The sequence below is a fragment of the Pinus tabuliformis genome, chromosome 7 (genome assembly GCF_031772625.1).
Source record: "Pinus tabuliformis cultivar Carrire ecotype Pingquan chromosome 7, CPIR1, whole genome shotgun sequence".
Lineage (NCBI taxonomy): Eukaryota > Viridiplantae > Streptophyta > Pinopsida > Pinales > Pinaceae > Pinus > Pinus tabuliformis.
In genome coordinates, this window is record NC_142293.1 from 670,440,648 (window position 1) to 670,584,826 (window position 144,179).

Sequence of the window (144,179 nt, forward strand, 5' to 3'; positions counted from 1 at the left end):
TGAATGATTGTCAAAATTGAACAATCTTGTTTGAATGGTTGGTTGACAAGAAAGAAAGAAAATTTTACAAATTAAGAAAGAAAATGAAGATACAACAGCAAATGTGGTTATGATGTAAAAATGTCAATATTATCACTTTGATCTATTTTTAAACACAATAAAATTACATCTTTAACTAATTTATTTCGTTTATTACTATAAAATGAAAAATTATTCATTATTACTATAACATGAGAATGTATTCATTTATTACTATAAATAAGAATCTAAATTAATAAAGAGATTACTCTGTCTATATACTAATGTTTGCTAAAAAGAAATCCTAAAGAAAGAACCCTATTGGTCTTATTAGGCTATCTCAAGATTTTCATGTCAAACATCAGAGTTTCAAAGTAATGATGTCTCCATGGAAAATGTAAGGAATCATATCAGCCTTATTATACTATCTCAAGATATCTATGTGGAACGTCAAAGTAATGTCATGAATATGTCCTCATAAAGGTAGGATGGAAGATGTTTTCATAGCGGTAGGATGATCAGTACTCGAATATATTCGGCATGATCAGTACTCGAATATATTCAGTGTCCTTGAAGATGTAGTAGATGGTAGTAGTTATTTACATGGAGAAAAAAATGTTTGTGAACCAGTGAGCGTAGTTATCACCATTTAATGGGGTAATTTCATAATTGAACAATCGTGTGTTAATGGTGGGTTGACAAGAAAGAATAAAATTTTATAAATTAAGGAAGGAAAATGGAGATACCATCGAAAATGTAGTATGTGGTTATGATGTAAAAATGTCAACACTGTCACTTTAATCTATTTTTAAGCGTGGGACAAGTATGAAAATTTTTGTTTCAAACGCTGCACTGCATACCTGTTGAAGGCCATGGACCGTGAAATCACTTTCCTTTATTGACGTTTCAAAAACTTTATAACTCCCCTTCCAATCCCATGGAAAAATGAATATATGAAAAAATATGAAGTGAAATACTTCAATGAATTGATTTTTCAGAGTTGAGCAAAGCGAGATGTAATTATATGCAGAAGTAAATATAAGGAGACAAAAATCCACATCAAATCTTCGGATTGAATGGAAAGATTAAGAGATTCGTGTAAGTTTGATGGTTCTCATTCCACAACAATTTCATTGTTTCCTTTTCAGGAATGGCAAAAAACCGTCGATTTTGCTCCAGACTTAGTCCAAAAAATCTTCATCGATGGATGATATACAAAAATCCAGATTCTACACATGACTATATAAAGATCAATCAACCATTCCATACATAATAATTTTAATAGGTTCCGCCTAAATCAATGAACTGAATGAAAGGCCACATAAATGAAAGTTGAAAATTAACACTAAGAGTTAAAAATACCTTGCAAACATGTGTTGCACTCGCCGTAAGGTTGGAATTAGAAAAATCAATGCAGCGAAGATTCACAAGTTCAGAATAATCTACCCCAGTCATTGTTAATTATGTCTTTTGTCATTTGTTTCTTCTAAATCTCTTATACTTTCAAAATATGCCCTATTCACCTATACCAATACATAGTTACTTCTCCTTTGCTATCAATGAATGCTAAAAGAAACCTCTGTTATCAACGAATGTGAACATAAATATCATATCATGAACGCTAACTCTATCAGTGCTTTCATTATGACTAATGGCCTGGGAATGGATGAACAACCTCCATTACGTCCCCTTGCACTTTTTTGAGTGTTGCCAAAACCTCTTGCAGGCATTAGAGTATTACATTAGCCAGAGAACTAGAATTTTTTGAAATGTTTTACGGACAAACAACTTTTAATAAAGCATCTTATAATATTATTTAAATTTAAAAAAAAAAACGCGTAAAAATCAAAATTTAAATTTCTTTTAACTAGTGAATTTAGCTAAGCACTTCACTAAATCATAAGGGCTATGACGTGTTCAAATTTGAACACTACTCATGATGTCCTTCTATGTCCTTTTAGTAAATCATAAGGGCTATGACGTGTTCAAATTTGAACACTACTCATGATGTCCTTTTAGAGAAGCCAATGATTAACCATAAGTATAGCCCCGATGACGCGGCCGGCCGCCCTTTCCTGATAAGGATAGAAGACAATGACAGCTATTTGTTCCTTCCGCGTGGGTAGGTCCTTCCTTGCCTCTGTAGTTCTGTCAAACGACTCACAAACGGTACGTTGGGGAAGATATAATCCTTTTTTAGATTTATCTGAACAGTGGTTTAGTGGCGACATATTCTAAATATCGCAGAAGAATAAAGTAAACGCGGGCATTTTTTATATATAGAGAGGGAGCGAGAGAGGGAAAACAGTCGGAGCGCAATTAGCAGCAGAGGCCAAGGCCACGTCAATGGAGAACAATAACAAGAGCAATAGCAGTGGGATGGTTAATAAGAAGCAAGTGCAGCTGTTCTACTGTAACGAGACTGAGGATTTAGCTAAGAACATTGCTGCCATTTCTGATTCCATCCACCTTAACCCCATCAACTGGAGGTACTTATGTATAAATATGCATATTTTCTCTGAATCATATTGCTCTTTAGAGGGTGTCCAATTTGTTTGTTTTTTTTACATGCAAATAAATGAGGGAATGTAATTTCTTAGAAAGTTCCATATGATCAAGCTTCACGCTGGAGTCTGGGGTAGTACAAAAGCTTAGTAGGAGCTGAAAGAATCAGCAGTGGCAGAGAAATTGGTCTAGTTGGGAAAATAAGGCGCACCATGGCGAAGCTGCTGGTCAAGTCGGAAGTGGTAAGAGCTCAGCCCATTTGCTTTTATGTATGCGGGCATTTTAAAAGACAGAGGACCATGAAGACGGGCTTACAATGTTGGGTTGGGAGAATTTCTCACTTGGGTGATGGAGGTTTGGTGGGTTGGACAAATTTATCTTGACCTAATCGAGTTGGCACCAGTGAGTAATAGCTTCCGGCCATGGGAAGATTTGGGTCTGTTTATTTGAAATAGGATTTGGATTTTTTAGGATAAGCGGGGGTTCGAGGATGGGAAAAATATGTGTCACGAGAGGGAGAACGGAAGCAGGCATAGGGGTTTTATGTTGGTGGTTCTGAATTTGAATTCTTGTAGCCTTTCTTAGAAAATAAAAGCACTGACGATATATTTATAGAAGCAAGTAAATATATAGATCTTTATGCTATACCTATGTAAAAGAATCTGTGGATGACCCCTATCACCATATCCATGTCTTGTTGTGTTGTTCAATATGATATTCTTATAGACATGTCTCCTAACATCCTGCAAGACAACTGTGTACGTATAGATAGAAGAATAGATATTAGCATTTCAATGTGAACTACTTAGACTCTAGAAGGAAGTTGGAGAATGAGGCTGCTGAATGCTACAAATTATGCCACATTGGTTTTATGAACTTATGCCACAAGCATTCTCTCCTCAAGCATTTTCATTAGCGAAGATGAGGGTGTTGGTATTTACATTAATTCTGGCTAACGCCACTCACAAGGATACGAACTAGTATCTAAACCAATGTTATCAGCCCTTTTTAATCAGGGAGGACTGCAACCTGGAGAAGCCGCACTTGGCAATCACTGCACGAAGGCTACATCAATAATTGGCACAAGGCCCAAGGAGTCATCTGGGCTATCTCTAGAAGGCCCCAAGAAAGGCTGCTTGGCTGCAATAGACACATCCAGTAGGTCCCATGCGGGGGTGAAGCATGCTGACCACGGTTTTAACCTGGGTCATCTTCACAACAACTGCTTCAAGTTGCTGGTCTTTTGATGGACCTCACCCCGCACCCACATAGCGCATGTGTGTACATGTAGATAAGTCTGGGAAGAGTTACAGAAGCTTTTCATTCTGCAAAGCATTCCATGTGTGGAGGTTATCAGCATCTCTCATCTCTTGATAACTCTGCTAAAATGAAGTTTGCTTTGTTCCTTTAGGAGTCTGTTCTATTGCACAAAAAATGGATTGTGATGTGCAATGGTGTTTATATGGTTATAGGTCATCCGTTTGCCTGGTTACATGGTCTGTGTTGGCAAAATTATACCACTTATAAAACAATCTTTTTGTGGGTTACAAGTTTATACTTGTTGCTCTCATTTTGTAACAATCTTATAAGCAAACATCTTTACATATTTTAGTTTTACAAGCAAGTTATGGAAAATAAGCATCTTATTTTTATATGCAGAAAGTTGTCCGATACTATTTTTGGAAACTTTCGTGTTTTCTATATTCATATTTATCATGGATGTCCCATACCGTATCCTAACAACATGTATTGACACATGTTCTGCAGGAATTTTGCAGATGGGTTTCCCAATCTTTTTATTCCAAATGCACATGGGATAAGAGGCCAACATGTAGCATTCCTAGCTTCCTTTAGCTCTCCTGCTGTTATTTTTGAACAACTTTCTATTATATATGCGTTGCCAAGGATGTTTGTGTCATCCTTTACTTTGGTTTTGCCATTCTTTCCTACTGGTTCTTTTGAGCGTGTGGAAGAGGAGGGGGATGTGGCAACAGCATTTACATTGGCAAGGATACTATCCAATATACCCATTTCTAGAGGTGGACCAACAAGTTTGGTCATCTTTGATATTCATGCATTACAGGTTGGTGACAATTTCTTTTTCCCTTTTCTACTTTTTGACAATGGTCTATGTGATTTTTAGTGAGTGGTTATTTCAGCACTCTGCTTGGGTTTTTAAATTTTAAATTTTTATTTATTTATTTCTATATAATGATGCAATTTCTAAGAATTATTACAGGAATTTTGTACCTTATGGTTCTTCAAATTAAACATTTATGTTCTTGCAGACAATATATCAATATAACACAATTTACCACTAAAATAGTATGTCTTAGAGTTATATCATTTCACAATGACGGTTATTTACATTTAAATGCTGTGATATCACCTGCTTTCTACTCTGTGTTGCATGGACTAAAATGAGAAGAGGAAGCACAAAATAAACATTCTTTATGTAGGCTTTTATGATTGTGCCAATAGATTTTCTTCCAGTTATTTTGGATTATGTCATTTTCAATGGCAGTCATGGTAACAAAGGGGAGATGGGAAACCAAACCCATGATCTTCTATGTTTCAAGTCAGGTCATGAGACAGTGTCAATATTGGTTTGGAACTGTATGCTTGGCGCACTGAAAAGTTGAATGTCTACAAGTACTAGAGTGGGATCTGAGACCATATTACAATAATACTTGGGGGCATTGTCTCTTTGAAGATAAGTTACGTAGAAACACTGCATGCAATTTTAGAATTGTGAGGTTGCAGCTTGATAGGATAAGACAAGATCATTTTATTAATGTCCAACAAATTACCAAAAATGATTGGTTAATGTGATTAGGAAGTGCAATGTGATACTAACCTTTAGCAATGCCCTACTCTACCCTGAAAGCATAAAACGAAAGAAATACATGAAACTAGTAGTACATCAAGGAAATAGCAGAAAATGAAGAGTGTAAGAAAGATAAACTAGATGTCCATAAGATGGGATGAGAAGTTTAAAATTGAAAGAATGCTTCATAAAGAATTTTAGCTCCTAAGAATTCACAAGAAGAGGTGAAAGAAGATAAACAACCACTAAGGGAGCTTTTCCAACAGCCTTTATGGGGATTTTCACCTCTGTAGGTTACCTAGATGACAAAGGTTTGGCTATGGAAATAGTTAAATAGGTTATTCCTGGCATTGTGTTACAATTGGAAAGGAGTCTCGTTGGTTGCTCATCTAGATGCATACATCAAAGAAAGTTTGAAGTCACATGGATTGTTGATTGGCTAGGAAACAAAACCATCTCTAGTAGGGATGATTGAATTCTCCTAGTGACCCCTTGCTCCTCTGAGTTTATACTACTGGAAGGGAAAATTAGAAGTTTGAAATGAAAGCCCCTGTTGATCATGATCTCCCCCCTAAATCTAGTCAAATAATGGAAAGCAATGCTTGTCACATCCCCATTAATTCTACAGAACTACAGATCTATTTTCCAGGCAAGCAAGGGATTTGGGAAGGATGATCTCTAGTTGTTATGGCAGTGCAGGCACTCTGGCAGTTCTCCACATCAGGTTGGAGGATTAAATGTTTCCCAACCTTCATGTTCCAAGCATATTATTCAGTCAGAACTATCCATGATATCTAATACCCATGAAGGATTCCCAAAAAAAACATAAAAATAAATAAATAAAACTGATGAAACAATTTGCCTACTTCCTAAACCGTAATCCTAGCCTGTTAATAAACAAATAACACCTCTATTTACCTTACACTCATCTCATTGAGCATACATGGGCATATGGGAGATTTCAGAGTCATAGGAAAAAGAGCTGATTTGGAGTCGAGGTGCTGATGATACCTATGTAGAGGATGATGAGGATCCCAATTTGGGGGATGCTTTTCTTGATTTGTGGTGATTTGTTTGAAATTTGTAGTTGTACTATGTAGTATGATTATTTTTGGATTCTACACATTCTTTCATTAGGAGCCTCAATGTTTTTGTATTTTCATTCAAAACATCAACTATATATCTTGTAAATTGTCTCAATGGCATTTTTCTGTATACATGAGCAATGAGCATACTTTGCATGTCTGGTGTCTAATGGTTTGGCTTTTTATTGTACATGAATATATATTTTTTGACTGAAATTTTGTATATTTTGTGTAATTTTAGTGATTCGTTTTGCAGTCCAATGTTCCATTTGGTTCATGATTTTGGGAATTCAAGTTACAATTTGTTCCAACTTCGATTATATTGGTTCCAAGATTGGATCATTGTCCACCACCTTTGTACCTTGAGTCTTTCTTCCCGCTCTCAAGTTTTTCTACCTTATTCCATGTTAGACCAAAATTCTAGATATCGATCTAGGATGCATGCCTTTTGTTGATGAGTTTTTCCTCACAACCCCTTTTCCCTTTTGTCATATTCAATGTTGCACGAAGCAGGGACGAAGCGGGGACGTTTTTTGGAAGCGGGGATGCGGAAGCCTCATTTTCCAAAAATCTAGGAAGCGAAGCGTCTGCTATATATATATATATATATATTTTTTTTTTTTTATATTTTTTTGCATTTATACTCGAAACAAACATCCCAAATACCAAATTAATTGTAGAAGACATGAAAACATGCATATTTTTGCATAAATCAAGATACATATGGCATCCATGATTCCATTGTAGTTACTAGTATGTACAACAACCATCTATATTCTAGCGATTACAAACATACATCAAATTTTTAAGCATATTATAAAACATAAAACATAGAGCATATTATGATTTATCTAGCAAGTGAGCAACTGTCAACATTTGTCATGTCCAAAATTCAAATAATAATGTTTACAAAATATGTCACTTGGTCACCGCCAAGACAAAAAAGGTTCAAAATTCAAATTCACAAGCCTACAAGTCTAATGAGTAATCTATGACAAAAGTAGTAGATTGTGAATATATCTACTAATCTCTCCTCCTTCCACCACGAAGAGAACGTGGCGGCGGGCCTCCACGTGGTGGCAATGAAGAAGATGGTGCCTGTGGAAGTTGTGGCAGTGGCACTGAAACTGATGAAGAAGAACCCCCTGCTGTTGGTGTTGAACCATGGAACCTAGGAACCAAGGGACCAGATGGGGGTGGGGGTGGCATATCAACACGATCATCATCATCCTGGAATCGCTCAAAAAATTCATGCAAAAAAAAAACACTAGTTAACAAAAAAATTAAAAACATGAATTAGAGAAATGCTTTATAAGGAAAAATTGGAAAATTCATACCACAATGGACATACTTGGATAAGAGCATCCTCTAATTGCTCTAATCGCAACACTCCATCCTCCAAATTGGGCTCCTTTGGATTCTTGTCCCAAATCAACAGGTCTTTATTAGACTTTGCATCTTCACAGTAATGGGACAACAATCGCAAGTTGTAATGAACATAAACCAAGCTCTCTGCCCGGTCTAAACTCAACTTGTTCCTTTTAACACTGTGGATGAAAGAATAAGAGCTCCAACACCTCTCTGCAGAAGAAGTGTTTACCACCTGTGATAGCACCCGCAATGGCAAAGTCTGTAGAAGTGGAGAACCCCCTCCATGCATGTTCCACCACTCAAGAGAAGAAAAAGTCTCTCGATCTCTAATTGCATGCATGCTCCCAAATGGATCAATGTTAAGCGTATAGTTGCTCAACTGTCTCCGTACCAATGCAGCCTCCTCCTCATCAGGGATTAATTTACTCAATGCAACCATATATTTTTTGTGAACCTCTTAATCTTGGTGTGGTTTTCTCTTGCTTCTCCCCTAGGTGCTGGTGTTGAAAGCCATGATGGATGATAGTATTTAGGTGTCAAAACATATGCTAATGCATGCAATGGAACATTTAGCATTTCCCATCGGTTTTCCACCTCTGCACGAATATAATTGTACAAGGTGGTATCTCTAGGCTCAACAATGTCATTAATCTGCCCCAACATGCTATCCATTTGCTCATACACCTCCCCAATTATTGGTCGATCTGAATCTCCAAACTTGATCATGTAATAAATTGGTTTGGTGAATTGCAAAACATATTTAACCTGTGACCAAAAGTAATTGTCAAGAACAGTGTCCTTGATTGCATTAGCACCATCTATGTCAGTGTTAATTTCATCCCATGATTCAACACACACCAGATTAGTTAAAGCTTGTCTCACCTTCACTAGCCGCCTAAAGGTGAGGTAATAACTAGCAAATCTTGTCTTTGCAAGTTTAAGCAACTGCAACTTGGAGTAAGTGCCATAGAAGTAGTTTACCCTTGTATGCCTTGTGGTGAATTTATTGAGTTGCTTCCCTCTCCTGTAAAGCTCAGTAATCCACCCACATTCTTTGTGCTTCTCAATATCATGCATCAAAAGGTTCAATGTGTGAACCAGGCACCCAGACCAAAAGATGTGTGGATAAGTACGCTCAATAATTTTTCTTGTTGCCTTACAATTTGCTGCATTATCTGTGATCACTTGAACCACATTATTTGGACCAACATCTTTGATTGATTTCAATAGGAGATCTGCAATGTTTTGTGCAGATGCACTGATGGAGGAGTCATGACATGTAATAAACACTGCACCACTAGAAGAAACACCAAGAACATTTATCAAATGTTGGTTTCTAATATTTGTCCACCCATCTGATACAATGGATACCCTAGAATCTATCTACTCATTTGTAAAACGTGTCAAAGCTCTTTGAACCTTAACTTTTTCTCTTTCTAATAACACCGTTCTAGCTTTCTCATAGTTGGGGGCCTTGTATCCTTTTGGGGCTTCATTGATGGCCTTTACCATTTCATGCCAATAGGGAGAGCGAAGCACATTGAATGGTACACCACAAGCACAAATAAAATGGACTATCTTTCCATCCACATCATCCCTCCCAACAACATTAAGGAAAGCCCCTATTGATCTTCTACCTCCAGAGCTTGTAGAAGTACCATGAGGAGATGAGCTACCAAATTTAGAGGTTGCACTTGATTCAGAATGAGTTTTTTTTTCTTGTTTTTTTGTTGTGTAGCCTCCTCTATTTGGATGTATTTTCTTCTTTCTTCAGATGAAATGTTTGGGCAAATATGTACCCCCAAAGGACCCTTTTTTCATCACTGTCCAGCACCCCACAAAGATGCCTCCTCACATGGGTATATGAACCATAATATGGTTTTCCTCCATGACAACCATGAGGGCACACAAATTTGTAAGTTCCACCACCCTTTCCCCCATCAAGTTTGGTCACATAGTTCCACAAGGGTGTTAATGCAGCTTTCCCATCTAGTGTTTCAGTTTCCCCTTCAGGTTCATCCCCTTCCTCTTCAAACCCTTCCTCCTCATCATACATTGGGTCACTCATATTGGGACCACTGTCCTCTTGTGCTTCTTCCCTTCTATTCCTACTCCCCCTTGCCATCATTAAAACCAAGAGTGGAATGATACATAGAAGCCAAAAGAACACCATCTTGGAATATGGATATAGGTGGTGGACAACCTGCAAGTAGAAACAATGGGAAAGAGTAGGAGAGGGAGGAGAAAAATACAAAAAAAATGTCAAAAAAATAAGGGAGTTTGGGGTTTGAACTTACCTCTTTAGCTCTTGTAGATGAAGTCCTCCAAGCTCTTGCTCCAAGCTCCTCCTCCTTCACTCCTCCAAGCTCTCCTCTCTTCTCCTCTCCTTTCCTCTCTTCTCTTCTCCTCTCCTCTCTTCTCCAACTCTCATAAACTCAAAGTGAGCAAATGAGGAATGAATGGGGGCTTTATTCCCTTCATTCCTCACCCTAACCCACCCCCTTTATGCCAAGTCAACGAAAATTAAAAAAAAAAAAAAAAAAAAAAACCGAATTTCATCATTCGCGCGACGCTTTTCTAGAAGCGTACAGGAAGCGTGCGCTTCTCCCTCCGAAGCGCCATGCTTTGTATGCCCGAAGCGCGCTTCGGAGGTCCGTAATCGCGCTTCAGAAAATTCCAGGAAGCGGCAAAATCAGGCGGAAGCGTGCTTCCGAATTTCGGAAGCGCGCTTCCAGGGAAGCTTCCTAAATGCATCCGCATGGGACGCGCTTCTGGGCTTGGAACCGGGGGGGGGGGGCGCTTCCTGCAACATTGGTCATATTTAAACTTTCTCTTTTCTTGAGTCATTTGAAATGCCTTAGTGTTTTGAAGTTCTTTGTGAGAAGCTCTTTGAAACTTGTGTGAGTAAACATCAAAGGGAAATGATAACACCCATGTGAACAATCTTTCCAAAAGCATGAATGATGAGGGTCTTTGCATCCTACATTGGTAAAACTAATGCATATGTGAAGGTATTTGAGCCCTTTTCTTCTCATTTCACTATTGGGCTTCCCCATTTTAGCGGAATTCCATGTTGATGTAGAAGACTTGGAGTTGAGGCTCTCCTCTTGCACCCCGCATCACACATTGCTATACCATGTAGATGTGGAAACCTTGCATTGTAGCTGCACCTCCACATTCTTGCCTTGTTTTCCATGCGGATGTGGAGCTCCATTGTAGACCTGTACTTTCACCTATCTTGCATTTTGCATGACTTTTAACATGTGAATGTGGAAGCCTACCATCTTTGTTGTTCCCCATGCATTTGCTCCATTGCAAGTGATGACCCACTACATTGACATATAACATTTTTTAAAAGTTGATCTGTAAATTGCTGTGGATATTCCACTTGACAATTTGTCCCAACAAATCTACCGAAATATATTAGAAAATGCAAAATCTACACTATGAGGGTTTATTATTCCTTATATTTCTAGTTTTGTTAATTACTGTTTATTGCATATGGAGGCAAATTATAATTATGTAGAAAATAGAGAACAACAAAACAAAAACTCAAAAAACCACAATTGACAAGATATATCTTGGGAAACCCTTTTGGGTGAAAACCTCACTGTAAGGTGAGGCTGCTTTACTCTCTTTCTCTAAATAGAAAATGGACGCAAGTACAAAAAGTAAGGCATGTGGCCCGTGGGCTATTACAGTGCACACAAATCCTCTCTGTGTGCTCTCTCCTTATCCCTTCGGGTTACTTTGCTCATATATGGAACACAATGCATTTGAAAAGAATTGAACCCCCTTTCCTCCTGGTGGCCTGGTTATAACACAACCCAATAGCCTACTAGTGGTTAAGTTTGACTCCTTCAACTCTTGATTAGAGTTAGGATATTGACTCTTCTACAATCTTTTTTATCATAGCCATGTGGCTAGCTCCTTTCCCATGACTAATGGGGTTTGATGTGGTATCCTCCCGAATTATGGTGGTCTAAAAAGGAAGATCAACTTTCGAGTGGTTCTTTTAAAACATAAGGAATCAAAGATCAATCTTCTAGGGAACGATGGCCAACCCTAGTTCTCTCGCTGATACCTTTGAGACGACCTTTGTCGCTGTTGCTACCGTCGCCACCAACGCGACCAACCCTAGCTCTCCCGCTGTTACATTTGAGTCGGCCTTTGTCGTTGGTGCTGTCACTGTTGTCATGATTGATGACTTTCTCTTCGACGGTCTTGTGCAGTCCTCCTCTCCCTGATTCAGATCTACTAATCTCCTTGGTATTTGTGAGGCCCCTTTCAGGGGGGGACTTTCTGTTTGCAGGTGCAAGCTGTCGTTTTGGTCTCTTCCCTTCTAGCCAAAATTCAAGAATGGATAGGAACCCCCTATGTCTTTATGCACCTCCTTTATGAGGGTTGACAACTTTAGGAAAGGAATTAGCTCAGTGATTATGGCGTAGTCAAGGATGCATCGGTTTTTCTAGTTCAAGATTAAGAGGTGGAGCTAAAGGATGGGGTGCGTCCTCTTCCTCTCAGCCTAGATCTTTTAAAGAAGCCCTAAACCGAGGGATCTTGGGGCTAAAAACATTATGGATTAGGCATAAAACATTCCATATATTAAAGTGGCAAATGATCGACTTGACTTTCTCCTTGTTGATTATATGCAACATGCCATCATTTGTTGTTTCAATAGGTTTTGGCCTTTAGCATCTGCACTTCAGGAATGGGTTCACCAGACCTAGTTCTTGAGTACGAATCCGTTTTTCTGCTCAAAAGGTTTCTTTATAGTATATTTTAAAAATCTGGAGGATCGTCAAAGGGTCTTTGATCTTGGACCATGGTTTTGGGGCCGCTCTGGGTTTTCCTTTCAACCATGGTTTCTAGATTTTAACCCCCTATCTATGTCAGCTCTGGCCACTCCTGTTGGGGTACGACTCCTTAATTTGCCTCTTCATCTGCTACATCTGGATATCCTAACAGATGTTGGAAATTCCTTGGGCCAATTCATTAAGATCGACACAGACAGGCTTGCGAAGGGTATTGTAACCTTTGCACGTATATTTGTTGAAATATATCTCAACAAGGGACTACCTGTTGACTTTATAGTGTCTTTCAACCTGATAATTGTCTTTGATCTTTTTACATTCTTATTAGTGTTCCATCATTCAATAATTATAAATAAAAACATCAACCATATAACACATTAGTACAGTGAGATCATAAAGAGACAAATGTACAAGAACACGAGATTTACAATGGGAAAACCCTTGATGGGAAAAATCCAACAACCTTTTTCAATAGAGAATTCTTTAGTTCAACAAAGACATAACTTAGTCTATCTAGGTCAAACTTGGTCTACTGTTCATCCTCCTAGTCAAGTCACCTGATCCTGCACTGTGCTCTTGATCCTGCACTACTTTCTTGATCCCGCATTTCCAGAATCTCGACCTTCCAAGGATATGAATTATAAGCTGCCACAATAGTTATAGATGCCATAGATGTAAGCCATATGCTGCCACATAAGCAAGCTGTATCTAGACATAGATGCGAGCCATATCTAAGAAAAATGCGAGCCTTATCCTTCCACAAAATGCGAGTCATTTCTTAGAGCAGATGTGAGCCATATACACCACAAATGTGAACCATAGATGCAAGCCGATAAAGTCTCATAATAGGCCGAAGTTGCCTCAGATGATGCGAGCTGTGAGTGTGACTTTTGGAGGGGCAAATAGGCCCTATATATAGTTGTTTCTTAGGCTGAATGGACATGTCCCTTGCTGGACCCGACCTGTGCATTTAGGAAGTCAATTTGATCTTGTGGAGCCGTATAGAACATTCAAAAGTGCCGACTTGACTAGGAGGAGACAAAACTTACTTTTTGGAGCTAAAACTTAAATTTCAAAAATTCAAATTTTGTCTCTTTGAAAGTCACAATGGGACTTTGACTCAAAATAATTTTCTTTTGACTCCTTAGCATTTAAATATGCTTTACAAATACATAATGACTCAATTATACATTATGAAGACCAACCATAGTTACAAAAATCAACACTCCCTCTTAAGTAGGGAGGTATTCATAATGACTATCCAAATGTTCTCATGTTGACAAAATTTCTCTATAAAAAAGGTTATAACAAATCATCATCAACCTTGTTAGCATTTCTGACATTATAACATCATCTTGTTATCAACCACTAGTTGAAATCTCTGACTCACTATATCATCAACTAGTAGGTACCTTTGACATCATCGTCAACATCCACTAGTGACCATATCCAGGGCAGTACCAAACCCATGGCAATGTCATCAACATATCAGGACTCACTCCTCTAGAGTGATCGATGCTCGAATCCCAAGGCCTCTTACTAGGCCAAAATACTGTGACCCTCAACTAGCAAGCACGCACTCACCATGCCCGGTGAGCACTCTGGGCCAAGGTTACTTGGAAGCAAGAGCGGGGAGCGACATTTTCAAAAGTTCCCGGTTTGGGTGTGAATCAAGAGCGGATTTTTATATAATATTTTTATATATTTTGATGCATATATGTCAACAAAAGCATGTAGAATGATGAATTAGATATAAAAAACATAAAAACATAAAAACATAAAATCATCTCGAAGTTATAATCTTCATCAACCACACCCACAAGTTACAAGTTCTCATTTATATAGCATGTAAGGGTGCACATAACCAAGATAACATCGAGTGTAATCAATATATGAACTAAAAATACATCAACTAATAGGCTCTAGATGGCCTCTAGCATCCAAAAAATCATGCTACAACAAATAGCTACATATCATCAAAATCATTACCTATCTTGGGATCGTTGTCATTAATATCACCCTCTAAGCAATTAACATAAGATAGAAAAAGTGTAGCACGTCAAGTCAAGATTTTGTTTGAGTGATGGGTACATTTTTAGTAGGGTCATGATAGAGGAGTTTGACAACCAATGTCACTAACATGAAGTTGCATAGAGGCCTTGGTGCTCTTGATTAAATACAAGTCCCATACCCTAGTACATGACAAAATCCAATAGAAACATTGCAATCCCCCCAATCTTGAAATCCTGAAAAATTGATAAGTCTACTAGATTTTGAGTGAGATCTAAAATTCTACTTTCTCCATATGAAATCCAATGAGGTTGGAATCACTCTCAAACAGCTTGAGTCATTTCATGGTAATGTTAAAAATTTAAGTAAAATGATGAAAATGAAAGATAAAGGAGAATGTCACTTTTACTTTAAGAATTTAACATTATCATGAATTGCATATCAATACTAAGGCCATAGGCTTGAATATTAGGTTGCCCTACTAAAAAAATTCTTGTTTCTTTGAAAAACATTTGCGTTTGGAACATCTTTGTGAGATTTATTTATTATTTTATTTTTTTAATTTTTTAATTTTTAATTTTTATTTTATTTTATTTTATTTTTGTGAAAAAAACAGGGAACATATTTTTTTTTTTGCGGGAGCGCGACGAGATCGAATTTCAAGAGCGCACTCCCAGGTCGCTCTCCATTCGCTCCCACTCGGAGCGTGCTCCAGGAGCAATTCAAGGGGGGGTCGCTCCCTCGCAACCCTGCTTTGGGCCAAAACCTCAGTCAACCCCTTCTTGGTAGGTGATTGGGTCTAGATGCTGAAAGTACCTCACTCCAACCTACTTGGTGTGTGATCAGGGTCTAGGACCTCACTCCACCCTTCTGGTGTGTGATCAGGGTCCAGATGCTGAAGGACCTCACTCCACCATGCCTGGTGTGTGATCAGGGTCTAGGACATCACTCCATCCTTCCGGTGTGTGATTAGGGTCCAGATGTTGAAGGACCTCACTCCACCATGCCTAGTGTGTGATCAGGGTCCAGATGCTGAAGGACCTCACTCCAACATGCCTGGTGTGTGATCAGGGTCCAGATGCTGAAGGACCTCACTCCACCATGCCTAGTGTGTGATTAGGGTCTAGGACCTCACTCCACCCTTCTGATGTGTGATCAGGGTCCAGATGCCGAAGGACCTCACTCCACCATGCCTGGTGTGTGATCAGGGTCCAGGTGTTGAAGGACCTTGTTACCCACCATTTTGTGGGTGATATCCCTAGGAGATTTTTTTTCTCCAAGATGGTCCTCAGCCGACAACAAGCAACCCCTTGCAGCCACCAACTAGCTCATTGTGCCATTTCTTCGCCACCTGAGCCAGCTATGTGGTCCCTCGCCCATCTGTCATGATCATATGTTTGAAGATAGGCCTCTCGAACCTAAAGGTATGCCTTGTCATTTGGTAATTGAGTATTGTAGTTTGCTTATCATGGACAATTCTAGGCATGGATTAATAGGGGGATTCAACGAAAAGAGTGGGCTAGGTCTGCGCTCTTGTTCCCTAGACCTCTTTTGGATGTTAACTTTGGACCCTAGTCCTGTGGGATCTCTTTTACTGACCTTTGGGCTTTAGGGATGGTACTGCACGGGAACCTTGATTTTGGTTGTGTGGCCCCGCTCCCTCATCCACATATATTACTCCACTTCCACTCATTATAACCCCATTCATTGTTTCTCCCACATGGGTCCACATAGGGTTAGCCTTCCCCTCCCCATTGCCCACACCATGGGTCGGGCTTGGAATGATGCCTTAGAGGTTGATGCAGCTGAAAAGATGTTAAATTTGGCAACTAGGGCCAAACTCCACCTTGGACAACTAATATGATGGAGATGATATATTTGTTGTATTCCTCTTTCCGAGAGGTTAGGATTGATCTAAAGATCATCTCATTCTAACATGTATAAATGGAATTATGAATTTATTCCTTCTATGGACAAATTGTCAAGGTCGTCCAACAATCTAATGTAGGCTTAGAAGCCCAAAAGTCATGTCTCTTCACCCTCAACGTTGCATATAAATAGAAGGAGCATCTACCTCATTTGGAAATTCATCATCTCACACATATCTCTCTCTCTCCTCATCTAATTGGGTTGTATGAATTGCAGGGCAGCCTTCTTCTCCTCCACACGTGTGAAAGTTTGACTAGGGTTTTCTGATTTCCGCGTTGACCAAGTTGCCGCAGGTTTGACTAGCGTTGATTGGGCAATGTTTGACCTTGTTTGACTGCAACTTTTATGGGAATATCTCTGTTTGGGTAAGCCACATTCTATGGCACAAAAATCGAGAATTTCTGTGCTATTTGACTAGTGTTGACTGCAACAAGTTTAACTGTGCATTGACCAAGTTTGACCAATTTCTTCAGCGTTGTTTTGGGATGATTTGGATTATTGTTGGAGGTCGAGTTGATTGGGTTTGACCGAGCTGATATGGAGGAAGATTTCTGCTGATTTGACCAACATTGACTTTCTGGTTAGGGCATCTTGTTGACCGCAGTTTGACTTTGTTTGGGCAAGTGAATTTTGTATATTGTACTCTCTCTGTGCTGAACTTTTGAGGAATAATAAGAAGACTTGATCAAAGGGTTTCCCCACATTGGGGTGTTTCCCTAGCATCCGCCAAATATTGTGTCGTCTTGTCTTGGCTTGTCTTCTGCTTTTTATTTATATTCTATTTGCATTTACTATCATGTTAATGTGATTGCTAATTTGAAAGTTGATATTGATATGCAGGTTTAACTGTGCATTGACCAAGTTTGACCGATTTCTTCAACGTTGTTTTGGGTTGATTTGGATTGTTGTTGGAGGTCAAGTTGATTGGGTTTGACCGAGCTGATATGGAGGAAGATTTCTGCTGATTTGACCAACATTGACTTTTTGGTTAGGGCATCTTGCTGACCGCAGTTTGACTTTGTTTGGGCAAGTGAATTTTGTATATTGTACTCTCTCTCTGTGCTGAACTTTTGAGGAATAATAAGAAGACTTGATCAAAGGGTTTCCCCACATTGGGGTGTTTCCCTGGCATTCGCCAAATATTGTGTCGTCTTGTCTTGGCTTGTCTTCTGCTTTTTATTTATGTTCTATCTGCATTTACTATCATGTTAATGTGATTGCTTATCTAAAAGTTGATATTGATATGTAGGTTTAACTGTGCATTGACCAAGTTTGACAGATTTCTTCAGCGTTGTTTTGGGCTGATTTGGATTGTTGTTGGAGGCCGAGTTGATTGGGTTTGACCGAGCTGATATGGAGGAAGATTTCTGCTGATTTGACCAACATTGACTTTCTGGTTAGGGCATCTTGTTGACTGCAGTTTGACTTTGTTTGGGCAAGTGAATTTTGTATATTGTACTCTCTTTGTGCTGAATTTTTGAGGAATAATAAGAAGACTTGATCAAAGGGTTTCCCCACATTGGGGTGTTTCCCTGGCATCCGCCAAATATTGTGTCGTCTTGTCTTGGCTTGTCTTCTGCTTTTTATTTATGTTCTATTTGCATTTACTATCATGTTAATGTGATTGCTAATCTGAAAATTGATATTGGGCTAATAAGAAAATTTGAAGTAAATTGCTCTTAAGCATAGAACATACCATTGTTATCTAAAATTAACATGGTATTAGAGCTGAGGTGAAGACAAAGCCCAAGCAAGAGTGAAAAGAGCAATCACTGAGATTTGTTGGACAAGGACAAGATTCAATGGCCTCCACATCTTACTTCAAACCTGATGACAAGCTCAATGATAAGTCTGATTATCATGCATGGAAGATGTCTCTTGATTTGACTTTGGAAGAGCAGGATGTTATGGACTATGTATAGGGAAAGATCACTGAACCTCCTTCAAATGCATTGACTGCCGCTAAGACAAAGTACAAGAAAGGTGAAGTCAAAGCTAAGAAGATCATCAGAGATTCTATTAACAAACATTTGGTTGCATACATCTCCTATTTGAACACATCTAAGGACATGTATGATAGTTTGGTTGGCATGTTTAAAGTTAGCAATGCAAACCAAGTCCTCTTTCTCAAAAACAAGGTGAAGGACATAAAGAAGGCAAGAGGTGAAGATATTCAATCCTACTTCATGAGGATTACCGAGATCAAAAATATATTCTTTCAATTGGAGAAGTTACTGCTGATAGGGAGCTCACTCTCATTGCCCTCAGAGGTCTCCCTCGTGAATGGCATGTGTTCAACACTACTATCCTCAATAATGACAGGTTTCTAGGTTTTGATGAATTATTGACTAGATTTCCTTAAGAACAGACAAGGATGATGGACAGGGACATGCCCTCAAATAGGAATGAACCTACTGCATTCTCCGCTCATGCTAAAAAGAAGAACAATGCAAGTTCAAAGAAGCAATGTCAAGGAAGACCGAGATTCAAAGATGGAAGGAAGGGAAGATGCTTCATTTGTAACAGGTTTGGCCACTATGCTAGGAAGTGTCCTAATAGAAGGGATACACCTCAGGATGATGACAACAACCACGACAATTTCAGGGGTAACAACAATCAAAGGAATGGCAGATTCAACAACAAAGGAAAAAGAAATGTGGCCGCTACTCAACATGGAAATGGTCAACCTCCCAAAAGATCTCGAAACTCCAGGTATAATGAATCTAATGTTGTAGATAACAAGCAAAAAGAATTATCTTATATCTGCCCTCACTACTGCCTCTCCATCGGATACCTTGGGCAATTGGTTGATTGATAGTGGTGCTTCAAGGTACTTTACTGGGTATAAGGAAGCTCTTTCAAATCTGATAGAAAAAGATACAAATTTGGAAATCATTCTTGGAGACAATGCCACCTATCTCGTGAAAAGAGTTGGAAATGTTACTCTTCAATTGAATCAGGGTAACATCGTTCATCTACAAGAAGTACTATATGTACCCAATCAAAGAAGAACCTGGTATCTATTTTGGCAATGGAAGACAAAGGATTCAAGGTGGCATTCATTGATGGAAAGGTATGTGTTTGGAAGTGAAATTTCAAAGAAGCATTTACTCTTGGATTCTGGATTGACAGCCTATATCAAGATGGAGGAAGCCCATTCAGAGTTATGTCTTGCGACACATCTCTTCAATCCGAATTATGGCACCAGAGGTTTGCTCTTCTACATTATAAGGCTCTACCTGATGCAAGGAAGATGGTGACAGGTATGCCCAAATCTAAAGTAGAATATGAAGGTGTTTGTCAGGGATGTGACGAAGGAAAACATACAAGGGGACCATTCCCCTCAAGTGATAGCAAGGCTACCGACATTTTGCAATTGGTTCATTATGATCTATCTGGCATGTTGCCCATAACATCTTTGGGAGGATATTTATATTATGTTATCTTTGTGGATGACTTCTCTCGCAAAACTTGGATCTATTTTTTGAAGAAGAAAGATGAAGTGTTCACATGGTTCTGTTCTTTCAAAGACTTGGTCGAAAATCAAACAGGGAAGAAGATCAAAATATTGAGGACTGATAATGGAACCGAATATGAATCAAATGAGTTCAATGACTATCGTAGAGAAGCTGACATTAAGAGAGAGACTACTACCGCATATACTCTTGAGCAAAATGGTGTTGCTGAAAGGAAGAATCGATCTATTATAGAAGCCACTTGTGCCATGCTTCATGATCAAAGCCTTTCGAAGTTTCTATGGGCAGAAGCTGCCAATAATGCTGTGTATGTTCAAAATAGATGCCCTCATCAAGTATCGCACTCCAAAACTCTCGAAGATGTTTTCACCGGTAAGAAACGTGATGTTTCTCACTTTAGAATTTTTGGTAGCCCTGTGTATTTTCATGTGCCGAAAGAAAGAGATGCAAATTGGATGCATCTGGAAAGAAAGGAACATTTGTGGGCTACAATGAAACTTCTAAGGCATATAGAATTTATGTGCCTGGTCAAAGACAAGTGGAGATAAGTCATGATGTCACCTTCGACGAAGATGCTGCCCTTGGGAAGATTAGTAACCTTCCTATTCAAAGGAAGGACAAAGAAGCATATTCAAAGGAAGGACAAAGAAGCATACACAGCAAAACAGGGAGAACCAGAGGATGAGCCAATGCCCGATGTTGAAGGACCAATGGATCCCATTGATCCACCTCCTCAAAAAGGAGACCCTCATGGCTTAGGGAAACTCTCGAAGATGCCGAGAATCATATTGTTCCAAGCGGAACTTTTCGTGAAAGTAAGAAGCCAAATAGGTACCAAGGGTACTTAGCTGCCACGAGCACCATTGTTCAATCTGAGCCTTGCACATTTGAAGAAACTGTGAAGCACCAAGTTTGGAAGGATGCTATGAACGAAGAATATGAGTCAATTATGAAGAATGATGTTTGGGATGTGGTCCTTAGACCTAAGGACAAATCCTTTGTCACCTCGAAATGGCTCTACAAGACCAAACATAGAGTTGATGGAAGTGCTGAAAAGTTCAAGGCCAACTTTGTTGCTTGAGGCTTCTCTCAAAAGGAAGGTGTGGACTATGATGAGATATTTGCACCAGTTGCCCGATATACCCCCATTCGTTCGATTATAGTCCTCGCTGCCTCGCAAGGATGGAACCTACACCAGATGGATGTCAAAACCGCCTTTTTGCATGGTTCAATTAAGGAGGAAGTCTATGTAGAACAACCCGAGGGGTTCGAAGTTCAAGATCGTAAGACACATGTATGCAGGTTGAAGAAAGCCCTCTATGGGTTGAAGCAAGCTCCTCAGGCTTGGTATGAGAGGATCGACAACTATCTGATGAAGCTGGGTTTTACAAGAAGTGAAGCTTATCCGAACCTCTACTTTAACGTTGAGAATGATAGACCTCTCATCTTGGTACTTTATGTGGACGATCTCTTTCTGACAGGTGCAGACCCTCTCATTCATCAATGCAAGAGGGAGTTGGCTTCCGAGTTCGAGATGAAGGACCTAGGACTGATGCATTATTTCCTAGGGTTGGAGGTCTGGCAAAAGCCAGGTGAGATTTTCCTTTCCCAAGGAAAATACATTGTGAAGCTACTTGAAAGATTTGGGATGGTGGATTGTAAGTTCGTGACTACTCCAATGGAACTTAACTTCAAGAAGTTATGCGGAAGTGCTGCTGGGCCCGATTTGGGAAATCCTTTTGAGTATTGTCAACTCGTGGGGGCCCTGATGTTCTTAGTGAACTCCCGTCCAGACATATGCTTTGCAGTGAATACATTGAGTCATTTTATGGTTGAGCCTCATCACATACACTGGATTGCTGCCAAGAATCTTTTGAGATATCTTCAGGGCTCAATCACCTATGGACTGAGCTACACGGCTGGAAATGTGAGGCTCCATGGCTAGTTTGATGCTGACTGGGCTGACAGTGTGGTGGATCATAAGAGCACATCGGGATGATGCTTCTCATTAGGTTTTGCTTCGATATCCTGGACGGGCAGGAAGCAGAAATCGGTTGCTTTGAGCACCGCCGAGGCCAAATTTATTGCTGCTAGTATGGCCTCCTATGAAGCTGTTTGGTTTAGGAAGCTCTTTAGTGAGCTGTTTGGACATGTGCTAGATACCACCGTGATCTTCTGCGACAACCAAAGTGGGATTCGTCTTTATGAGAATCTCGTGTTTCATGACTGCTCCATGCATATTAATATCAGGTACCACTTTATCCGGGATATGGTACAATGGGGAGCAATAACGCTCCGTCATACTGGCACTGATGACCAGGGCGTAGAAATTCTTACGAAGCCCCTAAGGAAGGTCAAATTCTTAACCTTTCGTGAACGACTTGGAGTCGTCGAGAGACCCTCTTATGAGGGTCCCGTTTGAGTTGGATATTGAGCTCTGGGAGCTCCGGGGGGCTTGGGATACTTCTTGGAGCAATGAGTGACCATAGGGTGAGTGGTTCACCTTCCCCTAGTGGTGCACTGTGTACAAGGTGAGTGGTTCACCTTCTCCTGTGATACCCCATGATGGTTGATATATGCATAGGATGAGTGGTTCACCTTCTCCTATGGCATATGAACAGGATGAGTGGTTCACCTTCTCCTGCTGATACATCCTACCCACGTAGTCTGGGACTCATGGAAAGTACCTCTCATCTGGCCAATGAGTAGGTGTTAAAATTGGCAACTAGGGCCAAACTCCATGTGGATCACCTTATTTATGGTTTTTGATATTTTTCGTAGATTTCTCTCATCGAGAGGTGTAGGATTGATCTAAAGATCATTCGATTCCGATAAGTATTTATGGAGATATGAATTTATTTTAATTATGGACAAATTGTCAAGGTCGGCCAACAAACTTATGTAGGCTCAGAAGCCCAATGGTCATGTCTATTCAACCTCAACGTTTGCATATAAATACAAGGAGCATTCTCCTCATTTGCACAATTCAATTCACTCATCTTCTCTCTCTCTCCTACGCATAAAAGGAGTCTCTCTCTCTCACACGTGTGGCTGAAAGGAAGACGTCCTAGGGCAAAGAAGACGCAGAAAGAAGGACACTAGGGCAACAGGTCATCTCTTTGATCAACATTGACCTTCCAGAAGTGCGGATTGGGTGTGGTTGCCTCTCCTAGGCAGGCCACAATTTTTGGCACGAAAATTGAGGTGATCTGACCTCTGGTTTGACCGGTATTGACTGCCCTAGTTTAGGGCTCTAGTTGACTTCAAATATCTGCAAATTGACTGAACTTTTGGGGCTGTTCAAGGGCTGTTTCTTTAGGCTGTTCGAGGACAAGTTGACCAGAGATTGACCAAGTATTTTAGAGGTCAATTTCAGCTAGTTTGACCAAGTTTGACTTTGCTGCTGTTGATATAAAATTACAGAATTCAGATTTTGTACATTTCTCTCTGTTGAACTATTGAAGATAAAAGAAGATTTGATCAAAGGGTTTGCCCGCATTGGGGTTTGTCCTTGGCTAGCTGCCACATCTTGTGTCTCTTGTCTTAGCTTGTTTTCTGTTGATCATTTAATGTTCTATCTGCACTTTACTTAATGTATATGTGATTGCTAATCTGTGGCTAATAAGAAGAAAAATAAGTAAACTGCTCTAAGCATAGAACATACCATAATTTAAGAGCAAGAGCAAGAGAAATCATCGAAGAGAAAGCTATCTGAAAGAAATCATGGGGTCCTCAACACACTTCCCTGCTGAAGATAAACTCCATGAGAAGTTTGACTATCACGGATGGAAGATGTCTCTCGATCTAACATTAGAAGAACAAGAAGTGTTGGACCATGTGAGAGGCAGAATTGTTGAGCTTCCATCAAATGCATCCGCTGTTGCTAGGAACAAATGGACCAAGGGAGAAGTCAAAGCAAGGAAGATCATCCGAGACTCTATTGCCATCTCAATGGTATATATTCAGGACTACTCTTCTCAACAATAACGTAATTCCTGGATTTGAGGAATTAATGGCCAGATGCATTCAAGAAGAAACGAGGATGGAAGAGCAAGAAATGCCCATACTTAAAGGTCATCCCTTTGCCTTTTCTTCTCATATTAAAAGAAGAAACAATTCCGGGGCTAAATTCAAAGGAAAAGCTGGACCTAAAGGTGGAAGAAAAGGATGATGTTACAATTGCAATAAAAGGGGTCACTATGCAAGGGAGTGCTCTGATAAATGGGACTCACACCGGGATGATGATCAAAATCCCTCTCATGGCAATCAAAGGAATGGTAGGTCAAATGGCAGAGGTAAAAGAAGTGCTGGAAATCAAGGAGGAGGACAACCATTTAAGAAGGCAAGAAATTCTAGGTATGAATCTAACACTGTTAACAATAAGCAAGATGAATATTATCTATTAGCAGCTCTATCTACTACTGCTCCCTCGAACTCGCTGGGAAATTGGCTTATTGATAGTGGTGCCTCAAGGCACTTCACTGGTTACAAAGAAGCTCTCTATAATCTGATAGAGAAGGAAACCAACCTGGAAATTGTTCTTGGAGATAATTCAAAATATCCCGTGAAAGGCATAGGAAATGTCACTCTTCAATTGAATCAGGGTAACACCATCCACTTACACGATGTATTATATGTACCTGATCTAAAAAAGAATCTGGTGTCCATTTCGGCAATGGAAGACAAAGGCTACAAGGTGGCCTTTAGCAATGGCAAGGTACGTGTATGGAAAAAGAACTTTATAGATGCTTTTACTCTTGGGTTTCGAGTTGATTCATTATATCAAGTCGTTGGAAGTCCGCTGGGTGTCATGTCTTATGACACATCTCTTCAGTCCGAACTATGGCATCAGAGGTTTGCTCACCTTCATTATAAAGCTCTACCCGATGGAAGAAAAATGGTGACCGGGATGCCCGAGTTCAGATTAGAGCAAGAAGGTGTATGTCCAGGATGTGCCGAAGGAAAGCTCAAAAGGGGACCATTCCCCTTAAGCCAAGGCAAGACCTCCGATATATTGCAGTTGGTTCACTCAGACATATCCGGTATGATGCCTGTGAACTCCTTGGGAGGATATTTATATTACCTCACTTTTACAGATGATTATTCTCGCAAGACTTGGATATACTTCTTGAAAACAAAGGATGAATTGTTCTCCTGGTTTCGACACTTCAAAGCCTTGATCGAGAATCAAACTGAAAAGAAGATCAAGACCTTAAGCACAGATAATGGGACTGAATATGAATCCAATGAGTTTCATGACTTTTGTAAAGAGGCTGGCATTAAGAGGGAGATTACTACACCATATACTCCTGAGCAGAATGGTGTGGTAGAAAGGAAGAAGTGTACAATTGTGGAAGCTGTCCGTGCTATTCTCCATGATCAAAGACTTCCAAAGTTTCTATGGGCCGAAGCTGCAAATCTCCCCGTATATGTACAAAACCGATGCCCTCATCAAGCATTGGGTTCCAAGACTCCCGAAGAAATGTTCACCGGTAAGAAACCTGACGTATCTCATTTTAGAATTTTTGGAAGCCCTGTATATTTTCATGTGCCAAAAGAGAAAAGGAATAAATTGGGTGCATATGGAAAGAAAGGAATCTTCGTGGGCTATAGTGAAAATACTAAGGGCTATAGAATCTATGTAGCTGATCAAAGGGAAGTCGAGATTAGTCATGATGTCACCTTTGACGAAGATATGGCTCTTAGCAAAGTAGACAATCTTCCTACTTTAAGGGGATTTAAAGAAGCCGACACCGGGGAACCGAAGGAAAATGAAGATGAGACGATGCCCGATGTGGAAGAACCTATGGATCCTATTAATCCTCCTTTGCAAGAGCCTTCCTCTTCTAGGAAGAGGCCTTCATGGCTTAGGGGGACACTTGATGATGCTGAAGGACACATTGCACCTCGAGGAACCTTTCGTGAAAGTAAGAAGCCGAACAGGTATGAGGGATACTTGACCATCATAAGCACGATCATCCAAAATGAGCCTTCGTCTTTAACAGATGCCGTCAAGCATCAAGTATGGAAGGATGCTATCACTGAGGAATATGTGTCCATTATGAAAAACGATGTTTGGGATGTGGTCCCCAGACCCCAGGACAAAGCAATTGTCACTTCAAAATGGCTTTACAAGATAAAGCACGCAATTGATGGAAGTGCGGAAGTATAAGGCTCATTTTGTCGATCGTGGCTTCTCCCAGAAGGAAGGTATATACTATGACGAGATATTTGCACCTGTTGCCCGATATACCACCATCCGCTCGATCATAGCCCTTGCTGCTTCGCAAGGATGGAACCTACATCAGATGGATGTCAAGACTGCGTTCTTACATGGTTCGATCAAAGGGGAGGTCTATGTGGAGCAACCCGAAGGATTTGAGATTTATGATCGAGAATCTCATGTGTGCAGGTTGAAGAAGGCCCTTTATGGGCTAAAGCAAGCACCCCGAGCATGGTATGAGAGGATCAATAGCTACTTGATGAAGCTGGGATTCACTAGGAGTGAAGCCGACCCTAACCTTTACTTTAAGGTTATAGATGAGAAGCCTCTCATACTGGTGCTATATGTTGATGACCTCTTTCTAACACGTGCAGACCCTCTCATTCACGAATGTAAGAGGAAGCTGGCTTCTGAGTTCCAGATGAAAGACTTAGGACTTATGCACCATTTCCTAGGACTGGAAGTCTCGCAGAAACAACGGGAGATTTTCCTATCTCAAGGAAAATATGTGGTAAAGATATTGGAGAGATTCGGCATGGTGGATTGCAAGCCCGTAACTACCCCGATGGAGCTTGACTTCAAGAAGTTAAGCGGTAGTGATGCCGGACCTATTTTACGAAATGCTATTGAGTATCGTCAACTCATCGGAGCATTAATGTTCTTGGTGAACTCCCGTTCGGATATATGCTTTGCAGTCAACACATTGAGTCAACATATGGTTGAACCTCACCACTCACATTGGATTGGTGTCAAGAATCTGTTGAGATATCTTCGTGGCACAATCACTCATGGGTTGAGATACACTGTCGGAGATGTGAGACTACTTGGGTATACTGATGCTGATTTACAGGTAGTGTGGTGGATCGAAAGAACACTTTCGGGTGCTATTTCTCTTTGGGATCTGCCTCGATATCCTGGATGAGCAGGAAGTAGAAGTCGGTGGCCTTGAGCACTGCCGAGGCAGAGTACATTGATGCTAGCATGACTGCCTGTGAGGCAGTCTGGTTGCGAAAGCTTTTTAGTGAGTTGTTTGGATTTACATTGGATACCACCGTCATTTTGTGTGACAACCAGAGCGGGATCCATTTATCAGAGAATCTCATATTTCATGATCGCTCCAAGCATATCGATATTAGGTACCACTATATTCGAGATATGGTGCAGCGAGGAGCAATAAGGCTCCTACATATCGGTACAAATGAACAGGTCACCGACATTTTGACGAAGCCCCTAGGAAAGGTCAAATTCCTGACTTTTCGGGAACGACTTGGTGTCGTTCAGAGACCCTCTTATGAGGGTCGAGTATGATGTATTGAGCTCTGGGAGCTCCAGGGGAGCGCGAGGTACTTCTTGGAGCGACATGTGACCACAGGGCAACTCATCATCCCATGGTGGTGCACTATGTACAGGGTAAAGGTTCAACCTTCCCCTGTGACACCCGTGGCGACTGTGGAACATGATGATTAGTTCTCCTGTGGGCGAGGATGATTCGTTCTCCGTGGCGACTGTGGAGTAGGATGATTAGTTCTCCTGTAGGCCAGGATGATTTGTTCTCCGTGGCATCCACTGGACAGGATGATTCGTTCTCCTGTGGACATGATGATTAGTTCTCCTGTCGAGGCATCCTACCCATGCAGTGTGGGACTCATAGGAAGTACCTCTCATCTGATCAATGAATAGGGAAATTAGGATAGGGACCATAGTAGTACTATCAATGGACGCATCGCTGTATCTACCGTACTCCCTATGCTAGGATGACCTCCATTGATCTGGGATCAGTGAGAGTGGTTCACACTTTGAGACAGACTTCGGGTCAATGGAGGATGGTATGATACATCCTCGATCATTTCTTCTTCTTCATATTTCGAGCAGAGCAAAGCAGAGTGGGGTCAAGTTGTACAGGACAGTGCATTTGATGGATGGATAGTAGCGACGGTTTGACGGATTGCAGATGAAGTTCTCCCTAGTTGAGAGGGAGTGTTAAAATTGGCAACTAGGGCCAAACTCCATGTGGATCACCTTATTTATGGCTTTTGATATTTTTCCTAGATTCCTCTCATCGAGAGGTGTAGGATTGATCTAAAGATCATCCGATTCCGATAAGTATTTATGGAGATATGAATTTATTTTTATTATGGACAAATTGTCAAGGTCGGCCAACAAACTTATGTAGGCTCAGAAGTCCAACAGTCATGTCTATTCAACCTCAACGTTTGCATATAAATACAAGGAGCATTCGCCTCATTTGCACAATTCAATTCACTCATCTTCTCTCTTTCTCTCCTACGCATAAAAGGAGCCTCTCTCTCTCTCACACGTGTGGCTGAAAGGAAGACATCCTAGGGCAAAGAATATGCAGATGGACACTAGGGTAGCAGATCATCTCTTTGACCAACATTGACCTTCCAGAAGTGCGGATTGCGTGTGGTTGCCTCTCCTAGGTAGGCTGCAATTTTTGGCACGAAAATCGTGGTGATCTAACCTCTGGCTTGACCGGTATTGATTGCCCTAGTTTAGGGTTGCAGTTGACTTTATAAATCTGCAAATTGACTGAACTTTTGGGGCTGTTTCTTCAGGTTGTTCGAGGACAAGTTGACCAGAAAGTGACCAAGTATTTTAGAGGTCAATTTCAGCGAGTTTGACCAAGTTTGACTTTGCTGATCTAGGGTTTGTTGTTGTTGATATAAAATTACAAAATTTAGATTTTGTACTATTTCTCTCAGCTGAATTATTGAAGATAAAAGAAGATTTGATCAAAGGGTTTCCCCGCATTGGGGTTTGCCCCTGGCTAGCTGCCACATCTTGTGTCTCTTGTCTTGACTTGTTTTCTGTTGATCATTTAATGCTCTATCTGCACTTTACTTAATGTATATGTGATTGCTAATTTGTGGCTAATAAGAAGAAAAATAAGTAAACTCTTCTAAGCATAGAACATACCATAATTTAACAGTAGGGAAATGAGGATAGGGACCATAGTACTACCGATGGACGTATCATGTACTACCGTATTCCCTATGCTAGGATGTTTTATATTGATCTGGGACCAATGGAGACTGACTTCGGGTCAGTGGAGAGTGGTATGATACACTCTTGATCATTTCTTCTTCATTATTTCTTCATAATTCAGCAGAGCAGAGCAAGGATGATAGGGATGCTACAGATTGTTAGATGATTTGGTAGGTGGAGTTCTTCCTAGTTGAGAGGGGGTGTTAAATTTGGCAACTAGGGCCAAACTCCACCTTGGACAACTCATATGATAGAGATGATATTTTTGTTGGATTCCTCTTTCCGAGACATGTAGGATTGATCTAAAGATCATCTCATTCTGACATGTATAAATGGAATTATGAATTTATTCCATGGACAAATAGTCAAGGTCAACCAACAATCTAATGTAGGCTTAGAAGTCCAAAAGTCATGTCCCTTCATCCTCAATGTCGCATATAAATAGAAGGAGCATCTACCTCATTTGGACATTCATCATCTGACACATATCTCTCTCTCTCCTCATCTGATTGGGTCGTACGAATTGCAAGGCAACCTTCTTCTCCTCCACATGTGCGAAAGTTTGATTAGGGTTTTCTGATTTCTGCGTTGACCAAGTTGCAGTAGGTTTGACCAGTGTTGACCGGGCAATGTTTGACCTTGTTTGACTGCGATTTTTATGGGAACATCTTTGTTTGGGCAGGCCACATTCTTTTGCACAGAAACCAAGATTTTTTGTGTTGTTTGACCAACGTTGACCCCAACAAGTTTGACCGCAGGTTTAACTGTGCGTTGACCAAGTTTGACCGATTTCTTTAGGATTGTTTTGGGCTGATTTGGACTGTTGTTGGAGGTCGAGTTGATTGGGTTTGACCAAGTTGATATGGAGGAAGATTTCTGCTGATTTGACCAGCGTTGACTTTCTGGTTAGGGCATCCTGTTGATTGCAGTTTGACTGTGTTTGGGCAAGTGAATTTTGTATATTGTACTCTCTCTGTGTTGAACTTTTGAAGAATAATAAGAAGACTTGATCAAAGGGTTTCCCCACATTGGGGTTTTTCCCTAACATCCGCCAAATATTTTGTCCACTTGTCTTGGCTTGTCTTCTGCTTTTTGTTTATGTTCTATCTGCGTTTACTATCATGTTAATGTGATTGCTAATTTGGAAATTGATATTGGGCTAATAAGAAAAATTGAAGTAAATTGCTCTTAAGCATAGAACATACCATTGTTATCTAAAATTAACAAAAGAAAAGTAAAAGCATGATTGGCCACATTCAACAGGAAAATGTGCCACAAAATGCAAAAGATGGCTGGGAGAGACACATTTAGCACGTGGGAAAAAGCCAAATACACGATCTTTATCCCATCATCATGGCCATCACCTTGGTTCCTGCAGGCCCTAGATGAGCCTCCATCATTTAGGAACCCATGATTGTCCCAACCCTTGGTAGGCAATGAACCGCCCCACCTTAAAGGGGGTATCCACTGTTATATCTCACACATCATGCTCTTATCCCTTGAGCCCCAAGAAGTCAATTAAAGAAAAATCATAAAAGACAAAGTCATATAAAGAAGGATGGAAAAATCAAGGCCAAGGCACCTCATGTACAGCGATTGCTCCCTCCTATACATTATATACCCAAGTGTGGGCTTTCCTTTTATTAGCTACCCTTATACCCCAACATGTGGCCCAAGGCTGCACCTTTTCATTCCCTACTCCATTCATCTCTTTATACATGACACCACCCTATAAAAGATGTACCTTGGACATACTATCCCCTTTAGAAGTAGAAACCATCTAATAAGATACTTGGTTAACCCCATTTGGAGCTTAGAGGCATTAGCACATGCCAAAGCCCACTATGGAAGGGCATGTCATTGTGAAGTGCCCACCTGTTGTCCACAGTTTGTAAACTCTTTTACTCGATTTCCTTGATGACTTGTACTGGAGGGCTAGGGGATGTGTTGCTTTTGCCACCTACACCTACCTGCAAGTCAGTGAGAAAAGCCTTCAACCCCACAAGGTGTGGTTGGTGGCAAGGATCTAAGAGAATGCACTGTGACACTAAATTCCTTCTCTATTTGTTTAAGCTATCTCCTAGGTTAACTATGGGGGTGGTCTTTAAATGGAAAACTAAGTTAAAGAAATGTGAGGTTCTAGGAGAGGTATTAAAGTGAAAGTGGATTATTTTTAAGAATTATGAGCAAAATATGATATGAGCAATAAAAATCATTAACATGATAAAACCATCAAACTAGTTCCTTAAGATAAATTGTTCAACAGAAATTAAAGATACATTTGCTCAAAACAAAAGCAGAATGCTTCCAACAATGAAAGCAAAGCAATCCTGAAATCGAAACATAAATGTTAACACGATAATATGCTTTCAAATTATAATCAAAGCCTAAATCAAAACATATAGAGATATCTTGCAAAAGGAAAAACAATTAGTGTTCTACTTACAAAAGGAGAGTGCAACAACAATGACAAGTAGAATGGACGATTGTAAGTAAAACCATAAGATGTATTAGCATGAGATGCACTTATACTAGATTTGGATGCAATTAGTCTTGGTTATTTTTAATCTAAAATGCCTAATCTAAGTGAGAAGTATTCCTCTTGAGCTTTTACCAAAGGGTAAAAATTGGGGTCATTGTAAGAAAGAAGGGGCGAGGGCACGGAGGTGTCATTAATGATACCCGTCTCCCAAGTGTTACGAACCAACGTGTGCCTTCGTTCCTACAAGGGGACAAGCCACCTTCATAACTGCAGGGTCACACGCTTTTACCTTACTTCGTACCAGATGGAAGAACTTTCCAAGAAAGCCTTTTTCCCTATACTTTCTATCAACCAAGCTTATGCTTGGAGGTTAATTTTAGTGAGGATGCAACTATACCAAAATGCCTAATATGGTATGCAAATAAGTTTTCCAAATAGAGATTTGCAATGCATTCAATATAATGGAAATAATGCTCAAAGTAAATTGCAAAATGTAAACTCAATTGGAAAAGGAAATTAGCTTGCACATGAATTAAATAAGATTACTAAATGCTTTGCTTCAAGAAAATGGAAATGTGCTCAAAAAAATAACTTGGATAGTTGCTCAAGATAATGCAAAATACATAAGCTTCATGAACATATAAGATTATAAGTTACTCAAAATAATTGCTTTGACAAATGATAAACCAATAACCAACTAAAGCAATGAAGCTTGAAATTTATGTGCTTGCAAAATGAGCAAATAACTTAAATAAATGAGCATGTAAACAATGAGCCTATTGTGAGGCCAACATGAAGCAAATGGTTAAATTTTGCTACTTGAAATTAGATGCCTTGCATAAAATAAATTGCTTCCAAAAGTAAGATTTAGAATTGTACTTGAAAGCTAAATTTGAAATGACAAAGCATGAAAATAAGTAACAAAAAGAAAATTCAAAAAATTAGCTTGTGAAGGTGATGTTGTGTTAATTTTAAGGCATGCAAGATGAAAAACTTATAAAACAAGCTCAAAATCAAACCACCCACATGTTCCTCCTTTTACAAAAAATGGGAAAATGATGCCTTGGGTGAAAACCCAAGCTCCCACAAGAAAAACTAAGCTTTTATTAGATGTTACAAGATGAGAAACCTTGAAGAGGTCTCAAGTAAATCTTCAAGAGGAGTCTTTACAATTAATGGGGCTTCTCAAGCTCTAGATCTCCTTCTTGAAACTCAAATTCAGAAAATGAAGTAAGTATAATGAGAAAGCTCTCAAGATTGAAGAAGTTAAGTGTCTCTTGGTGCCCCAAGGCTTGGCCTCCAAAGGTGAATGAAATGTTGCACAAAACAAGGAGTCAATCCTCCTAAAAATCCCACGGCCTTGCCAAGTAGTAGCCCTCCTCTTTATCTACGGCCTCAAAAATATCAACTTTGAAAGGCTAGAGAGGTCCTACAAGGAAAAATGTTAGAGTTTGTGTGATCCTTCCTTGATGCTCTTGTCACCAACACTCTACCTATGGGTTGCAAGATCAAGAAACAAATTATTGTAGAGAGAATATGAAAACAATTAAATAAAATACAAATAATATACAAGAAACCAAATCAAGTGATGGGAGTGAACCCCATCACTTGGTTAAAGTTTAGAAGAAATACTCTCAAATAACTAATATGAATCAATGAAGCATTATGTCAAATATTTAAATTTTTTAAAATAATTGTTTGTATACAAGCTATGCCCAAACAAATCTCTGCAAGACATTTTTCGTAAGATAAACTAAGTGAATCCAAATAACAAATGAGAGTTCCTTTGAATGGTGCTCCAAGAGTGGGTTGGTCTCCCAAAGACTTCCCCTCACGCTTGATCCAACAAAAATTCTTCTACAATACTCAAATCAAACATTAGTCCATATAGATTTAGATAAACAAACAATGAATTGAAAATAAACTAGATATTTCAAACTCTAGAGTCTACTTTCAAATCAAATGCTAATACAAGATAGTTGTGCACTAGCAAGTTTACAAGAATATATGGAAAATGAAATAATTCAAAGCATAGAAAGATTATACCAATAGCTCACAATGCACCATGCTCCAAAGGAAAAACACCCATGAATGGACCCCCAAACTCTTTTTATTGATATTCTTGAAAAATGTACAAGGTAGCAGCGCTTCCGCAAGCATGAGAGTTAGTAGACAATGATACAATATGAGCCCATGGCTTCATTATATAGAGAGTTGGGAGCAAATCCCAATGTAGAAGTGATTAAACAAGTGGCATGAGGTGACAATACCAAAGAAAAATTCGAATTTGTTGAATGAAGTTCCAATGCCAAGTGTAAAAATCGAACTTTGGTAAGTGGACAACATTTTCTTGTTCCTTTATCCCATAGACTATTTTTAGTCCCATAGACTTTTTAGTCTCGTGGACGTTAAAATATCATTCATTTATGTGCTAAATTCCAATTTTATGATGAAATGGCAGTGTAGATGGGTGGTAATCCATGTGGGGACAATTTCCCACAAAAATCTCCACCAAATATTCTCTTAAATCTTCTCAAATGTGCATTAACTTCACAAATTCGAATTTCCAATTAAGCAACTTTCTCATTTAATGCCAGAAATTCGATTTTAAATGAGCACATGTCCTTTTCTTGATTTTAGGAGTCCACATCACCTTGGGATTTCACTTTAATTCTCCCATAATCTTCCACCTCATTTCCACAACATTTAGCATGTGTGGATATTTATTTTTCTCAATTAATTTAGTTTCTGACTTAATTAATTGCTAGATTTCTAGCTAAACTTAGGAAAAGTGGGTTTTGAGGGTTCACAACACATTTTTAACCCCTCAAAGTGTGTTATAGTAGAAAGTCGAGGGTGAGAGGTGCAAATTTTATTACTCATACCCCGCACAACTTCTCTAGACATCACTTATTACATTACAAATACAATTTTTATTGCAATTTCCGCAGTGCGAAAAATTTAAAAAATAAAAAAATGACTACCTAGACCTAACCAAATTCCACGAAATTTTTTGTGTGATCTAGTATGGTAATATACATTGACTCTAGACACTAGGATGTGTTAGGGGCTTAACCTTTAAACCGTCACCCTGACTTTGGGGTTAAAAGTGAGTGGAAAAACCTAGAAAATTATTCGCCTTTAAAAAAGAAGGGATAATTAACTAGATTAAAAAAGAAACTCCAAGGTGTATTCGTTCGCTGTTCGAGTCCCAACATCTTAGGCATGTTACAAACTCAAAACTCATCATTACTAGTATCACTTATTACAAGTCCCTGTAGGGTGTGGGATCTGGGTACAAGAAAGATGATGAGAAATAGAAGTAAAGTTTAAAAACTATGTTGACTGATGATATCTGATGGTACAAGTGTCATTCGGATCATCTTTGGGCATGGAGTCTTCATATAATCATCAGATGCCACTCCAGTGGTCAACAAGACGCATTGGATCTTATGTAGGATTACAGGTGGTCTCCATAGTGGGTCTGGTCTCCCTATACGGGGTCCTAACCCTCCAGAGGGCTACATTGGCACATGTAGGGTGTGTGTTGAGAGCCATGGGCCTCCACAATAGTATATAGCAATCCATGGATCTTCAAAGATGTTCATAGATTGCTTGAGATTCACCTATGCCCAACCTGCCCCACAGTTGTACCGTGCACTTGGTAGATGACACATGACTTGTATGTTGATGTGGCATTACTTACACTATCATCTGAGCTCTTACAGATGGTCTACATGCATTTTCGACTTACTTGGAGACCCATGAGGTCACTTGTGTGCCCTCACACCCATTGGGAGCACCACAAGTTTATTATGTAGAGAACAATGGGCCAAACACTTGTCCATTACTTTTGGGAGTCCTATTCATCATTATGGCACTTATGGACCTCATCAGGCTTCTTAGAGGGCACAACGACATGTATTATTGATCATTCGACTTCTTGAGAGGCTTGTTATTTTATTTATGAGCTAGTTTGGTGGGCTTGTCACCAAAAGTGATTATTTGCATATTATTTTTATTTTAGGGGCTATTGTAGGCCCAAGTAGCTAAATCAAGCTTATTAGGAGTGTATAAAGACAAATGATGAGAGTTCATTTCTTATCATCACTTGGTTTGGACTTGTATCTCTCTAGAGATTTTTCGCTATTCCTTCTTGGTGGACAAAATTTTGGAGCATGGATGAATTTTGATGTTTGGATTGTCTTTTCTTATCTTGGAGCTTCTTGATTGGCAAGTCTATACTAGGGCTAATTGCTGCATGCATATAATGCAGAATTATGGAATTATGTTTCTATATAACATTTCTCTATGTATCGGCCATGTATGTTGAACAAATTCTCCTAGGGATAATTCTATGGTTGAATATATCTTGACAAGCCATCTTACCTTATAAAACGAAGTGTAAAAGCTTTAAGGTCACTCTCCTTTGCCCTAATGACAAGCGAAGTTGTCCTTAAAGCCTCCTTAACCTAGAAACGAAGTACATTCTCATATTCTTCTTGACTCCAATCTCCCCAAAGGATTAGGCATTGGTCTACCATAAGGTGATCACTTAAAGAATCATTTTTCTTCACCTCTCCTTTATTCTAGGTCTAGCCACATTAGGGCTCCTAAGGCACCATTTTCTGGACAAACCACCCATAGAAAAACTTCGATCTCTTGGCCTCTACTATGCTGGTGTGTCTCATAGGCCTCCTCCAAATTTGAGGGAATTTTGATGGTGGGGTTATGAGATATCCCAAGCCCTAGCCTCGAGATTGGTTTTTGCCCTGAGTTTCCCCAAGGTAGTTTCTCATAGGGATCATTTTGCACCTTTAAGTGAAAATCATTTCTTCGATCCCCTTCTCCTCCCTGTTTAGGTCAAGTTCATCATTGATTGCTAAACTCCTTCCTCTTGACCTAGCATGGGTCCACTTGGTCCCATGTGGTCCCATACCTCATCAAACTTATTTCTTCAAAAATCACTTGGGAAACCAAGTCCCATAAGGATTTTAGGGATTGGGAAGCTCCTTTACAATTCACACTCCTTAAACCTAGCCCTTAAATCCTCATCCCCTTTTCCTAGAAAACTTTGTACCTTGCTTAAGAAGCAAGCAAGTCCCATTCTCGAGTCTCCCCTAGGAAAGGGTCTCCGAGATCACTTCACATCCATCTTAGTTGACCTATCCTTCATCCTTCATAAGTGATTCTCTATATATTGGGTCTCCTCCCATCAGTGAAAGTCTGTAAAGAGTAGCAAGCTTTAGCTGTGGTGACAGTGGGCTTTAGCTTCATTGTTGCTCTTGACCTAGCAAGTGCCCCTGCTAGTTTGAGTGGTAATAGACCTCACTTTACCATTTCTGGTGTGTGAACAGGGTCTAGGACCTCACTTCACCATTTCTGGTGTGTGATCAGGGTCTAGGTGTTGAAGGACCTCACTTCACCATTCCTGGTGTGTGATCAGGGTTCTTTAAGAGGCACTCACTCAACCTTGCCTGCTGAGCACTCTAGGCCTCTTGGACCCATTCTCCCTACTGGGAGAATGTGCATCCGTGTTGTAGACATATCAACACACCCTCTTAACGAGAGGGGTAATCTCTACGAGCCCCAACTTGTCTTTGAAGTGCACGAACTTGTCCTTGGGCATCGACTTTGCCAGAACATCAACTGCTTGCTCATTTGTTGAGATGAACTTGAGCCTTATCACTCTCTTCTGTATCTTGTCGCGAATGTAGTGATACTAGGTCTCAAGGTGCCCTGACTTGACATTATGCTGTCATGTGCATCTGATCAAACCGTCCTGCAAGCTACAATCATATAACTTCATAGTTTGCCTTTCAAGTTGCAACATACTCACCCTTTGAGTGCAACAACTGTCTCGCTTCTTGCTCATCCATGAGATCGAAGCCCAATCATAAGATATACAAACTCCCTTTGTTTTCAACACTCCTTGTCTAATTTGTTTTCTTGCACAGGTACAAATCTGACTGTGCTATGACCAAAAGTACCATCTTGGTACTTCAACACATGTTGAGCGATGCTCCTTAGCTCAATCATAAACATATCTGCTTCCTTTTTCTTGATCCATCATCCTATTTGAGTATTCATCCTGAAGCAGATCCTGCCATAGTAATCTTGATTTGCTCCCTTTTGTCATAGGTACAATCAACTAGCTAGAGAAGATCCTTCATCTAAGGTCAACTCCTTTTGAAGCTGAGCTAGGGTTCATGGAGAGACCTCTTCCTCTATGGCAAATCTTCTGGTCAATGCAACTCCCTCTTGACATATGAGCTTTTCTGCTTCTACCAACCAGTCATGTAGGATCAATCACCTAATTCGAGTGCATCAACTCAGAGGAGCCTGTATAAAGCCTTCTTTCTGCTTACAAGTGTAGAACTTCTTAAGGTACCTCACCATCTTGAGGTAGTTCTTATGTACACTTTTATTTCATTAAAGAAGATGATCTCTGCATCCATCAGATAAAAAATCATGAATACAATAAACTTTCAACAAAAGTGTATCTGACAAGACGTTCCTTCATAGTCTTTTCCCTCTTATTGAGATGATCCTTAGCTTTGTACTTTATGCTATCCACTCATACTTTGTCTTGGAATTTGGCTCCTCGTGAGTCCAGATCTCGTCCATTACAATATCTCTCATCACAGAGAGTCTCTTCGTTGCAACCTTGTTTTGTTCTTCCATTTGCTGCCAAAAACCTTGATAGCCTTCAATATGTATCTGTACTCCTCATCAGGAGGCCATGGAAGAACAATCTTAGTTAAGCAAAGAATTCAATGACAAGAGACTATCTAATTAACAACAATAATAATGAAAGAGAGATACTTATCATTTGAGAGGATATCAACTCTCTCTTGATCTTTAGACTTCTTGCATTCATCTTGCACCTCATCCATGTCGCCATGCTGATGCCATTTCTTCCATGTAGAGGCTAGGGTTTTCTCCTTTTCAACAGAAACATTCAATACACAAGAGCTTTCTTGTTCAACCCTCTTTGTATTCTAGGGTTCATAAACCCTAGTCTATCCTTATTAAATACCAAAACCCTAGAATGATGAACCTCATCATTATCAAATAACTCTTCCTTTTTATAACAAAGATGAATCAAGCCCTCATATGATCAACACATATGTCATCAACTTCTTTGTCCAATAAATAGGTTCTTTTTCATGACAATACTAGAACTGAGAGTTACTTAGATCCTCAACCTTGAGGAAAGATTCGGCCTAATGATCTTGTCATGACCAATGAGTATGATGACTTCTTAGATATATACCTTTGGTACTTTTGTACATAGAGTCTATCAGAAAAGGCAGTTCCTTCAAGATTACTTCAAGTGAGAATTTGAGTGACGATACAAAGCTCAATATGTCAAATCGAAGAACACTTCAATCTTAAGGTTTCATTTATACACCTTAGCACACTAGGGTTTAGCTAGGGTTCTTAACCCTGGACATATGCAAACCTTGTAATCAGAAGCTCAAAGCTACAGATGCTTTCACATTCACCAAGTCTTCCAAGAGACTTACCTTCCTTCTTGGCTCACAAATTCTTTAACAATTCTTGAACAATACTAGAGGAAGATTACACCTTGATCAACAAGGGTTTTAGACGGAGATGACCATCAAATGCAAAAACATCTATGTCATAGATAGGGACAAAAACAACATTCAAGGTAGACTTTTGGATGCCATTTAAGGACAACAAGAACTGTTCTTTACCACAGTCTTATAAAAACCTTAATACCTTTCATACTTTAATTCCTTCATAAGATATGTCATAGTAGATTTATCATTCCAGCCTTCAAACCAAAAATTTCTAAATGCGACCTGATGGTATAAACTATATTGCAATCCGGTTCTCTGGCTTCTTGGTACGTGTACTTGATTGATCATCATTTACATGTACAACGAGGTCACTTAGAATTAGTTTACATTATATACTTGACAATAATTGACTCAGTCTTCTAAACTAAAGAGTACCATGCCTTTGCAACATACTGAGATCAACGGGCTTACGACTAGACCTAAACTAGGTCTTTGCTGAGATAAGAACAAAATAATACATACCTTGAGCATCAACCTTTAGGCTTTATCTCACATTTGACCTTAATCATTTCTTTCAAAGCAATAGTGCGTATCAGGTCTATAGGGTTACGTACTAAGTCAATTCTCTTCTAATCTCTTACAAATATCAGGTCGACTACATATTAGGTCTTGTCTCCTTTTATTTAAGGGCAAAAATCAGATTGACTTCTTAATCACAAGATGTTAGATTAGTGACAGAACAACTAACAAGTCACCATAGGCTCGGAAAAACACCATATCTTGACTTGGATCATTATCTCGGATTGCATCAGAAGATCAAGCTTCTTTTCCTTCCTCAGATACTTGGACCATGAACCACAGATAAGAGAGACTTGGATTTTCTCAGATGAATGGACTAAACCACAACTCGGTAAAACCATAGGTTATAACTTGATTACAGATCTAATTAAGGCTTTAGAGATGCCATTATATTTCGGTCTATCACATGAATCATTATGTAGACTTCTTTGATCTTCATAGATTCGGCCTAGAGTCCCTTCTTGCTGAGAACTTCGAATCAACTTGTCTTCCTATTGATTTTTCAGTCCTGTAACTGAGGTAAGAACGAAAGACTCTTGAAGAAGCTTTGATCTTGAATTTGAACTTGGATTAGCCTAAGAATTACAACCTTCCTGGAATCTCACACAAAAGTCTTCAATTGCAACAACAATGGACCGCAGATCATGCTATTTGGATCAATACCAAAAATTCAGGCTGCCATTTCTAGGATCTATCTTGAACTACAAAGATTTGTTCTTCTTTTTAGGGCTGCATTTCTTACCTTTCGCTTTGATTCCATGTTGACTTTATAGTTTCAACTTGATAATTATCTTTGATCTTTTTATTAATTTTAGGCAACAATGGTATGTTCTATGCTTTAGAGCAATTTTAATTCAATTTCTTTATTAGCCCAATGTCAATATTCAGATTAGCAATCATATCAACATGATAGTAAAATGCAGATAGAACATAAACATAAATAGTAGAAGACAAGCCAAGACAAGAGGGCACAAGATGTGGCGCTAGCCAGGGACAAACCCGAATGTGGGGAAACCCTTGATCAAATTTTCTTTGTCTTCAATAGTTCAATAGAGAGAGATAGTACAATTTACAAATTTGATAATTTATAACAACATCAAAAGAGCCCTAACCAGAAAAGTCAATGTTGGTCAACAGGGCAGATTTGACCCTTAGCAAATCGGTCAACTCAATCTCCAAACAACAAGATAAAACAACCCTCAAAACAGTGAAATTCAGCCCAGTCAAAGTTTGGTCAAACACAGAAATTCGGTCTCCTGAAATTTCGGCCACTTGAAATTTCGCTGTTCTGAAACATGTGGAGAGAGAGAGAGGCCCAAAAGTCTGTACCTAATCAATGAGGAGAGAGAGAAGCGTGAAGATGAGTGTGTCCAAATGAGGCTAAGTCACCTTTTATTTATATGCAACGTTGAGGATGAATAGATGTGATTGTTGGGCTTTTGAGCCTACATAAGTTTGTTGGCCGACCTTGACAATTTGACCATAATCAAAATAAATTCATAACTTCATTTGTACATGTCAGAATCAGATGATCTTAGATCAATCCTACACCTCTTGGAGAGAGGAATCCAAGAAAAATATCAGTTGTCATAAATAAGATGACCCATGTGGAGTTTGGCCCTAGTTTCCAATTTTAACACTCCCTCTCAACTAGGGAGAACTCCATCTGCTAATCCATTTGCCAATCTGTACTATCTCTGCCATCAATGCACTACTCTGCTCTGCTGAACTATGAAGAAGAAGAAGTGATCGAGAATGTATCATACCATTCTCTATTGACCCGAAGTCAGTCCCAATGAAAGGAGAGTGTGTCATACCACTCTTACTGACCTGAAGTCAGTTCCAATCAAAATAGAGTGTGTCATACCACTCTTACTGACTCGAAGTCAGTTCCAATTGATCCCATATCAATAACGGTCATCCTAGCATAGGGAATACGATAGTACACAATGCGTCCATCGGTAGTACTATGGTCCCTATCCTCATTTCCCTACTCATTGGCCAGAAGAGAGGTACTGGGACTCATGGGTAGGATGTCTCCACAGGAGAAGGATGAACCGCTCATCCTGCCTACATGTCGCCAAGGGGTATCCCAGTGGTAGGCTGAACCACTCACCCTGTACGCATCAAACCACTAGGGGAATGCTGAACCACTCACCCTATGGTTGCTCATCGCTCCAAGAAGTACCCCAAGCCCCCCGGAGCTCCCAGAGCTCAATGTCCATCTCATACAGGACCCTCATAAGAGGGTCTCTCCACGACTCTAAGTCGTTCTCGGAAGGCCAAGAACTTGACCTTCCTGAGGGGCTTTGTCAAAATATCGGCAACCTGCTCATTAGTCCCAATCTGATGGAGCCTTGTTGCTCCTCGTTGTACCATATCCCGAATAAAGTGGCACCGATATCTATATGCTTGGAGCGATCATGAAACACGGGATTCTCTGATAATCGGATCCCACTTTGGTTGTCGTAGAGGATCACAGTGGTATCAAGCACATGTCCAAACAACTCATTGAAGAGCTTCCTCAACCAGATAGCTTCACAGGAGGCCATACTAGCAGCTATGTATTCGGCCTCGACGGTGCTTAAGGCAACCGATTTCTGCTTCCTACTCATCTAGGATATCAAAGCAGAACCCAAAGAAAAACAACATATAGAAGTGCTCTTGTGATCCACCACACTGCCAGCCCAATCAACATCAGAATAACCATGCAGCCTCACCTCTCCGGCAGTGTATCTCAGTCCATGAGTGATTGTGCCCCGAAGATATCTCAGAAGATTCTTGGCACCAATCAAATGTATATGATGAGGCTCAACCATATATTGGCTCATTGTGTTAACTGCAAAACATATGTCCGGACGGGAGTTCACCAAGAACATCAGTGCTCCTATGAGTTAAAGATACTCATAAGCATTTCCCAATTCAGGTCCAGCACGACTACCGCATAAGTTCTTAAAGTTAAGTTCCATCGGGGTTGTCACAGGCTTGCAGTCCACCATCCCAAATCTTTCCAATATTTTCACAACATATTTTCCTTGAGAGAGGAAAATTTCACTTGGCTTTTGCCAAACCATCAACCCTAGGAAATAGTGCATCGGTCCTAGGTCGTTCATCTCAAATTTAGAAGCCAACTCCCTCTTACATTTGTGAATGAGAGGGTCTACACCTGTTAGAAAGAGGTCGTCCACATAAAGTACTAGAATGAAAGGTTTATCATTCTCAACCTTAAAGTAAAGGTTTGGATCGGCTTCACTTCTAGTGAATTCCAACTTCATCAGATTGCTATCGATCCTCTCATACCAAGCCCGGGGTGCTTGCTTCAACCCATAGAGAGTTTTCTTCAACTTGCATACATGAGATTCCTGATCATGAACCTCAAACCCCCCGGGTTGTTCCACATAGACTTTCTCTTTGATTGAATCATGCAAGAAAGCGGTCTTGACATCCATCTGATGTAGTTTCCATCCTTGCGAGGAAGCAAGGGCTATGATCGAGTGGATAGTGGTGTATCAGGCAACACGTGAAAATATCTTATCATAATCTACACCTTCCTTTTGAGAGAATCTTCGAGCAACAGAGCGAGCCTTGAACTTTTCTGCGCTTCCATCAACTCCATGCCTGATTTTATAGAGCCACTTAAAGGTGACAACTGATTTGTCCTGGGGTTTAGGGACCACATCCCAGACATCATTCTTCATAATTGACTCGTATTCTTCATTCATAGCATCCTTCCATACTTGTTGCTTCACGGCTTTTTCAAATGATGAAGGCTCATTTTTAATGATAGTGCTCATGGTGATGAAGCATCTTTGAGTGTCTCCCTAAGCCATGAGGGTCTCCTTTTGGAGGAGGAGGTCTCACGAGGAGGAGGACCAATAGGATCCATAGGTTCATAAACAACAGGGATCGTTTCATCCTCTTTTGCACCCTGATTTCCAGTGTCAGCTTCTTTGTCCTTCCTTAGGATAGGAAGGTTGTTGATCTTCCTGAGGGCCATATCTTCATTGAAGGTGACATCATGACATATCTTAACAGTGAATATTTCTTCGGGAGTCTTGGAGTCCAATGCTTGATGAGGGCATCAATTTTGAACATACATGGTGGTATTTGCAGCATCAGCCCATAGGAACTTCGGAAGGCCTTGATCATGAAGCATGGCACAAACTGCTTCTACAATAGAGCGATTCTTCCTTTCAACCACACCATTCTGCTCAGGGGTGTATGGCGTTGTAGTCTCCCTCTTAATGCCAGCGTCTCTGCAATAATCTTGGAATTGATTGGGTTCGTACTCGGTCCCATTATCAGTCCTCAATATCTTGATTTTCTTCTCGAATTGGTTTTCGATCAAGGCTTTGAAGTGTCGGAACCAGGGGAGCGAGGTCCCTATCCAAACAGAGCGAGATATGAATTCATAGGAGTTGGAACTGTGATGTGCGAAGGACTGTTCCTGAGCTAAATATACAGTGCAGTCCATAATCAAACTGTGCTTTCTGAAGTCAACAGACTGTACCATCCCAAGTCAACAGACTGTCCCATCTGAGCTATGCGAAGTTAATATACTGACCCATGCGAAGGTCAGAAGAGTTATGTCATCCGAGAGAGAGAGAGAGATCATTTATATATACCATCAGATAGACCATATGAGGATCTCTGTTGTGCTATCTTGCCTTCAAGCTAGTGATCAAACCTCTCTCAAAACAGGGCGGGGAATTCGATAAGAATGCTCTACGTTCTTTTCTATATAAATATGTAAACTGAGAAGTGAATGTGGATCTCTGTTATATAACAAAATTAATGTTGACAAGAATACTGCAACTGCAACAAGGTCAATGTATACTAGTCACTGATCTGCTATGGCAAAGTCAACACCAAGTCACTGACCAATAGTTGTCGATTATAGAAATACCGGCCCATACTAAATGTGTAACAGGAATACTGTCATATCAGGGTTCTACTTCTTATGCTTCTTATCAAGTCCGATTTCCTTATCAACAACAACCATTAGATGTAAGGTCTTCAGAAATTATCACATTAAATCGATCTTGATTTCTCAAAATATATTTGAAATTGTGCATACAAAAGTATGCCTTTCCTTGCAGCAAATTTTGGATCATATAGCAAATCAGGCTACACTCTTCAATTGTTCAAGTCTTCGCTTGGTCTATGATTGTTGTAATTGAGGGGTCGAATTCAATGATTTTCACAAAGCAACAGTTAAGCAGATTTTTCCACAATTTCTTGATGAGGCACAGTGATCTTTATGTTGAGGAAGATTACCACTGAGATATTCTAATGATACCTTCAGTCAACCACGAAAGTATAATAAGGTCACAAACATCAGTAATAGCTTGGCAAATCTAAGTTACCCTTTTTCATTGCCAATAAAAAAAATAACAGCCACAGAGCTAGACACTTGGCTTGTAGCTACTGTACTTGCTGATCTGTAATTTATGCCCTAGTGAGGGTCAGAAACCGCAGATGACTGCAATCTAGCCATTCGTCAGATAATCAAAGTCTTAAAAAAACTCTTACAGTTGAAGATCAACATTCAAATTAATAATATCAGCCTTCGAATACTGAAAGGAAGATTTCAGAAATGCATCTTCAAAGCACTATTGTAGCTTGAAGGAAATTCTGAAATGAACATGTTTCTGGCTGTGCTTGAATGACCAACAGTTGGCTTCCCCATATGTGTAGAATGCTAAAAATATATCACTCACAGTTGATGCAACTTCAGATTGGTTGCAAGTTCTTCCAGTCTTTGAAATATAGAGACAGCCCAAGGGCAATTAAAAGTTGACAAGCGAAGTATGCTTGCAATTTCCTTAGAACAGTTCACACAGCAGTTTAAGATCAGTTTCAGACTTAACACAAGGACTCCTTCCATACTGCTCACGGATGAAATCTCAGATACTACTCAGAAATTTATGGTGATACAACCCAAGGCCTGATAGGTTAGGTCTGCAAAATAATCTTTTGATGTCAACCATACCTTGTGAATACTGAACACACCTTGGATCATCACTGAGAATTGTCCACAAATCTTTTGTTATTGCTTTTTACTCTTGCTTGAGCTTGTCCTCTTCTGGCTCTGATACCATATTAATTTTAGGCAACAATGGTATGTTCTATGCTTTAGAGCAATTTTACTTCAATTTCTTTATTAGCTTAGCAATCACATCAACATGATCATAAAATGCAGATAGAACATAAACATAAATAGTAGAAGAGAAGCCAAGACAAGAGGACACAAGATGTGGCACCAGCCAGGGACAAACCCCAATGTGGGGGAAACCCTTGATCAAATCTTCTTTTAGTCTTCAATAATTCAGCAGAGAGAGATAGTACAGTTTACAAATATGATAATTTATAACAGCAACAAAAGAGTCCTAACCAGAAAAGTCAACATTGGTCAACAGAACAGATTTGATTATGAACAAATCGGTCAACTTCAGCTTCCAAACAGCAAGATAAAACAACCCTCAAGACAGTGAAATTCAGCCCAGTCAAAGTCTAGTCAAACAGCCCAAAAATTCGATTTCCTGAAATTTCGGCCTCCTGAAATTTCGCTCTCCTGAAATTTCACTCTCCTGAAACGTGTGGAGAGGGAGAGGCCCAGAAATCCATACCCAATCAATGAGAGATAGAGAGAAGTGTGAAGATGAGTGTGCCCAAATGAGGCTAAGTCACCTTCTATTTATATGAAACGTTGAGGATGAATAGAGGTGACTGTTGGGCTTTTGAGCCTACATAAGTTTGTTGGCCGACCTTGACAATTTGACCATAATCAAAATTAATTCATGACTTCATTTGTACATGTCAGAATCGGATGATCTTTAGATCAATCCTACACCTCTCAGAGAGAGGAATCCAAGAAAAATATCAGCTGTCATAAATAAGATGACCCATGTGGAGTTTGGCCCTAGTTTCCAATTTTAACACTTTTCACATTCTTATTAGTATTCCATCATTCAATGATTATACAGAAAGACATCAACTATATAACAGATTAGTATAGTGAGATCTTAAAGAGACAGATGCATAAGAACACGAGATTTACCCTGGGAAAACCCTTGAAGGGAAAAATCCAACAACCTTATTAAATAGAGAATTCTTTAGTTCAACAAAGGCACATCTTTGTCTAACTAGGTTAAACCTTGTCCACTGTTCATCCTCCCAGTCAAGTCACCTGATCCTTTACTTCGCTCTTGTTAAAATTGGCAACTAGGGCCAAACTCCATGTGGGTCATCTTATTAATGGAAGTTGATATTTTTCTTGGATCCCTCTCATCGAGAGGTGTAGGATTGATCTAAAGATCATCCGATTCCGATAAGTATTCATGGAGATATGAATTTATTTGTGTTATGGGATAATTCGTCAAGATCGGCCAGCAACCAAATAAACCCCACTTGTGCTCAACGTTTTAGTATAAATAGAGGTGGCCTTCAAGTCATTTCAACACACTTGCGATCTCTTCTTTTTTACTTGTCTTTGGGTTTTAGTAGGAGGAGAGATCCTAAGCGATAATGCTGCCCTAATCTAGAGAGAAAAAGCCGAAACTATCGGGAAAATCCAGAACTGTCGGGAATAGCCGGGAATAGCTGGAATTGCTGGGAAAAGCCGGAATTGTCAGGAACTGCCGGGAAAAGCCGGAATTGTCGGGAATTGCCAGAACTGCCGGGAACAGCCGAAATTGCCGAAACTGCCGGAATAGCCAGAGCATTTGTCTCCTAAGGAGAGCAGCATGCAAGGAACAACTAACTAACATTGGGACAGTTGTATGGTACTTAGCAGCAAATACATCAAGCATGCAATGTTACAACTAGCATGCAAGGGACAACTAGCATGCAACAACAAGTATGCAAAGGACAACAAGCATGTTAGGGACAACAAGCAAGCAAAATGCAGCCAGCACATAGGTCAGTATGGCAACATGGTGCAGTTATGGCACATAATGCAGTACAGTGATGGGTATAGTCATGATTAATGAAGCATGATGAGATGCAACATAGTGATGATGGGTGCAGCATGGTGCAGCACGGTGAGGTGTAGCATGATGATGAAATGCGGCACAATGATAGGTGAAGGAGTCACTTTGGAGAATCAGTTGAAGCAACATGTCTTCAACTGATCTCATGTATCATCTTCTTAAAGATGATCTGTGCTCTTATCTAGATAAGTCAAAGTGTTGACTTCTGTTGTAAACGTACTATCTCTCTCTCTCTCTCTGCTGAACTATTGAAGAACATATAAAAAGAATTGATCAAGGGTTTCCCCACATTGGGGTTTGTCGCTGGCTAGCGCCACATCTTGTGTCCTCTTGTCTTGGCTTGTCTTTTGCGATTTACGTTTATGTTCTATCTTCTGTTTACTTTAATGCTGATGTGATTGCTAATTTGGAAAAGATATTGAGCTAACTGTGAAAATTGAAATAAATTGCTCTTAGCATAGAACATACCTAAACTTAACATGGTATCAGAGTTGAGGTGAAGACAAAGCCCAAGCAAGAGTGAAAGAGCAATCACCGAAGATAGTTGGGAAAGGACAAAAGGATCAATGGGTTCCTCATCCCTCTTCAAATTCACCAAGGGTGAAGTTGAAGCAGAGAATATTATCAGAATGGCGCAGCAGAAGTTTCTGGTGGCCTACCTAAAGATCACTTCAATGGGAAGTCCAGATCTAAGGGTGGAAGGAAAGGCAGATGCCTTGGCTGTAATAAGTTTGGCCATTATGCGAAGGAGTGTCTGAATGGCAGAGACACATCTATTGATGAAGATAACAATCATTCCAGGGACATATTCAATGATCAAAGGAATGACAGGTAATTCAGGTCATCAAGGAAATGGCCGAATCTTCAAAGAAAGCAAGGAACCCAAGGTATGAAGAATCAAATGTTGTTTTTGATAAGATAAAGAAACGTTATCTTGTATTGGCCCTCTCCTTTAGATTCTTTGGGAATCTGGCTTATTGATTGTAGTGCTTCAAGGCACTTCATCGGATAGAAGGGTGCATTCTCTAATTTCGTAGAGATGGAAACAATCGTGGGATTATACTTGGAGCCGATGCCACCTATCCCGGAAAGGGTGTAGGGAATGTTACCCCTCAATTGAATGAGGGTAACTTGATTCATTTACAAAATCTCTTTTATGTACCTGATTGCAAGAAGAACTTGGTGTCCATTTCAGCAATGGAAGTCAAAGGTTACGAGGTGGCACTCATCGATGGAAAGGTATGTGTTTGAAAATAGAATTTTCAAAGATGTTTTTGAGTTCAGGGTTGTATCAAGTTGTAAGAAGTCCACTGGGGACCATGTCCATTGACACATAGCACCGGAGGTCTGTGAGTGAGATGGTGACAGGGATGCTTGAATTCAAAAGGAGCATGAAAGTACGTGTCTGAGATGTACCGAAGGAAAATCTTACAAGGGGACCATTCCCCTCATGTAGCAGGTCCACAGGTTTGGAACAACCCGAGGGGTTTGAGATTGATGATCAGGAATCTCACGTATGCAGGTGGAAGAAAGCCCTCTATGACTTGAAGCAAAACTCCTCGGGTGTAGTATGAGAGGATTGATAGCTGTCAGATGAAGCTGAGATTCACTAAGAGTGAAGCCGATCCAAACCATTGTTTGAAGGTTGTGGATGATAGACCTCTCATACCAGCACCTTATGAGGACGACCTATTTCTGACAGGTGCAGACCCTCTCATTTGCAGAAGTAAGAGGGAGTTGGATTCCGGATGTGGAATGATAAACTACAAGCTTGTGACTACCTCGAGGATCTTAACTTTCAGAAGTTATATGGTAGTGATGTCAGACCAGATTTGGGAAATGCCTCTGAGTTTCATAAACTCATTCGCGTTGATGTTCTTGGTGAACTTCCGTCCGGACATATGTTTTCCATTTAGCATGGTGAGCTCATATTTGCTTGACCCTCACTGGATTGGTGCCAAGAATCTTCTGAGATATCTTCGGGGCACAATCTCTCATGGATTGAGATACACTGCCGGAAATATGAACTGCATGATTATTCGAATGCTGACTGGGCAGGCAGTGTGGAGGATCACTAGAGCACTTCTTAGTGCTGGTTCTCTTTGGATTCTGCTTCAATATCATGGATGAGTAGGAAGCAGAAGTCGGTTGCTATAAGCATCGTCGAGACCGAATACATAGCTACGAGTATGATCTCGTGTGAAGCTGCATGGTTGCAGAAGCTCTTAAGTGAGCTGTTTGTACACATGATGAATACCACTGTGATTCTCTATGACAACCAGAGGGGGGATTCGATTATTGAGGAATCCTGTATTCGATGATTGCTCCAGTAGATAGACATTAGATACTGCCTTATCTGGGATATGGTAAGTCGATGAGCGAGGAGGCTCCATCGCATTGAGACTGATGTACAGGTCGCAGACATTTTGTCAAAGCCCCGGGGAAAGGTCAAATCTGTGACTTTCTCGAACGACTTGGAGTTGTTGAGAGACCTTCTTATAAGGGTCTTGCATGTTGCATGCATTGAGATCTGGGAGCTCTGGGGGGCTTGGGGTACTTATTGGAGCAACATACGACCACAGGACGACACACCCTCCCCTGGTGGTGCGCTATGTACAAGATGACAGGTTCAATCTTCCCCTGTGATACCCCGTGGTGACTGTGGAACAGGATGATTAGTTCTCCCGTGGCGACTGTGGAACAGGATGATTAGTTCTCCCGTGGCAACTGTGGAACAGGATGATTAGTTCTCCTGTGGGCCGGGATGATTAGTTCTCCTGTGGCAAATGTGGAACAGGATGATTGGTTCTCCTGTGGCTCGGGATGATTAGTTCTCCCGTGGCAACTATGGAACAAGATGATTAGTTCCCGTGGCAATTGTGGAACAGGATGATTAGTTCTCCGTGGCAACTGTGGAACATGATGATTAGTTCTCTTGTGGGCCGGGATGATTAGTTCTCCCGTGGCAACTGTGAAATAGGATGATTAGTTCTCCTATGGGTTGGGATGATTAGTTCTCCTGTGGTGACTGTGGGGCAGGATGATTCGTTCTCCTGTGGACATGATGATTAGTTCTCCTATGGAGGCATCCTACCCATGCAGTCTGGGACTCATGGGAAGTACCTCTCATCTGATCAATGAGCAAGGAAATGGGGTTAGGGACCATAGTAGTACTATCGATGGACGCATCGATGTATTTACCATACTCCCTATGCTAGGACGACCTGCATTGATCTGGGATCAGTATTGAGTGGTTTGAGACAGTCTTTTGTGATATTGATCTTGGATCAATAAAATTGACTTCGGGCCAGTAAGAGTGATGTGACACACTCTCTTCAGATGAAACTGACTTCGGGTCAGTAGAGAATGGTATGAGACATTCTCGATCAATTCTTCTTCTTCATGGTTCAACAGAGTAGAGCTCAGCAGAGCAGAGCAGTGCAGGGCTCTGATGGCAGAGATAATATAGTCGGACATATGGATCAGCGGATTGAGTTCTCCCTAGTTGAGAGGGAGTGTTAAAATTAGCAACTAGGGCCAAATTCCATGTGGGTCATCTTATTAATGGAAGCTGATATTTTTCTTAGATCCCTCTCATTGAGAGGTGTAGGATTGATCTAAAGATCATCTGATTCCGATAAGTATTCATGGAGATATGAATTTATTTGTGTTATGGGACAATTCGTCAAGGTCGGCCAGCAACCAAATAAACCCCACTTGTGCTCAACATTTTAGTATAAATAGGGGTGGCCTTCAAGTCATTTCAACACACTTGGGATCTCTTCCTCTCTACTTGTCTTTGGGTTTTAGTAGGAGGAGAGATCCTAAGCGATAATGTTGCCCTGCCCTAATCTAGAGGGCACAAGACGAAATTGCCGGAACTGTCGGGAAAAGCCGGAATTGTCGGAACTGCCGGGAAAAGCCGAGAATAGCTGGAATTGCTGGAACTGCCAGGAATAGTCAGAACTGCTGGGAATAGCTGGAACTGTCGGGAAAAGCCGGAACTGCCGGGAATAACCGAAATTGCCGGGAACAACTGAAATTGCCGAAACTGTCGGAATAGCCAGAGCATCTGTCTCCGAAGGAGAGCAGCGTGGAAGGGACAACTAACTAACATTGGGATAATTGTATGGTACTTAGCCGCAATTACACCAAGCATGCAACGTTACAACTAGCATGCAACAACAAGCATGCTGAGGATAACAAGCATGCTAGGGACAACAAGCAAGCTAGGGACAACAAGCAAGCAAGATGCAGCCAGCACATAGGTCAATATGGCAACATGGTGCAGCTATGGCACATAACGCTGTACAGTGATGGGTACAGTCATGATTAATGAAGCATGATGAGATGCAACATAGGGATGATGGGTGCAACATGGTGCAGCACGGTGAGGTGCAGCATGATGACGAAATGCAGCACAACGATAGGTGGAGGAGTTGCCTTGGAGAATCAGTTGAGGCAACATGTCTTCAACTAATCTCATGTATCATCTTCTTAGAGATGATCTATGCTCTTATCTAGATAAGTCAAAGTGGTGACTTCTGTTGTAAACGTACTATCTCTCTCTCTTTGCTGAACTATTGAAGAACATATAATAAGAATTGATCAAGGGTTTCCCCACATTAGGGTTTGTCCCTGGCTAGCGCCACATCTTGTGTCCTCTTGTCTTGGCTTGTCTTCTGTGATTTATGTTTATGTTCTATCTGCAGTTTACTTTAATGCTGATGTGATTGCTAATCTGGAAAAGATATTGAGCTAACTGTGAAAATTGAAATAAATTGCTCTTAGCATAGAACATACCTAAACTTAACAGCTCTTGATCCTGCACTACTTTCTTGATCCCGCATTTCTAGAATCTCAACCTTGCACAAATAAAAATGATAGGTCGCTACAGAAGTTATAAATGCCATAGATGTGAGCCATATGATCCCACAAAAGCACGTTGTATCTAGACACAAATGCGAGGCATATCTCAGAAAAATGCGAGCCTTGTCCTTCCACAAATGCAAGTCATTTCTTAGATCAAATATGAGCCAATAAAGCCTTAGAATAGGTCAAAGTTGCCTTAGATGATGCAAGCTGTGAGTATGACTTTTGGAGGGGCAAATAGGCCCTATATATAGTTGTTTCTTAGGTTGAATGGACGTGTCCCTTATTGGAGTTGACCTATGCATTTAGGAAGTGACTTTATTTTTTGGAGCCGTCTAGAACATTCAATAGTGCCGACTTGACTAGGAGGAGACATACCTTACTTTTTGGAGCCAAAACTTAAATTTCAAAAATTCAAATTTCGTCTCTTTGAAAGTCACAATGGGAGTTTGACTCAAAATAAATTTCTTTTGACTCAGCATTTAAATATGCTTTACAAATACATAACAACTCAATTATACATTATGAACATTGAAGACCGACCATAGTTACGAAAATCAACACTACTTGATAAAATCCTCTTGAATTGGAGGGGAGTTGTTTATTTGCAGCCATTGGACTATGAGAACACAACTTTTTGTTGTAGGATTTGTTAACAAATTGGTCATCTCTAGAATGCTTGCCCTTCTTCTCAAGGGCTCTCTCCCCCCTCGGCTGACAAGAAAAAGACCCAAGGGTGGTGAGATCCAAAAGCTACAAAAGGATCTAAGCAACCTTTAGTTCCCAAGCAAGACATCAAGCAACAACAATAAACATCTACAGACAAAGCAAGTCCTTCAACCTCAGCGCAACCACAAGCAGCTCCATCTCATTCCTCTAATGTTGGGGTTCACCCCACGAATGGGCACAAATGAAACACAACAATAATCCTGGCTTCATTAATGAGTGGGCACAAATGATTCCTTGAATTGGATCACTTAGATAGTGACAAGGAGGTAACCAACACTGAAGACCCTCCGGAGATGGAAGTGTCTCAAGGGAATGCAACTATTGTCTGCTCTACATCTGTTCCAGACAACTTCTTAGAATGGATTGATGTTTGAAAGAAAAAAAAGGAGCTTCAAAAAACCCATGATCAATACTAGGTTCCAAGACCAAATTCGTTGTAAATGTTTTGGTTTTGTTAATTTTGGGTTAGCTTGAAATATTGGATCAATCCATCCAAGTTTCTCAAGTTTTCATGTAATTGGTTGATCGAAAGGTAATACAAAGTTTCAATTCACACAAAAAAGAAGCTTTCGAGTGGCATAATTTTTGCATACGGAATCTCCTTGAGGCGATACTTGTGCTGTTGGAAAGTCTCTATTTGTGGAATTGGAAACAAAGGTGTGGCACTTAAGTAACAAAGTTTTACCCCCCAAAATGCCTTTTGATGCTTCAAACTACTCTCGAAAGGTTTTTAGATTCCAATTTGACAAATTGGATCCCATTGGAAAAAATGGGTCTTTTGAGCCGATTCCTCCACTTTTTTCACTCTATAAAAGTATCGAGATGGATGACAAACAATATAATGATGCAATCCAGATTGCACCTACCCATTTTGGGAGGCTTTTGGTCCCCAAAAGCTTCCATTGAATGAGGTGAAGAATTTTTTCCTCCACCTTTTCTCCAGTGCACCATTTAGCCTTGCTTGGAAGCTATCCTTTCAACCCAATTTGCGAAAGGTCATGCTACCCCTCTCTTGTAGTTATGGACCTCTTCTGCAAAACGGTGCCTTCTTTTAACTCTGCCTAAGCATCTAGTGCCAAATCCTCCACAAAAGGTAGGACCTATTCCTCTTCCTGATCTGACATGGAAGGCTCACAAAGTTCTAGATTCTCCACATTCACCACTAAGTAAATCTGCATATATGGTGGTAGAATGAGTCTATAGGCGTTATCTCCCACCTTTTCCAATATTTCAGAGGGACCATATTGCAGAGCCTTGATTTTCTTACGAGGACCCTGCAGACTCTCCTTGTTCAACTATTACCATACTCTATCTCCCACCTTGAAGGATTTCTCTATTCTATGCTGATCATGCTTGGGCTTATATTTTCTTGCGACTTCTGTAGTGTCTCATATACCTGTATATGGATTTTCCTGATCTTCTCAACAAAGTTTTTCTCCCTTAGGGCATCCCTTGTAAGATCGTTCCTCACTCCTTGTTGTCCATATGGAATATCCAAAGGTGAAGGTGGCAAATATACGAAACAAGTTTCAAAAGGGGACTCACCAATAGAGGTGTGGATTTCCCTATTTTAAGAGTGCTGAATATATACTATATTTTTGCCCTAGGTCTTCCGATGGTTCTGATTGTAACCCCCCTCAAAAGTTGCACCCAAGTCCTGTTGACTACTTATTTCTGCCCATTTGTCTGTGGATGGAATGTTGTGGACCTCTTCAACTTCGTGTCCATCTTCTCCCACAATGTAGTCCAAGATGCACTGAGAAATCTTATGTCATTTCCTGAAACAATGCTCCTATGTATCCCAAAGTGCATCTAGACCTATCCAAAGAACAAGTTTGTTGCTTCTTGCTGGTTGAAGGTCTTTTTATAGGGCACTAGAACACACATCTTGCCAAACCTGTCAACTACCACAAACAGGTAGTCATGTCCCTTCCTGGTTGCTGGTAATCCTCCTGCAAAGTCCATGGAAATGCTTTCCCAAGGACGAATGGTTATAAGCAAGGGATGATATAATTCTTGTTTCCTAGGTATTACGCTTTCTCGTACAACAAAGCATGCATCCTCTTATAAACCTAACTACCTGTTCTTGCATCTTGGGCCAATACACATACCTCTGCAAGTTGGCCACTGTCTTCCCTATATCAAAGGTGTCCTACAACCTTGGAGGTGTGAGCCTCTTTAATTAGGTACAACTACTCACCTTAGGAACACATATCTTATCCAACCTGTAGAGTAACCTGTCCTAGAGATGGTAGTAAACTGTGCTTGCATCATCATCCACATGACTCTGGCTCTGCAACTGCTAAAACACCTCCTTAAAGTCCTCGTCCTCTAAATATGCCTCTCTGTATGCATAATGGGTGAATGGCTCCATATGAATAAGAGTTCCAAAAGCTATGATCTTTGATGTGGGTGGCCTTGAAAGCATGTCAGCCAAACTTGCTTGTGCTGCCCTTCTTGTAGTTGATCACTAAATGAAATTGCTATAAAAATCCCATCCACTTAATGCTTGGTTTGCTATAACTTACTTTGGGCTTATAGATGTTGTAGTGATTGATGATCTGTGTGGATTATTGTCTCCTTCCCCATCAGATAGTGCTTCCACTTCGTTAGAGCTTGCACTAGGGCGTAATGCTCCTTGTCATAGGTCGGGTAGTTAAGAATTGCGCCATGAAATACCTAAAAATGGTAGCATATAGACCTTCCTCCTTGCATCAAGTTCGCTTCCATAACATACCAACTCACATTTATCTCCACTTCAAAGGGCTACTGCAAGCTGGGTTATGCTAGAATTGGTGCTTGAATGATGTTCTTCTTTAACTCCTCAAAGGCCCTGTATTGACCCTTTTCCCACTAGAAACTCTTGACACTTGTTGTTATGGCGTGGAGTGGTGCTGCTACTACTAAAAATGAGGCTATGAATTTCCTTAGATGGTGTGCTACCCCAACTAAACTCTCGACCCTAAAAAACATTCGTAGGCATCGACCATTTCATGATGGCCTCCATGTTGGCAGGATCTATCTTCAACTCTCCTCCACCTATCACATACCCCAGATAGACCAAAGATTGCTATGTAAACTCACACTTCTTAAAATTTGTTAGCAGCTGTTGCTTCTTTGATGTCTTTGAAACCCACATCAAATGTGAGATGTGCTCCTCTTAGGTAGCATTGTATACTATTATATCATCCAAATAGACAATAACAAATGAATCTATAAAAGGGCACAATATATCATTCATTAACCTCATAAATGTAGCTGGTGCATTGCATAGGCCAAATGACATGACTAGCCACTCATACAAACCATGCCTGGTTTTGAAGGCGGTCTTCTAGGTATCTTCTTCTCTGACTTGAACCTAGTGATATACAAACTTTAAGTCCAGCTTGGTGAACCACTTTTCTTGCTACAACTGATCCAATTGATCATCTATTTTAGGCAGGGCTACTTGTTCTTTAGCGTACTTTTGTTCAACGCCCTGTAATCTATACACATTTGCCAAGTCCCATCCTTCTTTGGCACAATGATGATGCGTGACCCACATGGTAATGTACTCAGTGGAATGACATCTTGTTCCACTAGCTACTACAACTATTTCTATAATAGACTGTCTCTACAACCTAATGTTTGCCAAATAGGAGTTTGACAATAGCTGGATCTCATGATCCACTTCCTCTTGGGTGGTAGCCCTTTAGGCTTATGGAAGGAACACATCCCTGCATGCTTGTAGCAGCTCTTCCAGTTGTTGTTTTTGTTTCTTAGTACACCCATCCAGGGATGCCTTTTCTCTTACTGACTCTTCTCTACACCAATTTTCTCTTAAAAACAATAAAACATACTTTTTGTTAGAACTGATCAATTTCTTAGCTTGGTTGGTACTTACCAACAAAATTTTGGACTTGCCTTTGTGCGCATTGATGGTGAAGGATTTTCCATCCTTGATGAGATGGTACTGGTTGGCTCTCCGCATGAAGATTACATCTCACATGTACATATAGGGACTTCCAAACACCACTCCACATACATCAAGGGGAACTACATCTAATTTTACTTCATCAATAAAATCAACATTGATAGAAAATCTAATTTTTCACTGTTTGGTTACCTTTATTTCTGCATCCTTATTTACCCATCCCAATGGATATGGGCTTGGATGATCACAAACTTCCAATCCCAATTTGGTGACCAACTCTGCGCAATGAGATTTGCTTGTGATCCCGACTCAAACAGAGCATCAATCTTGGTCTTCTTGACTTGTATTTTTATATGGAAGTTTGGTCTTTTTGTTCTCTTGCTGTTGCTAAAGGCTACTCAGATTCACCTCCTATTGGGTAGCCGTTGAAGGATCTGGGCAAAGTTGTCTATCATCGCGTTCCTTTGTCGCTCGAGGGCTTCTTCGAGTAAGATTTTGATAGGATCTCCTGCCCCCTCATCTTTCTTTTCATCTGCCATGGGAGGCCGTCGGGATTTGCGAGGCTGGTCTTGCAAAGGTTCGACTAGTTCAAGCCCTAACTCCTTATATCCCGACCTCGTTGGGGACATGCAAAGAAAAACAGAGAAAGAGCAGACCGCTTTGATACCATTGATCCAGATTTAAACAGGAATGCAACAAATTACAGATATAACCATAAATACAAAGATGCAGTGGAAATAACACTTCATTTCATTAATATCAAATACTGAAATATGCTTACAAATAGAATGGATATGAGACTAGCTCGGGTGATGGTAGCTTATCTCTGAGAAGAGATGTGGCGGCTACATGCCTCTAAATTGCGTTACAATGATGCTCAAGGGCCTTTTTATTATTGAACAATAAGAGCAAACCCTAAACAACCAAAACCCTAACCCGAGGAGATGTAACACCAAGAGTTTATGGGCCCTGTTGGGGTTAGTTGGACAGTGAACTTCCCGGGGTCGTGACTTGGTCATTTTATCTCCGTTTGACGTGCGCGATACCCCGTTGGAAAGATCTCTCCGAGGACTACGACAGAAAAGACGATTTTGGTAGAAAATCACTAGCGTGAGATTGCCAAAAAACGTCGTTTAGGGCTTAAAAATGGCTCCGGAAGTTTTGGACCCGAAAAATTGCTAAAAATAGTAAACTGTGCTACAAGTAAGGAAACTGAAAAACTATAAGAAACAATGGTGGGGGTCCAAGTGGAATTGGCGGGTGGCCACCAATATCCACCTGGATCATTCAAGCATAGAAAATGCAAGAATGATTGGAATTCGTGAAGGAAGACTTTACAGGATGCTAACTCCCCTTGCTCAAGCTTTAGTTCACATTGAAATCAGCCCATGTGAATTTTGGCATAGAAGATTTGGTCATATCCACTTCAAAATCCTTCCAACCCTAAATTCAATAGTAGATGGAATCACCGAATTGAAAGAATATCAGGAAGGAGTATGCAAGCGATGTGCATTGGGTAAGAACACTAATAGACCATTTGGAAGCAGTGCTTCAAGTTCAAAAGAAATCTTGGATCTTATTCATTCCAATGTTTGTGGTCCTATGACTCCTAAATCACTTGGAGTTCATCTATATTATGTCACATTTATAGATGACCATTCAAGGAAAACTTGGGTTTACTTAATGAAATCCAAAGATGAAGTATTTACCAAATTTCAAGAATTCAAAGCTGAAGTAGAGAACCTTACAGAAAGAAGAATCAAGATATTAAGGTCTGATAATGGAGGAGAATACACATCCAAGGAAATTATAGCCTTCTATAAGGAGTCTGGGATTAAGAGGGAGCTGATAGTCCCATATAATCCCGAACAAAATGGAGTTGCAGAATGAAAGAATCGGTCCATTGAAGAAAGTGTAAAAGCTATGCTACATGATCAAGATTTACCAAAATTTCTGTGGGGTGAAGCTATGAAGACAACTGTATACATACAAAATCGAAGTCCCCACAGGTCACTAGATAACATGACTCCTGAAGAAGTATTCACTGGGAAGAAACCAAGCATGGATCATCTCCGAATTTTTGGTTGTCTTGTCTATATTCATATACCAAAGGACAAGAGAAAGAAGTTGGATCCATCAGGCATGAAGGGAACATTTGTTGGCTACAGTAACTCTTCTAAGGCCTATAGGATCTACATAAAGGAAGGACACCGAATAGAAGTCAGTCGAGATGTGATATTTGACGAAAGTATTGCATTCAAGAAATCAAAGGATCTCCCTATGGACTTTGATGATGAAGAACTTCCGTATTTGAAGAGGAAGTTACTAGGGAGGAAGAAGAATCAAATCATGAAGATGAAGGTCCCAGTGAACCTATACAACCTGTGGTAATCCTCAAAACTAGAAAGAGACCTAACTGGTTGAAGTCTACACTACTTGATGTAGAAGGTCATGGAGCACTTCAAGGCACATTCAGGGAAAGCAAGAAGCCCAAACGATATTCCAGGTATGTAGCGTATATGACGAAATTGATAAAAGCAGAGCCATCCTCCTTTGAAGAAGCTATCACACACCAAGAATGGAAAGATGCCATGAACAAAGAGTATTAATCGATAATGAAAAATGGAGTTTGGGAGATCGTACCTAGGCCTGAAGACAAATCTGTGGTAACTTTGAAGTGGCTCTACACGATTAAACATGCAACAGATGGAAGTATTGATAAATGTAAGGCAAGATTTGTGGCTAGGGGCTTCTCTCCATAGGAAGGAATCGATTATGAAGAGACATTTGGGGCTTCTCTCCACAGGAAGGCATCAATTATGAAGAGACATTTGCTCTGACAAGGTATACAACTATACGTTCGCTGGTCTCTTTGGCAACATCGATGGGATGGAACCAATGTTGCACGAAGCGCCCCCCCTCGGGTTCCAAGCCCCGAAGCGCGTCCTGTACTGAAGCGCCTAGGAAGCTTGGTCGGAAGCGTGCTTCCGAATTTTTTGCCGCTTCCTGGAAATTCGGAAGTGTGGTACGGAAGCGCCGAAGCGTGCTTCGTACGACGCTTCGAGCGTCGGAAGCGTGGCGCTTCGGAGGAGGAAGCGTACGCTTCCTTAAAAGCTTTTAGAAAATCGTTTTTTTTTTTTTAATTAATTAATTTTTATTTATTTATTTATTTATTTTTAATTTTAGGTGAGTTTGCTTGTTGGGGGTGGGTCCACCTTGGGTTAGGGTGACGAATGAAGGCAAAAGAAAATATAAATATAGCAGATGCTCCCTCATGGTAATGTTAAATTCTTAAAGTAAAAGTGACATTCTCCTTTATTTTTCATTTTCATCATTTTACTTAAATTTTTAACATTACCATGAAATGACTCGGGATGTTTGAGAGTGGTTCCAGCCTCATTGGACTTCATATGGAGAAAATAGAATTTCATATCCTATTCAAAATTCAGCAGACTTAATAGTTTTCAGGAATTCAGGATCAATGGGATTGTGGCATTTCATTAGATTATATCAAGTATGAAGGTATGCGATTAGCATTTAATCAAGAGCACCAAGCCCTATATGTACCCTAGTGTTGGTGGTGTTAATTGTTGAACTCCTTTGTCACGCGGCACGCCCTTAGCAAAAAATTACCTTTCAATCAAGTCAAAACCATTGATCAAGCGTGTTAAGCTTTTTCTACCATATTTTAAGTCTTGAATTAGGTAGTTTGATCAAAATTGGGCAATCTTGACTAATATCCCTAGACAATTGAGGTAGAGGCAAAGGCTAGACAAGAGGAGAAGAATCTAGATGCTAGATGGTTGATGCATTTAAATGGTTGATGCTCGAATAATTAATCATTAATGTACAATGGATGTTATATCTATCTTGATTTATGCAAAAATATGCATGTTTTCATGTCTTCTACAACTAATTTGGTATGTGGGATGTTTGTTTTGAGTATAAATGCAAAAAAATAAAATATATATATATATATATGTGTGTGTATATATGTATATGTATATATGTATATGTATATATATATATATATATATATAGCAGACGCTTCGCTTCCTAGATTTTTGGAAAATGACGCTTCCGCGTCCCCGCTTCGTGCAACATTGGATGGAACATCCACCAAATGTATGTCAAGACTGCATTCTTGAATGTCACAATTGATGAGGAAGTCTATATAGAGCAACCCTTGGGATTTGAAGTTAAAGATAGAGAAGCATATGTTTGTAGATTGAAGAAGGCATTATATGGCCTCAAGCAAGCACCAAGGGCATGGTATGCTAGGATGGATGCATACCTACAGAGATTAGGCTTCACAAAGAGTTCTGCTGATCCGAACCTTTATATTAAGGTTGTGAAGGGAGAGTCGGTAATCATTCTTCTGTATGTGGATGATCTTCTCTTGACAGGTGTGGAAGGTCGAATTGAAGAATGTAAGAAGCAACTAGCAACAGAATTTGACATGAAGGATCTAGGGCTGATGCACTACTATTTGGGACTGGAAGTCTGGCAAGGACTTGATGAGATCTATCTAGGTCAAGGGAAGTATGTGATTGAGATGTTGAAGAGGTTTGACATGATGGATTGCAAACCAATGACAACCCCAATGATCACAAACTTGAAAAGACTAAGGAGTTCCGAATCGATCCTTGTGGATCCTACCAGGTATAGACAATTGATTGGCTCACTGATGTACTTAGTGAATACACAACCATACATATGTTTTGCAATAAATGTTCTCAGTCGATTCCAAGTGGAGCCAAAGCATGATCACTGGATATCAGCAAAACATATACTAAGCTACCTTCAATGAACAATCCACTATTGCCTAAAATATGATAGGAGGAATGGTGTCCATTTGATTGGATATACAGATTCCGACTGGGGAGGCCGTGCGCAAGATGGAAGGAGCACTACAGGAGGATGTTTTAGTTTGGGATCCTCCATGATCTCATGGATGAGCAGAAAGAAAGATACAATTGGTTTTAGTAACGCTGAGGCTGAGTATATTCCTGCCTGTGAAGTAAGTAGAGAAGCTGTCTGGTTGAGGAAGTTGCTATCTGACTTGTTTGAAGGACCAATGGACCCTACTATGATACATTGTGATAACACTAGTTGTATAAGATTGTCTGAAGACCTAGTGTTTCATGGAAAGACAAAGCATATAAACAACAAGTATCACTACATTCGGAAGCTAGTACAAGATGGTGTATTGCAACTATGGTATATCTCCACTGATGAACAGGTAGCTGATATTTTGACAAAATCTCTTCCTAACAAGAAGCTTGTGTATTTGAGAGACAAGCTTGGTTTGGTTGATATATCCTCCTTGGTTGAGAGGGAGAGATAGGCACATCATTCTTGTGTTCACTTGGGAAGAAAAAATGGAGGATTGGGTAAGCATCTGGCATCCGATACTCTTTGAGGATGTGGTAGGGCATCCAAGATAAGAGTAGTTGTAGAGGACCGATATTCTTTGAGGATTGGCTATCCAAGATAAGAATAGTCCTAGTGGAACATACTTTGAGAGAACTCGGGTGGGGTATGTTCCGAGAGAGACAATGATGATGGTGTCTATAAATCATTGGTCTTGCCAGCATTGTGCTCTGATCTTGTGGAGAGATAGAGTTGTTAGTCAAGGCCTTGCTATATGAAAATGCTGGTTGATATGATGCTAAATAGATGGGTTACCAATCTGACTCTTCTTACGAGATCTCTTTTGATTAAGAATGTCCATGTACCATTTATGAATACCTCCCTAGTTAAGAGTGAGCATTGAAAAATGTGTAACTAGGTTCGGTCTTCATAAATATGAAATGTACTTTCCTATATATTGTAAAATGAAAGAAAATATATTATTATTATTTTTGGAGGATGGGTTTCATGCTCAAGGTCTTTTATTTTAGAGGTCAAGCACCCATTGAGTGCTTCTAGGATTTGTCCTAGGTCAAGAAGTCAAAAGAGTCATTGTCTTAAGTTGAAGGCCCTATCGGGCACATTGTAACTTGTAAAGAAAATTATTTTTGTCATTAAAAGTGTCAAAATACCCTTCAAGACCAAGTCGGCCTAATTTGAGGAACCGCGTTCATCTTAAGAAGCCTATATAAAGGAGGGAACTCGACTTCCTTGGAAGACATTCATCACTCACTCCTTCAAGCGAAGGAGGAAGAGGAAGAAGGCAACGAAGAAGATTTGTTTCTGGGCTATTTCTCTCTCACACGTGCAAAGGAAGGCTAGGGTTTCTGCTGCTGGTCTAGGGTTTTTCTTTTGCAGGTTCAATCTTAAAGAAGGTAGAAAAAGAAGGTCAGCGAAGGTCACATTAGGCCATCCTCAAGCACCAAAAGGAGAAAACCAAGCGAAGGTCTGAAGGAGTCTTGGGAGGCTAGAATAAGATCACACGTGTGACAGTAGCTGCTGTTGGGAGGGCCGAAAATTTCACACCTGCAGTAGAGGCCGAAATTCTGAAGCTGGGGGTCAAAGTTGTGCTACTGGAAGATATTTGACTGGGTTTGACTTGGACAAAGAAAGCACATCATCCGGAAGGGTTGGACTTGGTCTTGGTCTAGAGGTCTTGGAATTCGTCAATTGAAGAATCTATAAGAAGAGAAGATATTTGCAGGTTTTCCTGTCAAGTGGATAGGTTTTGGCCTTGGCTTGCAGCCTACATTCTATGTTCTTGTTCTTCTCGTTTTGGTAGTTGTTTGATGAAATACAAACATAATGATAAGTAAAGAAGCTAATAAGTAAGAAAAAGTAAGAAGAGATCACAAACAGTTATCAAGAAAAGAGAAATCACTCTAATCAAATCCCAGTAGATTTCTCAACAGTAAATACAGGTATTTTTTGGTTTGATATTTTATTTTGTGGTTTTCTTGGTTCTGTGGTTATTTGTATTGGTGTATTTAAAGTGAATAATGGACATCTGTTTTAGTTTTTGTAAGGTAAAAATGTGGGAATTTTGTTCTCTTTAGTAGGGTTACTGTTAATGTAATTGAGATTCACTTATAGAGAGAGTTCTGTTTTAACTTTCTTATGTTATAAGCTGAAATGGCCACAATCCAGATCCAAGATGTCATTTTCATATTTCATCGAAACTGGATTTGCATTTGGATTGAATTTTGTGTGGTAAATATCAAAGCAGAAATCTGAAATATCAAACAGCATATTTTTTAAATGATCATTATCTTTTTCTCATCTTCAACCTCAAGAACACTGCTATTAGAGGATCAGCGCTTATTAGAACCTCCATTTTCTTGTTTTGTTTTCCGATTTATGAACACTTTGGAATGCTGCTACCTAAACACTCATTATTCAGGCACAAACACCCTTATATCTTTTTGAAATTTAATTTGATATAGGTTGCATTCTCCTCCACCCCAAAAGGTAGAAAATTTGTAAGTTCGCAGTTTTGAGTCTTGAATTAGGAACTGGATGTTGTAAATACAGGTATTTTTTGGTTTTCTTGGTTCTGTGGTTCTTTGTATTAGTGTACTTAAAGAGAATAATGGACATCTGTTTTAGTTTTTGTAAGGTAAAAATGTGGGAATTTTGTTCTCTTTAGTAGGGTTACTGTTAAGGTAATTGAGATTCACTTACAGTAAGAGTTCTGTTTTAACTTTCTTATGTTATAAGCTGAAGTGGCCACAATCTAGATCCAAGATGTCATTTTCATATTTCATCGAAACTGGATTTGCATTTGGATTGAATTTTTGTGGTAAATTTGAAAGCAGAAATATCAAACAGCATAATTTTTAAATGATCCTCGTCTTTTTCTCATCTTCGACCTCAAGAACACTGGTACTAGAGGATCACCGCTTATCAGAAGCTCTCTTGTTTTGTTTTCTGCTTTAAGAATACTTTGGAATGCTGCTACCTAACACTCATTATTCAGGCACAAACACCCTTATATCTTTTTGAAATTTAATACTTGCCCCCCAAAAACTAGAAAATTTGAGGTTTGCAGTTTTGAGTCTTGAATTAGGAGCTGGATGGCGTAAATACAGCTATTTTTTGGTTTGTTATTTTATTTTGTGGTTTTCTTGGTTCTATGGTTCTTTGTATTAGTTTATTTAAAGAGAATAATGGACATCTGTTTTAGTTTTTGTAAGGTAAAAATGTGGGAATTTTGTTCTCTTTAGTAGGGTTACTGTTAATGTAATTGAGATTCACTTACAGAGAGAGTTCTCTTTTAACTTTCTTATGTCACAAAGCTGAAATGGCCACAATACAGATCCAAGATGTCATTTTCATATTTCATCGAAACTGGTTTTGCATTTGGATTAAATTTGTGTGGTAAAATTCAAAGCAGAAATATCAAACAGCATATTTTTTAAATGATCCTTATCTTTTTCTCATCATCGACCTCAAGAACACTGCTACTAGAGGATCACTGTTTATCAGAAGCTCTCTTTTCTTGCTTTTTTTTTTCCGCTTTAAGATCACTTTGGAATGCTGCTACCTAAACACATTATTCAGGCACAAACACCCTTATATCTCTTTGAAATTTAATATGATATAGGTTGCATTCTCTTGCCCCCCAAAAAGTAGAAAATTTGAAGTTTGCTGTTTTGAGTCTTGAATTAGGAACTGGATGTTGTAAATACAAGTTTTTGTTGGTTTGATATTTTATTTTGTGGTTTTCTTGGTTCTGTGGTTCTTTGTATTAGTGTATTCAAACTTTTAAAGAGAATAATGGACATATGCATTAGTTTTTGTAAGGTAAAAATGTGGGAATTTTGTTCTCTTCTGTAGGGTTACTGTTAATGTAATCGAGATTCACTTTCGGAGAGATTTCTGTTTTAACTTTCTTGATGTTATAACTTATAAGCTGAAATGGCCACAATCCAGGTACAAGATGTCATTTTCATATTTCATCAAAACTGGATTTGCATTTGGATTGAAGTTTATGTGGTAAATTTTAAAGTAGAAATATCAAACAGAATATTTTTTAAATGATCCATATCTTTTTCTCATCTTTGACCTCAAGGACACTGCTACTAGAGGATCACCGCTTATCAGAAGCTCCCTTTTCTTGTTTTGTTTTCCGCTTTGAGAACACTTTGGAATACTGCTACCTAAACACTCATTATTCAGGCACAAACACCCTTACATCTTTTTGAAATTTAATATGATATAAGTTGCATTCTCTTGCCCCCCCAAAAAGTAGAAAATTTGATGTTTGCAGTTTTGAGTCTTGAATTAGGAACTGGATATTGTAAATACAGGTACTTTTTGATTTAATATTTTATTTTGTGGTTTTCTTGGTTCTGTGGTTCTTTGTATTAGTGTATTTAAATTTTAAAGAGAATAAGGTAAAAATTGGGAATTTTGTTCTCTTTAGTAGGGTTACTGTTAAGATAACTGAGATTCACTTACAGAGAGAGTTACGTTTTAACTTTCTTATGTTATAAGCTGAAATAGCCACAATCCAGATCAAAGATGTCATTTTCACATTTCGTCGAAACTGGATTTGCATTTGGATTGAATTTTGTGTGGTAAATTTCAAAGTAGAAATATCAAACAGCATATTTTTAAATGATCCTTATCTTTTTCTCATCTTCGACCTCAAGAACACTGCTACTAAAGGATCTCCGCTTATTAGAAGCTGTCTTTTCTTGTGCTGTTTTCCGCTTTAAGAACACTTTGGAATGCTGCTACCTGAACACTCATTATTCAGGCACAAACACTATTATGTCTGCTGTGTACTGTAGCATCCCAACTTTCTAAAGAGTATCTTGCAGAAGCAAATCTATTTTTTGGAACACATTTTAATTTACTTGCATTCAGTACTTTTATCATGGTCATAGGTTCAAATCCAAAGTGGGCTAGAGTATGTACACCTCTGTAGACTTTAGCAGTCAAATCGCTGCACGAAGGCCTGTCCCCTATCCCACAAACAAAGGGGTCTCATACACCAATTTGTTGTTTGGCTTTGCTGTGACCTTAAAAATAGATTATTCTATATTATTATTATTATTTTACCATCCCCAATCAAAAATTCGAAGCTATGCTTCTTAAGTCATGGTATGCTGCTTTTTGATTGCATGCTTATTATCATCTATAGTTGGGTACTGGAAGCTATTTGCAGTATTGGTTCATCTAATGTTGTGTTTCTGAAAAATCGCTACTTTGAACGCATCTAAACAAACTGTTCTACATTGATTTTGGGTTCAGGAAAGGTTCTATTTTGGTGATCATGTGCTACCATGCTTTGAAAGTGGTATTCCTCTGCTCAAGCAACGGCTTGATCAGCTTCCTGATTCCGACAATGTAAGTATCATAGTACAAAACAAGTTATCTAGAGTCCACGTGTTTCAAATTTTCACCTGAATCTGGGAGGATTTGGACAAGTTGTTACATCGAGAAAAACTAGCAAATATCAGTCATAGTTTTATCTTTGTTTTTCTCAAGTCTAATATGGTGCATTGTTACGTTGAAATGGAAAATATGTACATCAAAGGATACATGCGTGACTAGATGATTGAGTACAGATTCCTTGACTCTTTTCTTACTAATTAAAACATTACGTGTACTGTCAGATAGTCATAGCATTTCCAGATGATGGTGCATGGAAACGGTTCCACAAGCTTCTGGAGTGTTTTCCGATGGTATGCACTTTCTTTCCCCTTCTGAGCACAAATTTCCCTTGCTAGTTTGCAATGTTGTTTCCTTGAACTTGAACTGTGGATGATTTGAGGCATTTTTGATTCATATGATTTTCCAGGTGGTTTGCATTAAGGTTCGCGAAGGTGATCAACGCTTTGTACGTATCAAGGAGGGGAATCCTGCTGGCCGACATGTTGTAATTGTTGATGATTTAGTGCAGTCAGGTGGTACCCTTATTGAATGCCAGGTACAAAGTCATAACACATGAGTGTAAGGTTTTTAACTGATCCAATCACTGATTTTAAGTTAGTGATTGCTAAGTTTATCACAGTTTACTGCTCATTTATATTTGCTGCTCATATATAAATGCAGAAGCTAAACTTAGAACAAAAAATACCATTGAATCTCTTACTAACTGTTAGATTTTTGGGGTAGCTCGGACGTGTACTTCCACATTGGTGGTGCCTAGCATGTGGAAGTGTCTGAAGGACAATCTAGATGGTGACTTTATAAAGTGATTTTATAGTGTTTTTTATAATTAATGATTATAAAGTGAAAGTGACTTTATATTATAAAGGTGGGCCACTTAAGTGATTTAAGTGATCTCAACAAGAGATTAAGTGATTTTATAAAGTGTTTTTTTTTTAATTAATGATTATAAAGTGAAAGTGACTTTATATTATAAAGGTGGGCCACTTAAGCAGTTTAAGTGATCTCAACAAGAGATTAAGTCAGGTCCGTTGATCTCGTGGACCAAGATATAATCTTGACCATTGAAGATCTTAGAGTTAGTTATAACCATTTTAATGAGACATAAAAAGTGATTTTGGAGAGTGAAGAGGCATATTTTTGAGAGAGATTTTGGAGAGCTGAAAGAGAAGAGGGCAGCAAGAGGGAGGGTGCATTTCCCAAGGCAAGAAAGGGGCACAAATTCCAAGGAAATGACAGCATTAATGGCTGACTGTATGGCAATTTTTCCACAGGCCATGCAACAGTTTTGAGGGTTGGGCAATACCATAGAGTACTGTACAACAATTTTGGGCACATTTTTCGAGGTGTTGGAACAGCAAAGTACGGGGCTGTATAGGTCGTACATAGTGCTGGGCACGGAAACTAACGCTGGGTATGAAAAACGAGGAAAATACAATGCATTTATTGATGGTTTTTATTGCTGTTGTAAAGTCAGAAGAATTTTTCCTATGAGCTCATTAACAAAATCTCTATTGATTGGTTTTCCTTTAGTGGTTTTTTGAGGGGCTTAGGTAATTTATTAATGAGCTCTTTTCTGATGGAATATGGACATAAATTGGACTACCAAATATACGAACATGGCTCACCTTTGGTCTCACTCCTATAAAGTCCTCCTTATTAGTCTTGTCCTCCACTACCCTGTGAGGACTCCTGTTTTGTAGGTATATTCTTGTATTGCAGGCCTCTGTCCACAAGAACATATGCAAGTACTAATCATGGATCATTGCCTTTGCTAATCCAACTATGGTCCTGTTCTTCCTCTTTGCAACTCCGTTCTGTTGAGGGTTGTAAGGCATTGTGAGTTCTCTCTTGATTCCTGCCTCCCTACAAAAGCCCTTGAACTCGTTGGAGGTATACTCACATCTGCTGTCTGATCTCAGCACCTTGATCTTCTTCCCAGTTTGGTTCTCCACAAGCGCTTTAAACTCTTGGAATTGGCGGGAGACCTCATCCATGGTCTTCAGGAAGTAGATCCATGCCCTCCTGGAATAGTCATCTATGAAGGTCACAAAGTAATTGAACTGTTAAAATTGGTAACTAGGGCCAAACTCCACTTTGGACAACTCATTTGATGGAGATGATGATTGCATTGAATTCCTTTTTTCGAGAGGACCAAAATCGACCTAAAGATCATCAACTTTGGACAAGGGAAAATGTGTTTTTGAGGTCAAGCTCACACATGTGCAAATTGTCAAGGTCAGCCACATCATCATGTAGGCTCATGAAGCCCAATAGACATGTCCCTTGAGTCCCAATGACTTGTATAAATATAAGTGACCTCCAACCTCATTTGGCACCTCACTCACTCACACATTCTTCTCTCTCCTCTCATTGGTTCGTACAACTATTGGGCATATCTTTTCTCTCACACGTGTGGCAAGGAGGACGAATTTTCTGGGCATATTAAAGGGCTGAAATTTTAGAGTTGTTGCAAGGTTTGACCAACGTTGACTAGGCACTTTGACTCATCCTTTGACTGCGATTTTTGTGGGAAAATTTCGTTTTTGGTAGATCGTACAGTTTAGCATTGAAACCAAGAATTTCTGGGCACTTTGACTTGTGTTGACGACAAAAATTGACTTCAGTTGATCGAGTTTGACTACTGTTTGACCAGTTAAGGAGGCAAAATTTAATTTCCTTTGACCAAGCTTCAAAGGGGAAGTTTTGCTACTGCATTAACCATCTTTGACTTTCTGGTTAGGGCTGAATTTGACTGCAGTTGACTGCAAATTTGACAGGGTTGTTTTGACTTTGATTTGGCAAGTCAATTTTGACTTTTTGTACTCTCTCTCTACTGAACATTTGATATAATAATAAGAAAAATTGATCAAAGGGTTTCCCCATCTTGGGGTTTTTCCTTGGCATCCGCCAAATCTAGTGTCCTCTTGTCTTTTGCATTTTATTATTCATGTTCTATCTACAATTACTATCAATGTGATTTATGATTAATGTGATTGCTATTAGCAAACTAAATTGGAAATTGTCATTGGGATGCTAAAGGAACATTGAAGTAATTGTGTTAAGCATAGAACATACCATTGTTAACTAAACTTAACATGGACCTTGTGATCGACATCACTAACATAGGACCGCACACATCCGAATGCACCAAGTTTAATACTTCATTGGACCCAGTCTCACTGTGACGAAAGGCTGCTTTGGCATGCTTTCCAAGCACACATCCTTTACACACACCTCCTACTCCACCTTGATCTCCAGAAAACCGGTGACCATCTCTCGCAATTTTAGTAAAGCCCTGTAGTGTAGATGTCCCATTGTCCTATGCTAAAGCTCACTGTTACTGTCATGCACTAGAGCCTTCACATGCTATCCTCTCAACAGATATAGGTTGTTCTCCCTAATCCCTATCACACATATCACACTCGCATATGCTCCTCAGGGCCTCACAGAAACTTCATATATCATGAATTTGACCTCAATTCCCTTGTCCACATGGTTGATACAGGGAACAAGTTCTTCTCCAACCAATGTACATATAACACCTCCTTAACTTCCATAGGACTCCTTGAGTCTAGCTGGGACTGTATGCTATTGACTTTTGACAAGAGTCACTGTGGGCTTGGAACCCAATCTTGGAGTTTTGCACCATCGTGATTTGGGCCAAAACCATGGACACAATTCGACATGTGATGGATGAGGATGATAGTACTCCTTAAGATGAATTCCACGCATCGAAAATCGTCCAATTCTGAGTTGTAGAAATGGAGTTATGCATATTTGAAGGTTATGTGTGGGCATGATGGCACAAGGTCAAGGTTGGCTTGATGCTAATAAGCCTTGTGACATGTTGTCTAGCCCTAAAATGGCGTTTTAAGGAAGCCCTTGTATTTGGTATAAATACAAGGTGATCGATGCAACACAAGCAAAAAAAGGAGAGAGACCAACATGGAGGAGAGGGCTGTTAGGGAATCTCTCAAGGCCGTTTGGTGATCTAGGTTGTTGTGCAAGATGGCCGAGTGAGATAGGATGATTTCTGGGCCAAATCTGAAGTGTTTAAGGGTGGACAGACCTTGGGAGAGGTCGCTGTAGCACCTAGAAGTTTGCTCTGATACCAAATGTTATGCAACCAACTCACAAATAGATAGATCAATGACTTAAAAATTATCCTCTTCGAGGGGGAAACCTCCTTTACATTACATAAATGAACAATTCTTGGATGATACAAATGACAAGACCTCCTTTCTGTATATAGGAGTCTAATGGTTCACAATATAATCATAGCCTACATAACAATAATAATGTAAGGGCAAAACAATAACAATAGTGGGCTTCTATGGGGCACAATAATAACAATGTGGGGACTACAAGGGCACAACAATAACATTAAGGGGGGCTACACTAGAAGTATAGGGACCTAACACCGCAAGCCTTACCAACCAGAAACAGAGTTGCGTAGGGTTATTTTGGGGCTGGTTTGTGCCTTAAACAACAACGAAAGAGGAAAAGAGCCCTCCAAGGGAAGCCTCAACAAATTAAGGGGCTGTGTGGATATTTATAATTTGAGAAGGCTGTTGCAATGTGTCAATTGCCCTAACGAGGTACAATCAGGAACAATAGTGATATATTAGACTTGGAGCCTAAGTTTGTCTTGTCTTGGGTCAAAGTATTGACCAATTTTGGATCAGAAGTTGGAGCAACCTGTGGGAGCCATTTGGAGGACTTTTCTTGATGGTTCAAAGTCCCTCCTAGGAGTAGATCTTGCAGTGAGTGGATTGGGCATCATTGGATTGTTGGAGGGCAATGTGTTGATAGCCCAAAGTAGCCTTAGACCAGCATACATGAAGGATGTTGATTGTTACGTGATTGGGTGAAGTTTGTAGCCTAATGTGTAGCTCTTTGATGGACAAAAGAGGCTACTAGATTGGCAGATTGGAGCTCAGGTATTGGCCAACCTAGAGAGCAGATTGGATCAACCCGTGTTCATTGTAGCAGAAGTGACTTGCAGCAGTGATAGGTGGCAGCCCTCCTGGAGACTCTATGTGTTGTCCTTTGATGGACTAAGGGGCAACTAGAGAGTAGAACGAGAGCGAAGGACCGACAGGACAAGATACGACATAAAGTTTGCAACATGATTTTCATTGTATCTTGTATTCCATAGACTGTTGTATTATTCAGATTGGTTTAATATAACGAAGATTGGGTTGTACATTATTGTACAATATTTTGTTAAAAAATTATGTATACTTGTGCATATGTGATTTACTTCTATTTTATATTCCACTATGCAAAGTAGTTCTTGTTGAGATTCTTGGTTTGGTAGTGTCAGAGATTCTAAGATTCTATCCTCGATCCAAGATCGTGGAAATTCGACATATGCTACCAACACCCTCCATTGCATATGTCGCATTATCTCCAAGCTCTACATCGAGATCTTGGTGCTCCTTGGCGATGCTGGTAAAGAGGTTTTGAGATCTCATCGAATGACAAGATGCTCCACTGCCCATAAACCATACGCCACAAGTGATGGGTGCTAGAAAAGTAAGAGAACAAGGCAAACTCCTTTTCAAACTTCTCGGAAATCTCATCCATCTGCACTGTTGTTGTTGTAGAAGTTTTCCTTTTGCCTTTCTTTTTTTTGGGACACTGTCTGACATAATGACTGAACTTGTGACATGCAAAGCATTTAACTTTGCTCATGTCCTTTTTCCCTTGCAAAGGTGTTGCTCCACCCTAGTTCTACTTGGGTTTGCCCCTACCCTTCTTCACTTGCCCAATAAGAGTAACGTTCTCCCCATCTCCACCTTTTGCGCTGCCTACCAATCATCGAACTTTCCCAGATCTCCTTCTAGGTAAAGTCATTCCACAACCGGTCCCAGTCTAGAAGCTGTTGCCTAGTGACGATCCCCTCCACAAAAGTGGTCCATTGCTTGGTACAACCCCCTTCAAAGCTACTTTTATAAGCTCTGAATCATCCATGAGTTCCCCCACAATTGATATTTCATCACAAACCTGCTAAATATTGGTGAGATAATAAGTCACAGTGTCAAATCTGTTCATGCCAATGGTGTTTAGTTTCTCCCTTAACACCATCTTCCTATTTTAGTTACTACTCTGGTATAGGCTGATCAAGGTTGTCCACATCTTATGTGTTGTATCCTTTCCTGTTATGTGAGGGATCACGTGATCCTTCACACTGTCCAAAATAATGCCTCTAGTTCTCACATCCTTCAACCTATGTTGGGCTGCTTGTGTGGCATCTGTAGGAACTTGGATCTCTGTGCTTGCAAACTCTCACAAGCCATTTGACTTGAGAACAATAGAAATCGTCTCCTTCTATGGACTAAAATTTCCATCCTCATCCAACCTATCTTCATACCTCAACCCTGATGTTGTCATACTATTGCTTTAGCCACAAAACCCCAAAAAAAATAGTCGTCAAAATATAAAATTTGTTGTCAAAATCACTGATCTCCCTTATTCAAAGTTCTAGAGCTTTGATACAATGTTAGATTTGTAATATCAACCCTGAGCTGTTTTATCTTAGCAATTAATGCAAAACGCAGAAAATATTTCTTGTCTGCAAATTCCAAAATTTCTTTAAAATAAATACAATGATATTCTATCCCAGTAAATTAATTTGCAGTGAAATAAAAATGAGAAATCAATGAAATGCAACAATAGAAAAAATTACCCACAACACGTTTCACATTGGGTAAGACCCACAGAGAAATGCATAGAGAAATTATCAGCTCTCCTGGAAACCTGTCACACGGTTCCCAAGGAAGAATCCACTCAAAGAACTCAACTTGTTGTCGGAAAAATTGGCTCACAAGAAAAATCAACCTATTGCCCAAATTTCTGCCCTTGCATTTTTGTATGGCCTATCACAACCACATGTGTGCGCTATGGCCTCCCTCTATTGCTACACATGTGACCCATGATCTCCTCTCAGTTGATGTGTGAGCTATGACCTCCTCTTTGTTGCCTTGGCCTCCCATTCTCTAAGCCCTCTGAATTCCTTTGTCTATCTTCGGTCATGTCGAGCCAACCACTTGGGCAAAATCACTCACTTAAGTGCTCAATCAATTAATGTGTCTTTCACCTCATCGTTAAGCGTATTTAATGATTTCATTAGGCCAAATCCCTAACCCTAATCTCCTAAGTGATTAATGGCTAGGATTAAATCCTAAGATCACTTGAGATCAATGATTGAGATTATATCGTCTAAGTCACTTAAATAAAGTAACTTACTTATCATTAGACTTGGGCCTAATAGTTCTCAATAATTAATTATTGAACTTTTCCTAAGTTAAACTTAGGAAAGAAATAAAAAAAATCATCTACACATCGCATACAAGCACCCAAAGAGGCAAATCGAAGTCTTCTCCATGCTAAGAGACAAAACTAGAATAAGACCTTTCGTAGCTACACAGATCAACAGTGGGGACAAGCCCACAACTATCAAGTGGGGGTCGATCAACTGTAGATTCAGTTGGAGAGATGTATAGAGTCTAGCCATTAGGAACTGGATGCGGTGACAGGTTGAGTGATTGCAAAGTGTAGCAGGTTGCATGTAGGTAAACAAGGATAACAGGACATAGGGCACATTGCATGTTCGAGCACAAGGGGATATTGGGTCAGGGTAGGGCTGCTGAGACATTGGGCCATAGGGTGAAGGTGGTTGAATAAACGACAAAGGGTGTTAAGACAGGGTAGAGGAGATAGTTCACATAGTGGGAGGTGTTAATGGTAACCGACAGGTTCAAGCGATCAGGGTCCAGCGAGGCCAGACAAAGCCATAACTAGGAAGGGTCTATAGAAAATGGGACCCGCAGGCAAAAGTCAATCATACCATGGATTTGGCCAGGAACCCACAACCAACAGGATAGTCCTTGGAGTGAGAACAAATTAGGTTTTGGGTTGCCTAAAAGATTAGGTAGATTTTTAGTTAAGTGTGCTTGACGAGCTTACCACACATCTTTGGTAAGATTTGGCAAGATGATTGTAGATGGTCTTGGATTTGATGATACGCTAGATGGAGCCTCAAATATCCTGCCTTAGAAGGCTAGTGTCACCTTGGTTCTCAAGGAAACAATCTCTGGGAGATTGTTGAGAAGGTGATCTGGGAGCCGATAGATGTTAAGGAGAAGATCATCTTAACTAGGAGAGAGATAAAGGCACAAAGGGTACTCTTGGGTGTGGTGAAGGACCATTTGATCCCTCATTTGTCCAAGAAGAAGTTAGCCAATAAGATGTTTGATGCTTTGGTGGGTTCTCTTGGATAGTCCTTGGAGTACAAATTAGTTTTTGGGGTGCCTGAAAGGCTAGGTAGATTTTTAGTTAAGTGTGCTTAACAATTTTAGCATACATCTTCAGTAAAATTGGCAAGATGATTGTAGATGGTCTTCAATATGATGATAGGTTGGATGGAGCCTTAAATATCCTGCCTTGGAAGGCTAGTGTCACTTTGGTTCTCAAGGAAACAATCTCTGGAAGATTGTTGAGAAGGTGATCTGGGAGCCAATAGATTTTAAAGAGAAGTTCATCTTAACTAAGAGAGAGATAAAGGCACAAAGGGTACTCTTGGATGTGGTGAAGGACCATTTGATCCCTCATTTGTCTAAGAAGAAGTTAGCCAATGAGATGTTTGATGCTTTGGTGGGTTTATACTAGATCAAGGCCATTAATACGAAAATGGTGTTGAGGGACAAGCTCTGATTTTCGCAGCTGACTAGATTTGACATAGTAACGAGTTACTTGTTGAAGATCATTTAGATCCGTGATTAGCTTGCAGTAATGAGGGAAGAGGTGGACGACACAAATTTAGTAAACATGGTGTTGAACGACTTTCTAGAGACACGAGATCCATTCATTAAAGGAATCTATGCTCAGGAGAACCGTCCCTCATTTTAGAGGCTATGTGATGACCATATCCAGGAGGAGATGAGGGCCTATTCAGGAAGGTGACAAGGACTTGGCTCTTATTGATAAGACAAAGAAGAGCAAAGGAAAAGGTTTGAGCGAGAGTGAGGAGTCAGCCTTAGCCAAAGAAGAGACTTGACTAAGGTCAAGTGTTTTGCATATGATAAGACAAGGCACTATGCTTCATAGTGTCGAGAGAGGAAGAAGGGTGGAAAAGGTATGCAATAAGCTGTAGCTACGTTGGCAAAAGATCAGGTGGAAGAGTTTGCATAGTAGTTTGAGACAAAATTTGCACTTGTGTCCTACCTTTCCTCGAGCACCATACTAGCTAGTGTGTGGCCACTAGATAGTGGAGCCACATGACATATGATAGCAGCACGAGAGCTATTTGATAGCCTGACATAGTGGGACTTAGAGTTACATGTGGAGTTTGGTGTTGATACCAAACATGCATTGAAGGGAGTCAGAGGCATGTTGGAAGTGAAGGACATGCAATGGGTGCCAAAACTCAAAAGTTTGCTCGTAGTCTCTATGATAGAGAAGAAGTGGTTTGGTGTGGCATTCTAGGATGGATTGGCACTGATCAGACCCATGGGATCTAGTTTAGACGATGGCATGCCATTGGAGTTGGAGAGGGAAACTTGTATAGGCTAAAGGGCTAGCTTATTTGAGCAATGGCAAGAAGCAGAATAATGGCAGATTACAAGGAGCAAGAAACTCCAAAGGTTGAGTAGTTCAAAGGGAGTTAGCCTTCATGTTTAGGTGGGGATGAGTAGTTAGCAGATCCTTCCAAGTTTGTCAGGAAGGTCTCATGGTATGAGATGAACTTACAAGATATTTAGGACCAGGAGGCTTCTAGGAACAAGTCCAAGGGGAGCAGATGTTCGAGGGTGATTTTGAACCAAGTGGCGGGGAAGGCTTCTAGTTCAAAGGGAGCATCCATGGTAGTGGATGTAGGATCAGAGCCAGATTGAGGTGGTAGAAGTATCTCCCTCGCTAAGAGGGAATGTTGAAGTTTGTAGCTTGGGTATGTACTTTTGCACAGGCCTAAGTGTATATGCGCGCATAATTCACATAAAATCTCCTTAGGACACTAGCTAAAGTATTGAGTAAGCTACTATTTTAACTCAGCCTAAGTCCAACTTAGGAAAAACACGTAATTAATTATGTTGGTTATTGATCTAAAGAAACTTAGAAAGAGCAAAATATTTACTTTAGTGATCATATTTTAACCTCAATCATTGATCTCAAGTGAGGTGGTATCTAAGCTTGGCCATCCATTACTTTGGAGAGTAGGATTAGGAATTTAGTTCTAGAAAAGTTTTAAAAGCAAGGTTGAGGAGAGGAAAAAGACACAATGAAACAACACGAGCCATTGAGAGAGAATTTCTCAAGTGAGGAGTGAGATACTTAAGTGTGTTTGGTTCAAGGAAGGTGTGTGGGTACAACATTGGAGATATAGATCAACCAAGCAAATCAAGCACAAATTTAACGCCTGATCAGTTGGATCAGATTTAGGGTATGTTGTAAATGTATTTTCCTCAATTGGGCCTGTTGCCACACAATCTAGCTGGGGTCCTAAGAGGGGTACCTATGGGACAACTACTAGACCAAATGACAACAATGGGACAAAGACCCACTGTCACCTCAGTCAATGCCCCCTGCTCTTTATGGACTTTCACCGATGGGAGGAGTTATGGTATGAGGGAAATCACCTGAAATGATAGGATCAATGATAAGGCATGAAGTGATTTCCAAGGCCCATTCAAGGAGAGGCTCAATTATGGCTCAATGCTTCAAAAGAAGCTAAGGGCTCTCCAAGAAAGACCTATGAGGAAGACCTAGACCTAGGTTTACCAATATTCAATAATAATGAGTATGCCTAGGATCAAGACTTCCAAGTTGAGGCAAGACCTCTCTAGGGGATTGACAAGATGATTCCTTTTTAAGATAGGGTTTTTACTCCACTAGAGAGACCTAGAATGGAAACCAAGTGAAACTTAGGGTTCTTGAGTAATTGTGGGAGGAAGTCATCCAATGTGATCACTACGTCAAGCAAGGGTAGAGAAGGGTCAAGAATGATTGACTTCTTTGACTTATATGTTCAATGTCCCTCAAGAAGACCTCTCAACCATTGATGTTGAAGATGAGCTTCAAGTCAGAGCTAGGGCTTGCGTTTCTTCACTATCCAACCATGGGATTTCCTCGAAACCTTGGGGATCCCTAGAGGAGGCATCAACACGGTTCCTTGTCCATATGAATTTGGAAAATCCCTCTTCTAATGGAATTCACAGTGAGCCCTAACAAAGCCGTTTAGGATGGGAGGGCAAAAATTTTGAAGGAGAAAAAGAGAAGGAAAGTAAGGGTGATCACCAAATTTTCTTGGACTAGTGCCTTACCCTTGGGCTATGGAGTCTATGTGATTCGAAATTCGGCTAAATCGTTTCTCAAGGAGGCTAAAAAGTGATGCCCTAGCACCTACTTTTCAACAATTACCCACCCAAGATCTATGGACTTTTATGGAAGAAAAACAAGTTTCAATCCACTAGGAACATTCATCTACTTGTTATTCAATGAGTAACATGTGCAATTCAACAATCTAGTAATCTTTACAATGATTTTCAATAAATTAGGGCACAAAAGAACTAGCTAGTTGCAACAATTCCACACATTAGACATTATTCATGAAATTTTTTCAACAAAATTTACTTACAAGATCAAGAAAGCAACTCCAAGAAACAACAACTCCAAGAGACAGTGAATTTAGCTCCCAAAAATATCGAAATGCATCAAAAGATCTCCAATAGACATCTAAGGAAAAAGTGCGAAATTCTCAAGAGAGAGATATCCAAGTGTGATGATGATGCTCTCACAAATGAGAGTCACTTTTATTTATATGATCCTCTAAGTAGTTCGAATTAGCCTAAGATGCCCCTAAAATGACTTTAATGTGCAAAATAACATAACTTTGGTGACAAGCCCACCAAATAGCTCATAAAGTGTAGAAGAAACCATCCAAAATGAAGTCGAAAGGATGAAACAATGGTGTAGGAGGGACATTGGAGGGCCTCGTTGACACCTCAAGGTGCCGTAATGAGAGTCAAGGGGGGTGGCCCCTTGCTCTCAAAGTAAAACATCATGTGGTGCTCCAAAGTGGCTTTGGGGCACAAATATTGGTCTCATGGGATTCCTGGTGTAAAATAAGCTTGTAGACTGCTCCAAATGAGGGTACTCGTCATAGCCATATATATATATATATATATATATATATATATATATAACATCACAGTGATGCGTCAAGGTTAAGGGTATGTAAATTTCAGTTATATCTCCAAGTCACCGTAGTATGGATCACTGTCTTACATTGAATTGCTAGCCCCAAAATTATATTACTAACCTCATAGCCACAGGGTATGATATAACAATGCCACTGTTAATGTAATACGACGCCACACAAAGTGTAATATAGTGATGCCATTGAGTATAGAATAGATATGCTACACAGAACGATACTGTTGTGTATAGTATAGCGATGCCAAAGTATGCGATCCAGAGTGTGTGTGATGCTAGAGTATACGATGCTAGAGTATGCAATCCCAGAGTGTGTGCAATGCCAAAGTATACGATGTCAGAGTATGTGCGATGAACTGTGTATAGAGCGATGCAGCTGTACAATGTTATTGTATATAATTGATGCCACAATGCGACTGTAATAGACATGATGACACTATATATATTCATATGCGATGTCACTGTGCAAGCCACAATAAATGAATGTGAGCATCAATCAACGAACCAATACGAGCCTCAGTCAATAGACCAATATGAGCCTTAGTTAACGAACGAATACGAGCCTCAGTCAACGGACCAATACGAACCTTAGTCAACGAACTAATATGAGCCTCATAAAAGTACATATGCAAGCCAGGGAAGAATAAGCAAGCCACAGTGAATGTAATTGATCCACAAAGAGTAACAATTCAACATATAGTTGAGCCATAGTAAAGATGATGTGAGTAACAAGAATAGAGTCCGAACCATAGAAACGAGTGCGAGCTACTATGCAATGCGAGCTATAGGGTATGAGCCATCCATAGATAAAATAGTGAGCCATAGAAATGGAATCGAACCTTAGGAAAGATACACGTGTCGCATGCATCAAGTGAGCCTGACAATGCTTGATGATTTATACAATTCGATGAGGAGTCAAAGGGTTGCCTCAAAACCAACGTGACCATTCTTTTTGGTGAGGCTGACTTGGAAAAGACCCTAGCAGTTTGTTCTTAACATTATTAAATATATTTTTCCATGTGCCTTAATGAGTGCTTGCCCCAAATTAATTTGCCACATATTTATAGTATTTTTGTTATTGATTTGAATTCTCAATATAAATTCTCTTCGGGGCATGATGGGCTTTCCTTTGGGTCAGTTGGGTTTCTCATGGGAAATTCGTCCCATAGCTACTTCAATTTTCAACGAGGACATGGATACAAGGGGGAGATGGAAAGTGTTGAGTATGGATTATCATGGACACACAATATTAATCAATGCCTTCTATTTGTGCCTGCCTTGGACAGTGGAAAGAAAGGTCTCATGGGAGGTGAAGCATGTGAACAAGAATACCACCAAAAGTGGTCTATCATCCAATTCAACTTGTGATCCATACTAGAATGCATTTAAAGATTAACTGAAAACATTTGAATACAAAAATGGTTAATGTACCTTATAATAAATAGCCCACCATCCTCTGCTATGTAAGTTGGATGTAATAAAGCATTGACTGGAGCATAGATGGAAGGCCTTTGAGGCTAGCTATCTATGGATCATCATACGGTTGCTGGTTGGCAAACTACACAAATAGGAGAAAAAATTTCTTCTAGGGGTTACCCACTTGGGTGGGTAATGAGCACCTAGTTGATTGTTTTACAATAGTGTACTTCCAAATTTTTAGGGTTTTAAGTCTTGAGAAATTTATCATTTTAAATTTTGTATCTTTCTTGAAATTTTATTCTAGTTTTGGATACCCTTTTGAGTGATGTGCATATGTTTTTTTGGTGGCATTCCAATGTGGTTAGAGTCTTGGTCAAAGTTGGTCTAAAAATATAGTTTTGATGCTTGAAAAAATAACATTTTTGGATACTTGGTATTGAGTACAACATTGTGGCCAAATTTGGAGGCAATCATAGATTGTGAATTTTTGGTCTATATTTAGCCTTGAAATTTTGGTTATATTTTTGGAGACTCAATGTTGCAAAGTGTGAGTATCAAATTTGAAGCCATTTGAAATTTTTTGTTTTTTGTCAATTTTGGGGGGTCCAATTCTTTTTGGAATGTTCTAGGAACTTCCATGGTGGGCCCAATTTGAGGTGGAAATTCTATTTCAATCACCATTTAGTGCACTTGCCTTGGAGACTTTCTATTTATGGAGATATAGATCACATTTCATGAGGATTATCCTACTTCTTTGGGTTGACACTTCACATATATCTACTTTGGTCTTGGACTTAGGGCACATGACATGAATCTTCACACTTTGTGGCCTAGAGGAGTGCACCCTATCTTGAGTTCGACTTTCTATTTTAGGACTTGTAATCCACTTTAGTTCATTGAACTTGACCCTTAGTTCAATACCTTTGCTATTTTATGGAAATTACTTATTTTTGAGACTTGCTATTCTTGGAGCATTAGGGTGCACCACGTGAGGAGCCTTCCTCATCACTTGATGAGTGTTTCATGATTACTATTTTGGGCTTAGGGAGGTCTGCCCTACATAATGGATGAGGTTTGACTTGGTTGAGTGACTTGTACTAAGTCATATTCCATTTTTATTTCCTTTTTACTCCAAGGTTTGACTTCACTTAGCTCCCATGAAAACATCTATATTTGTCCTTGGGAAGTGCGCCCTAAAGAAGCTTTTGGCTTATTCTCTCATTTCATCATTCATCCTTATGCATAGGAGTATTCTACTTGGTCTATTTTCAGGATTGGAGGAGATCTATTATGGGTGGTGGTCTATACTTAGCAACGGTAGTGTCATATTGGAGTTGCTTTTGTAGAGGGATTTGTGTTATCTTCAAACATGAGCTATTCTAAGAGGAGGGTACATTTATGGAGGACTCTTGACCAATGTTATCAACACTGGACTAGTTGACCCCAAAAATGCAAATTGGACCAAAAAAACCCAATCGACCAAAAATACATAAACCATTCAAATTAAAAAAAAGAAGAAAGCACATACATATTCATGTGCATCAATATGAAACCAAACCATTTTATACACAAATATGCAAAGTTTTTTCATTTATAAAGCAAGAATGTATAATACATATAACCAAAATAGCACTCAATGCAATACATCTTGAACCAAAATACATCAACGAACAGGCTCTAGATGGCCTCTAGAGTCCAAAAATAAGCGCAATACAACTAATGACTATCTTCAGAATTATCAGAATCCTCATTCTCCTCATCCTAATGCTCAGAATGAATAGACTCTACAATGGGGTTCCACCTTGATTCCCCTGGCCTTGAAGGTAGTGATAGCCTAAGTCCTGCGTTTGTGTTTGAGTTCGACGACTATGAAATTCGAGTAAAGTTCGACATTGAAAATTTTGGCGATAAAATTCGACATAAAATTCAACATTTAGAAATTTCAAATATATAATAATAATAATAAAAATAAAAATAAAATTCATTTAAATTTTGAACCTTAAACACATATAGTACACTAAAAAACACATACATAAACAATTCTTATAGCCTCTTCTTATATAAAAATGAATTCATAAACAATTCTTATAGCCTTTTATTATATAAAAATGAATTTATAAACAATTCATATAAAATCTCAATTATATATACATTGAGATATATACTTCAGAAAATGTTATAAATCAATGTATAAACAATATTGAAAAAATGGATCGCAATTATTATTCTATTTCTTCTTCTCCTTTATCATCCATCCCATCATGTTTATATATTATCACACCAAACTACTTTTACATAAAACCATACTTCAAATTTTTTTATAATGCAATATATAAACAATATTTAAAAAATGGATCACAATTATTATTCTATGTCTTCTTCTCTTTTATCATCCATTACATCATGTTTATATATTATCACACCAAACTACTTTTACGTTGGGAAATATTTGATCACACTACAGTCTACTTTATGATGGATGCGTAAAAACTCTATAAACATTAGAAGGTAGGATTATCTCAGTTATTATTTTATGCCATCTTCTCCTTGGTCATCCATACCATCATGTTTATATATAATCACACCAACCTACTTTACTTCAGGAAATGTTTTATCACACACTTTATGATGGATGGGTAAAACTCTATAAACATTAGAAGATAGGATTATAGAATGCGGACGGTAAGTGTGAGGACCATTTTAACACATTTTCCAAAACACTTCCAAATAGAATCATTGCAACTTATACCATCAACGATTTTTCCATTGGTGGGGCAATTGGTATCTTGGATGCCATTCCAGTTCTGCCATTGGTCCATAACTAAAATGAACTCATTCACCATCGCAAGGCAAGACCATACACAAATTATGCTTTTTAGGGTCGCTATTTTTGCGCCTCGTAAGTTTTTTTTAAAATGAAAACCATGAAAAAATCGTATCGCAAAAACATTTGCCAAAAAAGAAACAAACCCTAACACGAACCTAAATGGTTGTGTGGCAAATTTCTTGATTTTGTTTGAGTTGGTGAATGTATTTGTCTTCGAGTTCAATACGAGTTCGAGTTCATCTTTAAATTCAGCGAACCAAATTGAATAAGTTCGAATTGGGTTAAAGTTAGGCGAATTTCGAATTTGAAGGATTTTATTTGCCGAACACGGTGACTTAGGTGATAGCTCTCCCTGTGGAAGTGGGTGAAATAGTGTTATCTCTTTAAATATCTTTTATTGGGGCCTAGGGTTGAGTTGGAGATAAACCACCCAACAAAAAATTAGTTTTATTTATTTCAAATCCATGGGTTATCATATGGAACTAGCTGGTTCGATGGAAAAAGGCCTGTTTGGTACAGAATTGGGCAGTTCAATACTTTGTTTTTTCAAATTTCAAATCCATTGATCATTGTACGAAATTGGGTGGTTCAGTGGAAAAGGCCAATTTGTTATTGAACTGGCCTTTTCCAGTTCGGGGCCACTGGTTGGACTGGCTAGTTCCACTGGTTGTGGTATGGTTCCGATAACATTGGTGGTACTTCTTCTGGCCATTACCTTTCAAAGATGTCTGAGATGAACATTTGTCTTCCTCATTGTTGTCCATCCCATTGTTAGAACAAGTAGTAGAATTTGACCTAGCATCAAAATCCTTCTTCTTTGTTTGTTCTTGAGAGGACTAAGTTAGCTTAGAAGGTAATTTTTACAACTTGAACTCTTTCTTCCATGCAAATGGGACAACTTGCTTAAGTTAGGTGATGTTGGTTATCTCTAGCTCCTTCCATAAACATGTAAAATGTCCACCAGTAAACTTAATATACATGGTTTCATTGTTGTCCTTTACCTCAGGTTGATAGACGGTTTGTTGAAACTGTATGTTACGAATAAAATATATATATAAATAAATATAAGTAACATAGATAATTGTAATAATGATTAGTTAATAATAATTAGTAGTTAGGTTGAAGAGGCATGTCTAAATGAGACATGACTCTTCTTGAAGAGATGCTTGGTATATAAGCAAGCCTCTTGTTCTCATTGTATTCATTCTTATTCTTATTCATATATTTAATATATAATATTTGTATCCTCATGGATATCTTGATATTCCAAGTCTTTTGGAGTAATTAATTTGTAGAAGGAACTTTGTTCGCTTCATTTTGTACCAGAGCAGTCGACCCTTTGGCTGCTTCACTGCTGCACAAAGCTCGTTCTCCGGTCCAGGCCCTTGGCCATCAATCGTCATCAACCTTGTTGCTGTCATAATTTCAGTGTTTCGCTATTAGTTTTGGAGTTTCTCCGGCTTGCGCTTAGGCCCTTGGCCATTTTAAAAAAGTTAAAAAAATTATATACGAAATATTACAGAAGGAAAGACCAGAAAAAAATGAAAAAAGGGTTTTATATTAAAAAAAACAAAAAAGAAAGAAAAGAAAAGAAAGGAAGAACGACTCACCTAGCTGCAATCAACGACACCGATTGACTTACCTACCTGCGACCAACGGCACCGATCGACCTACCTGCAACCAGCGGTGCCGTCCAGCAGCAACCAACGTCGACTCTCCCAAATCATAACTGCCACCTTCATCCGCCACCATCGTATCTAATGCTTTTCGCTCCACTATCCACTTTTTCCCTTCTCCCAGCATCCCAAACTGGGTTCTTCACTGCCACATCCTTGCGAACCACAGTCGCTACCTTCTGCAAACCTTTGACTCCCATCTGTTGCTTCATCGTTTCTCCACTGTCACCACTGACCAATCCCTGCACAGGAGCCATCAATTGTTGCAGCCGCCATCCAAATTGTAAAGGTAATATAATTAAAATTCTCTTATGATCAGAAGCATAACATTGAGAGAATTTTAAATAAGTCGCACTGTTGCGAATACACTAACCATAACACTCGATTCTGATATTAGTCACGCGTGCGTTTCAGTACTGCGGAAAATTTCAATTCTAAATTTTTTATTGTTTGGCCTCTTCTCCACTGCGGCTTCAAATAGCCTCGTTGTGTTCCCAACCTCTGCTATCCATTTCGCTACTCCTTTTCTAGCCATTTGAATATCAACCCTTGTAATCACCCTTGTTAACCGTTGAACCGTAGCATCGTTTCATAAAACAACTAAGCGAACTTGATAATTCCAGCATTAAAAATATATTATAAATGAAAATAGTGTAGGAATTACAAGGATCTTAAATTAAAGATATAAAGTATACTGTTAAAGTGAAAATTAAAAGGTATAAAGTATACTTTAAAAGTGGCACCCTATATACTTATATTGACAAAGAAAAATATGATTGAAGGTGAAAGGTTCATAAATCTATTGCCGTGACGTTAGTTTAAATAAAATAAAAGTAAAATCAAAAGTCATAAATATTATCACTTGAATATTTTACAAAAGGAATATATTAAAAGGATAATTATAAAGGAGTCATATATTAAAAGAGAAAGGAAGTTGCATATAAAGTGAAGGAACTTCATATCTATTAATATATATACACAATATCATTAAAAATATTACACTATATAAAGTGTAATAGATTAAGAGAATATATCATATATATATATAAAAAAATAAATATAAAAAAAAACAAAAAAAAATATTAAAAAAAGGGAGAATATTTGAAATATATATATATATATATATATATAAAAGGGAGATAAAAGAAGTGAAAAAAAAATATGGAATCTCTAAGTAATAAACAAAAACAAATCCAAAGAGATGTAGAACAAGTAATCACAATACTTAAGCGACAATATGCTGAGGAGAAAGAGAGAAGGGAATCCCTATTCCATTCTCTACATCCATCATCACTCCCGTAAAATGATGTAATCCAGTTTATCGAGAAAGTGCAAGAAGATCAAGAGAATGGCAAAATAGTCAAAATCCAGCAAAACAAGAAAGCTTTAGAACACGAACATAAAGATCTTGTGGATATGCATTACAAAGAAATAATGGAAAAGGACGAAGAAATTTCTCGTCTTAAGGACCACGTCGAAAAATTATTGGCGCAAGTGAAGAAGACTAAGGTCACAAAAAAAGAACTCAAAAAGAACTTATCAGAACAAGAAGAGGAAACTTTGTGTTTAAAGAACCTTAATAAAAATTTATTAGAACAAATCAGAGATCTAAAAGATGAAAAGCGTAAATTTCAAAACATTGAAAATAAAGTTGATAAATCAGAAATCAAAGAACTTTTACGTCTGAGAAACCATAATCAAAGTCTACTCACTCAAATTAAGAAGCTTAAGGATGATAAGAAAGCATTAAAAGATAAGTTGGAACAATTCACTCAAGAAGAAGTATCAAAATCTCCAGTCGCAACAGTTCAAGTTGAAAATAAGGGAACAAATACCGATCCAATGAATATGACTACTCAGGAAGACAAGTCAGTTGAAGAAACGACACACTTAGATGTTGCAGTTCAGAGAATAAACACCCCCAGTGAATGTTTCATAACCAACTCTACAACATCTTCGCGAGAAGAAAATATAAAAATTGCCGCACACCCAATAAGGGAAAATCAAACCAAAAAAGTTCCCTATAGGCATTCGAATCATGAGAATAGACAAATCAACCATGCTATGTATCGGGACCATTCAGAACAGAAACAACAAACTGATGTTCCAGAGAAGAGTAATGTAACCTCAATCCAGTGCTACAATGACAAGTCGTTACAAAATTCCAGCGATTAGAATACTACATAGAAGATTAATCTAGCATGGCCTGATCCCTTCTCAGTGTGACAATTTTGTTTGTCACTTAGAAGATCATATCGGCTTGTATCGACGAAGATGATTGTTCCGAGAGAGAAAGTCATTCGAAGCTGAAAAAGAGATCAAGCCTTTTTCATCGACAAGCTTTGAGGACAAAGCTTTTTGAGGAAGAAGCAATGTTACGAATAATATATATATATAAATAAATATAAGTAACATAGATAATTGTAATAATGATTAGTTAATAATAATTAGTAGTTAGATTGAAGAGGCATGCCTAAATGAGACATGACTCTTCATGAAGAGACACTTGGTATATAAGCAAGCCTCTTGTTCTCATTGTATTTATTCTTATTCTTATTCATATATTTAATATATAATATTTGTATCCTCATGGATATCTTGATATTCCAAGTCTTTTGGAGTAATTAATTTGTAGAAGGAACTTTGTTCGCTTCACTATACACGTATTGTTTAACAATCTGTCTAGTAATTTGATGGAGGTGCAACTAGTGTGTGAACATTTCTTGTCTATAGCCAAGAGTTGAAACCACTTATGGATTTAAGATTTCAAATCTGTCCATGATGTGATGGCTAGTGGATCAGAGTAAGCCAGAGGAAGCCAATATCCAAGTGTGGGAGTGCTACCAGATAAGGGTTTGGTTCCAATTAAGAATCTCAACAACCTTGAACTTCTCGTTATCAAGAGTACTTTTTACAATCTTAAAGTTGACGTCTAATCTCTAAATCCATTCATCCCGATTCTCTCTATTAAGTGAACCACCAACGTGGGAATGGAGATTTAGTATCCAACTTGAAATTATGTTGATTTAAAAGAACAATTGAGGGTACATTGGAGGATAATGTAATGATAGTTCGCAAGATATGTCGTTGCTGATGCTGGTTGTTTTTTGTGAGCTTTCTGAACATAGAGATCACTTCTTTGGTCATCTTATTTTGAAACTTGTTCTAACTTGAGTCAATAAAACCTGAAACTAATTTTGTTCCTTAGCCTATGTGGATTGATATTCATCGCCGTCATTGCTTCTGAAGTGCCAATGCTAGAAACAGGGCTATGTTGCATGACAAAATCCTAGGAGAAGTAGGTTTAAATGGGTTTTCTCGGAAATTTGATTACATCCATGAAAGCAACTCAAAAGTAAGTTCTGAAACTGTGGATAAAATTCTGATGAACAATAGAAGAAAACGTGGGAGCGTGTATCAATTGACTTCATCACATGTCTACCCAAGGCACAAGAGAAGGATTGCATCTACATAATAGTTGATAGGTTGGCCAAGTTCACACATTTCTTTGTGATTTCAGCAGATTATAAGGTAGCACAAGTGACATAATTTTTCTTCAGGGAGGTGTTTAGACTGCATGGGCTACCTAAAAATATAGTTAGTGATTAGGATAACAGGTTTTTCAATATATTTTGACAGGACCTGTTCAAATTGGTGGGCACGGAGTTGGCCTCTAGTACTAGTTACCACCCTCAAATAGATGGGCAAACAAAGATTGTGCGTAAATGGATTGGGTATCTATTGTAACGTCCCCTGGTTTTACCCTTGCTTATTTTAATTCATAATTGTGACTGTAACGACGACGTGGAAGAACCATGACTGGATTGACCTTTGATTAATTATTATTAATTAATTAACACAACTGAATGTTGGATAGCCTTAAGGATTCTTGGTATGAGGGAAGCTTGCTTGCTTCCTTGTTTCTGTTGAAGCCATGATGTATACTCGCTGAATTAAATGATGTAGTTACTGATTGTGCGCTGGTGGGTTACACCTGTTGCTTGCCTATTGGGTGCCTATTGTGTGCTATGAATAGTCCCATACGCACTCGAAAAGGGAAGAGGTGGCATTACAGATTGAGCCAATAATTGACACATGGAAAATATGAGATTGGGCAAAGGAAAAAATAGACGTCTCATTTTGTGACGTGAAGGAAAGGAAGGGACACTGTTATGAATATAATTCATATAAAAATAATAAATATAAATATAATAATAATAAATAATAATTAATTAACTAATAGTTAGTTAATTAGTAATGAAGAGGCATGTCTTAGAGACATGACAATTCATGAAAGGGCACCTGCCTAGGGTATATAAGCAGACCCTCATTCTCATTTGTAATCATTTCATATGTTACGTCAATTCAATTTACAATAATCAATATACAGTTACATGTCTTACAATGGACATTTACGTCTTTGAAGTATTTTAAAGATTTCCGCTGCGTATACGACTTTTGGTCGTTACATTGGTATCAGAGCCACGTTGGCAGATCCCGGCCTTTGGCCATCAACTTGTCATCACAACTAAAGCGTTTCGCTACACGAGTTGGAGTTTCTCCATTTTCGGTCAGGCCCTTGGCCACTTAAAAAAAGGAATTGGAAAAAAGTTTATAAAAGAAAAGAGTTATTTTATTTTGTTTTATTTTCTTATTTAATTAAAATAATAATAATAAAGCCTTTGGCCATTGACATTTTAATGATTCTAGTAAAAACAAAATAGTCCGATGTAAATTTTGAAGGAGAACATTTATATATATAAAAAGGTTCTACATTATTGATAAAAAGTGCATGATAAAGTCAAAAGGGAATCTTTCCAAATATCTTTAAAACTATACGTAAGAGAAGGAAGAGTAGATAAGATTATCTTGATTCTTCATTAAGTGGTTTACAAGCTCGTGGTTTTAGCAACCCATGGTAATTGCCTATGGTATTTTCAAGGTAAAAGAAGAACAAAAGGAGTACAAACTCTCTTTATCTGAATGGTAAGTTTTACTTTTTACATGGAGAAAATTAATCGAGTCAAAGGCACATAAGTGGACATATATTTTATATTATACCCCAAAGAGGTGAATAGCCACATTTCACTAGGGTTGTAACTTTTCAAAAAGAAAAAAAAAGATTATAAATATATATAGAAAAAAAAGTTTATAAAAAAAGTAAGACAAAATAAAGTAAAAAAAAGAAAAAAAATTATAAAAAAAGGAAGAGAGTTTAAGATTTTTTTTTTTGTTGAGAATATCAAATATATATATATATATATATATATATATATATATATAAAAAAAAAATTAAATTAAATTACCAAGGAAAGTTATCGAGTAAAAAAAAATGGAGCCTAATTCAAAAATAATGAAGGTAGTCAAGATGAGTCCCACACAACAATCACTATTTTGGACTAAATGTCCAAGTTGTCTAGACGAAATTGGATATACATATATTAAAAAAAAGTGCAATTTACGTTGTCCAAGGTGTGGAAGATTATTTAGTACAGAAGAACATCAAGACAATGAGCAGATGCAAATAAAATGATTAAAGGAAGAAATCACAAAACTTCAACAAAAGAATGAAGCATCAGAGAAGAAATATAAAGATCTCGAAGATCGGTTTCATGAAAAATCAACAGAAAGCAACGAAGAAATTTGGCGTCTAAGGGACCACAATGAGAAATTACTTTCACAGATAAAAAAGTCCAAGGTTAAGAAACAAAGACTAAAACAAGAAAAGGAAAGTTTTGATAAGGAACTAAAGGAGAATCTATCAGAAAAAGAAAAAGAAAATTTGTGCCTAAAAACCCTTAATAAAAAATTATTAGAGCAAATAAAAAATTTAAAAGATAAAGAGAAGATACTAAGGACAAAGTCAACGATTCAGAAAATGATGAACTTTCACGTCTAAGGAATCATAACTGAGCCTAACTTATGCAAATGAAGAAGCTTAAAAGTGACAAGAAATCACTAAATGACAAGTTAGAGCAACTCCAAGTAGTATCAAAGCCTGCAGTCGTTTCAGTCCAAGTTGAAGATAAAGAAACAAATACCGATCTAGTCAAAATTGTAACTCAAGTAGAGGATAAACCCATTGAAGTGAAGAAACATGTAGAAGTTGCGGCTCAAATGCTGGACATTCCAAATGATGATTCAGTAGCCAACTTAACAACAACTATGCCTGAAGGAAATCAGGAAACAACCACTAACATGATAAGGGAAAGTCCAACTAGAAGAACTATTTATTGACATCTGAATCACAAAAGAAAACTTTCCAATCAATCTATGTACTGGTATCACTTAGAACATAAATGACAAATTTATGTTCCCAAGAATACCGAAGTTTGTAGAATCCAATCCTATGATAACTATTCATCGCAAATTTCCAGAGATCAAAAGATTCCACAGAAGATTAATCTAGGATGGTCCGATTCGTTCTCGGTATGACAATTTTGTCTATCACTCAAAGCATCATATCATCTTGTATCAACGAAGATGAAAGTTCAAAGATGATAAAATATTCCCAGTAAGCTTTGAGGACAAAGCTTCTTGAAGAGAGAGGCAATGTTCTGAATATAATTCATATAAAAATAATAAATATAAATATAATATAATAATAACAATAATAAATAATAATTAACTAACTAATGGTTAGTTAGTTAGTAATGAAGAGGCATGTCTTAGAGACATGACCATTCATGAAAGGGCACCTGCCTAGGGTATATAAGCAGACCCTCATTCTCATTTGTAATCATCTCATATCTTACATCAATTCAATATACAATAATCAATATACAATTACATGTCTTACAATGGACATTTATGTCTTTGAAGTATTTAAAGATTTCCATTGTGTATACGACTTTTGGTCATTACAGACACACTCGCGCGTAGGATATGAAAGGACTCAAGAAAAAACAAGCAAGAAAAAGAAAAAGGGAAAACGAGAAGGAGAGAGAGGTTCTTGGGGAGATTTTTCGGACTTGCTTTGAGTCCCTAGTTCACTGGCTCACATTGGTTTTATTTTCTATAAGGTGTTCAAGACTAATGCGGGGGTGTTGTGTGTAATGGTAAGGCATGATATATCTGATTGGGTAGAGTTGGAGCTGATTATTGAGCTTATAACCTAGAGTTGGTGCTCTGTGACCTTGAGTTTTTGCCCTGTGACTTTGGGTATAAACCCCTTTGTTTGAGACCATGGACCTCTTTATCTAAGCCTATGAGGGTTGTATGAAGCTCAGTGAATGATCAAACCACTAGTGTAAACTTCCCTTGTACAAGAAATTCCTCATACCTTGGATCCGGCTTGAGGGTGGTCAACTGCAAGAAAGGTTGCAGTGTAGTTGGCCTAAGGTTGGGAGGAGAATGGAAACCCTCCTTTGGTTTCCAACCATTTCAGAGTATTTAGATAAGTATACTTGGTTATGCATGTTAGACTACAGGCTATGGTATTTCTTCTTGTGCTTTTGAACAATCTTGTATCATTCATGAAAGAATGCCCGATTCATTATCTAACCATGGTTGGCCATCTCAGTTGTATATCCATTGTGATTATGAGTTGTTTGAGTTATGTGGTTGCAACCTTCTTAGTCATTTGCAAGTTGTCTGATATGTCCCTGATTGGTGATCTGAAATTACTCAGGAATGACTATGATTTCATAAATTAATTTAATTGTCCTTACATAGTTATAAATTTGGGTAGCTCATTGCTGTGACCATTTTTGTGGGTGATCTCATTAGTAGTTCAATTTATGTGCTATGTGTATGGATTAGTTCTTCTTTTGGAAGGTTGCTGAGATCTCTGTTTGATCATAGTGAGTGCTTTTCTTTATATGCCTTCATGGTCATGATAAAGTTATGGATCTATGTGTTGCTATTATCCTAATGGTTTACAAAGTTATTTACATGAATATGCATGGTTGCTTAATATGCTTCAACTAACCTATTATGGTATGTGATTTCTATAATCTAACATGTTGTGAATATCATGGTTCATTGCTTTGTTGAAGGTTGTAGACTCCCTCTTAAGATAAGGAAGTAGTTAGGGGCATGGATGCTTGAAGTTCCTTAGTGGGTATGATATAGCATGTTATTGCATTTACCTGATATGTTTATAAAGAGTAGAGTTATTTTCATGGTCATGAATGATTGATTGATGCACTAAACTAGACTATTGTAGTGTGTGATGAAGTCCATCGATACGCTCTCCCACTTTTTCTCTTTTTTCTTTTGAATCCCCCAAGGTTAGGTGCATTAGTCTACGCCAATAGGTTTAGTAGGGATGCTATCCATGATTGTGGGGAAGCATCCCTTGGGTTTCCCTGCAATGTTTTTGTAATGGCCTCTTCCAATTAATTGGCCAAAGGAGGACGAGATAGTCTATCCAATCCCGTAGGCTATAGTTGATGGTAAATGGGAAAACCCATTATCCAATGTTTTTGGGGCAACATTGGGTTAATTTGGGGTAATTGGGGCAAAACTTGTGAAGGAAGTCAGAGTCGGGGCTAAATGTGTAACTCCTCACATCAAAATAAGGAGAGACCCCATAAGGAATCTACAAATAAGAGATAGGTAAAATCATTTCCTCATCTAGGTTGAATTGGATATTTCTATTTTGAGTTGAGGCTTTGAGGGGTTTAAGATCCCATTTTTCTTTGATTGATTTTGGTGGTGAAAGATTCCACCCTAGTCAATCTCCTCTCTTCTCTCTTTTGTCTGGCATAATTTTCTGAGGCACATCTTAATTGAATTATGGCAAAAAGAAGGTTTAGGAGTTGAAGAAGCACATTGAGACAGCTAGGTATCCAAGGCGGAATAATTCTTGGACAAAAGGAGTGGTCTGGTTAGGGCATCCCTACTGTTGGTTAGGGCTTCCCTGCGACAATTAATCCAGAAGAACGGTCTAGTTAGGGCATCCTTGTCGCTGGTTAGGGCTCCCCTGTAGCAATCAAAACAAGAGGAATGAGGGCCCATTCTCATCAGCAGTTAGGGCATCCTTGTGGTTGGTTAGGGCTCCCCCGCGATAGTGAAAATAGGAGGAATGAGGGCCCATTCTCATCACCATTCTATGGAGTTGAAAAGAAAGAGTGGCCCTGCACATGTAGATTAGTTAGGACGAGAGTGTTGGGTGACAATTTGTCCATACAATAGACAACGAGGTGGATTCAAGCAACAAGTCAAATCTTGTGTTGGCGGAAGAGACCTGGAAGGCTGCAACCTACTTTTGCAAAGGTTCGGATTAGGCTAGAGCAACAAAGAGCGAATTTGGACAAGTGGCAACTATGCAAGATGTGTTGAAATATTTAACTAGGTTCGGTCTTTATAATGACATGTGTAATCATGATTTGTATGTAATTGGTGTAAAGAACAAAAATAAAATTATTATTGTTATGCTTGAGACATGGGTTTCATGCTCAAGGAATTTTATTTTTGTAGATAAAGTTCCCATTGAGAGCTTGTAGGGCTTTTCATGTGGCCTACAAGTCAAAAGAGTCTTTGTCATGTATGAGAGACCCTTCTTGGGCATGATACATATTTATTTGAGTCATTGTAAGAGTCAAAAGACTCTCCAAGACCTTGTCACAAGTGCACAATCAAGTTGGTCCTCAAAGGAAGCAAGTTGATTTGTCAAAAGGACAAGTCGGCCTATGGAAGATGTCAAATTGGATTATTTGCACGGAGAGATCACTATATAAAGGAGTACTCGGCCTCACTTGGAGAGACACACATAAGGCACCCCGAAAAGGAGAAGGAAGTGCGAGGAAAGGGAAGAAAGGAGCCTCTCATCTAGCGAAGGAAAAAGGAAGAAGATAAAAGTATTTTGGCATTGTTTTTGGTTCATCTTCCTCACACGTGTGACTGCAGCTCGGGTTTTTGCAATTAAGTATTGCAGACCTCAAGGAAACCGAGATCTAGTCCAAGTAAAGGGTATATTTGCTAGCCGAGATCACAAGAAGTATTCAAGACAAGCGAAGGAGAGAAGCCACTCAAATCTGCCCTAATCAACTCACACGTGTGGGATCTCTGTAATTGCAGGTAGGCCGAAAATTACAGGTCTGTGAAAAGAGGTCGAAATTCCAGAGAAGCCGAAATCAGAGGTGCAAAAGTCAGTTTGACTAACATTGACTTGAAGAAGAAGAAGAGTTGTTCAAGGAAGCCTTGTGACTTGGTCTTGGAGAGGTTCTTAGGTCAAGGGTCTTGGTCTTGGAATTCATCAATTGAAGATTCTATAAGAAGAAGAATTCGGTGGGTTTTCCTCTCAAGATTGGAGAGGTTTTGGCCTTGGTTGATCGCCTATATCTTGTGTCCATTGTCTCATTGTTCTTTATGTTTTTGATAGCTGTTTGATGAAGAACACATGATAATAAGCAAGTAAAAGAAAAAGCAAATGAAGTAAAATTAAAATTACATCACAAATAGTTATCTAATATCTCTGCCCTAGATTTCTCAACATGATGTGGGGTAACTGAATCTGTAGCAGAACAAGAAAACATGACAACTAGCCAGCTAGGGCATCATTAGAGTAACATATTTGGTAGTTGCAAGGTCAAACTGTTATAGACATTCTTGTAAGTTGATTGTTGGGACAAAATTGTGGTTAGGGTTTTGATTATTGTTGCACAATGCAAATACGTATAAACTACCAGTTTAATATTGGACAATCTGTCGTTGTTATGAATGTTAAATAATAGATCTACTGATGTACATCCCTACAGGGAGTTATTAAATTAGGGCTGATATTGTATTATGAACTGTTGTACGTCTATCTCTGTTTGAATTTGAAAACCAATACAATTTATCTTGTTATTGTGTAACCCTAAGGGCAAAAAATTTCCTAGGGACATTACAGTTTTCATTGGGAGAAAAATACCATAAGTAGTTTTTCAAAGTATAGTCCATTTGTAAAGAGAAAATTTGGATGAAAAGAAAAAGAGGAAAAAATTCAAGAAGGAAAGCAAAAAGGATTATAATATAATATTTGAACCACATTTTAATTTATGACTATGTTGTAGGAAGCCTCTGTGTCTCCCAATGTTTTAGTACCAAAAACATTTTGAATAGAAACTCCTCGGAAATGGCTTTGGAACTCTTGGAAACGTTTGTGAGTTGTTTCCTGGTCATTTCCAAATTTGGAAATGTTTCTTGGTTGTTTCCTCGAGTTTCTGATCTTGGGGGGTTACGTTTTTGAACCTCAATCCCTAATTAGGGGCATGTGGGAGCCACATGACTCCTACAAGCTATAAAAAACACTTGCCAATAAAATCAAAGATTAATGGCCCCAAAATATACATATTTCTAATAAAAGAAATAAAATTAGAAACTATATGAGTCAACTATTTCCCACATTTTTGGCACTGACCATTCTTTTCTAAGCATTACAATTACTATGACCTGCATAAATAATCACCATGGCCTTCATATTAAGATAGCAAACTGCATGTTTTGGCTGTTGAAATTTGGTAGCTTAGAAGGTATTTCCGAGTGGAAAAGCCTTGGTGACTTTGTGGTTTTGTGTTTGGGTTTTGCACCCAAAGCTATGGTTTTGTACCTAAAGGACTGGGCTTGGAACCGAAGGAAAAACATTTAATATTCTCATTTATTGTTGAGATGGTCTTGGAGGTACCTTGATGGAGATAAGGGCTTCCATTGGGACCTCAAGGATAGGTATATATTAGAGGCCAAAGGAAAGGCTAGTTTCAAGGAAAATAAAGGAGCATTCTTCTTGTGTGAAGGCTAAAATGACTTAACCTAGGCAACAACATCTGGGAAAGGAGTTTTTTTTGGAGGCCGAATATAAGGTTCAACTGGCTTGAGGGCTAAAGGTAGGTCGTAGGGCTATGCAAGGGAAAGAGAGGAGGCCCAATGCAGGTAGAGGAAGTCGCAACTCGGTGGACTTGTTGTAGGTGATCCACAACAAGGAAAAGAGAAGGCAGAGGTAAGACAGGTTGGGCGAGCCCTAGATTTGTTGTCGAAGAGAAAAAGGACAGGTTGCAAGCTTGTTAGATCATCTGCAGCCCAAGGATAAACCTGTTGTGGGTGATAGAAGGCTACAATAGTAAAGAATAAGGGCTACATGAGGTATGGCAAAAGGTTGAAGGTGAGTGGGGCATGCCAGGAGGGCTGCCAAGTCACCAGAGAACAGTCCTGAGTGTTAGAAAATGTAAAGCGACATCTTATTTTCCTTAACCTTGATACTTTCTTGTGAATCTTATTTATCTTCATTAGTTCTTTCATTAGATCTTTTCATCAAACAATATCAAGAATAACAATAACAACAATAGAGGACATAGATATTAGGTTCTTAGTCAGGGCAAAACCCTCCAAGGGGAAAACCCAAAAACTCTTTTCTTAGAATCTTCTTCAAATGAGATACAAAGACCCGAATCCTAGATCAAGTCCTCCTCCAAGCACCAAGTCGGCCCTCCAACAAGTCCTCTGATTCTGCATCAACCTACTTCTAATTGCAACTTCGACCTGTCAGCATCAATAGTGCAACTCGTCCAGCAACTTCGACCTTGTAGCTTCGTCCCTGCAACTTCTCTGGAAACCCTAATCTAGCCTTCTCCTTAGATCTTCCTAGAGAAAGACACCTCTCCCAAGGTCGACGAGGTAAATATAGGGTTTCCTCTCTTTTAGCTACAAGAAACTGCACTTCATTCTACTGCAACTCAGACCTACAATTTCAGCCTCCTTCTGCAGCACCAAAAACCCTACATCTTCGCACATGTGTGAGAGAAAGAGCCCATAAACAAGATATTTCGTCTGTCTTCCTTCTCCAAGACCTTCACTCTTTTTTTTTTGCTTCTCCCAACTTCAAATCGAACCCTTTCTTAATAGATCGAACTTGTGTGAGTGAGTGACTACAAATGAGGTCAAATTGCTTCTTTATATACCCTGCTCAAGGGGCCGAATTCCCTCTTTTAGGCCGACTTGATGTTCCTAGCGCCGACTTGTACTTTGGATCTTCTAGGACTTTCTAGACTAAAAAAATTCTTTTGACAAATATATTTTTGCCTAGAAGGGTCTTATAAATGTGATGTTGACTCCTTTGACTCAAGACAATAAATCCTAGGACTTAACAAACTCTAGAAGCATGAAGGACATGCTTTTACCTAGAAGACCATCAATAATGAGTATGAAGCCCATCTTTAACAATAATAACCATTTTTCTTCTTTTCTTGTTTGTTACATAGGATACATATTGAAATGAGCACGACAATTATGAAGACCAAAACTAGTTACATTTCTTAACACTAAGATGCTTGAAGGATGGAGCTAGAGTATGATGGATTGTTTGCCTAAAGGGTCTAGATGGACTATTTGATGAGGGCAAGAAGTGCCCAGTGAGCTACAATAGGTAGCTGAAGGTGTTGGTGGCAAAGGACAACCACTTGTCAAGGTGGATGTGAGTTGGAAGGACTTAGCGTCAACCCAGGTACATTGTATAATTAATTTGTGTGGTATTTTGACATTGTATAGGGATTGTAAAGGGTGACTTTCCTTGGTGCGGGGTCCCTAAGGATTTTCTTATTCAAGGACTAATAAGAGATCAGTTTTGGGCCATAACTCTTGTGTCTTGTGCATTGATCTAATTGTTGATATATTATGCTGTGTAAAAGTTGTTTAAATTTTGGCATATTTAGTGTGTTAATGTTTCCTAGCTAAGGCATAGACCAGACCTGGAGTGCGTGGATTTCTAGTATGGTATCAAAGCTACTTTGAAGAGCAATTGGGTCAAAATTGTGCAGAGGTGGCAGTTCTAAGAGGGAGCTGTGGGACCGTTGCAGGAAGCAACAATGTTGCCCGAGTTGGCTAAACATGGAGCAGATTGTCCCGACAAGGCGCTGTGGATTATTGCGACCCTGGGTGGTAGAATGAAAGTTTTGTTGGATTGGTGAAGAACTCTGTGCACAGTGGTATGTTGAGTGGTGGGTTGTCGTCACTGTTGATAGACCTCTGTTGACTCATCAAAGTAAGTTGAGACAACTCAGGTGCCTTAGTAGGGAGTGCTTTGGCATGGATGAAGTAGCTTCATATGGATTGCAATTTGATGAGTTTCATGAGAATATCTTCATTGGGTTGCAAAGTTGCACATTCGACAGTAGATCCGTGTGCATATGAGGTGTTTGACCCAGGTGGATGAGGACACTTGCAAAGTTGAGTTACAGTGGTATAGAGTGGATTAGGGCAAATGTTCAATCGCAACTCGGGATCGACCTTGAAAAGACACAAGTTTAGTTGCAACATTTTCTGGGAGGGAAAGCTGAGTGATCCAAGGGAAGGTTGTGTAGGGTCAGAGGGAGTTGGGCTTCAAAGGGAGATTGTAGGCTTAGAGGGACAATCCACTGCCCAGTGGAAGTCTGACCTTCAGGTTCAAGCAAGAGATTGGAGTCTTCCATGTTGAATAATCAAGGGAACTTATGTATAGTAGGATTCTTCTAAACTTGATAACAATTTGTGAAGCACTTTTCCAATTTATCTTAGCTTGATCTTCTTCTTTTTATTAGTGTGTGTGTTTACTTCATCACACTGATACCAAAACATAAGAAACAAGAACACAAGATATTGGCTCTCTGCAAGGGATAAAATCTCTCTCTCTTAGAGAGGAAAACCCTTTCGTAAACTTCTCTTATTGAAGCTTCTTATTGATCAATGCCAAACCCTAGACCCTTGACTAGAAAATCCTCCAAGCACAAGTCAAGTCCTTCCTCCTTCCTACACTTTGTTCCCTGACACTTAGTCCTCCTTCTGACACTTCGTTCTCCTTCTTTTGACACTTTGCTCTTCTTACAATTATTGGTAGTCCTTTTTGTACTTGCCCTAGAAGAGACACTTATCCTTGGTCTCTAGTGAAGCCCTTCACTAATGATGATTTCTTCCTTCTTCTTGACCAACCGAGCTCCTTCTTCAATGTGTAGGTACAGACTTGATATGACAGTTCTGCAACCCTAAATTCTCGCATGTGTGGGAGGTTTAGTAGTGTATTTGGTTCCTTTCTCCTTCGTATGAGAGAGTCTCTTCTTCGCTCTAGTGGGAGGCCTTGTAGGCCTAAGTTTCAAGCCCAAACCAAGATGAATATATGACTGTGATTTTGTTGCTGATATAATCGCAGACTGCCCTCCTTTTTCTCGCACGTGTGACTGTACTTTGCCCTAGAAACAGTCCCAAAACTTCACTTTTCTTCCTTCTTTCTTCGCTGCACTTGGAGACCCCTTAAACTTCGTCCTTCTTCACTTTTCCTTGACTTCTCTTGCTCGCTGATTTCAGAGGTCAATATTGGTCGTTGAGGGATTGGACAACCTCTATATATAGATGGTTGTCCCTCCTTTAAGCCGACTTGAGGCTAACTTGTTGACTGTAGGTTGACTTGGTGTTTCTTCATCATTTTTGCTACTAGGAGGATGTCGTTGCATGGAGAGGACTTGACTTTGCTTGGAGATATTTCCTTTGACTCTTATACAAGTTTATACATAGTGTAACATGCCCTCAAGGGTCTTCGATAAATACATTGACTCGTTGACTTCCTAGAAGCACTTAAATATGTGCTTGACCTACTTCAATGAGCAAGAAACTCATTTTATAAATATAACAAAAATAATATTTCTTTTCTTGAATAAAAACAAATATCAAAAGTACATTTATGAAGACCTAACCTAGTTACACTTTCTTCAACATTCCAGGCCATGCAAGGAAAGTAACTGACCATGCAAGGAAGTCGTGGTGCGTGCAAGGAAAGTCATGGACCATGCAAGGAAGTCATGGTTCATGAAAGAAAAGTCATGGTACATGCAAGGAAGTCATGGACGATGCAAGAAAATTCATGATCATGCAAGGTAAACTCATGGCACATGCAAGGAAGTCATGGCCATTCAAGGAAAAGTCATGGAGTTGGAGATTTATAGGAATAAAGGAAGTCATGGTTTGGATGGCCATGCAGGATGCTTCTAGGAGCATGGTGTCTTCGAAGATTTGGGTCTTCCAGAAGGATGTGGTTGCGTATTATATTCAGAGGCAGGTGTAAATACTTTGCTTACTAAGGGGGAGTGTTGAAATTTGGTATATTGGAAGGTAATTCTGAGTGGAAAAGCCCTAGGGGCTTTATGGCTTTATGATTAGGCTTTGCACCCAAAGCTGGGGTTTTGGACCCAAAGGATTGGGCCTGGACCAATGAAAACATTTAATATTCTAATTTATTGTTTTTTTTGTAAATGAGATAGAACATATTACTATATAAAGAGATTAATTACAAAGGTTGGATTGTTCGAGATAGATTCACCGATACAAGAGCCAACAAAACTGTCTGCTCTGAGTTTAGACTTGGACAAACTATAATGCAACTTTACAAAATTTGGGTTCTGAGAGCTGTGTGAGTTATAGAGATCCATATCCAGTAAATAGTCAGAATCCCGTTTGACCGAAGCCTTAAAACATAGCTCAAAGGGTTGAGTTACAACAGGACAAATAAAGCCGTGGAGCTTTATTTCCGTAACCGCATTCATAGCTGCGGTGTGGCTTCCACAGTGGAAAACAGACAAAAGAGAGCTTTTTGCTATCACTCCTGATTGTTGGTGGCCGAGTCGTCGTCCAAGCTGATGCGCTGTTCCTGTGTGTTCCCCTCTTGCGGTGTAGCGACGTACAGGCGACTTGAAGAGGCACCGTCCATCTCTTTCTTGATGTTTGGCGATCCTTCAACAGATGAGTGGACCTTTGCCATGGATTTATTCTTGATAAGCGTATACTGCGGAGAGTCGTGGGTTATAAAGCGGCAGTGGTGAACCGCGTCTATAAAGATCACAAATTTCTTCGTCAGGCTGTCAATTTTCCTTTCGATCACCTTTGAACAATCCTCTTGCTCCTGCAGAGCCAGACCCATAATCGTCTTCATCTTCCACCAAGTCTCAATTGTTCGGGCATAGAGGTTCTCTCTCGCTCGTCTGAGGATCATATTAGGAATCCATGCGAAGTCCTCATCGACTTCCTCCGAGGTGACAGCTCTACGAAGAACACTAGCTTGCGCTTCAAGATTGGCAATGTGCTCTTGGGTCTCCGGGTTAACAATAGCTGCATAATTCAGAGCAGCGTGCCTCGCAGAGGACTTGGCGCGGGTAGTGGGGGGAGAGCCCAAAGAATTCCAGCGAGAGGTTGTTCTACCATGCTCGCACCCCTGAGAGGGAGCCGGGTTGGAACTGCGTTTTGGGGCCATGAGGAAGGTAGAGGGACCAGAGTGTCGAAACAGGGAGATAACAGGGGAGTGGTGGAGGAGCTAGAGAATAGAGGAAATGATCGGGAAGGGAGGGTTAGTGGGAAATAGATAGGGGCATGAGGGCTTTTGAGGGCGCGGTGCCAAAGGAAGGGGAAATAATGAGAGGTAAGGGAGGTATAGGGGTTAGGGGTTGGAGAGTGTACTGCACTAGGCTGAAGAGACCAATGGGCGGTGTGCCTGCAGGAGAGAGGGTTCGTGGGCTGATTATCCATCATAACTGTCCTTCCGAGGATGGTGCTTGGCGTGTACACATCAGTGCTATCCTCCTCCCAATACTTAGAGCTTGCTGTGAAGTGACTCGGGATTCTTGAACAATTATTGTTTGTTTTCTGGTTGTCCTTGACATTGATAGCTTTGCAGTGTTGACGGAGATCGCCTTCTTCCAGGTAATGCCATGACCTGGATCTCAACCGAAGGGTCCCTGCAGTTCCCTCATTGGCTAACCTGTCCGCAAGCTTATTACCATTCCTTCTGATGGCCTAGAAGTGTAATCCTTCCATACTCTATGTTATTTTTAATTCTCTGCATAATTTTGTTTAGGCACCAATTATCAGAAACTTTGGCCACTTCATTACCCTGCTGGAGCTTTTTACAGACCTGAGTGGCGAGAGTTGAATCCCCTTCCACTATCAGAGGGCTTAGCTTATGGCTTTTCGCGATGGTTATGCCATGTTCCAAAGCATGAAGTTCTGTTGTGTTATTGGTTGAAGAACCTATGTTACCCTTGTAAATCCATAGAATTTCTCCTCTTGCGTTCCTGAATATGCCTCCAAAACTAGCCAGGCTCGGGTTACCTTTGGTCGCCCCGTCATAATTCAGCTTAATTGTACCCATCTCCGGGGGCAGCCATTTGTCGTTCTGAATTCCTTTCCTGGTGAAAGAGGTTACCACAGGGGTGCTTATCTAGTGGAGGTCCAACATGGAGAGAATTCTCACATCTGAGCTGCTAGGAGGACCGTTGGTGTTTTGAAGAGTGGAGGTGGCCACCGTCTCTCGAATGGAGCTCTTGAGCTTAGATAAAGTGATTTCCTCCTAAGTTGATATGCCCCAGAAAATTCTTGCATTACGTTCCTTCCAGAGAGCCTAGCAAACCATACCTAGGACGAGATTCCACGCTTTGTTCACTTGTGGGTGGGAGGAGAAGGAAGATTGCCAGTTAGAGATGGTGTTGAGGATGGAAGAGGGATCTTGATCTGATCCTTTAAAGACTAAATGAACCCAATCCCAAATTTTTGTCGCATAGAGACATTCGTTCAGGAGATGGTTTGAAGTTTCTTCCTCTTGCTGACAGAGTTGGCATCTGGAGGGTCCAATAAAGCCTTTCTTCCGGAGATTCTCCCAGGTTAGAATTTTCCTGTGTAAGACAAGCCAGAGAAAAATGGAAATTTTTGGCCAATGTCTTCTGTCCCAAATTGAATTCCATTTGGGGTCCGGTTGGAGTTGATCATGATCAACTACGTATCTGTATGCTTCCTTAATATTGAAGTGACCCACAGTGTTTTTGCCCCAACGGATTTTGTCCTCAGAGGTGTTGTGGAGGATTTGTCTGTTTTGGAGTTCAGTTGAAAGCTCAGACCAAACCTGAGGGTTGATGTGGGGAGCCTAGTGTTTCTGATCAATCCATTGTCTTCAACTCTCCCCTTTGGCACTAGTTTTCCAATAATGGCAGACCCTGCTCCTACCTCTGGATTGCATTTCGGATTTAATTGGTTGGTACTGATTCTTGTTGAGTTCAGGCCTTTGCTGCCAGGCATCTTCCCAGAAGAGTGCCTTGTCTCCCTTACCAATTTCCCATAAACTGTGTTTTTGTATGATAGCTCAATTCTCCCGCGCTTGAGTCCAGATTATCGAACCTTTGATACAGCCGTTGAGCCTTATTAATTGCTCCTGAGAGTGGGTGGGAGCATATTTAGCTTTCCATAGGGTTCCCCAGGGGGAATTGGGGCTTGTTATCCATCTCCATAGAGTTTTAGCTCCTAGGGCCTTCCCAAGGAGCTCAGTGTCCCTAAGTCTTCTATTCCAAATTGAAATCCATTTGGGGTTTGGTTGGACTTGATCATGATCAACGACGTATCTGTATGCTTCCTTAATATTGAAGTGACCCGCAATGGTTTTGCCCCAACGAATTTTTCCTCAGAGGTGTTGTGGAGGATTTCTCTGTTTTGGAGTTCAGCTAAAAGCTTAGACCAAACCTGAGGGTTGATGTGGGGAGCCCAGTCTTTCTGATCAATCCATTCTCTCCAACTGTCCCCTTTGGCACTAGTTTTCCAATAATGGCAGACCCTGCTCCTACCTCTGGATTGCATTTCAGATTTAGTTGGTTGGCACTAATTCTTGTTGAGTTCAGGCCTTTGCTGCCAGGCATCTTCCAAGAATAGTGTCTTGTCTCCTTTACCAATTTCGCATAAACTGTGTTTTTGTATCATAGCTCGATTCTCTCGCGCTTGATTCCATATTACCGAACCTTTGATACAACCGTTGAGCCTTATTATTTGCTCCTGAGAGTGGGTGGGAGCATACTTAGCTTTCCATAGGGTTCCCCAGGGGGAATTGGGGTTTGCTATCCATCTCCATAGAGTTTTAGCTCCCAGGGCCTTCCCAAGGAGCTCAGTGTCCCTGAGTCCCAGGCCACTATCTTTTTTGGGTTTGCAAATTTTGTCCCAAGCAACAAGAGCCCATTTCTGCTTTTTCTCTGCCCCTCTCCATAAAAAGTTCCTTTGCATATTTCTGATTGCATTGGAGATCACCTTTGGGGCAGCCAAAGCAGAATAAAGATAGTTCGGGATCGCCTGTAGAACTGATTTTACCATTACAAGATGGCCAGCCAGATTGAGCGATCGGAAAGTCCAGTTGGCTAACCTCTTTTCTAATTTATTAGTCAAAGCTTCCCGGATGGCCCGTGCCAATGGTCTGCCAGTGAAGGGAACTCCTAGATACTTGGAGGGGAGAGAGTTGATGGGGAAGTCAAGGATTCTGGCAATGTTCTTGCGAATAGGCAGAGGAGTGTTGAAGAAGAACAACTTAGATTTTTTGGGATTGATGGAGGTGCCAGAGGCCGCTGAGAAGTCAGACATAATGGTCTTGAAGGAGGAAGCTTCTTTGACAGTTGGGAGACCCATAAGCAGGGTGTCATCAACGAATTATTGGTGTGTGGAGGGAGGAGCAGAGGCATAAGGCTGGAGACTGGAAAGATCCTTTGCCATCAGGGCCGCTGAAATAGAGCGACTGAGCCCTTCAACCAAGATGACAAAGAGAAAGGGAGAGATAGGGTCCCCCTGCCTGATGCCCCTAGAGGGTGGAAGGGCTGAGTGGGGGAGCCATTCAGGAGGATGGAGAAGAATGCTCCAGTCACCAGTGCCATGATCCATTTGATGCTATCTTTGTAGAATCCATAAGCTGCTAGAACTTCTCTCATGTAGGCCCAACTTATCTTATCGAAGGCCTTAGACATGTCTAATTGAATCATCATGCCAGGTTTCTTTTGCGAGTTAAGAGAGTGGATTAGTTCATGGGAGAGGATGATACTGTCCATGATTTGCCTACCTTCCACATAGCCAGATTGATGATGAGAGATAAGGAGAGGCAAGATAGATTTCAGATGATTGGCCAAGACTTTGGAGATGATTTTATAGATGACATTGCAGAGGGCTATGGGTCCAAAACTTGTCTGGGGAGTCTGCTGCATCTCCCTTGGGAATCAGAGTGAGGAAAGTGGAATTGAGGGCTTTTAGGACAGACTTTTGAATCTGGGATTCTTCAACAAGGGCATGGACCTCGAATTTGAGGAAAGGCCAACAAGCTTTATAGAAGTCAATGGTAAAGCCATCTAGGTCCGAGGCTTTACCATTGGGCATGCTCATGACAACATCCTCCACTTCTTGAAGAAAAACTTTTCTTAAGAGCATTTTATTGTGATCTTCAGTGAGGATCTTGGGAATGTGTTTGGTAATTTTTTTAATGTCCTCAGCTTGGTCCTTCCTTGGCTCCTTGAGAAGAGAGCTAAAGTACTGAGTTAACTCTTCTGCCATTTCCTCCTGAGAGTGAATGAGGTGTCCCTCTCAGTATTTTAGAGCCATGATTCTGTTGTTTCTTCTATGTTGTATCATTGATTTGTGGAAAAAGGCAGTATTCTTTCCCCACATTTTAGCCAGCTTATTCTTGATTTTTGTTGCCATAACTTCTCTTCCTGAATGACTCTTTCGTCCCAACTTTGTTGTAATTTTTTCTCTTCTTGCTTACTGTGGTCTGTGATCCCTTCTTCAATGATGTGATGCTGAAGGAGCTCCATCTTAAGGTCCATTTTTTAATTTAATTTAATTTAATTAATTAATTTATTTTTTCCCGTGATGATGTTGCCGAATTATTTTGAATTCCATTTTTTATTTCTTCTTTGACATGTTTTAGTTTCTGTTGGAAGGTGTACATCTTGTTGCCGGGTCTGTTGGGAGAGTTATTCCACCATAGCCTCATTTTGTCCAGGAATTCCGGGTGATCCAACCAGAAATCCTCGAATCTAAAAGGCTTGTTTTTAGGACCAGTGGAGATATGAAACTTAAGAGAGATGGGCTAGTGATCAGAGCCCACTTGTGGAAGAATGCGAGCCTCTGTTTCCAAAGAGGTTAGGTAAGCTTCTTCCGAGAGGAGGAAATGATCTAGCCTGGAGGCTATTTGACGCTCGCCTCCTCTTCGGTTGTTCCAGGTGAAAGTGTCATTGCTTGTGGGGATGTCGATGAAATTGAGACTTTCGATAGTTGAAAGGAAAGCATCTGAGTCCCTATCCAGTTTTCGGATTCCTCCCCTCTTTTCTTCCAGATTTGTTATCATATTGAAGTCCCCAGCCATTATTTTGTAAGGCAAATGAATGGAATGGAGCAGATTAGAGATGCATTGAAGCATCTTGATTCGGTTTGTCACCTTGTGGGGGGCATAGATATTGGTTATGCAGATGCTATCCTTAGTACCAATGATTCTTAGGATAGAGGTGATGGAGTGATGGGTAGCAAAAGAGGAGATGAGGTCGAACTTTGAGTTTTTCCATAAGGTCATAATACCTCCCGCAGAACCTATGGCCGAGTTGGCTAAGTGGCTATAAGGCTTGAAGCAGGATTTTTGAAGGAGAGAGGAGTGAGCTGACTCAAGTTTGGTTTCTTGAATGAGGAGGATGTCGGGCTTGTCAGACAGGATTCTGTTTTTGAGGATTCTTTTCTTTCCAGGACTATTTAGTCCTCTTATATTCCAAGAAATGCAATTCATAAGTAAGGAGAGGGGGTTAGGGCGAAAGCTTTTACCTTTCCTTCATTAATGAGCTTGGCTCCCAGTTCTTGGAGGAGCTGGTTGGTGGTCTTTGCCTCTTTTTCGGCTTGGTCCTTTAGAATTGAACCCTCCTGCTGGAATGTTAGCCATGATGCCTTTTGATGCATTGCTTTCCTGTGCGGGGTGGCCTGCTCTAAGTTTTAGATCCTCTTGGAGGAGGTAAGCCCCTTCTATTTTTTGAAGTTGGTGTTCTGGGATTGCCTTTATTCCGTTTTTCTTCCATTCTTCTGCAATGGTTGCCAGGTCTACTCCTTCCAATGCTTCTTCTATGGCACTCTCCTCTGGTGTTTCCTCGATCACTATTTGTTCCATTTCAGTGTCCTTTCATGAGAGCTTTGTTTCCCTATTGCTATGTTCTACTTCTCTGTCCTCATGTACCTTGTTTGCTTTGATCTGCTCCTCTTCTCCTGCTTCATCTCTTGTTGGGTAGTATGGATCCGATTGTTCTTGTATGTTGAGTAGGGCATCGAATTGGTTTTGATTTTCCACAATTTGCTTATCCTTTTTGGGATTGGTCTTTTTCTTGCTGTTCTTGTTCCTGGAGTTGACTCTGATGAATCCTTCGCTATCTTTTTTCTTGCTTGCATGATCAACACTTTGGGGGACTTTATTTAGAGGACAGTCTCTAAAGAGATGGTCGTGCTCATGGCACTTCCTGCACCTGAAGGGGATGTGTTCGTAGTCTATACTTTGTAACCAAACTTCATCTTTGAAGATTAATTTTATTGCGTCTGGGAGGGCTCTAGAGACATCTATGTATACACATATTTTGGTGTAGGATAGGTAGTGTCCGTTTCTGGTTCCTTCAAACATTTTTATATACTCCCCTAGGTGGTCTCCTATGCCTTTTAGGACCAAAGGAGCCCAATAAGGAGTAGAGACACACCCAGACTGGGACTCTAGTGAAGTCTTCCTTCTCTGGTGTGAAGTTGTCCTTCCAAAATCTCATGTATAGGCCTGCTGAGTTGAAGAAATAAGGACCTCCTTCGAAGATTTTGTCTCTGTCTTCTAAGAGGTCAAAGATTATTGTGAAGAAACCTTTGGAGCCCAGTTGGAGTTTGATTTCTCCTTTAGGTGTCCATTTGTTTTGTATCCACCAGTTTAGGGCTTTCTCTGTTGGCCAAATACCCATAAATTTGCAAATGACTACATGTTCCTGCATGTATTCTCTGTAGACTGCCACTCTTGAGTCCTAGATTTTCAGCTCTGGAATTTTCTTAGCTATGAGGTTGCAGTTATTCTTTGTTTTTTTCCCTTGTTCTTCTTGCAGCCTCTGACCAGTTGTGGTGTTTTCCTCTGTGAAAGAGGGGCTGGCAGAGGTGGTACCATTAGCTGGATGTATTTCTTTCTTTTTTCCTTCCCCCGGCCTTGTTTCTCTGTTCTCGGGCTTCTCTCTAGCGGGCCGGAAGGCAGAGCTGGAGGCCAACTTGGTGAAAAATGAATCTTGGTCAGGAGGGCGACCAATGACAGTGTCTTTGAATGAGAGAGCTTCGTGGCTCGAGTTCAGCTCCGCCATGGGAGAGGGCAATGGCCGCAGAGTGATTAGGGCCTGGGGTGCCAGAGGCGGCCGCTGAGGGGACCGATGAAACTGATGCGTAGGGCAGCCGTGGACCTTCATCTAGGGTCTGGTTCTCTTCCGCGTGATCGATTTCCCTTGTTCCTTGAAGAAGTTCTCATATTCTATTTTATTGTTGAGATGGTCTTGGAGGTGCCTTAATGGACATAAGGGCTTCCAATGGGACCTCAAGGACAAGTATATATTAGAGGCTAAAGGAGAGGCCAGTGGCAAGGAGATGAAGGAGCATTCTTCTTGTGTGAGGGCTAAAGGGACGTAGCCTAGGTCGCAACAACCAGGAAAGTTATATTTTGGAGGTCGAATCTAAGGTTTAGCTGGAGGCCTAGAACAATTGGCTTGAGGGCTAAAGCCAGCCGCAAGTCGCAGGCTTGTGTAAGGGCAGGGGAGGAGGTTCGGTGCAGGAAGAGGAAGCCATAATTAGGTGGGCTTGTTGTAGGTGGTTTGCAACAAGGAAAAGAAAAGGTAGAGGGTAAGATACACTGGCCACAGAGCTAGTGAGAGTTGGCCGAGCCCTAGACTTGTAGCAGAGGAAAGGGATAGGCCATAGGCTTGCTAGATCATCCACAACCCAAGGACAAGCTTGTTGTGGGTGACAGAAGGCTACAACAATGAAGAATAAGGGCTACACGAGTTCTGGCAAATGGTTGAAGGTGAGCAAGGCATGCCAGGAGAGTTGCCAAGTCACTAGAGAGTAGTACTAAGATGCTTGACAGATGCTAAAGGAGCTAGAGCAGGAGTGATTGTTGGCCTAAAGGGAGTTTGGTTGGATAGTTTTATGAGGGCAAGAAGTGTCTAGTGAGCTACGATAGGTAGCTGAAGGTGTTGGTGGCAAAGGACAATCACTTGTCAAGGTAGATGAGAACTGGAAGGACTCGGCCTCAACCCAGGTACATTGTATAATTACTTTGTATTATATTTTGACATTGTACAAGGATTGTAAAGGGCCACTCTCACTCGTATGGGAGCCGTAAGGATTTTCTTATTGAAGGACTAATAAGAGATCAATTTTGGGCCACAACTCTGGTGTCTTGTGCATTGATCTACTTGTTGATATATTCCGTTGTGTAAAAGTTGTTTGAAGTTAGGCATCTTCAATATGTTTATGTTTCCTAGCTATGGCATTGGCCATACCTGGGGTGCGTGGATTTCTAATGTTGGTAAAAATCAACATCTAACTAAAGCAACATTGATAGTTAGGTTGGTGGTTTGGAATAATAATTTTTGGATATTATTATTTTCAGTAGATTGTAACCCAAGGTGCAGGGTAGAGGTTAATCTTAGGTTTATTTTCCTCTATTTTTGAGAGCTAGTATAGCTTCATTTTATATTTTGGCACATATAGCCTAATCTATGAAGCTAATTTTGGGAATCTCATAATGTAATGCTATAGGGGATATGATATTTAAATAAATTTTTTATTACTTTTTTTTTTTAAACCGAAACGAGAATTTCTAGAGAATCGATAACTTTGAAGATTGGCTGCCACTAGTGTTGAGAAATCAACGCTAGTAGGATTAGGGTTAGATTTCTCTTTCTTGATAATTACTTGTGAATTATGTTGGCTTCTTTTACTTAGTTGTTATATTATCTTTTATCAAGCAATTACCAAATTATGTGTGCATGAAGTTCACAAAAACACAAGACACAAAATGTAGGCACTCTGCCAGGGCAAAACGTAGTCAAAATCTCTTCCTTCAATAGTTTTCCTTGAGACATTTCAACCTAGACAAAGACCTCCTCCACACCAAGCCAACCTCTCCTTCTTCGATCCAACCTTCGACCTAGCAGCGACAACACTTCGATCCGAACAACTTCGACTTGACAGCTTCCGGAATCAATAGCAACTTCAACCTTGAATAGGAGAGTTTGATCTCCTAAACCAGCCCACACGAGAGAGAGAGGGACACCAAAACTTCGATTTTGTTCTTCCCTTCCTCCTTGGCCAAACTTGCACTCCTTTAGCCCTCTTCCTTCAACTTCGCACTTTTCCCAGCTTCCACCGTCCAACTTCAGATATCAAACTGTGTGCGAGAGAGTGAGATGCTCCAAATGAAGTCGAATTGCCTTGTATATATAGCCTTCCAATGAGGACGAATTGCCTTCCTTGAGGCCGACTTGGTGTGGAGGTTACATAATTCATTTTTGACTCAAAAATAATTCTTTTTACATCGTTCAAAAGCCCAAGAAGGGTCTCATAAAATATACAATGACTCTAATGACTCTTTATTAATCCTAGGAGTCCACAATGGGGAATTTGACTAATAAAATGATGACCCAAGCATGAAACCCATGCTTTAATAAGTCATTGTAACAATAATAAAAATTATTTTGACAAATACATTTTATGAAGACCGAACCTAGTTACATTTTTTCAACACTCCCTCTTACCTAGGGAGATATTCATATGGACGATCTAAAACTATATGAATTATGAAGAGTTTAGGCACCGCAATGCCATGGACTAGATTCTTGACCAGGGTAATCTATCCAAGGTCTCTCAACAATTTAGGCACCGAAATGCCACGGAGTAGATTCCTGACCAGGTAAATCTATCCAAGTGGGACTAAGATGGAGTAAAGCTTTCAACCTCTCTAGGTATCATCAGGGTTAGTTGTTAACCATTAACCCAGGGATCTAGGTGTGTATTCGAGGTCAGAGCTCCATGACCAACGCTACCCTCCCTACTTTGGGAACTAGACATCAACACATAGTGCTAGCCAGATGTCCTCCCAGGCAATGTGTCTCACACACAAGGCCTCAACAAATTTCGTCCAAAATTTTATCATCATCAACAAAATCAACAATATCAACTAAACCAAGCATGCTTCCAAGATATTCAAACTTCTATTAGGAAGAGACATTGTTAGTATATCAACTACCTAATCGTCTGCCAGGACATATTGTAGCTTCACGATCCCATCTTGCACCGAGTTCCTAATATAGCGGAACTTATTGCTAATATGCTTCATCCTAGCATGAAACACGTGATATCCAGACATCTTGATACAACTTTGATTATGACAATTAATCACAGTAGGATCCAGAGCCTTCTCGAACAAATCTGTTAGAAGCTTCCTCAACCATACAACCTCCTTTCCTACTTCACTTGCAACCACACACTCCGCTTCAGCACTACTCAAAGCAACAAAATCTTGCTTTCTACTCATCCATGAGATCATGGTAGATCCCAAACTAAAGCATCCTCTGGTAGTGCTTCTACCATCAGTCTCATTGCCACCCCAATCGGAATTTGTGAAGCCAATCAACTTGATTTCCTTGCTATTGTACTTTATGCAGTGATGTGTCGTACCACGAAGATATCTCAATATATGCTTGGCAACTATCTAGTGATCATGACGAGGCTTCAACTGAAACTGATTGAGGATGTTCCCTCCGATCGGTGAAAGATCCCATTAACCCTAAGGACATGAAGGGTGTCTACTTGATCCCTTGTTCTTGTGGGACCCCCTATATTGGGGAAACAGGGCGCTCCATCCATCAGAGGATCAGCGAACATGCAGTCGACCTAAGACATGGGAGATCCAAGTCTTCAGCATTGGCAGAGCATGTTGAAAAGACCAAGCATCAGGTGTGTATAGAGGAGGCCAAGGTTGTCGCCAAAGTTGCTCAGTTCCATCATCGTAAATTCAGGGAAGCTATTGAGATTGAAAGAAGGCCAATCAATCTCAATAGAGATGACGGCTGGAAGATCAGTAGATGTTGGATCCCCGCCCTTTCTTCCTAGTCTTTCTCTTCCTCCCTCCTTTTTCATCTTCTTTGCTTTCGTTAGGGTTTGTCCTTATTGTTTTAGGCCTTTTCCGGTCCTTCTCCTTCTTTTTATGTTAGGCGCTCTTGCTTTTTTCTTCTTCCTGATAGATATTAATTTGATCATAACTATTATATAAATATGATCGTAACTATTATATATTATTATTAATTAATTAATTAATTTAATTAATATATATATATATATTTTTTTTCACGTTCTTAATTAGTTTTATTCAGTTTTAGTTTTAGTTAGCTATCCATCTTATTTTAGCATATTAGGACTATATAATTACTATAACCATCTATCACCTTAAATTACCTTATAAATATATTTGTGAAAGGAAGGTCCTTTATCTAACTAATTTCCTTTAAATTTAGATAAAATTTTAACCAACCAATAAGTTATCACCATATAAAATTATTTTTTAAAAAGTTTCTAGTTATTTATATTTTGACCTTTCCCCCTTAATTTTACTTTTCAACTAACTTTTGTTATTTTATCTATATATATATTTATATATAGTTATTATAACTAACTACCATATATATATATATATATATAAAAGTCAGGTCCTTAATCTAACTAATTCCCATATAAGTCACTATTCTTATTAAACTAATAACATAATCAATATATATAATTATTTCTTTTATTTAATCTAAATAACTCCCATTAATTATCATTTTGACTTTTTGACTGCAGTCCCTAAGTCAAAATTAGCCGTTGGTTAAGATAGCCGTTGGAGGCTCTGCTCAGACTATTTAGCATGCATAGCTGGATCTGTTTCTTCAACTTGTCCTGACGATGAGCCACACTGGTTGGTTCAAAACGCGTCGACAAATGTTTCTCTTTATGTGATTTACGCCGAAGTTCTACTTATAAACAACGCATATATTCGACCTAGTGTTTACCATATACACCAGAGAACCTACCAACTGACGATAGGAGGTAGGATCCATGAGACTTGAGTCAGAACTCCTCAACTTCTTGAGATTGGTGATCACAGGAGTAGTCATGGGCTTGGAATCCATAATCCCAAATTTTTGCAACAACTTGATGATGTACTTTCCTTGCCCCAAATATATGTCCCTCGGATTTTTCCATACTTCCAGACCTAGGTAATAGTGCATCAGTTCTAGATCTTTCATCTCAAATTCAGCTACCAATATCTTCCTATATTCTTGTATTCTTCTCTCCATACTTGTGATGAATAGATCATCCACATACAATAGAATAATGATTGGCTCATTATTCACAACCTCGATGTAGAGATTTGGATCACCGAAACTCTTCACGAACCCAATTCTTAGAAGGTATGCATTCATTCTTGCATACCATGCCCTAAGAGCTTGCTTCAAACCATACAAGGCCTTCTTGAGTCTACAGATACGAGTATCCTTGCCATTTACCTCGAAGCCTTCGGGTTGCTCAATATATACTTCCTCATCGATGGTCCCATTCAAAAATGCTGTCTTCACGTCCATTTGATGGATGTTCCATCCTATTATAGGAACCAATGAAACCAAAGATCTAATGGTAGTATACCTTGCAGTGGGTGCAAAGGTTTCTTCATAATCTATGCCTTTCTTTTGAGAGAAACCCATTGCAATAAATCTGGCCTTGTATTTATCTATGCTTCCATCAACAACGTGTTTGATCTTGTAGATCCATTTTGAGGTGACAACTGATTTGTCACTAGGTCTAGGAACGATTTCCCAAACCCCATTCTTCATGATGGATTGATATTCTTCCTGCATAGCTTTCTTCCATACTTCTTGATGAGTAGCTTCTTCAAATGTAGATGGTTCTGCTTCAATTAGTCTTGTCATATATGCAACATATCCAAAATATCTCTTTGGCCTTTTGCTTTCTCTAAAGGTTCCTTTTGCAGCTCCATGCCCTTCAACATCTTCAAGAGTAGCTTTTAACCAATTTGGCCTCTTCCTTGTGCTTGGTATGACCACAGGTTGAATAGGCTCACTTGGTCCTTCTTCCTCTTGAATTGTAGAAGGGTTGTCGGGTTGTACTTCTTCTTCTTCAAATATGGGTAGATCTTCGTCATCAGAATCAATAGGAATATCCTTCAATCTTTTGTAGGCTTGATTCTCATCAAATATAACATCCTTGCTTACTTCAATGTGTCTCCCTTCCTTGATGTAGATTCTATATGCCTTTGAGGAGAGACTATAGCCAACGAAGATCCCTTTGATGCTTGTAGAATCTAGCTTCTTTCGTTTGTCCTTTGGAACATGGATATAGGCAGGACTCCCAAAGATTCGGAGATGGTCCACACTTGGCTTCTTTCCTGTGAATGCTTCCTCAGATGTCATATTATCGAGAATTCTATGAGGACTTCTATTTTGAATATATACGATTGTCATTGCTGCTTCTCCCCATAGAAACTTTGGCAAGTCTTGATCAAGTAGCATTGTTCGTACACCTTCTTCAATTGTCCTATTCTTTCTTTCGGCCACTCCATTTTGTTCGAGATAGTAGGGAACAATAAGCTCCCTCTTAATTCCCGCTTCTTTACAATATGCAATCAATTCTTTAGAACTGTATTCCCCACCATTGTCGGATCTTAAAGTTTTTATCTTTCTTTTGGTTAGGGTTTCCACTTCGCTTCTAAACTCTTTGAATTTCTCAAATACTTTAGCGTTTTTCTTGAGAAGGTAGAGCCATGTCTTTCTAGAGTGATCATCAATAAATGTTACATAATAAAGATGACCTCCAAGTGATTTGTCAATCATGGACCCACACACATCAAAATGTATGAGGTCTAATATTTCTTTAGACCTTGTTTCAATATTTGAAAATGTTTTTCTTGTATGTTCTCCCAAAGAGCATCCCTTGCAAACTCCTTCATAATCTTCTTTGATATTGGGGATGCCATGAACTAGATGTTTAAGTGTAGGAATGACCTTGTGGTGAAGATGACCATATCTTCTATGCCGTAGCTCAATAGGAGAGGTTTCCATATGAACTAGAGCTTGAGGAGGTGGTGTAATGACTGTATACAAACGTCCTTCATGAACTCCAATACCCTAGCTTTATCAATACTTGAATCTTTTCCCCAAACCAAGACCTTTCCATCAACAAAAACACCTCTATCCCCTTTATCTTCTAAGCAAGAAATTGAAAGATCTTTTTTTTTCAAACCTGGGACATGTAGTATGTTGTTGAGATTTAGTTTGGCTCCATTCTCCATCTTTAAAGATGTTGATCCCTGGCCTTTAACAACATAGTTTTTGTTGTCTCCCATTTCACTACATGGGAAGATGGTTCCTTTAATAGAGTTTGTAGTTGTTTACTTTCCCCTGTCATATGCCTTGATGCTCCACTGTCAATGATCTATGCATTATCATCACTAAGTGATCTTGTAAGTGCAGTTAAGAACCCTTGACTTTTGATCTTGTTGAATAAGTAGTAGACAATCTTCTTGATCCATCTTCCTGTAGAAGTGAATCCCATTCTTATCATAGAGGGAGTAATCATTTCCTTCAAGCCAACAAAGTGATCTTCAATCTTCTTCGACCTTAGCTCTAATACCATGTTGAGAAATCAATGCTAGTAGGATTATGGTTATATTATTTGTTATACTATCCTTCATCAAGCAATTACCAAATTATGTGTATGAAGATCACAAAAACACAAGACACAAGATGTAGGCACTATGCTAGGGAAAAACCCCTATCTAGGGGAAAACCCAATCAAAATCTCTTCCTTCAATAGTTTTCCTTGAGACTCTTCAACTTAGACAAAGACCTCCTCCACACCAAGCCAGCCTCTCTTTCTTCGATCCAACCTTCGACCTAGCAGCGACAACACTTCGACCCTAGCAATTTCGACTTGGCAGCTTCTGACATTAGCAACAACTTCGACCTTGACTAGGAGACTTTGATCTCCTAAACCAACCCACACGAAAGAGAGAGAGAGACACCAAAACTTCGATTTTGTTCTTCCCTTCCTCCTTGACCAAACTCACACTTCTTTTAGCCTCTTCCTTCAGTTTCACACTTTTCCCAGCTTCCAGCTTCCAGCGTCCAACTTCAGATATCAAACTGTGTGAGAGTGAGATGCTCCAAATGAAGTCGAACTGCCTTGTATATATAGCCTTCCAATGAGGTCGAATTGCCTTCCTTGAGGCCGACTTGGTGTGGAGGTTATATAGTTTATATTTGACTCAAAAATAATTTGTTTTACATCGTTCGAAAGCCCAAAAAGGGTCTCATAAAATATACAATGACTCTAATGACTCTTTATTAATTGTAGGAGTCCACAATGGGGACTTCGACTAATAAAATGATGACCCAAGTATGAAACCCATGCTTTAATAAATCATTGTAACAATAATATTTTTTTTTGACAAATACATTTTATGAAGACCGAACCTAGTTACATTTTTTCAATGACTGGTACACAATATACAATTATTTCGTAAATGCCACAAACGAGCTAGTTACAACATGTCTTTAGATACTTGAACCCATGCAATTGGGGAAACAAATTGTTCGCTAAACCATTTGAGCTAAGTAAGATCTTTTGACTCTTTTGAAAGGAGGACATAGGTGTTGGTTTTGATCCACTTGTGTGCACGGGTCATGAAACCATTTAATATGGTATCTCTGGGTGCAACCACACGTTCAACCACTACCTCAAGGTGCTCCCATGGCTCCAGGGAAGCCGTCATGGGAATTGAACCTTGCCCAATGGTGAACAACTCCTCGCTTTCCACCATTGGATCTAACTCCTTTGGGCGATAATTTTATTACTCTGTTAACTACTGTTATCAATTTCATTTTTCATGATAATTTGTTACTTTTAAATTTGTTTAAAATCCATTATTCTTAACTATTTTTATAATATTTTAACTTTGTTATTTCCTTGTTTGCTTTGCTAACATCTTTGATGTGTAAGATTTCCGTTTTCCGTGCGGTGCCCATTTTGGAAGCCATACCTATTTCCAAGTTTCCTGCAACTGATTAAATATTATGAATTCTCAGTAGGAGATTTGTGTTACCTTCATGGTTTGTTTTTTTCTCGATCTCGGCAATGAAGAGGAATCAGATATGCTATGGCTCCTTTTGATTAGTTCAGTCATATTCTTGTATGAGTAATGCTCTTCTTTCCCCTGTTCTCTAGCAATAGAGGGAAATCATGTATCATGGCCCCTTTTGATTTGTGCAGGCCTACTCATGTATGAATAATACACATGAATGATGATTAGCTATATCAAACATCGTAAAAGATAAAATAATGATGTGTGGTTTGTTGGCTGACCAAAAGGCCCGTAGAGCTATTGTATGGCGTCAATCATTCCACACAGGTCCATACTAGTGTGTCTACATATATAGGTATGTACAGATACTGATAGCCAATACATGTATGTGATTATATATGCATAAAATAACCTGGCTGGGTGCTGTATAACGGTAAAAGTGGAGACGTTATATGGAGGTTTTTTCCATTCTGTGATTACACTGTATAGACTCATTTGCATCCATTGGTATGGTTCCATTTCCGAGACTTTCTCTCTGAGGCCATGATCATATTTGCATGCTGATGTCCCGCGGCAATCTGTGGATGAAGTTTTGAATGTTTCTTTGCTACACATGTTATCTAGGAAGGCAAGTTTAATATCTGATGTTAATCAATTGGATATTTGATAAATTATCCTTTGGTGTTAATGTTTGTTTTCCTCATCAACTATCAAATGATTTTATGCGAAATCTTTTATTTATATTTATATATGCTTGTGTGTTTTGTGTGTTTTGTCACTGCAGAAAGTCTTGGCAGCCCATGGTGCTGCAAAAATTAGTGCATTCGTTACGCATGGAGTCTTTCCTAAAAGATCATGGGAACGCTTCGAACATGACAATGGCGGTAAAATTCCATTAAAAACACAGGCTGTTGTTGTTTGTGGGATACGACAGGCATTTGCATATGATCTAATTTTGTTGCTGTGTTCTGGTGTCTGATTTAATTGCAGTGGGAGCTGAACATGGGTTTGCATATTTCTGGATCACAGACTCTTGTCCTCTGACTGTAAATGCAGTAAAGGACAAGCGCCCATTTGAAGTTCTGAGTTTGGCGGGGCCAATCGCTGATGCACTTCAGATTTGAGATCTTAGGGCGAAGGTTCTTCTAAAGGGATTGGTGGAGAAAGCAGAAAAGTTGAAGGCTGCTGTCTTTACTTTTATTAGTTTGGAGACTTAATACAAGGGAGTTCGAGGATTATGGGAATGTCATATTAAGTTTCTGGTTGTCATTAGTAGCGGTTATATTATCGACTGTTATAGTTCACTACTTACCAGGGATGAAGGGTTCATCCTGTGCATTTTTCTTCACTGGCAATGGTTATTACTGTTATTCCATTTTAGCAAATCTAATCTATTCGATCAATCACATTTCAAAGTTGTGTTTAGTAATTTGTGATTTAAGCTATTCTGGTTTGTGATTTCTATGCTTGGTGCAATTAGTATGCAAGTTTATTGTAATTATTACCTCAGTTATCTAACGTATCTGCATTTGAAAACAAGCACAAACCAAAAAGGGGCAATTACGGTAGGTTTGACAGAACTGCTCATTCAAAACGGGAAGCTGAAGCTCAAAAGTCGTGCGTTATCTACACAGTTAATAGTCGAGTGTCGTTAAGAGAAAGTAATAGAAAATCTTTAAGAGGAAGTTACAATTATTCCAGTATAATATATAATGGTTTGAGCCCCTCCCCTTGACGAGCATATCCCATCGATGAATTATTCTACTTCCTTTCGGTTGCTGTCCTCCTCGTTAATTCAGTATGGGCATAGCGCCTAACTGGTGGAGCTACCCCAACTAACTCACATGGCAAAATTGTGTATACTCCGAACGGAGACCGACCCTCCAGTACTATGATTTATCACTGAGCCTAGTCAGAGAAGCTGAAGCTCAAAGTCGTGCATTATCTACACATTTGATAGTGGATAATCGTTAAGAGAGTCGTAGGAAATCTTGACGAGGAGGTTATACGGCAAGAGCACATACTTCCCAACGGAGACCGACCCCCCAATACTATGATTCATCATTGAGCTTGCCCAAGAAACTAGCTGAACACTAACCTCATCTTATTTAATAATAACAAACTAATAATAATAATAATTATATACTCACATTCATAATAATTATATACTCACATTCACGAGTAACATAAAAAGTTCGGTTTTTTATGAGATAATGCTGAGTGAAACAGGAGCAACTTCCATCGAAGCAATTGCTATGGTGCGTCTCATAAGGTATCTTCAGAGAATTGAGCAAACGAGAGAAGGTAGATGGCCTAAAGTTATCTTCAATGAAGGAATGAGTGAAAGAAAGAAATCATGGATAGAACAAAACAACAAATGGATGCAAAAATAGAATATTTACTTGCCCCACAAATAGCAAGGTTTTAAAGAGTTATGTTATGGAGAAGTTTCGTAAACATATATAGGGAAAATAGTTGGGTAGAAAGAAGTACTATGTTCAAGAATTCAACCCCATGTGTGATCTCAACAAAAATAGTACATTGGAGCTAGCATTCCATGGAGAACAAAGATTCTTATTGGTCAATTAGAACTAACTCGCATCAAGTACGGTGCGAAACAGGTTGGTGGAAAAGACCTAAAGAAGCTTGGGAAGAGCGGGTGTGTACTTTTTGCACTTTTGGGGTAGTGGAATCGGAAAAACATTTCATTTTGGAATGTGATGCTTTCAGAGACATCAGAGGCAGTGACAACAATATGTTAACATCAGTTCCTTGGGATTGTCTTTTTAGTGAGGGGATTGTTAGAAGGTTGGGTCAGCTCATCATCAATTTGAATAATAAGAGGATTGATTTGCAAAAGGCAAAACATAGGGAAGCTAGTGGTCCCATAGACTATATCTAGTCTCGTGGACGTTAAAATTTCTTTCTTTCTTTCTTTTCACGTTTGAGTTAAATACTACTTAACATATTGATATGAGGGAAGTTCACAGAGATACATATACTCTACTTTTTCTGGATTTGAACTTATAATTTTTTAGGAGGAAAAACATGTTCTTAATACTACACAGTGATTTGAGGGAAGTTCACATAGATACACATACTCTACTTTCTCTGGATTTGAAGCTTCCTAATTTTTAGGAGGAAACACATGTTCTTAACCATTAAACTTATTCAAGTTATAAATAAACTCTGATAACTAGGATCCTATTACCATTTTAGGGAATGTATTTGTAAATAAGATTGTGCTTTTTGAAAGAGGACTTCAATTTATAATGGGACCTACTTTTACAACTTGGCACAATAGTCATTTGTAATATTTGCAATTTTAGTTTAACTCTGGGATCTATTACCATTTTAGGATTTTTTTTTTCTTCTAAATAGGATGGTGGGTGGTGAAACGAGGCATTCAATTTATAATGGGACTTACTTTTACAACTTTGCAGAAGAGTAGTTTGTAATATTTGCAATTTCGGTAAACTAAAATATTTGAGAAGTATTTTTGCAGCTTTTGGTTGAAGAGATGTCTATGATCTTTTATAATGTGTGATATTAAAAACAATATTGGCATGTTTTTTTTTTGTAAATCAATGTTCTATTCATTCATCAAAAGTAGAGTATATAGATATCAAAATGCAAGTAGTCTCACCCTGATCGGGTTTGTAGACTAAAGCTAGCAGCATATGACAAATAAACAATAGCAAAACTAAAGGAACAATGCACAACTTGAGAAGCCAAAAACACCAAAAGACAAATAGAACTAGAAGAACACTTGTGACCATGCTCAATCGTCAGAAGTAATAGACACATGGTTGTCTGGCCCAGTCCCTAGAGGGGGAGGGAGACGATACATACATTGAACATGTTGCTCGAAGTGAGCCATCCATGTTTCCAACATTTCCACCTTTCCAAATCGCAGATTTTTTCCACGCCAAACCACCATAATCCTTTCTCTGACATGGTATTGAAAGTAATGTAGTTGGTTGAGTGTGGTAATAATAACCTTGTGTTCTTCCTTCTTGGCCTTATCGTAAGCTTCTAGGCGATCCATAATAGACTAAATAGACCACGACAAGCCTCATAGCACTGTTGCTGGCCAACAACTCATGCACGCCCCAACCAACAATTCTGACCCCGCACACCTGCTCCTACACCACGCACCACACTACCATTCGTTCCATTCCCAGCTGCACGACCACACCGTACTGCTCTCGCGCCACCCCTGCCTCCACGGGCCCTCGATGCCACCCAGATCATACTTCCAGTAGTTCGACCGCCCCACGATGGACGCTCAGTAACCTATCCTGCCAATGCCATCTTTGACACATTGCTGCACCTGCCCTGGCTGGTCGAAGCTCTCCCCTTTGTTGGGGCTGGGAGCGGGAATTACACGATACAGGTCAATGGTGAGGGACCAGGGATATACCTCTAAGACCAGAACAATAACGAATAGTAACACCTCCCAACGCACCGTGAACCACAACGGAGCAACAAGCAACCCTAAATTATCCAGTAGACTCATATTTCTCGGGATTTTTGACCTTTTCTCTTCAGCTCGAGGAGTTGCAAGTGAAACCACAGATAAGAAACACACCAACCAGACTGAGACCTTGTCGTTGCCTATACTGCGCTTAGGAACAAAGTCGTAGACATAAACGCCTAGGAACAAATTCGCAGACAAAAAGCCATGACACCTAGGCACAAACACACGAGGTACGAACCCAAGTTGATAACCAGTCACTGCAGACACCTTCAAACCGTTTTTCCACCACCAAACCCAATTTCTGTTCACCCAGCAATGGGTCTGAGGAGTCCACGGAAAACCTACAAAGATAGGAGGACCCAAAAGATAATCCGCTGATCGAAGACTCAAATGCCCTTGCAAGCACAAATAACATCCGGGAAGAGGGCTAACCAGCAACACAAGAGTGGGCTCTAAGGCCAACCAAATTACCATGCAAAATTCTCTCAAACCTCTGAAAAAAGTGAGAAACCATGCGAAGGGAGAGGAACTTAGTGCTTTTGTGAACCAGACGTGGTGGAGGAGATGACGACAACGTAATCTCCACCATTCCTAGACTAACCAAAGGCTAGAGAAACCCGTCAGACTACCAAAGCTCGGACCACAAAAAACCAACCACCAAACTACCACAACATAATAGAAATCCTGAAACCCGACAAGCGCCATAAACCCACGTCCCTCTCCCGCTCTCAATCCCGAAGAGAAAGAATGAAAAGCCGCACACAACACTGTTAATTTCATTGTACACCATACGTAATGGGAGGAGAAGGTAATTGTTCTCCTTACCATCCACCAAATGGTCTCATTCATGGCACACGCATCTGAATGACCTCGATGTTCGTCACCCCCATCGGGGAGGCATTTAAACTTAAAAAAATAGGTAAATAAAAATTAAATATTATGATTTAAAAATTAAATGCAAATTCCCATCTAAATTCTAAATTTTCTAAATAATTTGAAGTTTCATCTAGTTTTTTTTATTTGATTTGTGGGTGTTTGACATATTTGGAGTTGAAATGAAGTTATGTTAGTTACAATTTCATATTATTGCTTTTGTAGCAATTTTCAAGTAATAAAGCGACAAAATAATAACCATAAATGCATTGAAGGTAAACCTATATATATTGGAAAGCATATTGGAAAGCAATTCAAAACATCAGCCTAAGGCATTTCTATGATGGCACATGAAAATAAATTTGCATTTAATAATCATATTGAATAAGTGGTAATAATATTGTGTCACAAGCAAATGCCATTGGGTACATCCATAAATAAGGAACAAAAGTCACACCAAAGATGTTGCATAATAAGCTTTTTAATTAAGGAAATATATAGATTGAAATTATTAGTGAGTAATACACTTAAACTAATTTTGATTCTAAAACCCACCATAAATGCATTAATGTTGAATAATTTTCACATTTATTTGGGAGACAACAATCATGATCGTGCTATACCTTGCATGGGTTGAAATGTTGACATCACAGGGTGTGTGGGTGGCTATAAAAGGAACAATTCACCAAGGGCAATGAAAGAGAGGAGGGATGAATGCGAAGCCTCATCCCTCACTCCATTTAGTCATTCCTTTGGACACCTCTTCAACATTCATGTGCAACCTCTATATTCCATCATGTAAAAGGAAAAAAACAAGCAACAAGGATTTGAAACCCTCATTGTTGCAATTCTCCTATTTAAGATGAGTTTTTTGCCATTTGATCAGTGTATCGGCAAGCATTTTCTAAGGATTTATGGTTGTCAATCTTTGTAATAGTTGTGAATATTGAGAATTCAATGAGCAAAAGGTTCTCTTTATAATGAAGGTCATGGAGATAACGATTGGATGCCCCAAGCAGAGTAGAAGGAAGATGGCATTGCAACTTTGGAATAGGAAAGTCTAAATAGGCCCCAAGTAAGGAAGCCTAAAGTTATACTAGATAAATAAAAATTGCTATAGAGCACTCTTAGGAGCCACCCATGCACCTCTCACCTTTGGTGTTAAGACTGGTAGGAGTTATCCTCAAATTTTCAAAAATATAGTGAATGGGGTTGAAGAGACAAATGTTAAGGTTAGAGCTAATGTCCAAACCCAATTTGAGTTGCATTATGAATTTCTCTCTATTGGGATCCTCCCCAGGAGTGTAATGGGGGTTGAAGAGCCCATGGTATAGTAACAACAATGAAGGCCATTCATGTAAGGTGGACTAGGTCCACTAAGCTTGTTGTTTCTAAGTAAAACCCACTATGGTAATGAAGATTGAGTAGATATAATGGGGCCTCATTAAAGGAAGTCTACTAGATGGTTAGGAGGTCGTTAAGTTTATTATATTTGGAGCTTAGCGCACTCATAGCTTGCCCAATCTTAAGAGGCAAGTGAACATGCATGGATTTCTTCCATAAAAGGACCAATTGTAAGGTGGTGCCTTACCTTAAAGGTTTTTTAATATAATCAAGTAAAGGGGATTATTTATATTATTCGTCGATGTCTTGTACTTGATAACATTTTCTTGGGTTGAGGATCATACCAAGTGGTACCAAGGCTCTTTTCTGGGTTGAAGAAAAAAGAAATATTTTATTATTTTGCAGGTTTTCCAAGGGAAAAAGAGGGTTTCAACACTTAGATCAATTCCTCTAGCTTTATTAATAGAACATGAAGAAACCAATTTTTAGTTGAGTTCTTCTTAGAAAATCACCCAAATGCATAAAGTAAATCGTCTAAATTGAAGCTTGGGAAGTTGAGATATCACTAATTTAAAATAAAGCATTTTAGCTTTTTTCCTCGAAAATTGTGTGGAATATATATATATAGACTATTAAAATTGACAACTAGGGCCAAACTCCACATCGGTCATCTTATTTATGACAACTAATATTTTTCTTGGATTCCTCTCTTCGAGAGGTGTAGGATTGATCCAAAGATCATCCGATTCCGACATGTACAAATGAAGTTATGAATTTATTTTGATTATGGACAAATTGTCAAGGTCGACCAACAAACTTATGTAGGTTCAGAAGCCCAACAATCACGTCTATTCATCCTCAACGTTTGCTATAAATACATGATGCCTTAGCCTCCTTTGGACAGACTCATCTTCACACTTCTCTCTCTCTCTCCTCATTGATTGGGTATGGATTTCTGGGTCTCTCTCTCTACTCGTCCGAAATTTCAGGAGGCCAAAATTTTAGGAGAGCAAAATTTCAAGAGGCCGAAATTTCAGGAGACCAAATTTTTGAACAATTTGACCAAGCATTGACCAACACGCGTTAACCTCCTTTGACTGCATTTTGTATCTCTGTTTGGGCAGGCCTCATTTATGGGCACAAAAATCAAGGCTAAACGTTGACTGTTGACTGCAGCTAGCGCTGACCGCAGGTGCGCTGTTTGACCAGACTTTGGCTAGGCTGAATTTGACTATTTTGAGGGCTGTTTTATCTTGTTTTTTGGAGGCTGAAGTTGATTGAATTTGAACGATTTGCTAAGGGTCAAATCTTCCCTGTTGAGCAGCGTTGACTTTTATGATTAGGGCTCTTTCGCTGCTGTTATAAATTATCAGATTTGTAAATTGTAATATCTATCTCTGCTGAACTATTGAAGACTAAAAGAAGATTTGATCAAGGGTTTCCCCACATTGGGGTTTGTCACTGACTGTTGCCACATCTTGTGTGCTCTTGTCTTGTCTTGTCTTCTACTGTTTTTGTTTATGTTCTATCTGCATTTTACTATCATGTTGATGTGATTGTTAATATGAATATTGATACTGGGCTAATAAAGAAATTGAAGTAAAATTTCTCTAAAGCATAGAACATACCATTGTTGCCTAAAATTAACATGGTATTAGAGCTGAGGTGAAGACAAAGCCCAAGCAAGAGTGAAAGAGCAATCACCAAAACAGTGGGACAAGGACAAAAGGCTCAATGAGTACCTCATCCTACTTCTTGGCTGAAGACAAGCTCTATGATAAATTTGACTATCATGGATGGAAGATGTCTCTTGATTTGACCTTGGAAGAAAAAGAAGTGATGGACTATGTGTAGGGTAAAATCCCTGAACCTCCTTCAAATGCATCAGATGCTGCGAAGACCAAGTACAATAGGGTTGAAGTCAAAGCAAAGAAGATTATCATGGATTCCATTGACAAGCATTTTTTGGCCTACATCTCTGAATTAAATACCTCCATAGAGATCTACGATAGGTTGGTTGGTGTGTTCAAGGTTAGTAATGCTAATCAAATTCTATTTCTCAAGAGTAAGTTGAAGGATAATAAGAAGGGTAAGGACAAGGACATTCAATCCTATTTTTTGAGGACTACTAAGATCAAGAATGATCTACTCTCGATTAGAGAAGTCATTCCTGACAGGGAACTTACTCTCACCACCCTTGGAGGACTCCCACCTGAGTGGTAATTATTTAGAACCACTATACTCAACAATGATCGAATTCCAGGGTTTGAAGAATTGATATCGAGATGCATTCAAGAAGAAACAAGAATGGTGGAGCAAGAAATTCCTTCTAATAGAAGTAACCCCACTGCGTTCTCCGCTCATGCCAAAGGGAGAAATAATGCAGGGTCTAAAGGTCATTTCCATGGAAAGCCTGGATCTAAGGGAGGAAGGAAGGGCACGTGCTTTGTTTGCAATAAGTTTGGCCACTATGCAAGCGAGTGTCCAAATAGAAGGGACACATCGCATGATGATGATCACAATCATTCTAGGGGAAACTTCAACAACAACGATCAAAGGAATGACAGGTCCAATGGCAAAGGAAAAAGGAATGCAGGACATGAAGGAAATGGTCGACCCTCCAAGAAATCAAGGAACTCTAGGTACGAAGAATCAAATGTTGTTAACACTAAGTAAAAAGAGTACTATCTTATATTGACCCTCTCCACTGCCTCTCCTCCGGACACTTCGGGAAATTAGATGATTGATAGTGGTGCCTCAAGGCACTTCACCAGATACAAGGAAGTCCTCTCTAATCTGATAGAAAAGGAGAAAAACTTGGAGATCATCCTTGGAGATGATGCCACCTAACTCGTGAAGGGAGTAGGGAATGTTACCCTTTAATTGAATCAAGGTAACACTATTCATTTGCAAGAAGTACTATATGTCCCTGATCTCAAGAAGAACCTGGTGTCCATTTCAGCCATGGAGGACAAAGGATTCAAGGTGACATTCATCAATGGAAAGGTACGTGTTTGGAAAAGAAATTTTAAAGAAGATTTTACTCTTGGGTTTAGGGTTGACACTTTGTATCAAGTTGGAGGAATTCCATTGGGAGCCATGTCTTGAGACACATCTCTACAATTTGAACTATGGCAACGGAGGTTTGTCCATCTTCATTATAGGGCTCTACCCGATGCGAGACAAATGGTGACAAGTATGCCCGGGTTAAAAGTAGAGCATGAAGGTGTATGTCCAGGATGTGCCGAAGGAAAACTTACAAGGGGACCATTCCCCTCAAGTAATAGCAAGAACACAGATATATTGCAATTGATCAACTGTGACATATCTAGTATGATGCCCTTAAACACTTTGGGAGGATACTTATATTATCTCATCTTTACGGATGATTATTCTCGCAAGACATGGATCTACTTCTTAAAGAAGAAGGATGAAGTGTTCACTTGGTTCCGACACTTCAAAGCCTTGATCGAAAACTAATCCGAGAAGAAAATCAAGATATTGAGGACTGATAATGGGACCGAGTATGAATCCAATGAATCCCAATATTATTGTAGAGAAGCTGGCATTAAGAGCGAGACTACAACACCATACACTCCTGAGCAGAATGGTATGGCTGAAAGGAAGAATCACTCTATTGTAGAAGCAGTTCATGCCATGCTTCATGATCACGGCCTTCCGAAGTTCCTATCAGTTGAAGCTGCACATACTGTCGTGTATGTTCAAAATTGGTGCCCTCATCAAGCATTGGAATCCAAGACTCCCAAAGAAATGTTCACTGGTAAGAAACCCGATGTCTCTCATTTTAGAATTTTTGGAAGTCTCGTATATTTTCATGTGCTGAAAGAGAAAATAAGCAAATTGGGTGCATCTGGGAAGAAATGAATCTTTGTGGACTATAGTGAAAATTCTAAGGGATATAGAATTTGTGTGGCTGGTCAAAAGGAAGTTGAGATAAGTCATGATGTCACCTTCGACGAAGATATGGCCTTTAGGGAGATCAACAACCTTCCTATCCTAAGGAAGGACAAAGAAGCTGACACCGGAAACCAGGGTTAAAAAGAAGACGAAACGATGCCCAATGTTGATGAACCTATGGATCCTATAGATACTCCTCCTCATGACCCTTCCCCCTTCAAGAGGAGATCCTCATGGCTTAGGGAGACTCTCGAATATGCCGAGAGACATATTGCACTAAGGGGGACTTTCCGTGAAAGAAAGAAGTCGAACAGGTATCAAGGATACTTGACGTCATGAGCACTATCATTCAAAATGAGCCTTCGTCATTCAAAGAAGTCGTGAAGCAACAAGTATGGAAGGATGCTATGAATGAAGAATACAAGTCAATTATGAAGAATGATGTCTGGGATGTGGTCTCTAGGTGGTCGCTAGACCCCAGGAAAATCTGTTGTCACCTCTAAGTGGCTCTACAAAATCAAGAATGAAGATGATGGAAGTGCAGACCCTCTCATTCACAAATGTAAGAGGGAGTTGGCTTCTAAATTTGAGATGAAGGACCTAGGACCGATGCACTATTTCCTAGGGTTGGAGGTCTGGCAAAATCTAGGTGAAATTTTCCTCTCTCAAGGAAAATATGTTGTGAAGATATTGGAAAGATTCGGGATGGTGGACTACAAGCCTGTGACTACTCCGATGGAACTTAACTTAAGAAGTTGTGTGGTAGTGCTGCTGGACCTAAATTGGGAAATGCTTTTGAGTATCGTCAACTCATAGGAGCACTCATGTTCTTGGTGAACTCCCGTTTGGACATATGTTTGGAAGTTAACACATTAATCCAATATATGGTTGAGCCTCATCATATACATTGGATTAGTGCCAAGAATCTTCTGAGATACCTTCGGGGCACAATCACTCATGGATTGAGATACACTGCCGGAGATGTGAGGCTGCATCGTTATTCTGATGCTGATTGGGCTGGCAGTGTGGTGGATCGCAAGAGCACTTATGGATGCTGTTTTTCTTTGGGTTTTGCTTTGATATCTAGGATGAGCAGGAAGCAGAAATCAGTTTCCTTGAGGACTGCCGAGGCTGAATACATAGCTGCTAGTATGGCCTCCTGTGGAGATGTCTGGTTGATGAAGCTCTTCAGTGAGCTGTTTGGACATGTGATGGACACCACCGTGGTCCTCTGTGACAACCAAAGTGGGATCCGATTATTAGAGAATCTCGTGTTTCATGATTGTTCCAAGCATATAGATATCAGGTACCACTTTATCCAGGATATGGTACAACGAGGAGCAATAAGGCTTCATCACATTGGGACTGATGAGCAAGCCACCAATATTTAGACAAAGCCCCTGGGGAAGGTCAAGTTGTTGGCCTTTTGAGAACGACTTGGAGTCGTGGAGAGACCCTCTTATGAGGGTCCTGTATGAGATGGACATTGAGCTCTGGGAGCTCCGGTGTGCTTGGGTTAGTTCTTGGAGCAATGAGCAACCATACGGTGAGTGGTTCAAGATTCCCCTAGTGGTTCGCTGTGTACAAGGTGAGTGGTTCAACCTTCCCCTGTGATACCCCTTGGTGACATGTAGGCAGGATGAGTGGCTCACCCTTCTCCTGCTGAGACATCGTATCCATGCAGTCTAGCACCCATGGGAAGTACCTCTCATCTGGCCAATGAGTAGGGAAATGAGGATAGGGACCATAGTACTATCGATGGACACATCATGTACTATTGTGCTTTCTATGCTAGGATGACCGATATTGATCTGCGATCAATGGGAACTGACTTCAGGTCAGTAAGAGTGGTATGAGGCACTCTATTTTGATTGGAACTGACTTCGGGTCAGTAAGAGTGGTATGAGCCACTCTCTTTTATTTGGGACTGACTCTGGGTTAGTAGAGAATGGTATGATGCATTCTCGATCACTTCTTCTTCTTCATAGTTCAGCAGAGCAGTGCAGAGCATGCGTTGATGGTAGAGATAATACAGTTTGGCAGATGGAGTTCTCCCTAGTTGAGAGGGAGTGTTAAAATTGGCAACTAGGGCCAAACTCGACATGGGTCATCTTATTTATGAACGCTGATATTTTTCTTGGATTCCTCTCTCCGAGAGGTGTATGATTGATCCAAATATCATCCGATTTCGACATGTACAAATGAAGTTATGATTTTGTTTTGATTATGGACAAATTGTTAAGGTCGGCCAGCAAACTTATGTAGGTTTAGAAGCCCAACAGTCATGTCTATTCATCCTCAACGTTTGCTATAAATACATGATGCCTTAGCCTCATTTGGACACACTCATCTTCACACTTCTCTCTTTTTCTCCTCATTGATTGGGTACTGATTTCTGGGTCTCTCTCTCTCTCCACATGTCTGAAATTTCAGGAGAGCGAAATTTCAGGAGGCCGCAATGTCAAGAGAGCGAAATTTCAGGAGGATGAAATTTCAAGAGACCGAATTTCTGGATAGTTTGACCAAGTGTTGACCAGTATGCGTTGACCTCCTTTGACTACGTTTTGTATCTCTTTTTGGGAAAGCCACATTTCTGGGCACAAAAATCAAGGCTAAATGTTGATTGTTGACCAATGTTGACTACAACTAGGGTTGACCGTAGGTGGGATGTTTGACCAGACTTTGACTGGGCTCAATTTGACTGTTTTGAGGGTTGTTTTATCTTGCTGTTTGGGGGCCGAAGTTGACTGAATTTGCTGAGGGTCAAATCTACCCTGTTGACCAACGTTGACTTTTCTAGTTAGGGCTCTTTTGCTGCTGCTATAAATGATCAGATTTGTAAATTGTACTATCTCTCTCTGTTGAACTATTGAAGACTAAAAGAAGATTTGATCAAGGGTTTCCCTACATTGTGGTTTGTCCCTGGTTGGTGCCACATCTTGTGTCGTCTTGTCTTGGCTTGTCTTCTACTATTTATGTTTATGTTCTATCTGCATTTTACTATCATGTCGATGTGATTGTTAAGTTGAATATTGATACCGGGCCAATAAATAAAATGAAGTAAAATTTCTCTAAAGCATAGAACATAAAATTGTTGCCTAAAATTAACATAGACTGACACTAGTGGGAAAAGGATTTTTGGTGCTTTGATTTGACATATTATATGTTATGATTTTGATCAATATCAAGTGCACTATAACCCTTGCAAATTTATGCTCACAAACCCTAATGGAAATGAAGAATGACAATGTGGTGGAACATGCCGCAAGATGAAAAAAAGTTGGTGAAAGATTCTCTCCAAGATCTATATAAGTGATACCAAAATATAATAGACATACTTGATATATTTGAGGAGACCAATATTATTGGTAGCAGATATCCTTTTATAATTGAAGAGTGTAACCAAGAAATATATTATGGGTATGATTTAGATGATACTTGTGAAGATTTAGTACATGGGTAATTGTAATTTTTGGGGTGAAACTACTTTCACCTTCTATTTAATGACTCAAATCTACCTTTTATAGAGAACATCATGGTGGGTAGTAGCCAACTATGACTACCATTTTTCATCTTGCCTATTCGCTATTAGTAGTGTGCCTTTTAGATCCTCATCTAACCTTTTGCACTTCTATGGGATTATTTTTGGTGTGGCTTGATCTATATATTTGGACCCACATGATCTTGTTAGGCATTTACATCACCATTATGAGCCAAGTATTGATCTGAGGTATATCTAGTGGGGATTTAGCATTAACTCTCAGACCTAGGACTCAAGTTTATGAAAGAGCTCGTTCGATTGCTTCAAAATTGCAATTGGTACTTGCACATGGCACTGACTAGTTTAGCATGGAAATTAACACTCGTATATGGAACCTAGGTTTATGGTGGAGCTTGTCATACTATTTCAGTTTGATTAGTAGCACTTGTACATGAGGCCATGGATCTCTACCTTATTTCAACAATGTGGTCAACAATTATCCATCGAACATTGTTTTATACCTCCATAGAATAAGCATTGGGGGAAACACTTTTCTAAAAGCATTGGAATGTTGAGATCCTTCTTTCGGGTGTGTCGTTGGTGCAATCAACACCCTCCAAAATTTTGCTCACACTTGAATTTTGGAGCTTACTGAGGATCTTACGATCTATCACTCTATGGTTACTCCATTATATTTTGATGTTTTGCAAAGCGTTCAAGTCTTCTTCCTAGTTTCAAACTATCAAGTCACTTGCACTCACATGCACAGGGTTTGATGATTTCATGAGAACACTTCCTTTATGCAAGCTTTAACGAGCATAGCACCGTCTATCAAGACAATGCATGTGTGATGTTCAAATCATGATGAAAATCACTGAGCACTTCCATCAGTAGTCTCCCTCACTTTGGTTGCATTTGTACTGTTATTACAAAGAGATTTCTCAATTGTTGTCTTTTGCGCGTTTTCGCTTTCACATTCGCCACCGTCATTTTGACTTGCTTTTACTTTAATAAGTTTCATTTTTATGTTATATTCGCTCTGGCATGTCTCGATTTTAAGGTCGTTTGCATTGTGCAAGTGTTGTCTTTATGTTTTCTTCTTGGCGTAGGGGTTGCTTTTGTGTTTTCACTCTTGCACGTGTTGTAGAAATTATGGTGTAGATTTGCAATTGCTCATGAAGTTTTAATCAAAATCACAAGACACAAACCTACTACATTTCTCTGCGGAGGTTAATTCACAATTTAGAACAAAAATCTTAGACATGCAATAAGAAATAACACACATGCACACAACATTTTTCCCGGGGAAAGCAATTTTCTAAAAACCCCAATGTCTGCTTGCATTAATCTGATGAATATTTGATGAATTACAATTTCCTTGCTTAACTGAGTACAACCTGCAAGTGAATGACCTATCTCTCTTCTCACTGAGAAGCTCTGACCTAGACTTAGTTAATTTATGCCTTTGCTTAAGCCCCTATTTCCTTGCACAATTCCTTGATAATTAGGTCCGTATTATTAGGATTTTTTCCAAAATGGATTGCGTAATTCCCAAGGTTGATCATCAGACTGCATGCAACACCTGTTCACTAAAGACTTGTCTATAACTGATGTTACAATGCCTTGGAATCTCCAAGATAGCTTGGGAACTTGAATTCTTTGCATGCAGTAGCTATTTTGGGTTGATTTATTAGTTAACTAGATGATCACTGAGTTTGACTCAAGTCCTATTGCACAACTGAACTTCCACTAGTTCCTCCAATGGTTGGAACTAGTTTAACTAAAAACAACTTGAGATAATTGACCTTGATTGCTACAAATTGGAAATCACACATGTTTAACTAAACTCTAACTCCTCCAACTCATATTTACTAGGTAAAATGGTTGACACAAGCCATGTCACACAAGTTAACTACGTCCAAGTTGTCTGCTGATGTGGAAATTTAAATTTTCTCAATTTAATCAAGGCAAAATCAAATTGAGAATTTCTTGTTGAATTTTTCAACACTCCCTCTTAACAAGAAAGGGGTTATCAAAAACACCTATCCTGCACATGTGGAACTCGAAATTCCCTCTTGAAAAATCCTTTGTCAAAATGTCAACGTCTTGTTCCTCTGTCGAAATGTAGTGTAGCAACATTATCTGCCTCTGCACACAATCCCGTAAATGGTGATACCAATTATCTATATGCTTCGATCGAACATGAAATACAAGATTATTAGAGAGCTTGATGCAACTTTGATAATCATAGTAGTTCACAGTTGGATCCAACATTTGACCAAACAGTCCAACAAGTATGTTTCTCAACCAGATCGGCTCACATGCTGCTTGACTTGCAGCGATGTATTTTTCTTTTGTCAAGCTGAGTGCCACATATATTTTCTTCCTAATGTACCAAGAAACAACTATAGACCCAACACTAAAAATTCCACATGATTTACTCTTTCGGTTTGATGGAATCCCCTCCCAATCTGCATCTGTGAAGCCACACAACTTCACTCACTCTACCCGTCTGTACCAAAGTCCAAATTGGGTAGGTCATCTGAGGTACCGTAAAACATGCTTAGCTTCCTTCCAAAATAATTTGGTTGGCCTAACTATAGCTTGGATCAGCTATTTGACTGCATAGAAAATCTCTGGTCGTGTGTTCACAAGATACATTAGTGAACCCACTAACTGCCAATAAACAGTAGCATCCACTTCCTCACCTGAAGTGGAATACTCCTTCCTCCAGTTGGTCATTAGGGGTGTCTCCATGGGTTTACAACTCTCCATGCGAAATCTATGCAGTATCTCATTTGCATACTTTCCTCGAGACACAAATAGTTCCCCATTGCCTTGCCATACTTCCAACCCGAGGAAGTAGTGCATGAGACCCATGTCCTTCATTTCAAATTCCCTTGCAAGGTTCTCCTTGCAATATCTGATTAACTACTCATTACTAGTTAAAATCAAATCATCAAAATATAAGACAATAATAAGAAATTTACCTTCTATTAAGATATGATAGAGGTTTGCATTTGCTTCACTTTTGGTGAAGCCCAAACAAGTGAGATAATTGTCAATACTAGTGTACCAAGCACGGGGTGCTTGTTTGAGACCATACAATGATCACTTGAGTTTGCACACATGAGACTCTCAATAAAATTTCTCAAAACCTTTTGGTTGCTCGATGTACACCTCCTCAATAACCCCATTGAGGAATGTTGTTTTTACATCCATCTGGTGGATCTTCCACCCCATTTGTGCAACTAGTGAAAGAATTGATCTAATGAGTGAGTACCTTGCTACAGGAGTAAAGGTATCCTCATAGTCAATTTCATCAACTTGAGAGTACCCCTTGGTCACAAATCTGGCCTTATACTTCTCTATGCTTCCATCTATTGCATGCTTCAGCTTGAAGATCGATCTCGAACCCACTATTGATTTATCTACTAGTGTTGGGACCACTTCCCAAACATTGTTCTTGACAATGGATACATATTCCTCCACCATTGCATCAATCCATACAGGTTTCTCTACTGCTTCCTTGAAATAGGATGGCTTAGTCTCTACAAGCTCAGTCATTAGAACCATGTAGCTAGTGTACGGATCAGGTGACCTTCTTTGCTTGTGAAAATTTGAAGGAGCTCAAACATTCTCCCTCACATCTTGCACAAGTCTATCATCTTCCCTAGTTCTTTTTTTCCTTCTCTGGATTGTTCTGCTTGACTAGATGTATCCACCCTCTACTCCTCAATTTGTGGTTACTCCACAACTTCCTGAGGCTCCTCCTTTGGAGATAAAATTTCCTCTTCTAGTGGGATCTGAACCTCCCTCTCAAGAGAGAACCACATCACTTTTTCCTCATCAAACTTTGCATCCCTTCACAAAACTATAATTCTGAGGGATGGTAAGTGCACACGATAGATGTGAGGAGTTTTTATGTAACCCACAAATACCCCCAACTCTGTTGTCGTCTCAAGCTTCTTCCTTGATTCTTTGGATACACGGTAGTAAACATAGGCTCCAAAAATCCTGAAGTGTGACACATTCGACTTCCTCCCTGAGAAAGCATCCTTCGGTGTGATCATACCAAGAATTCGATGAGGACTCCAATTCTACAGATAGATTGTTGTGTTGTATGTCTCATCCCACAACTGTAGAGGTAGGCCTTGGTCATGCAACATCACCCTCACTGCTCCCATAATGCTACGGTTATTTGTCTCACTCACCCCATTCTTTTGTGGGTTGTGGGGTGTTGTCAACTCTCATCGAATGGCTTCTTTCACACAAATTATTGAATTCATTCGACACATAATCACATCCATTATTTCTCCTGAGAGCCTTCACCTTCTTGCAGTTTCTTTCTCAACTAGTTCCCTGAATTCTATGAACTTGGAGAATGTCTCATCTTTCATTCGCATGAAGAAGATTCAACACTTTCGTGAGAAGTCATCAATAAAAATGAAAAAATATTTATGTATGGTAGTGGAGGCTGTTGAGAAAGGTCCATAGACATTAGATTGGATCCTTTCTAGGACTGCACATGCTTTGCTATCCCAATCATGGAATGTGGTTTTGTGTACTTCCCCAAAGTACATATTTTGCATACATCCTGCTGCTCATGTGGTCCTTTGGGGAGGCCTATGGTTATTTGTTGCATAATCTTTAGGGTGCCATGATGCAAATGGCCAAGTATTCTGTGCCAATTTCATTGACATCGCGACTCTGCACCTTCTCCACCTTTGTGCTTAATGCATCACAATTTTCTATATCTAGCTTATAAAGGTTCTTCACATGAACCCCAATATACTTCACCTGTCCCATGGCTATGTGTCTTAGGAATGCTTTTCCTTTGCTGAAGATCACATCATAACCATGGTTTTCCAAAACCGCAACAAAGACGAGATTTTTCTTTAGGCCTGGCACAAACATGACATCCTTGAGTCTGAGAGGGTATCCCAACTCCCTCTGAAAGGTGACTGTACCTATCCCGATCATGCTTTACCTTCCATCATCCCCTAGCTCGATATGCATATGGATATCTTTCTCCTCCAGGTCACTGAAAAAATATCTACACCTTGTCATGTGGAATGAGGCACCTAAGTCCAAGTACCACATGCTTTCCATCACTGTGCTCGCCATGCATGTGATAAGGGTAAAGTCAAGATCGAAATGCGACGCCAAGGCTTCACCTGCTCCTCCTCCTAAGGTATTCTCACTTTCCTTTTTGTGTGGACACTTCGTGGCATAGTGCCCGAATTCATGACAATTGAAGCATTTAATTTTGGAAAAATATTTCTTTTTGCCTCCTTGGCTGGATTCTGGTTTGGTTTGAGATTTCTTTCCTTTTCCCTTGTTTCCATTTCCAACCAATGCAATTTTTTCTTCATCCTTTCCCTTGGATGAAGTCCCATCTCTAACATTCTGCCTTATTTCCTCCAATACCAACTTGGACAATAAGCGTTCCCAATTCGATAGTTTCTCCCTCCTGTTCACTGAATCTCGATAGCTATGCTAGCTCTTAGAAAGGCCCAGAAGGGCTAGTCTTACCAAGTCATCTTATTCAACATTAACACCAACCCCACCAAGTTCATCCCGACATTGTGTGAACCTACTCAGATACTGCGTAATAGTGTCATTCTTCTACATCTTGATATTTCGAAGTTTATCCTTGAGCACCAACTTCTTGTGATCACTACTATTCTTGAAAATTTTTGGTAGTTCTTTCTGCATCGTTAATGGAGTTTATTTTCCGTGGATATTTGAGACAATGTGATCCTGTACTCCCTCCAATATTATTCTCCTATCCTTGGATACATCTTTCTTCAACTAATGAAGGTTTTTGGCATCAAATGCATGTGGTTTTGCAACATCTATCTTGATGTATTATAACAAGCCATTTTCATCCAATACCGCCTCCATCCGATCCTTCCATGTGATGAAATTAGAGGTGCCTTCCAAGGCATACTCTAGCCTCAACTTGTTGAAGTTTATCTTCTCAAATCTAAAGAGATCCTGCTACACTGAACTACAAATTCGATCCTCCTGATAAACAACTTCGAAATTATTGTTCTATTGTGAATCTTGATCTGATACCATGTAGAAATCATGGAGTAGATTTTCAACTTCTCATGAGGTTTTAATAGAAATCACAAGACACAAACCTATTCTACTGCTTTGCGAAATTTAATTTCACAATTTAGAACTAAAATCTTAGACATGCAATAAGAAATAAAACACATGCACATACTATTTTTCTTGGGGAAATAAATATGCTAAAAACCCCAATTCCTGCTTGTATTAATTTGATGAATAGAAATGTATTAAAATAACCTTGCTCAACTGAACACAACCTGCAAGTGAATAACCTATCTCTCTGCTCACTAAGAAGCTCTGACCCAGACTTAGTCAATTTCTGCCTCTGCTTGAGCCCCTATTTCCTTACGCAATTCCTTGAGAAATTAGGCCCCTATGATTTAGGAATATCTCCAAAATGGATTGCACAATTCCCAAGGTTAATAATAAGATTGCATGCCAGATATGTACACTCAAGACTAGTCTACAAATGATGTTACACTACCTTGGAATCTCCACCACAACTAGGGAACTTGAATTCTCCGCGTGCACTATATATTTTGAGTTGATTGTTTAGTTAACTAGATTATCACTGAGTTTGACTGAAGTCCTACTGAACAACTGACCTTCCACTAGTTCCTTCAACAGTTGGAACTAGTTTAACTGAAAACAACTTGAGATAACTAACCTTGATTGCTACAGATTAGAAATCACACATGCTTAACTGAACTCTTACTCCTCCAACTCAAATTTACAGAGTAAGCTGGGTGACACAATGCATGTAACACAAGTTAACTGCATCTAAGTTGTTTGCTGATGTGGAAATTTGAATTTTCTCAATTTAATTGAGGAAAACCAAATTGAGAATTTCTCGCTGCATTTTTCAACACGTGTCACACCTTTTCTTATCACCAAAGTTAGTTATGGAGTACTCTTCTACATTATATGGTCTTACATATCATTGAAATATATGCTACACACATTCCTATAGCTTAGTGCACCTTTTGGCCAAAGTTGTCATGTCTATCGTAGCTTGTATTCTAAGTGTTGTAAAGTGTCGTTTCAAATGTCACACTGAAAAATAGGTATCACTTTGTTGTTGCTTTAAGGTGTGACTATTGTTCATGAGTCCTGTGCATTCCATTGGCTTGTATTAATGGCATTTATGTGTGTGACCTATGTTTGAGTCGTGTTAGGATACATTTATTTCTCCTACTCTATTGGTACCACACTTTGCCATCGTGAGAGCTCTTCTTGGTCCTTCAACCCAATGCAAGTCCTAAAGGCATTAATCCTTTTACTAGGTGATAAGTGTAACTTACTCATGAGCCTCATTGACGTATCTTCTATCCCATACTCGTGCACTATGTCTTTTCTAAGGTCTCCTCCCTCTCATAATGCATTAGTACTTCCTAAGGATAAGTCACCTAGCCTTGTGTTTCCTCCCTCATTGAAAAGCACATTCCAAATGAACAAGTAGTCACTGTTTGACATAACTACACCCTTCCAAGCCTAAATGCACTTCGAAAGAACGAATAACACTTTGAAACAATGAAGCACACTTCAAAAAGACGAAGCACATTTCAAACTCTTAGTGAAAAATTGCATTTCAAAACAACAAGGATCCTTTGAGTGCACTTCGAAACAACGAAGTGCACTTCAAAAAAAGGAAGGATCCTGAGTCTCCTAAAAAACACATGGCGCACTCCTAAATCCTGAAGATTTTAAGCGCATGGTGCACTCACAAATCATGAAGCCTTCCCTTAGAGCATATGGCGCACTCATGAAGCATGGAGACTTAAGGCGCATGTCACATTCTTGAAGCACTAAGCCTTCATCCTTCCTTTTGAGCGCATGGAACACTCTTGAAACCTGAAGCATTTGAGCACATGACGCAATCATGAATCCTGAAGCCTTCATTTGAGTGCATTCCTTTGACTCAAATAAATGCACCCTCTTAGTTCCTCTTGAGTGCACAACCATACTGTGAAGACTCAAATCTTAACCCCTTTGTCCCTTTAGTGTGTGCCCTCCTTTGTTCTTTGAGTGCATGAGCACACCTTGAACCATGAAATGTTTTCTCCTTCATGCTTTGACTCTGTGCCTAGCGCCCTCCTTGTTCCTCTTGAGCGCATGAGCGCACTTGGATGGCTCAAAGTTTAACCCCTTTGACCCTTTGGTGTGTGCCCTTGTGCCCCCCTTAGCTTCCTTGAGCGCATGAGCACATCTTGAACCAACAAATGATTCTCCTTCATACTTCAAACCTACACCCTGCGCCATTGAGTTCTCTCTCTTTATTGAGCGCACAAGCACGCCTTGAAAGCCTATTGTGAGCCTTGATGAGTTTGAATGCACCATCCTAATAAAGCCTTCTTCTTTTAATTCTCTCATAGGCCTATCATGAGCTGATCATTCCATGAGCTTAGTAGTGATATAATAGATTTTTTAAGACTTATTTTTCCTTGCCATGAATGATCTTCATTTGTAGGATTACTATCTCAACATGAAAAGGAGATGCTCAAGCAGATAGCAAGAAGAAAGCATAAAGAAACACCTGTGCATAAGAAGAACAAATTTAAAAATCATGACGACGTGAAGCAGAGCACGGACCAAGGAAGAAAGAAGAGATTGATGAATCAAAGGATTCCGATAGTGATCATAGACCCTTTTGGAGGGTGAAGATAAGAAACAAAGCAGATATTCCATGAAGATGAAACATAGATCATATTTGTCATCAAAAACGAAAGATGAAGCAACAAGGAAGACAACTTGACATTGCCACCTCATGATAAAGTCCATGTCATCATGGTCAAGTTATAACCTTTACAAGTATCATCATAATGGTCAATATGTGTCCATGTGTCTTGCCACATCATGTGGAATATAATGATATATTCTCAAGAAAGGACAAAATGTAATGTGTAGAAGTCTAAGAGTCATATATGGAACATGAAGAGTCGCATATTCATATATGGACAAAGATTGTATAGAAGTCAACAAGTCATTTAGAAGTTCAAGAGTTGTTTAGAAGTCCAAAGGACACACTAGAAGTTCAAGAGTCATGAGGGTAATCCAAGAGTCATGAGGATATGAAAGGCCATTCCTCTTGTTATAAAATCAACCTAATAACTCAAGCAAAGGGATTTTAGGAGGCTTAAGCTTTGGAGAGCTATTCATGGCTTCTTTACTTAGCATAGGAGAGAAAACTACTATTTGGAGAAGAAATAAGTGACTTAATGTTCTACTATTGGAACTAGTGTCTCATCATTATAACTGTGTACTTGGACCTTTCACCTTATAATTGAAGCTTGATGAGCCAACACATTTTGATATTGTGAATGTATTAGGAATATTCTTTGGATGTTTTCTATATATGTTTTGTTCACATGTACTAAGGAAATTGAACTATTTCGGTGGACTCAGTACTTATCTTGTTGAAGGTATGTTATATGTGATTTAATAATCATTGTGTCTAAATAAACTATTTCTCTATATAATTAACAAATGTTTATTTTCTCGTGTGTATCTCTTAGGTTAGTACTATTACTTCCTTCTAGAGGCTCACTTTTGTTTCCCCCCTTGTAAAAGTATCCTTTTACACATTACAATTGGTGTTTCACAATGTCATCTAGCTTGTTTGTTCAAGGGTTATATATGTAATCTCTTATTTTATTCATTGAAACCAAGGCGAACCTTACGGTTACAGTGGCCGAGCCGATACTATGGATGGGGCTCCTACTCCAAACAGTGTGAGGTCTAATTTTGGACTTCACATCGGGGAGTCCCCCTATATATTGATGATATCCAACACTGTCAACATTCTGGTGCTAGAATGAGGGCCAGATGAAAAGATGTGCCCTTTGAGTCTGTGTTGAATCTCTTATCTTTAATGACTAATTCGCAAATCACACTCTTGAGGTGTTTCTCTAATTTATCTAATGGTCAACTTTTAATCCCTGACGAGCCTCTTTTTAACTTGTCTCAATTGAAATTTGACGGTGAGGACGAAATATCCATAGTCGAGCACATTTCTAATTTTCTTAAATTTTATGAAGATTATGAAAACGATGATGGAGATTTTTCTTGTGTTCTTTTCTTTGTCACTCTTGAAGGTCATGTTATCCGATGGTGTCACACCTTACCATATGCCTCGATTTGTTCTTTTGATAATTTCCTCAAGGAGCTTCATCAAGTTTTTGGTTGGTATGATTATCGAGATGTTTTCAAAAGAATCAATCAACTTAGAATGAATCTTAATGAATCAATTGAGGATTTTTATAATATATTCCTCCACTTATGTTGTGAATTTCTTGGAGAAGATTTGGATTGGGATTTCCTTAAAAATAAGTTTAAGTTTGGTTCGAATCTCTTTACATAGTGAATCTAAACCCAAAAAATGTTCTTGTTTCCCAAAATTCTATAAAATGTGAGACACCTCCAATCTCAGAGGAGGAACCTACTGTTCCTTTTTTCCTTGTCTTCCTCCTTTTCCAATACCAATTTGGGTATCTCCTTGTGATAATATTTAATTAGGGAAATCTAGAAAACAAATTCTTAATCCATCTTCTCAACCTTCTCCCACTTTCCATGATTCAGATCCAATGGAGGAAAGTTCATGGAGCCACAGGTGAAGGATAATTCCTTGATTTCTCAAGATTGTATTGACACTCATAAATGTAGTTTTAAATTTGATTTGAATTCCTGTAATCCTCTATCATCTCTTTGTCATGATCTGTTTCCCCTTGATTCCCTTGATCAATCTCTTCCAAATCCAAGTATCGAGCAGGAGAAAGGTAGTCATATTTCACAGGTAGAGGAGCGACAAGGTGAGGATTCTTTCGATCTTTCTTCTCTTTTCCAAAATCCTCCATGTCAAGTATATGTTCTTCCATCCTTGGTTGATTTTTAATCGAAGAATATCGATGATGAATAAAATGAAATTGATTTTCCTAATCAATCTAAAGTCTTGGGAAACCATCATTCCGATGATGATGATTCTATTGATGTACATGGTGGCGAATGCCCAAGTGCACCTACTGATCTTTCAATTTCTCAAGAATATTTTTTTTGGAGGATTTAGACCTAAAATCTAGTTTGGACTAAGAAGATGTTCTTATGGAAACTTCCTCTTCACCTCACTATCCCTTGTGTTCTATTGTTTTCAATGCTTTAACTTGTGAAGGAGATACTCCATGCTCTTGAAATTTATTATCTAATGAGTTGGATTTTGAATTGACACGAGGTAGTGAGGTTTGTCCAATCTATCTATTCTTGGATGCTCAATTAGAA

The 144,179-nt window shown here is 39.4% G+C and overlaps 1 protein-coding gene across 1 annotated transcript; it reads left to right on the top strand.

Moving 5' to 3' along the window:
- Positions 1-2,180: 2,180 nt before the first annotated feature.
- Positions 2,181-120,159, top strand: LOC149249240 (Phosphoribosyltransferase family protein). The gene is made up of 7 exons (XM_089458656.1): positions 2,181-2,507; positions 4,291-4,606; positions 67,548-67,643; positions 67,913-67,981; positions 68,098-68,226; positions 119,519-119,618; positions 119,725-120,159. Exons 1-7 carry the CDS (start codon positions 2,365-2,367, stop codon positions 119,856-119,858), a joined length of 987 nt encoding a protein of 328 aa, XP_089314782.1. The 5' UTR covers positions 2,181-2,364; the 3' UTR covers positions 119,859-120,159.
- The last annotated feature ends 24,020 nt before the right edge of the window (positions 120,160-144,179 follow it).

Coding starts and splice junctions, on each gene's coding strand:
- LOC149249240 (XM_089458656.1), top strand. CDS start 2,365: ATGGAGAACAATAACAAGAGCAATAGCAGTGGGATGGTTAATAAGAAG. Junction 4,607..67,547: donor TTGATATTCATGCATTACAG/GTTGGTGACAAT, acceptor TTTTGGGTTCAG/GAAAGGTTCTATTTTGGTGA. Junction 68,227..119,518: donor GTACCCTTATTGAATGCCAG/GTACAAAGTCAT, acceptor TTGTCACTGCAG/AAAGTCTTGGCAGCCCATGG.